This window comes from Cyprinodon tularosa, unplaced genomic scaffold (genome assembly GCF_016077235.1).
Source record: "Cyprinodon tularosa strain WSP-4 unplaced genomic scaffold, ASM1607723v1 ctg307, whole genome shotgun sequence".
In the NCBI taxonomy this organism is placed as follows: domain Eukaryota; kingdom Metazoa; phylum Chordata; class Actinopteri; order Cyprinodontiformes; family Cyprinodontidae; genus Cyprinodon; species Cyprinodon tularosa.
The window spans coordinates 168,786-312,964 of NW_024039016.1; the positions used below are offsets into that span (position 1 = coordinate 168,786).

General features: G+C 39.4%; 4 protein-coding genes and 1 long non-coding RNA gene across 9 annotated transcripts; 1 reads left to right on the forward strand and 4 right to left on the reverse strand.

Annotated features, from left to right (window-relative positions):
- Nucleotides 1-5,661: 5,661 nt before the first annotated feature.
- shroom1 (shroom family member 1) lies at nt 5,662-38,336 on the reverse strand. Of its 3 annotated transcripts, none has more exons than XM_038292069.1 (9): nt 38,254-38,336; nt 12,731-15,534; nt 12,459-12,645; nt 12,274-12,326; nt 11,524-12,033; nt 10,884-11,414; nt 10,319-10,427; nt 8,888-9,160; nt 5,662-6,793 (listed from the first exon to the last, which is right to left on the reverse strand). In XM_038292069.1, the coding sequence occupies exons 2-9, from the start codon at nt 15,331-15,333 to the stop codon at nt 6,539-6,541; spliced, it is 4,521 nt and encodes a 1,506-aa protein (XP_038147997.1). In that variant the 5' UTR covers nt 15,334-15,534; nt 38,254-38,336; the 3' UTR covers nt 5,662-6,538. The 3 variants fall into 3 exon arrangements, with proteins under 3 accessions (XP_038147997.1, XP_038147998.1, XP_038147996.1); XM_038292070.1 differs by lacking the exon at nt 38,254-38,336 and adding an exon at nt 26,011-26,107; XM_038292068.1 differs by lacking the exon at nt 38,254-38,336 and adding an exon at nt 18,007-18,352.
- A 6,667-nt stretch (nt 38,337-45,003) lies between these two features.
- On the reverse strand, nt 45,004-80,463 carry aff4 (AF4/FMR2 family, member 4). 2 transcript variants are annotated; one of them, XM_038292067.1, is made up of 21 exons: nt 80,163-80,463; nt 61,936-62,062; nt 58,649-59,425; nt 58,272-58,310; nt 57,995-58,081; nt 57,785-57,812; nt 57,643-57,688; nt 57,419-57,508; nt 56,723-56,867; nt 55,220-55,859; nt 54,947-55,083; nt 52,945-53,030; nt 52,362-52,602; nt 52,174-52,271; nt 51,837-51,900; nt 49,930-50,066; nt 49,687-49,758; nt 49,415-49,508; nt 49,243-49,286; nt 48,634-48,851; nt 45,004-47,654 (listed from the first exon to the last, which is right to left on the reverse strand). In XM_038292067.1, the coding sequence occupies exons 2-21, from the start codon at nt 62,056-62,058 to the stop codon at nt 47,527-47,529; spliced, it is 3,294 nt and encodes a 1,097-aa protein (XP_038147995.1). In that variant the 5' UTR covers nt 62,059-62,062; nt 80,163-80,463; the 3' UTR covers nt 45,004-47,526. The 2 variants fall into 2 exon arrangements, with proteins under 2 accessions (XP_038147995.1, XP_038147994.1); XM_038292066.1 differs by lacking the exon at nt 80,163-80,463 and adding an exon at nt 67,779-68,019.
- Nucleotides 80,464-82,731: 2,268 nt separating this feature from the next.
- Nucleotides 82,732-88,357, reverse strand: zcchc10 (zinc finger, CCHC domain containing 10). Its single transcript, XM_038292052.1, has 4 exons — nt 88,297-88,357; nt 86,667-86,828; nt 86,343-86,384; nt 82,732-83,396 (listed from the first exon to the last, which is right to left on the reverse strand). The coding sequence occupies exons 1-4, from the start codon at nt 88,335-88,337 to the stop codon at nt 83,177-83,179; spliced, it is 465 nt and encodes a 154-aa protein (XP_038147980.1). The 5' UTR covers nt 88,338-88,357; the 3' UTR covers nt 82,732-83,176.
- Nucleotides 88,358-94,423: 6,066 nt separating this feature from the next.
- Nucleotides 94,424-112,531, forward strand: hspa4a (heat shock protein 4a). Of its 2 annotated transcripts, XM_038292080.1 has the most exons (19): nt 94,425-94,720; nt 96,392-96,449; nt 96,564-96,704; nt 97,054-97,176; nt 97,890-97,989; nt 98,496-98,629; nt 98,798-99,042; nt 99,436-99,512; nt 99,776-99,927; nt 100,090-100,196; nt 100,624-100,757; nt 100,842-101,023; nt 101,612-101,695; nt 106,681-106,836; nt 107,066-107,191; nt 107,303-107,410; nt 111,173-111,292; nt 111,374-111,535; nt 111,626-112,531. In XM_038292080.1, exons 1-19 carry the CDS (start codon nt 94,614-94,616, stop codon nt 111,815-111,817), a joined length of 2,508 nt encoding a protein of 835 aa, XP_038148008.1. In that variant the 5' UTR covers nt 94,425-94,613; the 3' UTR covers nt 111,818-112,531. The 2 variants fall into 2 exon arrangements, 1 of the variants encoding a protein (XP_038148008.1); XR_005281401.1 differs by lacking the exon at nt 111,626-112,531 and having other exon boundaries at nt 94,424-94,720; nt 107,303-107,414; nt 111,374-111,516.
- LOC119787975 lies at nt 105,175-105,782 on the reverse strand. Its single transcript, XR_005281402.1, has 2 exons — nt 105,741-105,782; nt 105,175-105,284 (listed from the first exon to the last, which is right to left on the reverse strand). It is a non-coding gene; the product is annotated as an uncharacterized LOC119787975 (long non-coding RNA).
- Nucleotides 112,532-144,179: the final 31,648 nt, after the last annotated feature.

Here is a 144,179-nt window from a genome sequence, read left to right on the forward strand (position 1 = left end):
CTCTGAGCCCAGCTGCTTACCTGCCCTCATGTGATGCTCTATCAGCCCCTATGCTGACAGTTTTCCATTATTCCAAAAAGTCATGTGCTGAAGGTTTCCTGTTAACAAAACATATCAAATGGCTCCAAATGTGCAAAGAAATGTGAAACTCATTAGACCTAAGCTAACCAGTAGAGCCGGCCCTATGCAGAGGTACTAAGAGGACGTAAGCAGCTCTATAGGACTATTGTGCTGGAATTGGCCCCTAAGAGTGTTTGATTTCTTACACAATTCAATTATAATTCAGTTTATTTTTTCTATAGCGCCAATTCACTCCAATTCAACACATGTCAACTCAAGGCACTTTACAGTTCACCAGATCGTACAGTCAATTTAATTCAAAGTTTTCTATCTAAGGAAAACCAGTTGATTGTATCGACTAATTGACGCGAATGCAATCCCTCACACTAAGCATGCTTGTAGTGACAGTGGAGAGGAAAAACTCCCTCCTCGTGAGCGGCCATCTGTCGCGGCACAGATAAATACACAGATATTCAGTGGGTTTTATTGTAGTTTGATACGTGGAGGAATATCTATATTTGACAATCATAGTATGATCCCTGCCACTTGTTATTGTTTACAATATAGCTGAAAGCTAAACGATAAATATGTGAATGTACTGACAGCTTTTAGATCAAATGAATCAGAGCATTATTATGAATGGATCCCAAGTTCATTTACTGCTGTTTGTAGATATATTGATCTAGAACTCGGACCCCAGAAGCAGACAACCAACATGTTGGCAGATAATAAGACAGAATCAGCAGTAAGAGAGCATGAGGAGAGGCAATAACTGCAGAAGAAAACATATAGGGGAGAAATGGATTGTTTAGTTGACTTTATGTCTGACCAGGTGACAAAGAGAAGAATGTGCAGACTGTTTTGTCTTCTAGATCCTGCTGATCTGCATCCTTACATGTATTTTTAGTCCGAGGACAATCTTTGGTTAATCTGCATGGGTGTGTTGAGTAATGATTGAATGGCAGGGGTGGGAGGCTGACTCAAGGTGTGCTAACATTCCTGTGGGTGGGGAGTGCAGAGTTCAGGCTGAAACCTGAGCCTTCAGACGGATCTGTGTCTGAATCATCCATTTTAGATCTCCTGTTTTTTTGAACACATAAATGAATAAATAAACTGAAGCACGATTTGTGTTTCCAAACCTTTTTATTGATTTCTTACACTATGATCACTGCAGCCTTCTTTCTGACAAAGACCTTCTTTATTTTTTGCATAACTGCCTCAGTTAGGCTCCATTTCTCCTATGCTTCTATCATTATAGGTCCTCCTACCTCACCTTTCTCATTAGCTGTTTGGTAAAAAGAAGCAGTGGTAAATACAGGGAGCATTGCCCTGATCTATGAGCTGAGCTTGGAGATGATTAGTCCTGTTTACAGAGCAGAGGAAGACGGAAACGACTACGGCTGGGTTCAAGGTCCGATAATATACCTGTCAACACGTCACTGAGTAACTGAATCTCACTCATCTGTATGCAACAGAAAGACAGGTTATTAGACAAGCAGGTAGGATTCATAGAGGAAATCGTGGGTGTTGGCTTTTTCTTTAACTTAGAGGAATCTAAAATCCTTTTTTTCTTAAAAGAAAGTGCATTTGTTTTTGGATTGAGGAGGTAAAAGAGACATTTTTACCATTGGAACAAGACAATTTACTCTTAAAATAAAAAAATCACCATTGCATTGTTTTAATTCAAGTGCATATTATGTAATTATTTTATTTTAAGAGTAAAAATACTAACTCCATTAGCAAACTATCTAATTTACCTACTCAAATTAAGGGTAAATACATTTAATTTAAGAAATATTTACTTATTACTAGATCATTTATCCGTTTAATTGACTAAATCCTGCACAATTTGTGGCACAAAAATATTAACAATCGATTGTAAATCTACTAAAGTTAAATAATGTTAAATCTCATTGTCTAAAAAATTGTATTCTTTTTTTTGTTAGTTGTGATTACAAAAACAAATGTGCACGGATGCTTAACTTGCTCATTTTGGCAAGTAGAGAGGGAATAAATTAACAGGAATATATTTTCATCGTCAACATAAAAAGGGATTTTAACAGAAAATGTAAACTTCTTTCTTAGTTTTTTAACATCTTTGCAGCTGCGTTTTACTGAAAGAAAAGATCCAAACCTCTCAGGCCATCATGGCTTACCCAGCGCTCCCAGGATAAACAATAAAGCAGCAATTAGTTTCTATGCTTTACAAAGCTAGATATGCAGAATCTGTTAGCTCATTTGGGATATTTTAATGTTCTTTTCTGCAACTTTCTCATAACTGATTAAATCTGCAAATTTTTACCATATTGGAAATTTAAGACTGTTAATTCAAAAACAGGTTTCTTGTTAACAATATAACGTTTTTTTATATCTGTTCTTTTATTTTCAAACTGGGCTATTGCTTTGTGTATAAATGGTGCAAAACAAACTTATATTGCCTTCTGCAGAAAGTATTATTAAAATGTTTGAGAGAATCCTACAGAATGATGCTGCCACTACCGTGTATCACTATGTAGACATCAGATTTGGTCTCTTCTACCTGGAGATCCAAAAAACTGTTCTTCACTGTTTTTATTAAATATTTAAAACTTATTTAGGTGTCTGTAAATTCTGGGGGCTCACACTAGAGCAACATGTATTTGGAGCACTGCTGTTTTCATGGAGCACCATCCTTCTGGGCACATTCTAAGCAAGATGCAAATCAATGTCAGGGAAAACAAACCACAGCTTTAGTAATGCAGGAGGCTGAAGAGGAGAGCCAGCAGATCTGGGGAAAGATTCAACCTTTGATTACCAAGATCTTCATTTCTTCGACAGTTGATCCTTAAAGAGGGGTGAAGGAAGCCATCTTTGTATTAAAAAAAAAAAAAAAACGGGCATGGCTGAACAGAGTCTGCGGTCTGAGGTTTCAGCTCCCAAGCATCCACAGCCCTGCCTTAAAACTCAATTCTAAAGAAATTGCATACGCAGTTTCATTTTGATTTACGTGGGCAAACAGAAAACTCCCACTGAATGAAAACAGTGGGTTGGTCGTTGATTTGCATCTGACTAGGAAGGTGTTTAGAAGGATGGGCCTCCATGTGCTTCAACTACAGGTTGTTCTAGTGGGAGCCACCAACTGGATATGTTTGAAGCATTTTTACAAAAACTGAGCAAAAGCCTCTGAGTTAAGCCTGTTTTGTGGTTGCCATGACAGAATGACTGAGACTCTACTCAGGCAAGAGCTCCTTTCACATGTCTGCTCTGCGCCCTGTACTACAAGGCAGGGCTCTTTGTGCTCTCATGACTTCTAGGGCAAAGGAAGTTAAATTAAATCACACAGATGAGAGCTATAGACATGACCTTTAGACAGCTTTGGGCTGCCTTTCATTTCGTTTGGTGGTACCAGAGTAAAAGGGGCTGAATCAAAAACATGCCAAACATTTCATATTTGTATTTGGCAACCATTTTGAAAAAAAAAAACCCAACACATATCTCATTCTGATTATATTTTGCAATTTTAGGTGTACATCACCTAAAATTCTTTTAAAATATATTGTTTGTTGATTCATCTCAAAATATAAAAAAAAGTGGAAAAGCTGTGCTTCCACAATACACTTTACTCTTTTTGCTACTTCTTAGTCTAAAAATGTTCTTACATTTATTTGTTTAAACTAAACTAAACACCATTAGTGACACCTAAAAGATTAAATTAGCTGGAACATAGATGTTTTTTTTTGATCCCTCGTTAAGAAAACAAAGTGCACTGGTTTGCCTGCAGATGGCAGAAGCGAGCTCTGATTGAATCAACCAAACTGTCCCTTCATAGTGAACCAAATGTGGCCTCCTTTGCCATTACTTTAATACAGTCGACCACATATATGAAAAGGACAAAAAAAGGAAATAACTTGTAACTTTCTTGTACTGTTCTGTAGTGTTTGGAGCAAACTGATTCCAAAGGTTTATAAAATAATCTGAATTTGATCTATTGTGTTCAGTTAAGCAAAAATCTGCACCTTTAATCTGCATAAAACAAAGACCGACAGGAGATCAGTGAATGCTTAATTTATTCACAATAATACAAACATCATGGATTTTTTAAAAATCCCAAACAGGCGCAAACCAACAATCACAAGAGAAAATGGGTGTGAGACGAAGAAGTGAAAGTAAATGTTGAACTGTTTGCCATGATTACTCTCCCACCGGGTTAAAAGGTCGTTCTAACTTGGTTTTCATAAAAAATATTTCTATAATCCAAACAAAAAACTGGATTGACTGAATCAGAGCAGCGTTAAAATTCAAAAACTGGGATTTTTATATCTGTTCTTTTGTGATGCAGTTTTTTTTGTCCTTTTCTTCAAGTCTTTTTGTTTGGTCGTCTTTGTCAGAAGTTTTGCACAATTTAGGGATTCCAGCCAGATGCAGAAAACAGCATAAGTTTTTTTTTTTTATTTTACCACTTGAAAAAAAAAAAAAAAAAAAAAGACAAAGAAGAGCAAGCTGTTTACCAAATGTTGAAGGACATAGGTGAAAAAAATTGAAGCAACAAAAAGGGAAAAAAAAATCTGTCAGGGTTAAAGAACTGCATGTTTTCTCATCGATTCAAAATTACATTTAAATATGGGAGACCAGAGCCAGCAGGTATCATTTCCCGAGGGGATAATAACATGGGGATCACTTCTTGAAACAATGACACAAAGAACAAAACAAACATGGATGAACCAAATGCAGAATAAGGGCTCCATGTGGATGGGTATTTGATTCAATTCAAGTACCAAAAAGAGCTGGAAATAAAGACACCTCAACAGAAAACTATTTCAGTCCTATTAAAAAAAGTGTTTCAAGTAGAAGATGTTGCTTCTGCAATATACAGACAGAGTAGGAGGTTTATCATCAACTGAGAGACTTGATGGCAGGAGAGACACTCTGCATCACCCTATATTTTTCTTAAAGGGCACATGACATCAGAGTTGGGAGGCCTGAAAACTCTGAATAAAAATGAATCACGACTAGTCTTTAGATCAAATTGGAAGTAGACAGTGATTCTAAGAGAATCTGAAGAAGCCATCTGAGTCACTGGAGCGTCCTATCATGCATGGATAAAGGCTGCTTTGAAAAATCTGTTGACAATTATGGAAGGGATTATTTCCATGACACAAGCATGCCTTTTTTTATGAGATGGTGGCAAATGGACAGTTAGGGTTAAAGAAGACGACTAGCTATAACTTATGTTGGTGAAACCAGCAGTGAACTGAGGTGTGGAAGAGGAATTTTAGTCTCCATCTCGGGATAATCGGGATACGTTTTAACCACTGGATTATGAAACTAATAAATAATAGAACCTGGGATTTATTGGGAAGAAACAACAAATATCTGAAAGAAGAGAAATCCAGTCAATGTAATATACAGGACATTAGCTTCAGCAGAGTCACCAGCCAGACCACAAACATGACTGTCGGTATTGTTATGGGTTAAACGTGTGAGGTCTGATGTATTATATTGAAATAATATTTCAAAACCTTTAATGTAAAAAGTAGGCTTGAACAACCACTGCATTGTTTGCTAATAAGTTTTCTGCTGATTCAGTTGGATTCCTACCTTGATTTAGACGGTTTTTTCCCCCCTTCCATATTATAGTAAATCTGTAACATACTGTACGCAGACTAAATATCTTATAACTTCTTTCTCTTCACTGGATTAATTAGCACATCCATCCTCCCTTTATAAGCTCATGTTTACACTCTCCAGTCTCTTCTTTGCCTTTGGTCATGATTGTGCTCTGCATTCCTCATATTCTTTCTATTCCAGACATGAAAATGGATAAAACCCTAAAGGGAGCCTGAACAAAGTTGTAAAAGTTAAAACAAATCCAAACAGAAAAAAAATAAAATAAAAGCTTTAACGGATGGAGTAAGGCCTTCTCACTGGAAACTATTTAGTCTCTGTTTTGATGTAATGTGCATTCTTTAAAAAGTGCTTTTTTTTTTTCATTCAACTTTTTTTTTTTGGTTTCCGGTGTCTTCATTTGAAATGCATATGAAAATACAGACAACCAAAAATTCTTCAACATCTAAATTCTTCCTGACATGATAGATGATACAGCAGCCCGCCCTCTGTGTGGCGACTGGAGCCTCATTGCTGCTCAGAGATGATCTTAAAGCTTATGGTCGGTTCCCATAGATGCAGGGCTGTTGTCTCAGTGAAAAACAAAGGAAACTATCTGATATGCTACCAGTTTCTGCACAGCAGCTCTAATAAGAAATATTCAACAGCTACAATAACATGTGAAGGCACACTGAAAAAGTTCAGCTCCGTTTAACGTTGAAATACATGTACAATATTAAGACACGTTTTAATGAGCACTGCTGATTGTGCAAACTGGGATGGGCGGAAAAGGTTCGCTTGACTCTTAGCAGTTCTTTCCTTCCTGATAATATGAAAGGAGATGTGGGAGTCATGATTGGATGATCTCTACCAGGCAAACTGAGCCAAAGTTCCTTCAAATATTCAGGCTGTTAGAAAGCGACTCCAGCTGCTCCTCTCCCAGCCTCTGCTTCTCCTCCAGGTCCTTCAGGCGGATGAGGAGTGAAGCCTTGGTCTGAACATAGCGCCGGTAGTCCTGCAGCTGCTCGGCAGAAAGCTGACGCGACAGGAAGGTGGAGACCAGGTTATCTCGGCGGTCCAGGTTATCCTTCAGATCTTTGGCATCCTCCCTCTGTTTGCACAGCAGACGGTGGCGACTGTCCAGAGATTCCTGCATGGAAACAAATAAGCTGTTAGATTCCATCCAGCTAAAGGTCCTTTTACAGCTTTCAAAAATGTTAAAACAACTAACTTGTTTGATTAGTTATAACCAGGAATTATTTGTTTTTATGGAATTTTAACGTTAAAAAGCTCCAAAGTTTGTTGCAAACATTTATCCCAATATCACAGTTTGCAACATTAAACCGTCAAACAGTTACAGATATTCTTCTATACAAACACACTTGCTTTTCTTTTCCAAAAACACATGTAAAAGTTGAGAAGGAAGTAAATGTGGATTAATTGCATCAATGTTTTCAATGCAGACCTTTGCATATTTGTTAAAAGTATAATATGCATTTGTATTTAAGACCCCTTTACTATGACACCCTTAAAACCTCAACCAGATGCCTTCATCATATCGATAAACAGACCAGGTTTATTCAGTTTAACGCATTCTAAAGTCAGCTGTTGGGTTGCTGCATCATGCTGTAGGGATGGTGTTTTTCAGGAAAACCAGGAAGATTTATTTTAACGCCATGTTGGTTTCAGTTTGAAGATGCACCCCATCCAGTTTAAATAAATTTGGGCTTTTTTGCCAAGAAAAATTGGAAACAGTTTCAGCTTGCAGAGAGATACCATACCTCTAAAGACTGCAGCTGTTAAGCAACACCAGGCGGTTTTGCAAGTTTAAAAGCTTGAAATCAAATCCATGAAACGTTTTAATGGTTTTATTTATAGAAATGAAAAATTTTAGCAATTTTTTGTGCAAAACAATTCTGCACAAGTTAGTTTTAACAGGTTATAATACACAGATAAATAAATAAATACACTGCAAAAATGATCTAGAAATAAGTACAAATGTCTTAAATTAAGTGTATTCACCCTTAATTTTAGCAGTTAAATGGCATGATTTGCCAATGGAATTAGTATTTTACTCTTAAAATAAGATAATTAGATAATATGCACTTGTAATAAGACGATGCAATTGCTTGTTCTTATTTTAAATGTAAATAGTCTTGTTCCATTGGCAAAGTGTCTCACTTAACTCATCAATTCAAGACAAAATGCACTTATTTAAAAAAAAATAATAGCTTATTTAGATTTCAATTTTTGCAGTGTAGGCTCAAATTGAGGTTATAAAAGGAAAATAAACTAAAAATCTTTGCATTTTTTCCTGCTGCAATGATTTCACTTTCAAGATATTTTTTTTTGTTTGATCTAATAGGAAGCTGTGAAAGTTGTAGCATCAGACGTCCGTGGCTGCAGTGTGTCCTTATGTCAACAGAGGGCAGGGTAGAAATGTCATCGAAACCGGGCCAGAGTTTCGGTGAGTCAGTGTAAATAGCGCTGTTGCTGATAACGACAAGACAGCAAATGAGCTTCTAACTGTGTGCAGCACGCTCTGCTGTCATGTTCGGCCGATGAACACATGAACAATGACATCTTTCAGGAATAACTCTGCAAATCAAATAAATATGCAAACGTGAGCTGGGGGTGAAATAAACAGCGAGAGACGTGACATCCAGAGGGACAATAAGCCACATCATGTCAGGTTTATCATAGGAATGATGATTTCTTTAGAGAAAAAAATATATAAAGATAATTAAAAGGCAAAAATTCAAATAATTTAAATACAGATAAATGAAGAAGCATTTTTTTTTTTTTTTTACATTCTACATAGAAACCTTGACTTCATTAAAGCTGCCCTTCAACTTTTCCCTACTGGTCTGTTTGCTGTGGCAAAAGCAAACACAGCCAGATTAAAGCTGAAGGTATCAGAGCTGCTTTGAATGAGCTGCTGTAAATCAAGAAATCTGTATGGTTACATAAAATAACGTGTCTGCAGAAGCACCTGCTGACGGTCTGCTTTTACTCACACGCATCATTGTGTATGTGTAAACAGCATCACCAGGGAAAGGCAGGAGTGTGGAGGGAAACATCACATGCAGAGCTGGTGGTAGGGCTTTGAGGACTTTTGCAGATCGTTATCAAGTCTTTAACTCATTGATAAGATTTCCTTTGATAAAAATCTAAATGACCTTATGTAGAGAGTGAAAAATTAAACTGCTACAGATAGAAGGAGAATCATGGAGTGGTTTCCTACCTTTTCCTCAGCATCTGTGTGTTGGTCCACGACGCTCAGGGCGTTTTGGACCCTGGCCAGACGGGCAGACAGGCACAGCAGCAGGTTGATCACCCTCTCCAGGTCCCCGATGAACAGGTTGTACCTCTCCAGCTCCACTGGCTGACAACGCTCTCGCACCAGCAGCTTCATGGCCTCTCCGAGCGCCGTGTTCTCCTCCACCTCTGCCTGTAGGGCGTCACGCGACTCCTCCAGGGAACGGAGGCGCTCGTTGACATAAGATACCAACAAACGCTGCAATAAAGCAGAGATGCGCCAAAAATATTATTACATGTTAGGTTCTTGCCGTTACAGCCTTGAGAAAGATTAGATTGCAACCCAACTATGGGGGATTGTTGGCCTAGTGGTTAGAGCCATGTGCTTGTGCTCTGAGAAGGTAGCAAGTACCCGATTCAATGCCCAGGGCCTGTACCCTGGGTCCCTGAGCAAGACCCTTAACCCCACAGCGCTCCCGGGTGCCCCACAGAGGCAGCCCACTGCTCCCCAATGGGATGGGTTAAAATGCAGAGGTAAATTTCTCTAAAGTGGGATCAATAAAGTTCAGTTATTATTTAGGAATTATTATCAGAATGCAACAATTCTACGAGGGATTTAAGGTAACAGAGCAGATCAATCTGAACCCACCAACCCCACAAGAGCTGGTGGCAGCATAAGGCTGCTGTTATGAATCGATGGAAAGATGGATGGAGCTAATTACAGAGTGATACTGGAAGAAAATTGAGCCGTTTTGCAAAAAAACAGCATCAAATTTCAGACTCTTGGTGTTCAAACCTGGTAGAACAATCTTAAAATCCATGAGTCTGTATTATCTAAAGACACGCCTAAAAGTCCTCGCCAAAGAGCTTCAACATTTTGATCCATCCACTTCATAATTCTGCACTACTTGACTTTGCTGTATCACAGTGAAATAGATGAAGGTTGGTGTAAAAATGTTGAATATGCAGAAATGGCAAGGCCTGCAAATGATTATGAATAAAGATATGAAGTTACAGGAGAGAGTCTGCAGGGCAGCCAGAAAGAAAAACGAGAGCTAGCTGCAAAGCCAAATATTATACAAGCTAGAGACACTGATAAGAAGCAGAAAGAACACCATGTGATAAGAGACAGCTATCTGTAGTGAAATGGGTCCACTTAGGCTAAATAGCAACCAGATGGTATTTATATTAAATCACCAGTTTTGCCTAAAGGAAAATGTTAAACCAAAGTAGTCTGTAAATGATTATTTACAAAGACAGCTGGTTTATTCGTATTCATATAACGATGAAGCAGTGGAAAACAACAGTTTAAACCTGGGTGTGTATTTTTATGACTAAAACATTTTACCAATTTCAAGGATTGCCTTTATAATGATTAAAATAAAATCTGAATTCTTCTGAGTACATTGGTTATTACCTTCTTCTCAGTGATGTCAGCCTGGCTTTGCTCGTCTGAAAACTGAGATTTCTGGCCGTCGCAGTCAGGCAAACACAGAGATGCTTCGGCTCCTTCACTCGCTTCGTTGCTAGAGACAGAAATATGTTTATGTCAACACATCTTCATTCATCCATGCAGTCTCTCCTGTTATTGAAGTTCAGATGTGATCAGGAATAAATGTCATTTTTGCTGAGTCAGATTTAGTATGTTTGCCTGAAGCAGTCTGAGAAAGGCCAAGAAACAGAAGAGCACTGTCTGCATGTATCTGATTACCCAGGCAGACGTGCAGCAGTAAGTAAATAAGCAGGTGTGTCTGCACATGTGGCGTAACGAAATGCAACGCATCACTGGAAGAGCTCAGTAGTGGAGCCAGTTTAAGGTTTCATGGAAACATTTATACAGCAGTCAGTTTTAACCTGTAACTTTTGTCGACTCCATTATCCTAATAGTTTAAAACATGTTAGTTTAATTATTTTTTATAGCAGAAGAAGTTATTGTCATATGGAAGGATGACAGGATGATCTGTTTAATTCACTAAATTCACCTTTCGGCTGTTCCTTTCTGCTCCTGTTTCTTCTTGTAGTGCTCCTCCATAAGCAGCGTGTCTTCCGACAGAAGCTGCTCCATCAGCATCAGCGCCGTCTTACGATTGGCCAGTGGACAGAGCACCCTTGCCAGTGACTGGTCAGCTTTGACCACTGCCTTTACAAGCTCCTCCCACTTGGGTTTCTTGGCAGACTTGTCCATCTCTCCCTCTGGCGTCTCCTCCTGTTCTCCTGCTTTCTCAGCCTCTGGGGCCACATCTTTCTGCTCATCTGCCTGCTGACTGACTTCTTCCTCAGAGAATGACGTGGAGGGAGACACAGAGGAGTCCTTGGTCTGCTGCGTGGAGATGAGACTGCCAGGCTCGTCTGAAACATTTGTGAGGAACCCCCCTTTAAGCTCTTCTTCTGGTGGGAGAATCCACAGCGACCGATCAGTGGTGATGCCGCAGCTCAGGGAAACTTCGTGGTTCATCTCGCTGCTTGATTCGTTCACTGTTTGCTCTCTCTCTAATCCAGAGGAAGACCCACCTCTAACAGAAATAAAAAGTAGAAAATAATCAGGCAGAAAGATAACACCTAAAGTGAATGAAGTATGACATATAAAGCCATGTTTGGGATACTTAAGTAGTCTCCTCTTACCTGGAGATAGGGACGCTCTCAGGAAGCTTCGTCTGGTTGGATGTGGAAGCGATCTCCCATTCACTGAGCTTTTGTCCTCTGAGGTTGGGAGGATTAGAAAATGTCTCATTAGGTTCTCCACTGGAGACGGGAGAGAAGGGTCGACCTGAGCTTCTGTCTCCTGCTGTATCCTCCTCTGGACAGTGTTTCTGGGTTTGGTGTTGGCTCTGTCCCTGAGAGTTATTCTGACCTACAAACTCTGCTTCCTTTCTCATTTCCTGTCGTCTAGCATCTCTGTCTTCCAAGAAGTGTGAAGCACTCCTCACATTTCTGCTAATGGCCGGAGTCTCGACTGAATTCTTGCACAGTTGGTCCAGGTGGTCAGAGCTTTTGCTCAAGGCCGACACTTTAGCTACTTTTAAAGCTCCAAGCTCCTCCATGGACTTCCCCCTGGGTCCCACCTTACGAGAAGGCTGCTGGCCCTCAACGGACCGCCGCTCCGAAGTCTCCACTGCTTCATTTTTCTGGCAGCTGAAAAAAATAAAAAAATAAAACAGAAGGAATGAAATAAAAAATGAACATTTAAATATGAACGATTTTAAGAAATATTGTCTTGGTGTAAGTCTCTATAAAGTGGTAACCCTTTAGGCGTCAGGATGAAACAAGTTCGTTTATGCCTGGGACACATTATCAACCTAATACCCTCCTAACCTTAAAACAAAACAAACCAAACAGATATTCTCCCTATTTTGCTACAGCAGTCGTACATACCTCTGGGTTTCCACAGTTTTAACTGGCAGTGGATCATCTTTTATGTCATTTCCCTGAAGAGAAAATGGGAAAATTCTTAGACTTAAATATCTTAATAAAAAATCCCATTAAAAGGTGTTTGGGTGAAGTAGAAATAAAGCTACAATTTTCTAAATTAAAAAGTACTGATACTATCAGTGCTGTACCTGAACTGTATGCGGGGTGGATGTGGATCTGTTCCTTAGCAGATTGCTTGGCTCTCGCTGGTCCAACAGACTCTCTGCAGACGCTGATTTTCCCTGAGATGGACCTTGGCTCTCCCTCATTCTAGAGGCGTTTTGGTGGCCAGGATAGTAGCCTGAGCAGGACTGTGCAGAGAAGAACTGGGCGTACCTGTTAGGGAACAGTTAAACAACATCGGTTATACTTCTGAGTTAGTGTCGAAGCATCAGGTTATTTGCATGAATATTTTAGGTACCTCATGGAGCTACTCGGGGAATCAAGGATGCGGCCGGCGGAGTGCGGTCTATGGTGTTTCTTCTTTGCGTGTTTCTCATGATTCAACGATTGTGGGCGAGATCCCCAGTCAAACGGTTTCTCCCCAAGAGAATGTCTCTGTCTGGATGGAGCTGGGAGAGGAGGTGCTGGGAGCTGCGGCTCAGCCACCGTTTGGCCCGTCTTTCTTTCCATGTACTCCATGAGGGCCTGTTGCTGCAGATGCTTTAGGTTTGTCTTTGACGCACTTGAGACAGACGAGGCACGACCTCTTGACTCAAACACCTTCCTCCGAGCTGCAACCAGTCCATGCTCCTCCTGCTGCATCTCCTCCTCTCCCTCAGACCCAGCCGTAAACAATCCCTCGCTTTCATTCCCAAAGGAGCGGCAGGCCGAGTGGCTGGGTGTGGTACCTACTTGGTTGAGTTTCTCTGGCTCAGAGAAGCAAATCTTCTTCTGATCTGGAGTCAGTCTCTTTCTGCCTCCGATGCGTGGCACCTGAGGCTGGGCCACATTTGCCAACCTCCCATATTCCCTCTCAGGTAATTTATCAATTTCCTTTGGATTTTCCCAGACCTCTTTAAGGCTCCCCTCAGATATTAATGATGGGGTGATTGTGTCTGTTGATATCTCAGAGTCCTGTGATGAGGAAAAGGAGTGAAGCGCAGCAGGTCTACAGTCGGGGTTTTGCGTTAAGCTGTGAGGCCAAGGCAGCTGCAGGTCCCTCCTCTTAAATGATGTCTCTCTTAAGACTTTGCTCTGGGCATCCTTAAGCTTTTCTTTGTAGTACTTTTTAAAAGAATCGTCTAGCGTGCCACAAGCTACGGGCTGGACCTTTCCCCTGGGGTTCTGGCAAACATCACCTTGTGCAGGTCTCTCATCGTTTCCTACATCTCCCTGGACAGATTTATTAAGACCCGTTTCCTTCCTTCCATTGAATTCAGGATCCATCTTGGGCTGGAAAACTGCTCGATTGGCACCGGTAAGGTGATACAGCAAGGGAGTAGTCTCTTTGTTTATCCTCTCACTAGCAATGTCCTCCGAAGTCTGCCGCTTCCCTCTGTTTGCTTGATCGTCCCTCTTTTTGTAGTTTGTGGGCTCATTGCTTATCAGCATGACCTCGTTTTGCTGAGCGGCTGAATCCGGTGGACTTTGTCTGTCGGGTCCACAGTAGAATATTGGATTGCTTGCAGTGTGCCGGCCAATATCTCGACTTTCCTCCACGGCATGTGAAATGTTGGGCGGTCTGTGATTCATGTGGGCCAGGTTCTTGGACATTGGGTCCACTCCCTGATCCTCAGAAATAAAAACCTCCTCATCCTCTGGAATGGTACCGCTGGAGGGGTGAGAACTAAAAAAATGATCCATTGTACTGTGAGATCGCTCTTTGTCTCGTCTGTGTGTCTCCAACACAGCAGAGACCTCCTTTACAGCTTCTGTACCACTTATAGTTGCAGAGTGCGTCCTCATCCCAGGTTCAAATGGTTTATACACTCCTGTGACAAAGTAGAACTGTCCCTTTTGTTTAATGCTGCTGCTAAGCAAACTCTGACTGCTGTTCCAGGGGCTAGGGGCTCGCTGCGGTTCTGAACCAGCACACCTTTCTTGAGCCGAGTGCGCTCTTTTGCGCTCACTTCGAAAATGACCACTGGGTTTGTTCTGAGGGTCTCCATTACAGCCACTGTTGGCAGAAAGCTGTTTGGGTGTCGGATGTTCAGGCTGGTTTCTGCCTGGAGGTGGTGATCGGCTCACGGTGTTTGATGACCTGAGCAGCTCAGAGGCAGCATTGTTGTCCACAATGGAAGGGTTTTGTGGGCTCATCCTTGACTGATTGTGAAGCTGGAGGTGCAACCGGTAGCTTGGGGGATGCAGGGCCTGCTGCACCTCCTGCGAGCCTTTCCATACCGAGTACACTGTCTCAGAGTTCACACCTTTATCTGGGATCGCCGTGTCAGACCTTGGAGCGTTTAGACTTTTAGAATGGGGTCGGCCATTGGGTCTGAGCTGCTGCTGAGGTGGTTGAGGCAGGGGATTAAATTCAGTACCCTGAAGGTTAAATCGGCTGTTCTCCAAGTTTTTAGTGGCAATAAAACTATCAATCCGAGCTGGGACTGGGGGAGCAGGAGCATTCTGGGACAGAGTCCTTGAATGTAGATCTTTTTTAAGGTGTGCATTATTGCTGGTGCGCAATCGCTCACTGCCATTGTGGTTGTAGTAGTTCACATCCATGTTGTTGCGATACTGCTGTGAGATAGCTTCAACTGAGAGGTAGAGCTGATCCATGGTCTTTGAGTCTGAATTCAAGAACTGGGCTGGATTGTAAAAGGACTTCACATATTTAAGGTCTGCATATTGACTGATGGAGCTCGACTGCAAGTCATCAGAGAGGAAGGGAGACGGGTAGTCCGGAGCAGTTGACCCACCCGAGAAGGAGCTATATGCAGAGTCTCCTTTGCCGTGTTGGTGGTGGGCTATATGGTCAATACTGCTGTGGGATTTGGCTGGCGAAAGCCGGCTTACTGACAGACTAAGAGGATGCAGGTCCACGTTGCTCATTCTCTCAATGTGCAAGCTGTAAGAATCCATGGACTGGGGCAGATGGCAGAACGGGAAGGACGGGACTTGTAAATGATACGAATGTGAACAGGCACTGTTGCACGAGTCTGTCCTGTGGGGGGAAACTGGGGGAACCAACACCAGCGCAGTTCCGCCCAGGTGTCTCTTGTCCTGGTCTCAAGCTAAGTCATGTTCTTGGGTTAGCTTAAAGCGTCCTGAGACAGTCTGCTCCTGGTGGGGAAAACAAACAGAGCACAGACAGGTTATCAATCTTTACTCATGTCTTGCTTTAGGACATGCTTCTGGTACAGATCCAGACTGAAACTGTTTGCCCAAAGATGGGTTCTCAAATTACTAAAGGACATATTAAACTAACATCTTAAATAAACGAGTTTTTGTTAGATCACCATGGTACAACACACAGACCGATAAGTTATCAAGGTTTACACAGGGTTTTTTTTTTTTTAAATATTGCTATGCCTTAAAGTCCTTTCACTCAGATCAGGGAGGCACTGATCTGGTTCCTGAATCAGATATCAGCTTCAACGTTAAACGATGAATAACTCTGATCCAACCACTTAGTTTTTATTAAGATCATATCCAAAAATAGAGATACAGCAATCCACAGTGTTTAAGGCAGCTAATATATTACATTTTAAAATAACTGCTGTACATGGAAGTTTGATTTATTTCTTATTGATGTGAGATAAATGATTCATTCATTCAGCAGTAGTATCGCATTGGTATTGGGTATCAGACATGCTCAGCCAAGGTATCGTTATTTGATAAAAAACTGGATTGGTGCATCTCTAACTAATATAGCAGAGAGCTGTAGTAATTGTTGATGCACATCAATGAGTTAGGGGAAAACTGTCTAGTTTGGCCAAATATGTTACTTTTAAATCATAAAAATAGGGATGCAGGTTTATTTTTTAGTGATTGAGTCACAAAGCATTAGATTAGAAGTGTTAATTCTAACCCAGCTTATATATATATATATATATATATATATATATATATATATATATATATATATATATATATTTTTTTTTTTTTTTTTTTTTTTTTCTACTTTCCCTTTTTCCCCCCCACTTTTTTGTACATGCCAAATCCAGAGAATTTTTTCTTGTCTTTCCAAAGATATGTTTTGCATATTGAGTGTTGATTTGAGGATCAGGAGTGTAAACCACCTGCTGAAGGAAGCATGTGCCGTTTTGCAACAGTGATGCCGCTCATTAAAGGCTCTGAGGTTGGTGGTGCAAACCGCATACACATGAAAAAAATGTTAGGAATCTCATCAAATATTTGGGGATTAGCCATGTGGCATGTAAAACCCATTCTCAAGAAGTGATGCTTTTTTAAATCTTTTATGTTAAATAAATACTATAAATGAGTAAAAAAAAAATACAAAAAAGGTGATGAATATTATACTAGTGAACCATTACAGAAACAGACTTTGCTTGCTTTAGAAATTATCCTTAAACATTTGCCATGTCAAAACACTTTAACTTAAAAGTTTAAAAATAGACAAGGATATTATTTTAATATGGATGGGTGCAAACATAATTCATACACATACGTACATCTACCTTAAACTATTTAAATAGGGGTTAAAATAAATCTTTAGTTATAAAAAACTATGTTTGGTTGTTGACTAATGTGACATACATCAAGGAGGGAAAGTTATTACTGTAACGCTTAACCACATTCATTAAATCCGGAAGAAGTCATCTACAAGTTAAAAAATAAACATGTGTCCTACTTTTATTGTGAACAAAATGTTAGAAAGAACAAATCTACAAACATAAGTTTTATCTAATAGGTTCCCAGTGCTTTAATCAGTTTTGTAGCACATGGATATCTAGACATGGACAGCCCAGTTGGTACTAAGATGACAGGTTTGAGATTTTCCCATGACCCACATGCCTTTTCATGACTTTGCCGTTTCAATGTTTGAAGCTTGATGCTTGTCAAGCATGTGCAAAAGTAAATGTTGTTGGTAAAACAAAGACACACCAACCACTTATCAAACAGTGAGCAAGCAGAATCAATATTATATTAATGATGGAAACAAGACATCTTGTTCACATCCTGAATTAGCTTGACTAGTTTGCTTCTTTCTGGTTCATGATAGTTAAATAATTCCCCAGTTATGGCTTAAATAGACTGCTGACAGAAAACTCTTTAAATCTATAAGTATTTGCTCCATGGTCTGAAAAGTCTATGGGGGAGCCTGAAAGCCTGCATCAAACATGATGCAACATGGTCAATCTGCTTACACACAAAACCTCCTCTCCAGAGAGAGTTCCAAAAAAGGTGTTGAAGGGAATTGAATGTATCGACAAGGAGGTTTCTGATCTGCCGTCCTCTGAGAACAGAGAGAGGCTACTAAAAAGAGGAGCGCTCAAGTGGAAGTGATGGAGGGGACAGGCAGTGACAAAATGTACAGAGGGGTGCAAAGTGGGGGAGGGAGGGGGAGGCAAAAGGGTGACTGGCCCAGACAAATACTCTCACACGCAAACCACAACAAGAAGAGACAGGAGAAGCAAACGGTGACAGCCGGGAAGCAGAGAGAAGTAGGGGAACTGGAGGGGTGGCCAGGAAGAGCCAGAACCGCTTCTACATCAACAGAGCAAGGTGGACTGAAAAAGTTTGTGAACAACAAGCTTTAGTCAAAGATGGAAACAAGAAAGAAAAACTCACCAAAACTTTGAGTCTAAGTTGCTGACTTTCCTGCTTCCCATCTGAGAAGGAAAGGTCTCTTTTGCTATATTCCTAAATCCAGATAAAACTGATGATTTCCATCTGCTTCTGAAGCATGAGCGAAGCAAGTTACCAGGAGAAGCAAGTGTGAGAGGGAAGACTTCTAAGTGGGTCCCTTCTCCCCCCACAGAGACCTTGGGCTGCCTAGTGGGAGCCACTGATTGGCCGGCCGATGACGTCTGGCTCTCTGATGCACAATGAGCAGAGAAGAGGGAATATTTCACTGCTGCACATAGCTGCTAGTGCTGCAGGCTGCCCAAACAACAGAGAGAGAGAGAGAGAGAAAGGGGTGCAAAAAAAAAAAAAAGAGGCCTCGCATTCCTGGCTGGCTTCAAAGACGGAGCAGAGTCGGGGCACCATTCATTCCCAAGGCCCTGAGCCTGGCGCATGGAGACTAGCCAAGGCAAGAGGGAGGACAGAGAGAGGGAGGAGGGGGATAATGGCGATGGGGAGAGTGGGTGTATGGGTGACCTCCCGAACTCCGCCCCACAGAGGGGAAAAAAAGGCTCCTCACAGCCATCCGCATTAGTTTATCTCTTATAGGTAAAGTCCTAAAAGTTCTAAATACTGTTTAGTCAGCCCTTAAGTGTATTTATCCTAATAAGATCTACTATACATCTGTGAATATGAGGTATATAAAACAGACCTGGTTTTATGTTGTTTGCTTCTGCTTGTTTAATTCTATGCTGGCTCAAATTAAACCAAAGGCATAAAAGAAACACTTTAGAAAAATCAGAATTTCCATGAAGGATCCTAACATTTATACAGTATAAAGCCGTACTTTCCCAGATCTGAACCTCCAAAAACCCTTTGTCTAATGGATGTGCAAATAATTGTAGCAGCAGTTTGCTTTAAATACAACATATATGTATCCGTTTAGATACATGGATCTTTGGATCGAGCGGGAAAAAAAAGTCTGAAAATACAAAGATTTTTTATCCTACAGTTTATTTAACAGACTTTTAAATCTGGAAAAATAACGATCTAGATCAGGGGTGACCTGTCTGAGTATTTAGAGCTCAAAATTAGGATGTTTAAATGCAACACAGAAGCTCAACAACTGTTTTCTTTCAATTCAATTCCGTTTATTTGTATAGCGCCAATTCACAACACATGTCATCTCAAGGCACTTTACAGTTCCCCAGATCATCCAGTCAGATTGATTCAGTTTTCTATCTAAGGAAAACCAGTTGATAGAATCGACTCATTGACTCGAATGCAATCCCTCACACTAAGCATGCTAGTAGTGACAGTGGAGAGGAAAATCTCCCTTTTAACAGAAAGAAACCTCCAGCAGAACCAGGCTCAGTGTGAGCGGCCATCTGCTTCTTTAAAGAGAATCAAAGGGGGGTTCAAAACAAGTTCAAGCATAAATCAACTTCATTTAACCATTAGGGGTGTAAATACATGATTGTATTGACTTGTCTTGATGACGATATGTTTACTAGAGCGGGAGTGATTCATTGATCAAATTTTTCTGTTTTTGAAGTTTGAATTTTTCAGCCAATTATGATTTATTTTTCCACCAATGCTCTTCTTTAGCATCCATAGCTCAGAGTAACATCAGCTTCTTGCTTTTTGTTCTTAGATATTAATAACTGATAAACCATCTGATTGTGTGAAACCACCAGCTGTTATATTTTCATTGTTTGTTATGAAACATGAATGTATTAAAAGCCTGTTTTACAGCTGGGATTTAGTTTTCCTATAAATTTAGGTCCCCACCCACAGAGAAAGATTTATTTGATTCATTAAAATGAGTCATTTGTTAATTGTTCTTACTATAAGAGAAAAAAAAAGCTATTAATTGTATTTGGTCAAATGGGAGATTCAAATTTCAAGCCAAACTGCCCAGCCATAACGTTTTTACCCATATCACAAAATCTGTCATGTTACAATCTTATTTAATTTCATCTACAAATGAGATCCACATCCAACACAGTAATTTCTATCTATATCACAGTTCAGCTATTTGGATAAAAAAAACAGCTTTCAACTTGATAAAAACTAATAAGAGATCACCTGCTCACATTCTGACACAGTACAGCATAGATAGTACATTCAAAAGACCTGATGTGAATTGATAATTAATTTTATACCAATGTAACTTAACAAATATATACAAAAATAGATCTATCTATTATTAAACCACTAATAAGCATCTAGACTTTGTTCACCAGACAAAGTCCCATTCTGATAACAACTCCTATTACTGCTCTATTACATACTAAGCCATTTTAATGACCCAAAGCCTCATTAAACCATAAAGTATGAAGATAACATCTACACTTAATTTCAGAAAGCCTTTAAATAGTTTTGTAGAAAACCTCTATTCCCAGCCTCCTTCAGAGCTCAGATCCATCTGAAAGAAATACAAGCTAGTTTTTAAAATGACATGTCTTACTGATACACAAAGCTGACACATCCCATAAACTACAGCCTTCAAACTAGACACTGATCAGTCTGTTATGTAGATGAAACCCACTCTCTAAAAACAATGGCAGCTTTCTGACCTCCTGTGTTCGCTCAGTGTTCAACAAAAGATCCTTGTTGCCTTCTCTATTGTTTGCTGGTGAAGCTGGCAGCACTGCTTTTCTTACTGCTAGGATGGCATCAACAACTAACTGCACTCAGTTCCTACTGGAGGCTGTGGGTTACTCCAGCATAATGCTTATTTATGAAGGCTGGATGTATTTGAAATGGTGAAAAGAAAAGAAGAAACTGCAGCAGTAAAACAGGGCTGTGTGATACGTCAGAGCTACACAGAGGACAAAGAAAACAAATGTCCACTCAGAGACAATTGATTCAGCTCATGAGGAGAGAATAAATGTTTTAAACTTGGTTCATAAATCATTTTGTCAGAGATTTTAAGCAAATCCTAAAAAATAGGAATCACCATTGGTTGTTTTACAATTAAAGTAAATGAAAACTCTTTTGAAGAACCTTTAAATATGATGACTAACAATGATGGAAGACAGAGGCCAATTTCTTATAGCCACTACTTAGAAAGACGTGTAGCGAAGTTTGATAAGTAAGGCAGGGTAGGCATATTACACCCCAACTTAACAGAGAAGATGGGGCAGAAGTCAAATGATACTAAGAGGTTAGAACAATGCAGCAAAGACTTTTCTAAAGGGGTCAATAAGTAGCCTCGTGAGACCATCCTGATCTCGCAAGCTTTCAAGGTTTCACTCGCAGATCAGTCTGGAGACTCTCCATTAAAGAAAATTTGGAGCCGTTCACCAAACGAACGTCCAATCAGCGTTGGCTTTGAGGCGGGTTGAGGTGTGACGCAACGAGAAGCACAACAGTTCAGTCTAAAGAACATGGCGGCTTCAGCCGATGAAACTTGCGTTGGCGTGGCTATCGAGCAAGTTTTATCGGAATTACAGAGTATTTCTTCACCGAAAGAAGAGCAAAACACTGCTCTGGAGGCTTTTCTCAGAGGAAAAGATGTTTTTACTCTTCTCCCGACTGGTTTCGGCAAGAGTAGCCTGGCTTGTGGTTGTGTTTTCGTCGTCGCTCTGTTAGTACGTCATATGCTTCGTTGATCTGATTGGTTTATTTGGCCCGTCTATCACCAACATAGGCCAATCAGCTAACCAGTATTTTTCGCCCCTTCCCAAAATTACTTCAATGGAAGGTTTCCAGATGGATATGCGGAGCAAATCGATCTGGCGGAGTCAGGTTAGTCAATAAGCTGCTGTACTTCAGAATTATCATTTTAAACCACAAACAGGAAGCAGTGAGATACCAGGTTCCACCTATACTAGATATAAGGCACTGTTTTTCTTCACTACAAAACACCTTGTCAGCCTTCATTTATTTCTTTAAAAAAAAAGGTTAAAAAAATTTATTCCATAAATTAAAATTCATTTAGCTGAATAAAGTAAAAAAATACTTGCTTTTCAAAAAACTCCCCCAAATGAGAAATATAGGGATGTTTTAATATCATAAAATACAAATAATAGTATTAAATGTCTGAATGAAGATGCTTATTTAATCAAAAGCACATTCACCAAAATTAACAAATGGAAATCAATAGGGATGCACGATATTGGGATTTTGGCCGATATCCGATATGCCGATATTTTATAACTCATGTAGCCGATAACCGATACCGATGTTAAAGCTGGACAAAAATACGTAGTCATTAAAAATAGCAGTTTTGTTATCCATTTCTGACACTTTGAAAAATAATATACTCAAATATATTTTCATATGCTGATATCAAATTGATTTTTAAAAACGCGGTATCGATCTATTTTACTTTCAAAATCTTGTAAAATTTAATCGTTCTGTTACAAACTCTCGTGATATTTTGCAAATTCTTGTGAGATTTTGTTAGTAAAATAGATCGATACCGCGTCAATATATCAACATATAAAAATATGGCAAAATTTTGTGAATTTTCAGGGCATTTCGTAGCATAACAATGATATATAGCAATATGTCATTAGTAAAAGAGATTGATATGGTGTTTTTAAACGGCAATATTTCAGGATATGAAGATATTGGGATATTTGAATGTATCAATATTTTTTCCCTCGTCTTTAGAAGTTTTTAAGTCTGTAAAAAAAGATGTTTTTGAGGAAGAAGAAGAAGTAGTATTTTTTTTTTTTTTTTTTTTTTAGACTTTAGAAACTCAGAAGCTGATCAAATATCGGGTTAAATATCGGTGGGGTGGCCGATGTCCGATATTCAGTTTTAAGGCCGATACCGATAGGGGGCCGATTATATAGTGCATCCCTAGAAATCAATAAAAAGAGCTGGTTGGTCTAGAGCAGTGGTCTCCAACCCTGGTCCTCAAGATCTACTGTCCTACAGATTTTAGATGCATCCCTGCTTCAACACAGCTGAATCAAATGAATGGCTTGAAAAGGTAATCAAACATTTGATTGAGCTGTGTTGAAGCAGGGATGCATCTAAAATCTGTAGGATAGTAGATCTTGAGGACCAGGGTTGGAGACCACTAGTCTAGAGAGATTAACATAATAGCTGAAATGATTCGTTTCAGTATCCGCCTTCGTCTAAGCAGCAAATCTCTAGTTATCACAGGGCAGAAAAAAAAGTAAAGGTTTCTTGCACATAAGTCATATTCTAATAAAAACATAAAGCAAAATATAAGTTAAGCAGGACAGAGGTGTGCCTGAGGAGGGTAGAATCCTTAAAAATGTACTTGGGTAAGAGTGGCACTACTATGGCATATTTCCACTCAAGTAAAAGCTAAAAATGTACTCAAGTAAATGTAACTAGGAAAGGCCTAACTCTGGTGACTGGAGACCTGAATTCACACTCCTGCATACAACTGCTGTGTCAGGAAATGTGTAAACTTTGGGACACGCTGAGCTCTGCTTACAGCACAGAACATTCACTGGGAGACAAGCTCCGCCACAGCAAACAGATCTGTTTGCATGCAGTAAAAGCAAAGTTCTGTTTATGTTTAATGTAAAACTAAGAGGTGAGCAGTCAACATCCCTGCGCACAACAGATATTACCTAAGCTACTTTATCTTAAGGTCCCTGATTGTTCTACTGAGCCACTTATAAAGGCTCAAATCAGACTGCAGGTGGATATATGTTGGAGTTCCAACAGCTTGACTGGGCTCATGTTCGCTGTGGGTAAGTGTGTCATTGTGACTCATGAGATTTTTTAGTTGATAAATATAGCAGGAACCCTAACCAATATGAGTAGTAAAGATGCTTATAGAACTATGGGCAGATAAGTGACTTACAAAACATATTATCTATAAATTGAGCAATCAGATCAAAATGAAAAAAAAAAACACCTGACATTAAATGCCCAGTCAGGCCTAAAAGGCATGACTCCAACTGTCTGTAATCAAACAGAACCAAAGAGGAAGTGGGTTTAGAAAAGCAGGAAGCTGTGAGACTTTAAGCGCTAACAGAATGGAAAAGGAAAGGCACAAAAACGTGAAACAATGTCGCTGTCAACACGCTAATTCAGTAACGTCTGCATCACGTATGCTGCAGGGAGAAACCATGGCTGCCCGTTGCTGGGCAGTGCTCACACCAGCGTCCAAAATCTCTAGCTGACCAAGACAAGCTGTCACAGTCTAATAAGCTCTGCATTCCTGCCCTGATCTGGCCCAAATAGCAACTTAGACCTTTACTTCACTTTATTTGGAGGCTGCATGTAGCTGAACAAAGCAATAGGTTTGTAAAACTATACAGACCCCATGCACTTTGAACTGTGACCATGTTTCTGTCTTTTAATTAATGCAAAGTGCTAACAGTATGGTTACATAACATCACAAACAGGATATGCAACAGCAGGGTCATAAGACGGTAATCATACAATTTTTCTGTATCATCTTTGATCAATCATTAACAGGTAACCACATTATCCCTAGCTTAGCACAAAGCCGGTTGAATGACAAACCTATTACATCCATCTGGCCTCTGTGAACACAATTACTTTTGTATTAAGGACCCCCAGGGGTTTGCAACATGATCTGACCACAGCGGGTTGAACTGGAGACTGCAAAAATTCCTCAGCAATGGAGGAGCTCCCAGCTGCAGGCCGAGGAGCTTGATTTTATTTAGGACTGCATGCTTTTTGGAGTAAAAAATAAAAGATTAAAGGACGATATTATGCTTATCATGGGTGACCAAAAGAATTTACCCTTTACCTAAAATTTCAGAAAACCCACAATAACATTTTAAGCTTATGAGTGTTTTGGATTAAATTAATTACAGCAAATATGGACAGAAATTCAGAGTTAGCCAGTTACCCAGTAGTTCAAAACTAAATACATCCATGTTCCAACCATTGTAATTTGATTAACCTTTATTCAGTAAAAAGAAAAAAGTAAAGTTTAGGGACACATACTTTGATGGCACATGGAACAAGCCTGGTTGGTGCGTGTATCTAAAAATATGCAATGGACAAAGGACAACCATAGCAATGAAAAAGCTGTCCCTGTGGGAAGCCAAGGAGTCAGCAAGCATAATAACTGACCCACTTTCTGTTTAAAAACGGGAAGGATCTTCATCATTGGGGAAAACGTTTAGCGTTTAGTTATTAATCAGTTCTACATATTTGTCTTGGTTCAGCCCGTATCTATCTGCTGTCCCTGGACACTAATGTCTGTGAAATAAACAGAGAATATATCTATTTCACGTTTCCATTCAATATATAGGGGAAGATTCATTGAGGTTATGTTTGATCGATAGAGTGCTTTCCAACTTAATTATTCTTTACTTCTGAAGTCAAAACAAAATGCAAAAGCCATTTTTTGTAACACCTTAAATCAAATTTAATATTTCGATTCAATTTAATTTCAGATTTGTTAAACTCGTATCTTGCAGACCCGGACTCCATTTCTGTGTTTTCTGTATAGGTCTAGTGGAAAGTTTGGATTTAGTTGTGATGACTTCATTAACATTCAAATCAAGATGCATATGCATTGCATTACAAATAAAATCCTACTTATCTTATTTAATTAGTTACATTTTGGCAGATCTAACTGGACTGTTCGTACAAAAAAAGCTCCAACTTATTAGAAAAAACACTTTAATCAATTAAGGGGAGGAAAATGTATTTTTTTACGTTTCATCTGATGTTTTATTGTTTTCATGACATTGGAAGCTTTTCCAAAAGTGTCTATTGTTCTGCATGGATCTGTATTCTATCTCCAACTCTCTTCCCATCTGTGTGCTGAGTGACCAACCACTTTAAGGGTGTTACCACCACCTAAAGGGCTGGAGGGAGAAAAATAGGGTCTTTCTCTTGTTAAATGTGAAGCAACCAAAACTGGGATTGTATTGCCAATTTGCCTCAAGTGTCAAAAGATATTTTTAGGCCATGTAAAAAACTATGTTTTACCTTTCAAACTAATTAAATGAAACTAAAATTATTACATACAGAAAGATTAACTTTCCAACTTTTATGGTATCCTCCCATTCATCCTCTTATCTGTACCTGCTCATCCTGGTGGGGTCACTGGGAGCTGGTGCTCATCTTCAGTAGGCAGTGTTATAAACAACAGTTGTTATTATCTTTAGCCACCATCACTTTTCTGTTTTTAATGAAAACAAAATTAATATGTGTAAGTTTTAATTCGTATATAACTGACAGTCATCATAGTATGGAGATATCAAACAGACTTAAAGGAGATAAACCCAAAACAGAAAAAATAGAGCTGAGAATAAAAGTAAAAAATATAACACATCCACTCTCTGGGGTCAGTTATCACCTGCTTTAATGGAAACTTAATCAGTTTGGGACCTTTTTGTACCATTTTCCCCCCTAAAGTTCAACTTTTCCAAAAGAATTTTAATTTATTTGCTCCATTTGAAATTTTCCATGACAAGAACACTGATAACCTAGTAGACAATTTTAAAATCTAACTCCATTAAGACAATAAAACCAAACCATCTACTATATGTGCATGCCAAGAAAGCAGTGTCACAAAATCGGTCAGCAGACCAAACACCTGACACTTTATGGCGACATGGCACTTCGTGCGTTATCTCTTAAAATGTGGGTGATTTGCAGAAGTACATGGAAAGGAATGTGCCTGATAAGCAGCTGGAGCAGGTAGAGCAGGCAACACAAACAGGTTTTTGTGAGCAGCACACAGGACTCCATTTGACTGGTAAAAACCAAATATGTAAATATTATTCAAAGATTAACCCCCCTCCGTCCCCCTTCACATACTTGTGATTGCACATTAGCTAACACACACAGGCTTTGGGCAGCTAGCATTTACACAATAGCAGAGCTCAGTTGGTCAATTTGCTCTTTTCTAAACTAAACCGCCGACTAATTTCACAATTTGTGTGAATGAAAGCAAAATATTTCATGCATTTTATAGAGAACACAATCTTATCTCTGAACAGTGTAGAATTAATGTATTCATGCCCACATCTGATAGAGAGCAAGAAAGAAGAGAAAGTTTCTATAATGCTGCCATGATTCTCAGCTGGGATGTGATCTCTCACTGCCCCCCCTTTGACATCAAATCATTCCCTTCTATATCTGGCTTGATGTTTATGACCCTTGTCCATGCAGTGCTTTGAATACAAGGACATTTTTTTGTTTGTTTTTTTCTTCCTTCCAAATAAAATATCTTCTTCCACATGTTGGCTGTGTAACCCTTCCTAGCTTGGGAGCTGTGGAACTCTGCGGCTTCTGCAGAATTACCTCAGCGGCCCCTGTCTGATTTTCTAAGCAATCCTCTCCTCTGCAGAGCAGGCAGTTAACCCTGTAATGCCAAATGTATAATTTTTGATACATACGATTTCTGAAATGTTTTGCGTCTGACACCTTTTGCATATTTTAATGGTAAAAACTTTGCTCAAAATCCTATTGTATACAATCAGATTTACCTGATAACAGAGGGCAGAAGACTACACAAAAAATAATCTTGACTTATCGCATAGTAATAAATTATTAATATCAAAAATGTATTCTGTTTTTTCTTTGTACATATTTTGTTAAAAGGCCAAATAGGGACTTCAAACCAAAAAAATTTAATTTTCTGTTTTGTTTTATTCGTGGATCGGGCTTTAAAGGGTTAAGGTGGATGACCATGTGTTGCTAAACTGTTTTACCTTTTTTATTAAGCAAGCTCTATAAAATTTTGAGCTAAGGATATGTTGGTAAAATCCCATAAAATCCCAAAAAAGCAGATTTAAATTTGTGACTGTAAGAAAATGTAAAAAGTTCAAAAGGAATTAATTATTTCGTATGGCACCTTAAAAACATTAAGCCATACAAAAAAACGCCATTACTTACAAGTTGATCAATATTTATTATGCCTATGTTGCGTACACCATTCTACCCATGCAGATACCACTGCAATGCTCTCACTGCTCATCTGTGAGTCTATGTTGATACCTGATAAGAGAACAATGAGTGGGACTCCAAGAGGAGCAAAAACTTTGCATGATACCCCAAAAACTATAAGAGGAGATCGGCAGATAAACTTTTTAATGCAGTGTCTGCTACTGATTTTTGAGCCAATACCCCTTTTTTCCCCTCCCAAATTTCCATGATAAAAATGACACAACCATAAAAAATGTAACACGAGTTTCAATTTAAACCAGACATGGCCGTTGAATGCACTAATTAATCGACAAAAGCATCCACATATCTGCCGGTGCTAAACCACTAACATTTGCCTAAAATATGCTGAAGTATCTGTCTGTCTATCTCTCATATTAAGCAACAGCTTTAAATCCAGTTCCAACATCCAGTTCCAAAGCCATCTGAGGGCATTATTGGTCTAAAAATACGTTTTCCCCAAAGACCTATTGAACAGAGCTCAGTTATGTTTTGTCATCAAATAGTTCTCACCCACATCCAGAATGGAAAATATAAGCCCCTCTTGAAGCTGTTATATCATAAGGACAAAGATTTTGATTCAACATCCCTTATATAATGAACTTACATATTTAATCCCAAAGCAAGAAGAATCTACAAGGGAAGAGGTGGAAACCCAATGACGTGCTACAGGCGATTTCTACAGCTCCAATTATGAACGCATGACTTGCGACTGTAAGCAACAGTTCTTGATTAAAGCCCGCCAGGAAAACCCGATCACCATGAGGATTGAGTTAACTTTGTAGAGCATCAACATTTTACCCCATTCCCCAAGGGGACAAAACATTACTTAAACTTAAAAGCAGGCTTTTCCCCTTATTTTGTTGGACCTTCAGGGGGTAGAGGTCTGGACAAAACCACATCCTAGAATGACCTAGAATATTGCTTCTTTGGACAGGTCTGATATAAAACAATGACACTCAAAGAAAGGACAACGATTTGATGTGTTTACCATATCAAATATGTCCACTTCTACCTGCTTGCAGACTTTAGGAGGCATACGATACGCCCCCTTAGGGCAGCGGATTCAGGACAACAAGGAAATGTTTGCTCAGGGTTGCAAAGGAGATTTGAATTGCAAACCAAGGCAGACAGTGTGAGAGCTAACAATTAACGTTCACTTTTCCAACCCACTGAAAGGGCTGACAGAGAAGCCAGCAACAGACTGAAGAACAGGCATGTAGAATCAGAGATGTCTGATGTTCCCAGTAAAATCGATAAGATCAAATGCAAAAAAAATTAGAGAATGAACACTTTTATTTAAATCATAAATACTGATCATGACAAGAATCATCTTTTTATTCTACTCTGTATAAATAAAGCCAAAAGATTAAAAAATGATCTCTCAATGCATACGAATTTATCATTTTCTTAAACTTGAGTTTTTAGAATAACAGGAAACACATTTTTAAAACCTCCTCCCTTTAGTAAGCTGCTTTAAAGATAACTTTAGCATTTTAAATTAATTATCAAGAATGACCCACAGATAACCCTAAACTTGAGTGTTTTCGTTTTCAGTCCTGCAGTGCCTCTGCCAAAAGTCAATGTGTTTTTATTTTCACTCATAAGATCTAAAAAAATGTATAATTTAGTCTTAAAAAACAAAATAAGAAGAGATTTTAAATTGTCAGCAGGTACTTTTAATGCCCAAACAAAAACATTTTAAAAAAAGACCTTTATCCTATGACCTACTTTTTTCAGCTTGTCACATAAGGAATCATTAACATTCTTGGCACCAAGGCAGAAATGATTTCATTATAAAAAGAAAAAAAGAAAAAACACATCTGTTCCCCGTGGTGTTTTTTCCCTGTTACCATTTGGCTGAAATAAAAAGAAATCCTATTATGCTTATTCTGCAGAAAGGTTTCATTTGAAATAGTTAGAACTTTTATTTAAACAAAATACTGTATTTCTCTCTTACTGTGCAGCATCCGGTCACGTCTCTACCTGGATCATAGAACAGACAGCAGGGCTCCAGGAACAAAGTGTGTCTAATGGTCCAATAATTGTTTTAATCCACCCACACCTTTTGTTATAAAACAATTGGATCTGATGAAATGACACCAAAATTACCTGGTGCTAAGTTTAATAGCCCTGCTTTTGAAAGGGATATAGTAATCCAAGAACACAGATAATCACCCCCAGGAGTCAAGTGATTTCCAATCTTCATTCTGCAGCACCTCATCTGGCATCTAATTTTGGGAGGACTTGATCACAATGGGGTCAGTTTACAGCTGCCACAGGTTTCCCACTCCTGTACGGAGAGGAAGGGGGGGGGGGGTAAACTTGTGAAATAATGAAATAATGAATAAAAAATAATGAAACCTGACTAGAAAACAGCCCCATGAAATTAACTGCCCAGCCCTGCAATTCTGAAAGTGTATGAACTCAGAAAATACAATGAGAGATAAATTTTGAAAAAGTCTCACATTAAAATTAAAATAAAAAAATCAAATAAAGAAGTAAAGTAACTTTGAAAAAAAATAATTTTGGACTGACTTCCACTTCAATGCTTTGGTTTTACTGTTATTCTAACCACTGACCCACCAGTGGAGCTCAGATTTGCACATTCAGACATGCAGCCTTTGCTTCCAGCCTTGTCAGACAGCTTTAAATGCCCCATTTTATTACCCTGACATCACAACCTTATTAACAAGTGTGCTGCTGTCTCAAGTCTTGATGACAACTCCTCACACACCTTTTCATCGGATCGGTGAAACCAGAGAGGATCCTCTAACAGACCCTGCTGGCATGATGTATCTGTTTGCAAAGAAACCCGAACCCCATCTATCGATCTTCTTCTGTACTGTGTATGAGACGTGTTTCAAAAACATACGAAGCAAAAAAATAAAATCAATGTAAAGGTTGACATAAAGGATTTATCCTAACTGATGTTCAGCTTGATATTGCATTAGATTTATGTTTTAAAAGTTATTTTTTGCAAAAGCAAATGATACATTTCAACTAACAAACCATCAGGAAGAAAAGCGTTTATCTTTTAATCTAGTACAACGCAATAGGTAAGCTTAAGTAAATAACTGTTTTTTTTTATTGGAGCAATAGCATAACTTTGGATTTAAAAACATATAATTATCTGATTTTTTAAATCATGTGCTGTATAAGAACAAGCAAATGCAAGTTATCAGGTTACATCAAGGTTAGAAAACAGCTTTAAAAAAAGCTGTCTAAAGCTAACAGTGGACTAGAGGTGTGCCACCTGAGCAAACAGCACAACTAATTTAACAGCTTGTTATATCTGCTAGCATAAGGACCTAAAAACTATTTAGCATATATTTATTCTAAGTTTTTGCTTAAGTATGCATTAGAATAAAATAAATAACAGCAAAAATATAATCAATAAGGTTTTTACAACCATTGTAATAATGTGTTATATTTACAGAAGAAAGTAAGGCAGTTTTGCTTATGCAAAATAAAAAGTAGCTATAATATCCTTTTCTTTCTTTTTTTACTCTTAGCTAAAAATTGTCAGAGCATAAAAAAACATATTTCAACTCATTGTTATCAAACCACAACTATAGTATGTCGTTTTGATCATGCTCTGCTTTGGAACATTTATCTAGCATGTGCTGCAGATATTTTTGGTTGATTCTTGGAGCCCATATTTCTTTCTCTTCCTCCATTAAAGTTAAAATTCACAAAAAACAACAACAAAAAAAAATTAACTAAACAAAACATTAACAATGGACAGCAATGGAAGCAGTATTAGTTTGTTCAGCATAGCTGCTGAATGCACTGATAAATCAGCCAACACATGCAAGGATCAGAAACTGATACAAGAAAAAAAAAAGCTAATATAATGCTAATTATCAAGCAGTCGATGTATCGGTCCTTCTTTAGTTTGGATGCTAACGTTAGACAGAAATATTCTTCAAATACTTATGATGACAGCAGGTTAGCAGCATCTGTATTCAGATTCAACATTACAATCTGAATTTTCAAGTCAGCTTAAAGCACTGAAATATGAAACACTTTTTCCTGATAAGGCCACTGGCTTTTTTTCTCTTCATCAGCACCTTGATGTAATGTTCTACCAACACCACAACAATGTGATCACAATGCACCAGCCTGTCAGCCAATCACTGTGCTGCTTTTTAAGGCGTTCTTTTTTGTTGTTGTTGTTTTTCCCAGCTCACCTGACCAAAAACATCCATATCTGCTGCTATCTCTGTTTTGGTTTTCTGTATTTCAATTAATTACAAAACCATCTGTGAGTTTTAATTGTTGAGCGTTTCTGTTGAAAATGCTCATCTTAAATTAACTTTATCTGTATAGCTCTTAGAAGGGTTAAAATCAAAACTGTTAAATCCATAATTTTTCAAATTAAAACAAAACCCAAAAAACCCATACATTTTTAAGTTCCTTTAAATAACTAAACACAAAAATCCTACTTACACAAATAAAAATGACTAAAAATGTTAAATATATATAGATATTAAAAATAAATGTGAAACATTATATTTTTCATCCAATTTAAATGGACAACAACATAAAACTTGTTAAGATATTTAGATAATAAACACATTAGGGGTGCAGCTAACTATTATTTTGCAAATCGATTAACCGGTCAATTATTTTTTAAATAATTGATTAAAGGAGAATTCCGGTTTTTAACACTTTTAGCCCATTTTCTGTAGTGTCCAGGATGAAATCGAATGATCGACACCAAAATTTTGACAATTGGTCCTGTCTCTGCTATTTGGCTCATGCAGAATCCCCCCCTGGCTGCTTTAGAATGGCTTCCATTGTGCATGTCCGATAATGTCCTTAAAACAACCTTAAACATTCTTTTTTTAAAATATGCTACTCACCGGGTCATCAGCGCTGTTCAATGACGTTCCAAAATGTTTCGTAAAGAAAAAACGTTCCTGTAGTGTTTTATTTAGCATTTTGTAAATCCCATTGAGTTCTGTTGGAATAGTCAATATTCCCCTGCCACCGGAAACGGAAATGGGGCCTGTTTACACAGTTGTAGTCTTTTCGCTTCACTCTGTGTACTCCGACGTCGAGAATCAAGAATCCACCTTTCGTATTCCATTTTCAGAGTTTTTTAAAGTGTTTAACAGAGACGTTAGCACCTCGACGTCGGAGTACACAGAGTGAAGCGAAAAGACTACAACTGTGTAAACAGGCCCCATTTCCGTTTCTGGTGGCAGGGGAATATTGACTATTCCAACAGAACTCAATGGGATTTACAAAATGCTAAATAAAACACTACAGGAACGTTTTTTCTTTACGAAACTTTTTTTGGAACGTCATTGAACAGCGCTGACGATCCGGAGAGTAGCATATTTTAAAAAAAGAACGTTTAAGGTTGTTTTAAGGACATTATCGGACATGCACAATGGAAGCCATTCTGAAGCAGCCAGGGGGGGATTCTGCATGAGCCAAATAGCAGAGACAGGACCAATTGTCAAAATTTTGGTGTCGATCATTCGATTTCATCCTGGACACTACAGAAAATGGGCTAAAAGTGTTAAAAAAACGGAATTCTCCTTTAATTGAATTATCGGATAGCCAGAGGTTCCTTAAAGAAGATTTTTTATGAAATTAAACCAGGTGAAACTAAAACTTTTGCACTTAAGGAGTTCTGGATAGAGGACTTTGACAGACGTAAACTTTATTTTTTTCTTAAATGCAAAATATTTATATATATTTTTGAAATTTTTATATAATTACACCTCTAAGTGCGTTGCTCTGTCAGCCAAAGGCGTATTTTACTGTCTATATAATCCAGTTAATGATTAATCAATTACTAAATTAGTTGTTGATTACTTTGATAACAGATAAATGAAGATTATTATTCTGATTAATTGTTTCGGCCCTAAAACAGATATAAACAAACAGTAAAAACATGTTCTCTTCATTTGACTCTGGTTTGTTCACACACTCATAGACTTTTATGGGAGTTATACGATCCTGTCAAACCACAATGGGGGTCTTAAAAGGCCACACAACAGGGCAGGAAGGGCCTTGTCAAGAAACTATGGCAGGTATTGACAGAAAACTAAACTCAATAACTGACGGGGCTCCTGTATCATCCTCCAATAACCTCTGGCAGCTATTTTTCTTCTTCTTTAAGTCTTATTCTTGTTTTTCTACTTGTTTGACAAAAGAGGGAGGGTCTCATGATAGATCACAATTACAGACAAATGAATGAGCACACTCAGATTTCAGAACCCCACAAATCCAGCAAAAAAAACAAAAAAAAGGAAAATAAAAAAGAGAAAGCTCATGTTTCAGTGATATGGAAAATTTGGGGAATTATGTCTAAAACCAGCAAACACAGGAAGTACTAAAATATAAGACATGTTAACCACACCAGGGGAGGGAAGTAATGGGAAAACATAAACCTGTTTGGACAAAGTGTAATAATAGAATTTACTTCATAATAAAAAGGCAGCAGTTTTCACATACTGATTAACAATTTTTTGGAGCAATTTCAATCATTTATTTAACCAGCAAAGACATTTCCCCAGAACATGCCAGCCTATCGTCTACTATGGCCTCACTCAACAGAATCTAATAAGCTTCTCTGATTTCCTTGTCCGTGTTTGATGTGACCTTTAGTCAGGACAGTGATCAAATATAACTCCTGCACATATGCATTCATTAACTTAACATCAAGCTTATCACATGCCTTTTCCAAAGAGTAATTCCAAAGAATAATTCCCCACCGAGGACGTCGTCATCTCCAATAACAACCTGCTCCTTGGCTCACACAGTGTGTGATTAAGCTGCATGCTCTCTTCAGTTTAATCATTAGGTGAGAGTATCGCCACGGTGTCACACATCTCTAAACCACTAACTTCTACATGACATAACCTCCCAGACTAAATAGGCAGGACTTTCCTGTATCGCTCCAGCAGCTGATGGTTTGTCTGGAGGACTTTGATCAGCAAAGGGCTCTTTACGTTGAATGTAATCAAACAAGCACTAACTGAATCCTACTCTACTGTTTCAACGTATCCTGTTAGTACTAATAGAACCAGTAGGAGAATTAAATCTCACTTTAGTGGTTTGTCCTTGATATGACTGATACATCAAGAGCGATTACTGACAGTTTGAGTCATGCACCTTGCTCTTCTCTTTCCTTAAGAACTGGAAGACGTGTTTGTTTTTTCTGAAAACATCATGCAGGTACAAGAGAAGAGAATTCCATTACAGGAAGGTGCGAGGAACAATATAAGGGTTGAAATAACAAAACCTAACGAGCCGTTTACAGATTCAAAGCTGCAACACCTTTCTGATACATCCTACTCAGCTAGGAGAAAAGCAATAGGTGTCATGGGGGTGGGGGGGTACTGGTGATACAACATTTCACGAATGTAACTTTTCAATTCTTTAACCAAGCACCTTACTGACAAATATCTGGGCTTAAGGGAACATTTCAGCATACCTCAACTGATCCCTCATCACCAGACCAGGTCATCCTTGTAGAGGTGGGCTGAGTGAAAGGTCACCTAAAGATGTAAACATCCAAGTCTGAACCACACACTCAAACGCACAAAGAGTAATTTTCCACTGCTTGGAAAAAAAAAAATAAGACACTCCACAGCTCCCCTTCCTTCAAGACTAAAGCTAAAACCATGGCTACACAGAACAAATATTTTCCTTTTTTTTTTTCTTTCCTTATATAAAGAGGGTAAAAAACAAGGCTGACGAAAGAGATCGAGTTTCAACACCCTGACTACATTTACAAGACGTCTGTTATTTTATTAGAGCTGCCCCCTTCTATTAACTTCCACCTTTTGTTCCCATCCCTTTCATCTCTAATCTTCCAGTAAATACAGAAAAAAAAAAAAACTTAAATGAGGCTTGGCGTGAACACGTCCGCCACTATAGGACATAACAGAACACATGTACGCTTCAGCGTACTGGATTTGCATCATTAAACCATCGGTCATTTTTCTTGTTGAAATTGGACTCGGATCAACAGGTGCTTCTGTGGCCACCGTAGGCAGCCATCTTTCCCTGCTGAGCATAGAGCTTGATGCAAGAAAATAAGCATCTAGTGCTACCAACATTTAGACATTTATTTACCTTAATATATTTGTAATTTCACTGCTTGACAAATAAAACAGTTTGCAAGGGCTTGTAAAGGTTGTGTGGAGAATTACAGGACAATAAAGGGCAGATTAGACTTCTGCAGCCGCACACATCAAATGTCGCTTGGGACTGGTTTGCTTCTGCACCGTCAGTCTGGAATTTCTAGGGACGCACAGCAGTTTCCTGCCAGAGTGCAAGGGGGAGCCTATTCGAGAACTCACAAGCACTTCGGCGGATGGTCACAAGGACTTCGTTTTGGCAGAGACCTTGGTATGTTTATATAATTTGTCTGAGGCATCGTACAAGTGGTTATACTTCCGAACCTCCTCGATTAAACTTTCGTCGTAGTTGTCCATTGTAGTTGTTCCTCGGTTTTTAAAAATGGCGCTCCCTGGCACCGAATCAAGAAGGACGACCACACAGACAGCCAGAAAGGCATTCCAAAGAGAGCAATCACAGCTGCTTTTTGTCTGTGCACTTTTGTATGAGGTCTGCGCTGGTTTGCGACCATCCGACGCGTATTTAGGATTTTTTTTTTAGGTGCGCAACAACGGTTGCAGAGCCTCTGTGTGGGGGGTGTGGTCACGCAGAGAAAGATTTGACGGTTGCAGAGCCTATGCGGCAGAAGCATAAATTGGCCTTAATAAGCTGCTTACTCCAAAATTATTGCCATGTAGCAGCAGCAAAAAGAGAGCTGTTTTAGGGTTTGTTTTTCCTGCAGCTGTGAGAGAACACAGCAAACATTAAGACGGAGGTCTTCAACAGGGAGTCCGCGACCCCCAGGGGGTCTTTGGAGGTAATGCATGGGGGGGTTGCAAAAGTTTTGATTAATTAGACTTAATATTCCCCCTGCAATTTTTTCCACTAATTGAAATGTCTTTATATACACGTTAATGTTAATTCAACACACTGTAGTAAACAGATAAATGGAGGCAGGAGATGTCTTTCAGTCATCAATGCACACATTCAGCGACACACAGGAGTTCTTTCAAGCTGGGCACCGTTTCATTAACAACACCTGTCCCCCATCAATGAGGAGTAGGAATCAGAAATACTTTAATAATCCCAGGGCAAAATTACTTTCGTTACATTACTCCATCTGTAATAGAGCGACTATAGGACCAGCTTGATATAATACTATTGCATACGATATATATCTCCATCAGTTTGGGGGTTCTTGGCTTGGAAAACGTTGAAGACCCCTGCATTAAGGTGATCTAACTTTTTGACATATATAGAAAAAGCTGTTTCTTCAGCTGGGACGGGGAATCTTGTGAGAGTTTGGAAGGTTGATAAAGAAAAAACAAACAAAGTAAAACTGAAAGAGAATGCTTAGATTAGTCCAGATAAATTCCAGTTGTACCTGTTGCAACAATCTTTAAGGGTTTTTAATACAGGTGCATTAACACTTTTTTTTTTTTTTTTTTAGATTTGATCTTATTCTCTTTCCCTAATCAAAATCCATGACCATTTAAATGTATATCATCACAAATTGTTTAAAAAGTGCATTCACATCTCTGTGGATTCACTGCCAGCAGTGCTGCTTCTGCACCCACCACCTGACCAAAGCATCAGTGCATCAATTCCTGCTGCTGCACAAAACTCCAGTGTCTGGTTTCCTCTCTTCCAGCCTGGCCAAAGCAATGCTGCCTTTTGTTCCCACTTTAAATAAAACATAAAGCCACTCATTTGGTTAAAAGGGCCCCCCTGTGCATAATTCAAGACTCCAGTATCAGTTTAAGGGAAGTTTTTTTTCTTGTTGCTGCTGTAACAATGGCTGTTATCTGTGTTAATAAAAGTATTTAGTCTTCCCTCTGCTCCATTCTTCACTCTGATGTATATTCAGTTGTTATCTGCTAATTAGTTAGCTTGGAAACCATTAGAGGTGGAAATGTTTTGCCTTCCCCTCCTCTCGTTTAATCAGTTAATCAACAAAGACCGATTAATTCTGGAAGGGGGGGGTCACAGAAGCTAAAAACAAAGAATAAAAGTAAGGTAGTTTTTCATAAATGTTTGAATTTTCGTTTTTAATAACTGTTCTAAATAATATATGTTAGTTTACTCCACTTCAAGGACATCCGATTTCCCAACGGACAGCAGAAACTGCAGAACTGCAGAAATATATTTAAAGTAAATATAATATAATGCTCTCTTAAAAGCTTTTGATTGGTTATAAATTGATTATTAGACAAAAAGCCAACCGTTGACGACCGAAACTGAGACGTTAGGGCGATACCGATGCACCTGCTGCTAAGGAGTCAATCTACCCACCTGACAACACTCCCGCTCAGTCCGGCCCGTTTTAACTTGGTTTTTTCTTGTTTTTCTCCAGTGGTTTTCCTTTCCTACAAGCACACGAGTCCTTTCACTGCGCCATGAGTAGAGTGGCTGCTAATGAGCTTTTCCTTTCCTTCACTCGGAGTTAGCTTACCTTATTCCCTGGGGAGAGAAGGGGATAACGGAGCAGCGGTTGGACCAATCACGTGCCATGGGGGGCGGGACTATGGGAAGGCAAAGAACGGGATTGGTCATTTGGCAAAGTAATGGGGGGAAAGAAACTCTTACCGTATGATGATAAGATAAACAAGAAGGAAAAATTGTTTTAATAAAATCAGAAGTATGCCCGTAAGGAAAGTGACTGTATATATCTGTACTTAAACAAATAAGACAAACGTAAGCCTCGCAATTTTTGGATGTTGATCATCTTTATTGAAATATAGATAAAGCCTCATATAGAAGAGCATAACTTAAAAATACTATCTTTATTATCTATTATTGATAAAATTGAATACATTTTCTTTGCCTTTACTTTAATAAATTACATTTTCAAAGTTAGTTGCATAAAGAATTACCTTACCTTACCATTTTTTAATCCAGATTACAGTTATGCTTAAAAGTTTAAATACCCTCCCATTAAAGAAAATGATACATTCACCCTAACTGGAAAAAAAATATATATATAATGAAAATAAATACTGAATGATAGCTTTGTAAAATAGAATATATATATAGAATTTTTGTTTAAAAAACCTGAACATTATTTGTTATTTCCATCTCCCGTTTTAGACATGATTAATCTATCCCTGCTTCAGGTATATGCAGTGGTGGAAAGTAACAAAGTGCTTGATTACTGTACTCAAGTAGTCTACTTTTTTTGTGTGTCCTTACATCTAAAAATGACCTACATAGTCATTTTTTTTGGGGGGGGGGGGGGGGGGGGTATAACTTCCCTCCACTATATTTTAAAGTCAAATATTATGCTTTCTACTCCACTCCTTTTTCTAAGAAGCTGCTAGTTCCTTGTTCCTTTTGGGTCAGCTTAACTTTTTAATCCACTATTGCTGTTTTCCTTTCTTAAAATTCAGTTTCAACATGTAAAATAGCAGCCCTAAGGACTGAATCAGGACACCACTGTTTTAGAGATTTTGCATGTCATTTCACAAATGTGAGACACTCAGGGCAGATATTATCTGTAGTTTATACAAGTGATTAAGGTGTTAGTTGTTGCCATGTGGCCAAGTGGTTTAATAGGATGAGTACTCAAATCACAGTTATAGTTTGTGTGTGGTAATAGATTCAACCTTAAACCTCTATTCCAAAGAGAGAATGTTGAGGAAAATTCAGGTGGTTTCTGAAAGTTAAGACAGTTCTTTGAAATTACTATGAAAATTATACAGAAATGTACTAATTTTAGGAAATTTTATTTGTATAATTAAATACTTAAGTACTAAAAATTCATGTACTGGCTTGGTGTTTCCTGGACCGGGCCGCCTGTGGAGCTGGTTGACAGTTGCCTTTTGTATCTCTGCTTCTGTCTCCTTGAACCTCAGTCGGTCTCGGCAGATGGCCGCTCACACTGAGCCTGGTTCTGCTGGAGGTTTCTTCCTGTTAAAATTGAGTTTTCCTCTCCACTGTCACTACATTCATGCTTGGTGTTAGGGATTGCTGAAGAGTCAGTGAGTAAATGCAATCAGCTGGTTTTCCTTAAATAGAAAACTTGAACTAATTTAACTGTATGACCTGGTTGAATTGTCTCTGTAAAGTTCCTTGAGATGGCGCGTGTTGTGATAGGCCCTATATAAATAAACAGAATTTAAATGCATTGAATTGAATGGTGCATTTGGTTACAAACAGAATTTAATTTGTTTTTTATGAATTATAGATAAAAGTTACAGTACAGTAAAATTGAAAAACGTGTATGTTATAAAAAAACAAACAAAAAAGTCATGAAACATATGAATATTAGAAAAAATGAATACATTAATACATACCTATGCTAGGCCTACATCACCTTGAATCAATGTTTTTCAGACATAGACGATTATTTTATTATGACGAGGATAATAACAGAATAAACAAGATAATAAAATTTAAACGTGACACAAAATGACAAAAATCCAAGTGGTGAAAAGTTATGGAGCAACAAATACAATCATTTTACAGTAGTTATGCATTAAGAAGTGCTGTAAAGACATTTCAGAGCTCCTCTCTATATGAAGACAACGGTGACATAAAAGATGAGTTCATTTCAATGTTAATTCAAAAAAAGGTGATAAATTGGTTACAATTCTAATTTTAAAAAATGGTCAAAAGTAAGGGTAAATAAAGAAAATCAAAAACAGAAACAAAGTAATATTAAGACAAAGGGACAAGTTTAAAAGATTAGAGTCCATATAAGAGTTAAGTTTTAGAGAGCAGCACATGGTGAACTGAGAGAGCTAATCATTCATAAGAAGCTCCGCAATGCGAAGCTATATAAACCACTTTGAATAGTTTGTGGTTTCATGCACAGGAAGATTAGCTGAGCACACATTTTTCTTTGGAAATAGAATAAACATGTGAGGCTGAAATATTTGGATAGTTCACAATGCTGGAAACTGAACAGGGTTTTTGTTAGCTGCAGAACCGTTTGGGCCTTTAAGCCACACAAAATGCGACACGCTTATAACCATAAATCATTTAGAAAGTGTAAGTCATTTTAAGCTTATAAGCCTTAAAGCTGACAAGCTTGATCACACGCCCATTTAAGTAATGACACCCTGCAGGTTTCTCTCTGTCCCAGATGATATAGGCCCGGGAAAAACCTTCCAATGTTCACCAATGTCCAATTTAAATCTCAGTTGTGTTCGCATCTAAAGATTTTAGCCTAAGTCATCTCATAAAAGGAGTTTCATAGTTTACAAAAAGACAAAAAAAGTGTAAGCAAAAATTATAGTTTGGTGACTACATGCATATCGTTTGCTGTATGAAACATTGGAAATAGTAAAGCACAGGATGTGAACTGGCTCAACAGAAAATTAAAGTTAAAAGTCAAAAAGACTTAGGCTTAGACTAGATTTATTGTCATTCTGTACAGCTCTCTTGGCATTTCCATTTTTGTAAAGTGCAGCAGCGATCAAATGTAAACATTGTGGGAGAAAAAACATGGTGCAAAAGAAAAAAAACGCATTGATATGGTCAGTTTGATGCAAAGTCTGTGATTTGATTTAGAGTTTTTTCAACATTCAGCTAAAGCTAAAAAAAAAGAATACTCCATTAGTGCACTGCAAAAAACACCTAGAAATAAGTAAAAAAATGTCTTAAGTGTATTTACCCTTAATTTGAGCAGGTAAATAAGATGATCTGCCAATGGATTTAGTATTTTTACTCCTGAAATAAGATGATTAGATAATATACACTTGAATTAAGACAAAGCAATTGTTTTTTTTTCTTATTTCAAATGTAAATTGTCTTGTTGCATTGGCAAAGTGTCTCACTTACCTCCTTAATTCAAGAAAAAACACACTTAATTTGAGCAAAAATTACTTATTTAGATTTCCATTTGTTGCTGTGTGAAAATGTGTCAACCTGCCTTCCAATCATTCTGGTGCCTTTGAAGGGTCCCTTTTGGTGCGTTGGCCCTCAGCAGCCGCTTAGTTTACTTTTGCTTCAGCCTGACTGTTTGTGTCCAAGCTGTGATTATTGCAAAGTCCACATTACTCCACTACTCCCCTATTTTTTAATGAATAATCCCAGTAATAAAAGCAAGAATGCAGTAATACTCAAGCAGGATTGAAGGGAATAGAAAAACAGCATAAAATGAAAACATTCCCTTAACTTCCTTCTGAAATGTTTTTTCCAGAGCAGCAGTTTATGCTGTGAACATCAGGCATTCACAAGATTATTAAAACCAATGTATGAGGGTCATTTAGGCATCTCACTCAATCCCACTTCCTGTCTATTTTCAACAATGATAATAATAAAGGACACTAGGGCCTAAAAAAATAAACCAAAGTATAAAAAAGAGACAAGGTTATATTGTCACTACATTTGGATAACTACAGCATGCAGTTATTTACATTATTAATATAAAGATATAGCATTGCTAAAAAAACATATAGTATTGCTAAAAAAAAGTATATATTTTCTACACTTAAGGGCATTTTTATGTGTTAAACTGGTAATTTTGACTTGTTTGACTAATCTGTGTGTTAATCGCCTCAGCCAGAGGAAGTCACATTATTTTTCCAAGTTCGCTGGTTGATCAACAACCTCTATTTTTAAACATATTAATGGCAAATTGAGTGGAAGAAAAAAAAGTTGCATGATCTGCAGGGATAAGAAGAGCCATGGGATGATTGGTGTCGTTTGAGTCAGTGCTGTACCTTAAGGTTTACCAAACATATACATAACCATGATATGGTCAATTGCTTTTACATTTATTATGTAAAGACACTTATGTCAAAAGCAGCTTAGGAGGGCTGAGGTGAAAAAAACTTGGACTGTTGCTTTGTGGTTCATGTCTGAAATGAGGGTAAAAGTTGCATTTTATTTGGATATCAGTGTGGATTGGCATACGTTCCAAAGCTTAAGGCTTTCTAAAACAGCTAACTTCATATTTTTGTGTTAGTCCACAGCGGTTTTTCATTTATTCCCCAAGTTCAAAGGAACTAAATGCCTCCCTTTGCAATGCTAGTTATTTTTTTTTAGCCAGACCTGGCATCCGCACATGGTCAGAAGCACCAGTATCTGGTCTAACTGATCCCCATAAAGAAGTTGTAGGTTGCAGCTGAAATTGGTTTCACATCATCCTTCCATCTTCTCCTGCACATTCCTTGTCAGGGTCGTGGTGGGGCCAAAGCATTTCTCAGGCAGTCTGCGTCTGTCGCAAGGCAACACAGAGACGCACAAAGATGCACCCACACACCCCACCTAAGAAAAATTGAGAGAAACTAGTCAATCTATAAGTCATGTTTTTGTGCTGTGGGAGGAAGCCGGAGTACCCTGAGAGAACCCATGCATGTTCAGGAAGAACATGCAAACTCCATGAAGAAAGACCCGGGGCCGGGAATCGGAACCAGAACGTTCTTGCTGCAAGGCAACAGTGCAACCCACTACACCACCATGTAGCTTAGTTTCACATACATTTAAACCTTAAATTTTCATATTTGGGAAGATTTTAATTGAGTCATTAAAAAGTTTCCCATTCATTTTGCTAACAAATATGTTAATACAAATTTACACGTCTTGTTTTTTATGTAAAATACGTACATGTTAATGAATATAAATAATCTTAAGTGGAAAATAACTATGATTAACAAAGACTTAAGCGACAGGCCAAGTGTTAATTTATCTATATGATTCATTTTATTCAGTGAATTGAGTTACCTAAATAATCATTTGCATTGAATTGCTAATAAGTCACTTCTTGCAATTCTCCAGAAAGATGCTAAAGTTTTAGGGCAGCAATTAAAAGGAATACTACAGCATCAAGTATTTTCTATTATTATAATCCAGCTAGCTTTGTTCAAGTAGGACATCAGAAGGTAACACACCTTCAACCTTACATACGGAAACCCCTTTTTCAGACTTACTAATAACCATAAAAATCTTATCTCTTGAAGGATGGTAAAGAACATGTACGATTTCTCTCCCTTTAAAATATATTCACCGTTTCTCTGCAGATGAACCAGCCAACACGCCTTTAAACATATCCATATATATATTTTATTCTCAATACGGCAAAATACAAAGAATATTCAGGACAGACTTTCATTAGTCACAATTAATACTCACTTCACAAGAATGCTTTTAAGTTACAGAACCTAAGTTTGAAGATCAAACTCGACAGGTACCTTTAAAACATATTGCATCCATCATATATAGCATCTCTATCACCAATTCTCTTAAAAGTAGCCAAATTCAGATCATTGTACATAACGTATGCTGCTGGTCTCACTACAGAGACGGCTTTTAAAAAAAAGTTCTTATACAACATACTGTAGAAACTGCTACAAGTGTTCTGAGTTGGGGGTGGGGGGGTACCTCCATTTTAAAGACGTTGGACACGGTAAATACTAGTCTCTTTCTCTCAGGAGGAAGCAGACGACAGACATGTCATCCATCCAGCATGTGAGCTCAACAATATACACGTAATGTAATAATACACAGCTCCATATCAAATACAGAGGACCAAAAAATAAAAATAAAAAATCCATTTTTGGATTTCAGAGACGTTACTGATTATGTGGCGACGGTGATACTATGAGACAGTGGGGAAGGAGACAAAGTATACGAGCACTTTAGAAAAAAGGGATGGAGAAATCAATTTGATTTACAGTGTTAACACACCGGGATTTCATCTGTAACAACTTGGGGAAAGAAAAGGACAAAAAATATGTGCATAAAGTCTCTCACAATATATTTACAGCATTTTTTTCTTCTTCGTATAATTCAATAAAAAAATGCCAACCTGAAGTTAAAAATCACCCTTAAAGACATGTTATATTTACAATGTATACAACTGTATTTAAATAGAAACATGCACGTGTTAACATCTTTCTTCTGAACATTCAAAAAAAAAAAAAAAGGAACGACTTCATCTTACCCTGGATTCATTCAAGTTAGATTCATTATGACTTAAAATGAAATCTCATCATGATACATTTACATCTTCCCATTTCATAAAGTCATTATTTAGAAAAGCAAGACAGGAAAGAAAAAAATCTAATGAAATAAATAAGCAAGGGTAGCAAACAGATCTTTTTTTTTTTTACATTTAACAAGAGAACGTAGGGGGCGAAGGTGTACCAGTGTATGAAGACAGTGATCAGGGTCAGAGAGACCCACAGAGGAAAAAATATGACTCCAGCTTTTGTGTTTTGTTATAAAAAAAATAACTCTGTACACAAGTATAATACACCATTACAGAAAATTGCAAAAGCTAAAGGCATTGGCCGCTTGAGTTCAACAGGTTTCTCACTGAGGTGGAAAGAAGAAAACCCCTAAGATTAAAAATAAGTTTCTATAACCCCTTGAAAGAAATTTTTTTTTATTTGTTTTTGTAGAAATCCTGCATAGATCAAAAAAATACTACCTCTTCTGATTTTCTCCTCCTTAACAGGAAGAGAAACTAACAGTGTTCCCTCTAGCGATAATAAGTCCAGGGAGCCAATGGAAAAACAGAAAAAAAAAAAGGAGAAATGTTTCAAGCTGGGCCAAACGGTGAGCACAACGTAGCTTTTAATGAAGAGATGATAGTAAAAGTAATGTTAAATACATATCCGGAACTGTCTGGCACTTATCTTATAATAAACAATAATATTAGCAGAAGCACTATTTGGCCCAAGCCTGGGTTTTCCAGCATGTTTACTTAGGAGAAAAAATAGAAATGAGTGGCAATGGCTGATCTGATCACAAAGGATCATTCTAACTATAGATGCACCGATCGATCAGTCAGTGATCAAACTGCAGCTCCAATAGAGAAAAGCCTAATTTATTTTTATTTATTTATTTTTTATTCTAATCTGAAAATGCCCACTAGTGCATTTAGCGTTAAACTTTCATGATTTTTCTTTTTTTTTTATTAATTCAACATTAAAAAGATAAATGTTTAGGATCAGTGGTTTGATGCGTGGATTTCTAAATACTACTAAAGTCAAAGAATCTGCAAAAAAAACTGTTTTCAGTTTTATGCTCTTTAGAAGAAAAAAAACAAAACAAAACCGGAATACGCTGTTAAGATATAATAGAAAACAGGAATCGACTGGATCGGTGCATCTCTAGTTATATTATTAGCATATCTGGTAAGCAAACATCTATGTTTACTCTCCGCCTGCTGTATATTTTTCAAAGAAAAGCATGATTTGATTTTTAAAATGTCATTGTTTAAGCACAACAACAATACAAACACATATTTCTCTACTAAACCCCTACTGAATCTTGCATTTTGCGCTAGCTTTTCAAGACTAGTCATCAGCTTGGCATATAAATAGAATCTGTAGTGGTCATTATATTTCTTATCAGATATACAAAATCTTTAAACACATAAATACAACACTGCTAATCTCAATGAATAGTTTTTTTTCTCCCCACTATGAGAAAAAAAACATCCTCATTTTTATAGTTAATTTGTTTTAGTCCTAATGAATCAGAAAAATCTCGGTTTGTTTGAACAACTATAAAATAAATAACTGCATTTGCATTGTATGTGTGGACACAATCTGCAATACTTATAAGAATCCCTGCTGTTCCTTAGAAAACTACAGTTAGCCATGGAATTGGAAAAAAAAAAAAAAAAGGGAATAATACTTTGTGGGAGCGACCCTTTTTAGAAGGTTTCTGAACAATGCTGTGATAAACGTCTCTTCAGGAGCAGAGATTTAAAAATGGTAAAAAGTTTTCCTGTTAAAATAAATTTAAAGGAACCCTCTTCTGCATTCTAATAACATTTCTGACATATTTCATTTGCTTGACTTGAAATCTGTTATTCTAAAAACAAAAAGCTTTGAAATAAAATGTTTTAAAATTTAATTCATTCGATTATTCTTAGAATCTGTCAGAACCTTTCCTAGACTCCCCTCCATGGAGCAGAGATCTTGCTTTTACTATCGGTTTTATTTTTACATTTGTTTTTAAAAACAAGGGATAATTAACATGTAAAAAAAAAAAACTAAATGCCAACAAGTGAGCAAACAATTAGAACCAAAAATATTCTGAACTTATTGGTTAGTTTTCCCGTAGCTCATTTAAAAAGGCACAAAAATGATAAAGAGAAACCGTCATTTTAAAGCACCTTTGGTGTTTTTAGGAGGTACTTTGGTGAAATTAGGTTAAAAAAAAAAGAAGTTAAAAGTCAAAGTAGCCAAAAAAATAATCCCAGGTTTAGTGTACTCATAAGAAATAACCCCCACAGCGCTTTTATGCAGAAGAGATAAAAACAGGGCCTTGAAGAATCTCCTTGGAAAGCTGAAATGTCAAGCGAGGCGATAAGCTCTTAGGAGTTTGAATGCAGTGCCATTGAAGCTGCAAGATGTTCCAAATTGTTCACTTTGTATTTTTGGCAAGCTGGTGCAGAGAAATGAACACAGTGTTGGAATCATGTCTCAGAGGTGAACCGCGTGTGAGATTACATGGAGGTCCGTAGGTGGGCTGTGTTGGTGTCTGTGTCTAAGTACGGCATGATTCGTGTGACGCGTCTTTGAGAACAGGCTTCGGAATCTTAAAAGCTGAGGTGTGAGTGTTTATGTGTGTTTGAGGGAGCAGCTTGCAGCAAACAAGTCTTGGCTAGTGGCTAAGGTTAGCGTCCAGTCGCAGCCAGTGGAGACCCTGCCGAGTGTAACGCACCAGCTCCGTCATGCTGCTGGTGTTGAAGATCAGAGGTCCCATCACCTTGTCCAGCTCAGAGAAAAACTCTGGAAAGGTAAAACAAAAACAAACAAAAAAATTAAACAGGGGATAAAACAGGAAGATCCTAAAGTTAAAAGCCCTGCTATCAAAATTATGCTGTTGAATTTATCTAAGTGACCAACAGGCGAAATGGAATCGTTTTCTTGTTCGTTTTGAAAAATTGTGCGAGTTCAGTTAGATAAAACGGAAAGAACGATATTAGTTGGGCAATAGTTGTGACAGAAATTCAGGACTTCATCCACTCTAATGACGTAATACGATATGGTTTGATCAAAACGACTCCTTCGTGCTTAGAGTCACTGTCCTGCAGGAAGTGAAACCTGTGGTCTTCTAAATTCCAGGCATTAAGATCCACTTAACTTCCAATTAGCCCTGATCTGCTTATCCTGTCCGCTGTTGAACAAACGAATCCCCACAGCATGATGCTGCCACCACCATGCATCATTGTGGGCATGTTCTCTAGCGAACATCTGACACCGTCAGAGAACAGCTGTATTTATATAAAAAATTAAATCAGAGACAGTTGGATTATTTGTTAATTAGGAAACTTCTTATAGGAATTGGCTGGAGCGGAATAAATATCAAAATTCGACATTAAGGATTTATATTCACAAAACAATTTGAAACACCTTTTCTTCCCACTTTACATTTATTCTACAATTAGGGATGGTTTATCATACATTTTAATTAAAATACAAAATATATGATTTTGTTCATTTAATAATAGCTCCATTTCGTCTTGGAATACAAGTTTCCTCATTTCTAGCCTTTACTGAAGTTTAATATTTTTTTTTATTTGATCTTCAATATTCATGTCTAATAAAAATCTGTCTGCATTTCATAATCAGCAATGACTTTTCATTAAAAGTCAAAGATAAAAGCAAGAATTTAACAAGCCATTAGTCACTGAAATTGATCTAAAAGTTCAATCTAAAATAACATGAATGACAAAGGTCGACAATCAAAGTTATCGTAAGCAAATACCTTTCTGCTCCTTGGCAACTTGCTCCGCCTGATCCCAGATCTCTGTGGCGTACAGGAAGTTGGAGGTGACCTGGACGTAGCTGGCAGCCATCTGGTGGATACGCTGAGGTATGGTCACAGAGGAGCTGGCACTGCTGTTGCTGCTGACTGACGAGTAGCTCCCTGCTGGGCCTGGGGAGAGTTTTGGTGACACTGGAGAGGGCATACCTGCCGCTTTACTGCAACAGAAAAAATTAAAATGAGTTCACCGGATGTTGTAAATGGATTTATTCAATTTCTTTTTTTTGTTTTAAGTTTCACATTCTTTAAATTCAAAGACAATGTGTTCATGCTTTTCATGAAAAAAGCAAAGATGTGGTTTGAGTGACAATTTGTGAAAACCTTTAAGAGAGGTGAACACTTGAGTTTGTGAATGCTTTTTGCAGAAAATGAAAATTATCACTCACAGTAAGAAATGAAAAGATATGAAACTAAATATCCACATTTTAAAATTTAGAATAGATTCTCACAATCTTTCCAAACATGGAATCTGGAAAATCTACACAACATGCAGGAGCAAACGTGTCTTAATCAGATTAAATCTCCAAACAGGACAAAGCGTTGACTTACTTTCCCATTCCAGGAGAGGGAGCCTGGGTGTTACTCAGAGAGTTCTGTTAAAGGAAACAAGAGACAAAAAATTATGTATGAAGCAAGACACGCATCTACAGATAAAAAACATCAGGAATGGAATCTTAATGGTTTTTAAAGTAAATGTGAGCACATAGAACAGCTAGAATACCTTCAAATGCTCTGTGAGGGTTTTAGAGTATTTCAGAGCGCTGTCTTTCCTCAGCTTGAACAACCGCAGATAGAGAAGAGACTGGCATTTGAGGCTGGAGAGAAAAACAAGAGGATCTACTTTTAGAACCCAAAGCAGAGTGAGTGGTTACTTGGAACCGAACAGTTTGAACAGAGTTTTAGACACTAGAACCCCTAAAGTACCTTTAGTAGTTAAGGACACTTCTACCAGGTGAAATGAAGCCTTATTATGAAGACATTAAATGTACTTACCAAAGCACGGCTAGCCTCTTGTCTGCTGAAGTGGCATCTGGGGCCATGTAGCTTTTTAACTTCATAGTGTATCTAAAAACACAGGTAGGAAACATTTGTAAGAGATTTATGGTTTAATACCAGGTGTTATTGCTAAGATAAAAGGGTTGTAACAAGATCAACTTAGCAGCCAGAGAACAACAGGCTTTATGTTAATATTCCGATCCTAAAACATAATTCACTGAAGGTCTTGTTTTTACTAACCTGATGAGCTCCACTGTTTCCGCGTACATCGGGAAGGGGGATTTGGCTTCCTGGGCGCTTTTCTCCAGAGCGTTACCGCACTCGATGAATGAGACCACAGCATCAAGGTAGTACACTGCCTTTTCAAAACGGTTGGTCTGAAAAAGAAACGGGGGAGAGGGGGTTTATTTATTTAGTATTTTTATCCTAGAAGTTTGGCTCCCATGCCAAGACAAAGAGCTACAAAATTGAAAAAAGTTTGGTGAATTTCTAATTTCTGTGGCAGTAAAAACTTTAAACAAAAATCCACATTAAACAAACTTGATTTCTATTTTAAATGAGGGATGCAGAATATCAGGAAGAATATTTTTGCACAATACTGTGATGACAAATATTTCTTCATCCCTCATTAATATTTTCTACCATTGTCGTCAAGCTTTAGCATCCAAGCAACTAAAACCATACATATGGAGAACATTTACCTCTCCAATGTACTGTTGGAGCTAAGGTCAATGAATGGCTTAAAAAGTAATATCCAAATAAATATTGCTGCCTTATATTCCTTTGAGACTCCAATAATGTAAATACTGGAGTGGCTAAAGGCTACTGCAATAAGGATACTGCTAATTCTAAGCAGCTAATACTGCAGGACCTTTGTTGGATGAATCATTAGTTTCACTGGTTAACCCCCATAACAATCTGGTGTCTCTTAAAAAAAAAAAAAAAAAAAAAGAATCTGACCTAAAAAAAATATATATATATTAACTTTCTTTTGAAAGCTGCAGACGCTCCCCGTCTCTCCCATAGGACGTCTTTACTTGGTTTTCTCTCCATACTGCCTAAGCAGCAGAAAGTTGAGGCTCGTATTGCAGAAAACCTTTCTTTGTGAAAAAAGTCAAGCCTCACCCATACATGAGGACGGGTCACACTTTGCAGACCATCCTTTTGTTAATTATTTGTTTGCATTTAACACAACGTTAAGAGGCTGATCTGTGTTTACACTACGGCTGTCCCCTTCTTATCAACAAGCGGATTCAGGGAGTCTGCGGGAGGAGACAGATCTGATGCAAAGAGAAACCTGTTTGCACCACTGGTACTCCTTACAGATGACATTTTTTTTTTTTTTCAGAATTGGACAATCCATATGTAGAAACCAACCCCAATGAAACAAACTTGTGAAAAACTGCCTGTGCTGGACCAACATTACGCCATCTTTTTGAAACGCTGAGCTTCCTTTGTTTTCCCTTCGGTTTTCTGTTCTACACTCTTGGATTAAATCAGGTTAAAATCTTCCCATAAAAAAAAACAAACAAACTAAGGGCTGAGAAACAGAGGTATTTTTCTAAGTTTCATCGATGGATTGATTGATTGTCTTTATTGATCTCACAGTGGAGAAATGTCACCATCGAGGATTGATATAGATGAAAAAGATTAATCTTTTGTTATCTGTTTTTATCAGGCGTTACATTTTCCTACCATCTTTTGTTAAGTTATGTTTCAAACATGTTGATTTTTTTCTCTTTAATAAATAATATAAACATGTCTTTACTAAGCAAGTACAATTTTATGATGAGTACAGAAATAACCCTTTCCTATAAGTTTTAGATAATTAGACACATTTAGTTGTGTACTTCAGTTAACCATCACTTACTAACCCTTGTTGAAAAAAAAACAAGAAAATGTAAAAAAGCCTTTTTTTTTTTTTTTTTTTTTTTTTACCAAACATAGAGGTGGAAAAGAAACTTCATTCCAAAACAGGCAAACAAAAATAGTAAAAGTTTCAGACCGTCTGAGGAAACCGGTCAAGCACTCCTCAAAGATTTAAGCTGGTTTCAAATTTTTTGGACAGACTATCAGCACTTGCAGCATTTTAAGGAAAAAAAAGAAAAGAAAAAGTCATGAATTATAGCAGTGACCCTTCTACTCACCAGTGCATCTGCATTGTGCTTGAGTTTCTTAGCCTCTTGTAAGTAGTGATCGGCTGAATGAACCCTGAAACACAAACATGAGCACATAAAACCCTTTTTCTTACATACAGTAAATCACAAAAAATCTAAACAGTTATTGTAATGACATCATCTACACTGGTTATCCAAGCTTTTCCCTAAACAGACTAAAAAGGGACACAGAGAGCCATCAATCCATAATTTTTCAGACATGAAAGCATCTTTAAACTGTTTCCTGGTGTTTCCTCTGCCTTATTCATTCAACACATTCTTAGAGTCTCACTGGGAGCTGTGAAAACAGGGCAGAGCTCATCTGTACCTGTCTTCAAACACCATCTTGGATCTCTGAGATCGTGAGCCATCCGTGGAAAGAGGAGGGACAGCCAGCTGGTTAGTTGAATTTTTCTCCTGCAGAGACTGGAAACAACGACACACATAACTACAAGGAAGGGGGGAAAAAAAGCGTTTTATATGATGGAAGAACAAGACTGGTAGAAGATGACTCACATCAACCTTGCCCTCGCGTGTGCTTCGTCCCTTGTCCTCCCCTTTCCTGTGTTTGGAGGTGGAGCTGCCCTTGCTGCTGTGGCTCCCTGCTTTCTTACTAGCGCTGCTGCTTGACAGCGACGTGGATGAGTGGTTGGCAGTCCCCTTTCGACTCGGATGGTCGGACTTGGGCGTCCGCTGAGGACCGGCGATAGAAGGAGATGGTACGGGCTCCTCTTTCTTCTCCAAGGGTCTCTTTGACCTGGTGGAATAGAAATCTGGATTAAAAGCTGTATTATGCAGCTGTAAAGCTCTTAATATGAATGCATTCATATATGGAGATTAAAAGAAATTAAAAGTTAAACTAACAGGTGATTCAAAACTTTGCTCCAACACCAGGCTATAAAGCAGAGGATAACAAAGCCCAACAAATCATCTGATTCAGTGTAACTTTTACGTTTAAGCCCAAGGTTAAAGGTTCATTTTCTGAATAGTCATAGCATGTGGAAAGCTTTTCTGATACAAAATGAGGCTGAGATATTGGAGCAAGAGGGTCAGAGTGGAGTCAATCATTATTAGAAAAAAAAAAAGAGAGAATACTTACTCTTTATTGCTGGTTTTATGGGGAGACTGAGTTTTATCGTCTGGCTTGAATCGCTTACTCTCTGGCTTGGTGCCTTCCTCGTCAGTCTAAAAAGAAGAACGACGTTCAGCAACTCAGAACACTTTGATTTCTTATTGTGCCAATGTTTTTAAAGCTCTGTTACATGTTACACAATGCACTTTTTGCAAAAGTAAAAGATAAACTCTCTTTTAGAAGTTATTTTCTCATGTTTAAAGCCTTGTAGACAACAAGCGTGTTTCCATCAGCTAATGCACATTTTGAAGTATCAAATTAGAAAAGCCTGATAGAAACGGTAAAATTCATAAGAACTCAAATTCACAAAAACCTTTTTTTTTTTACACTTGTTTGAGGTGTTTTTTTTTTTAGCTTTTTCGAAAAAAGTGTTAATGTGCAAAACCGGAGATGGAAACACTTTGCGAATCAGCCCTCAGGTGGCAAACTTTTCCCTCACATGACTGACCAGCTGTTTCTGCCGTTGGCCTCCTTTTAAGTGAGTCAAATTGGCGGGAAACGACATCGCCATTACCAGCTGACATGCTAACATAACTTGCTCGATAACCCATTTATTAAAACTTTACTTCATTACTAATTTGTGCTCATTGCTAGATTAAGGAGGACTGACTCTGCCACATATAAAAATAAATAAATAAATGCTCAATAAATAAGGTGACTCTCTAGGACACACCCCCTCCTCATTTGCATACTGAGGTAGAAATGCATACAGAAATGTAAAAAGGGCAGACAGAAATAAATAGCGGTGAAGAAATAACTAGGGTAAAAAAATACAAAGGAAGAATAAAACAGACAAAAATATTATAACATGCACATAAATATAGACTTAAAAATATAAGTAATTAAAAAAATAAAGTTGAACATTATAAAGGACAAAAAAATAAATAAGGTAAATATTACAAAGGCAAATAAAGAAGCTAATTAAAAGAGTTATATACATTTATGTCTCACTTTATAATTTAATTTCTACTTGCATTTATTTGTTTATTGTATTTTTGGTGGTAATTAATTGTATGATTATTTATCTATTGAGCATTTATTTATTTCTGTATTTATTTTTATATATGGCAGAGTCAGTCCTCCATACTAGATGGCCGCCTCTACTTCCTGTTTAATACAATAATGCGTGACAATGTACTGTACAAAATAATGCATTACACTTTACGGTGCTAGGATGATTCAATTTAAACCAAATGGAAACACCACAAATTAGCATTTCATTTTTTTTTTTGCTTATAATTCGCATTTCAGTTGGATGGAAACACTGCTACTAACAGGAAAACTTTGGCAAAAAAACAAGATTAAAAAGTGATGATGAAAGGCTCACCTTATGCTCTCTATGCTAAACAAAAGATGAACAGTTTATGCAGTTTTTTGTTTTTTTTAAAGATTGGGATAATTACGTCCACTGTTAAGTCTGTCCAATTAAAGTATTAATATCTCATCCGTCTTTGTCAGGGGCTCTGTATGATCATATTTCTCTTCCTCTAAAGGCTGTAGCAATTTTCCCTCCACAATACTTCACATATGCTTGGATACTACACCTTTACCAGCCAGTGCTATTCTTTTTGTTATTCAAAATTCTGATGATATCAGATCATCAATTTTGGATAAACATTTACGGAAACTCTAATATAACAAAGAACATAAAAAAACAAACTTTTTTTGTAGTAAATATGGTATGCATGTGTAAAAAAAAAGCTTAATCAAATAGCTGAAACCAAAAGCTAATAATAATAAGAAAGTCCAATTAAGAGTGACTGGTACTGAGTGAATCTTGGTAGGACTTAAAAAACCTCAACCCTCTTTGATTCTTGAGGACTTTTTCTTGTTTAGATTCGCTGTCCTGCAGGAAGAGAAAACTCCTTTCTAACAGGATTTCTCTTCTTAAAGAGGCTTTGCAACATTTGTGAAGATTAGCTTTTTATTTGAAATTAAATGTTTTCAGAAAAATAAAAAAAGAACCTACCTTGTGTTTCCTCTTTGACTTGCTCTGCTTGGGAAAGTCCTTGATGCTTTCTCGGTCTTGGGAGTCTTCTCTCTCCACTTTAATTTCTGCAGGCTCCTTGTAGGGTCGCCCCGGGATCCTCGACAGCAGGCTTAGATCTATAGGAAATAGGAAGGAAAGGGAAGAGTCCATTTTGTAAAATAAATAAAGCTCCTTTATGAAACATGCAACAAGGATACCAAACAGAGGAATTTTTTTATGTTATTCTGAGACGTACAAGAAGTTGGGACTAACCGATTTTGACGACCAAAACCTGCTGCTGAGGTTGTCTTGTGGGGTAGCGATCCTCAAGGTCACTGAGTGGAGACAACACAGGAGAGAAAACGCAAACCGGAGTTCTGATGCTCTCTGTATATTTGGGAGTCTGTGAAGAGGATGGGATGCTGTCGTTTCCCTCAGAATCTGAGGAAGAAGAGTCTGTAGAGAGAAGTTCACGCGACTGAGGGGTCTTGGTGGGCGCCTTCGTCTTGCGTTTGTCAGTAGTTGTGGTGACGGAGGGTAATGATGCCCTGGGAGAGGGCTTGGGTTCTTTTTTGATGGTAGGTTTGCGCGAGCCTTTAGTACCAGCAATGGGCCGGGGGGGAGGTATCTCTGGAGCGGGTTCTGTCTCCACCTTAAGGCCACCCCTGGGCTCTTCCACCACTGGAGGCTTCTCCGTCTTTTTAGGCTGCTTTTTACCGAATCTTATTCGAGGATTTGCGCCCCCTTCGCTCTGGGCGGGGGACTTCTGTCGGCCACGGCCGCCCTCGGCACCCTTTTCCCTGCTAGGCAGGGGCGGTGCAGAGTCCTTGGAGCTGTAATCTCGGCCTTCTTTCTCACATTTCGCTTTGAACCAGTTGTCCAGCTGCCACTTGTTGATCACAGGCTGTTCAGGCTGAAGCAGGCAAAGAAGAACAAAGAGTCAAGAAAGGTACTTAGAAAGCTGAATATTACAATCTTACAAAGATTAAACTGAAAGGAAGAGAAAACAAATCGCATTCCACATTTATGATAATATTGAACATTTAGAAGTTTAGTTCAAAATGTTTTCCTTCCAAATAACTTTCCTTGGGTAAGCTAGATAAATAGTCTGCATCTTTTGCTTTGGCCTTTTCCTGACTCATCAACATTGTGAAAGGAGGGGGTAATTATTGATTTAAAAAAAAAAACAGGCTATCCTTTAAAACTGTGATTTGAGATTAACTTTTAGCCAGCAATCCTGGTTAGTTGTGTTTTATGTTTAAAGCCTATTTAATAATGTGTTTTAGATAAAAATTCATGTTGGTTGGGCTCTGACTGTCTGTAGCAAAAGGATTCAAGCAGAAAAATCTTACTTTAATCACCAACTTAATAGCTTTAAGCATATTTTTTTTAATTAATATTTATTATCCTTTAGGAAAAAGCCTTTGACATAATTGGGTCCATATCACCAACGCTTTGTGTCTGATTGCAGCTGAATGTCAACTCATGGTTGTGGAGATAATAAACAGGGTTTTCATAAACTTTTTCTATAACCATTTGTCATTTCTTAGTTTCACAAAAAACTGAAATTTGACTTTTCCTTTACTATAACCCATATTTATATAAATAAAAACAAACACCTTCAAATTATTCAGTGTTTTTAAATCTATGAGTTCTTTTTTCTGAATTCAACAATAGATAAATCAGCTGAGACACACCTAAATATTCTAACGATTTATTTGCAGCCAATAGATTCTAGCGACGCGGTTTATTAAAACGCTAGAGTTGGATGAATACCTCAGGAGAGGCGGTCCTGGGCCGGTCGTTGGCCTCGCTGTCCGTTGTGCTGCTTTCGCTCTCGCTGTCGGAGCCAGAGCTGCTCTCTGAGCCACTGTGGCTGCTGGAGTCATCCCTGGTCGGCTCCGCAGCTTCACTGTTATTGCTGTTGATGAACAGAAACAGGCAGGGGGTTAAACTCCTGGAAACAGTAGATAGTTGAGGGAATACATTTACATTGAGGTAATGAATGAAGGGACACCTGTGTTGAGCTTTTTTAAATCTGTGTTTAAAAAAACTTTACGCTAACAGGTAGAATATGGTTTTCCAGGAAAAACAATGATATTAGCAACATCAAGCTAACATAGCTAGACAAAAAAACATTATATACAACAAGACAAATGCAATGAAATCATAATAAACATATGACAAGGGTTTGTTTGTAATACATTTATTTCCTTGTTCTCTAAAAACAGGCGATGGTTGTTCTGATGACGCGTTTTATCAAATAAGCAACGCTAATCCTGAAACGACCACCTCGGCACCCAAACAGGCTATTCAGTCATTTGTGGTTTTAGAAAATACGGTGTCCCATGCTGAGAATACCACTGTAGTCATCTCTCAATGAAACCAAAGCACTAAAAAAAGAACACCTGCTGGACTCAAACAACAATGACCTTTGCAGGAAAAAAAGAAAATCGAAGCTGTGCACTTCACCTTGCTGATGTGTTCCTTGAGGCATTTTTGGATTCTTGTTCTCCATCGCTGTCATCACTGCTGCTTACTATTAAATCTTCTTTCAGTGTGCTGAGCAAACAAAAAAGGTCAAAAGGAATTATTACTGCAGTCCAGGATAATGTAGTTATTTAAATCTCACTGTTAATCAATGAAGAAAACAAACAGATTTACGAATCAAGACTACAAACACATAAACGACTCACTCTTTAGGCTGGTGGCTGCTGGAGCTCTTTGATGAACTTCCTCGCTCTAGGACAAAGTTCATATTTACAATATGTTTACACATGATGATCTGTACACTAAATTAATAAATAAAGAAAATAGAGTCTGAACTGTAAAACTTACTGTGTCCACTTGGAAAAGGGTGCGCATCCTAAGGTAAATGAAAAAAATAGTTTTTTGATTTACGTTTTGTCTGAATTTAATGGTTTAAAACATTCACAATAAAAATCATCTTTGTACAAAACAAGGTTTTGTATTCAAACTAGCCTGGTTGCCCTTCTGGAACATTAAGAGAATCATTAAAATGAGTTAAAGTCTGCGTTCAGTGCTGACCTTGGTGGGGAATGGAAACTTGGAGGGCTCTGTTTTGCAGGGAGTGTGGATGGCTGTAAGTGGAGGAGGCCATGATTGAGTCATTTCCTGAAAGGAGAAAAAGAAAAAAAAAATAAGAAAAAAAAACCCACATAACTCCCCAACACAAATGGGGAGAAAAGCTTCAGATTAGGAGAAGGTAAAGCTGTTTTTTTTTTCCCAGTTAGTTGACTTTTTTTCTCTCTGTATATATATCATAGAGCTGAAAGAACTATAGAGAGGAAACGTTTTCACAAACCTTTAGGATTTCATCGACACAGTTGGCGTCACCGGATCCCTGTTGAGAGAATCATCACCATCATGATTAGCTGATGTTATCATGGTCTCAGTTCAACAGGTCAGAGAGCTTCCATGTATAAAGCCATTAGTCATCCTAAAGGCATTTTGTGAGATCTAATAATTCATGCAGACATGGTGTACAAAACTGTATTTTTTTTTTATTTCTTATAAATGACATCACAAAGAATAATATGGATGTTTTAACCACTGCTGATTGGATGATCCTAAGATAAGGGATCCTTTATGAAGGTCTTGTTGTTAAAGGACACATATGAACATTGTTTAAGAATGCTAATAAACCACAGGAGGGACTTTGGGTTGAAGATGATGTCTTACCTCCACAGGCTGTGAAGGGATCTTAAGTTTTGTAAGTGAAGCTTTGCCGAGGGACTTCACCTCTCCCATAGTGCTGCTGTGCGACTGCCCGCCGTAGCTTTCAGCTTGTGAGCTTTTGGGTTCTGCCGTTTCCTGGCCATCCATGGGCCGCACGTAAGCTGTGGGCTTTTGCTGCATTGAGCTGGGCTTGGAGACCAGAGATGGAGGGAAGGCTTGGTTCGAGTGCTGTCCACTGGGGAAGGAGGAGTGAACCCGGGAGGGGGAGTCCCAGCTGGCCTCCCTGTCTCTGGGCGACTTGTTGCGGTACTTGGGGTGATGCTGATCAGCAGTCAATGAGTTCCGCGAGTGGCTGCTGGAGGAGGTCAACGAGCCCTTTGCTGGACTAGAAGTGTGGGACTTTGAGTGTTCTGAGCCTCCGCTGTGCTTACTGGATTTCTTCTCCCCTCTTTGGCTACTGCTGCTGCCGCTACTGCTGCCGCTGTTCCTCTGTCTACTGTGTTCCCCTGAGAGTCCAGAGCGTTTCTGTGACTGAGATGAAGATCCGCCCCCCGCTGGGCCCACAGGAGTCCACTTACTGCTCTGGCTACCACCTCCACTACCAACACCTCGCTGGTCCCCGCCAAATAAAGGCGGGCCGGACTTCTCCTCTGAGGAAGACGAGCTGTTTGAGGCTTTTCCTGGAAGTTTTGGAAGAGTATCGCCAATCGATTCTTTCATCTCGTCGTAATTGCCCAACATGCTCTGAATACGGTTGGACAGTAGATCTGCTTTGCTGACCTGAAGAAAGAAAAGCAGACGATGGAGTAATGGTAAAGAGCAAGCAAAGAGTTTGCATGAAAATTCAAATATTTATATTTTCTGATGATATCGATGCTTATCACCTGTAAACATCAGACAACCTCTGCAATTCCTTCTTAAATCTGCTCTGAAAACTCTTATTTAGCCTCTGAACCAGCATAAGAGAGCTCTAATAATTTTTTTGTCATCTTCCTGTATTTTTGTTTCAACCTTTACATATACCTGCACAGCACTTTGTTTGGTTTCACTTATGATCCCCTAACAGCAAACATGCTAGAAAAAAAATATCTTATATTATATTCTTAAAGCAAAAAGGAAAATGTGGTAAAAACTAACTTCAAAATTGCAGAATTTCAAGTCTCTCCAACAAAAAGAATCAGTTAGAACACTACGTTTAAGAGCAATTTTCCACCCAGAAATGATCGAAACGGCTAATCAGGCACAGTTTGTTTATACTGAGCTCTGAACAGCCCGTCTGAACCGAGATAAGGGTCAGACCACAGCCTCAGCACAGAGGTTAATCAATCACTCTGAGGGCCGCAGGTTCCAGTTGATTTGTTTGCAGCCTGTGCAAAGTCTCCAGTTTCCCATGCAGTCTAACACCTCTGTCTTGTTTGACAGATTCACACTGAGGGTGAGGAAACACAAGCCGTTATCTGCAGCAGGAAATGTTACTGGCTTGGTCATAATGTGCACTCCACCACCTTGTGCTTGCAGGAGGCCTGGCTCTCATTAGAGCAGCAGGGGGAAGAACAGTAGCACCTATTTTTCTTCTAATTTCTACGTTTCCGTTGGTAGTCTGACAAAAGTCAAAGCCGTAAAGAAAAAGTAAAATGTAGACAAATTGTAATTAACTGCAACAACTGGAAAGATTTTCATCTTGTAGATATTAATAATTGCAAAATTTCTCATTGTTTGTACAGTACATGAGTTGTGCAGCAATATAAATATTAGGTGAAGATATCCAATGAGTCCATTGTGTAAAACTGATTGTGTTGCTCTTTTGTAATGAACCGTAACTGTTCAGAGGTCAGAGCAGAGTCAAAACCTTCCAACACAAAGAGGGTTGTTTAAATCAACTGCAAACTAATTCATACAAAGCTTCTTTAACGCCTAAAAATGAAATTAACTTTTTGTTTTTATTGGCCCCACAAAATCCCTTGTCATGTTTTATCCAATAATCCAGAACAGGATATCACAAGAGACAAAACTCACTAGTTTCCAGACTTTCTTTAACCTTGTGTCTGCTTATATTTATCTATGTGCATTTTTGTTTTAATACTTTTTAAAATGAAAAAAAAAAAGAAGAACTCAACATATTGTTTTCCTCTTTAAGTCTTGTTAGATTGAAAAACAATCTGCCTAAAAGAGCGTAGTTGAAGTGAGTTTTGGTCAAACGTCTGTTTTTAATCAGAATGATATCCATTACATGAAACAGCTTCTATAGAAAGTTAAATGTTCCTCACTCTGCACCAATGGGTGAGCATATAAACTCTGCACCATAAAAACGTTCCCTCTGCACTGGTCTAGATCAGGGAGGCCACAGCTGCAGCTGTGTGTGCACATGGGCTTTAAAGCAGAACGCTGTAAACTTCCACTTAGTGAAGCATGACAGTCAGAAAGTCAAACTACAGCTTACATAAAGGCCCATGCAGCCCGTTGGCAAAATGTAGAAAGTAGAGAAATTTGGCAACTTTAAAGGCTAATTTATTCCCCACATCTCTGATCTGCTTAAATGTGTTATTTAAATCTCCTTACATTTAAAAGCAACTCTCTAGGAAACCTTGGGAAAATCTGCAGAGTTAAACTGCATTTCATTGGTAAAGGTCAAGGTGCTTTCAGTCTCTAATGTCAGCTTTCATCCTTCCCTTTGTTGTGGTCCAAAACAAACACACACATACCCATCGATACTCACCTCTGGTGGCTTTTCTATTCCCAACCTGTCAGAACACATTCCTTACTGCCTCTTTGATGGCTAGTCCTAGCTAAGGGAGGGGAGCCACTTACATCTGCTCAAATCTCGTTAGTGGGAAAGATTTGAACCGGTTCAGAGATCTTAAATCCTCTTTACAATTATAGTGGCTGACAGGAGCTGGCTGCCCTACATATTCTCAAGCAGGTATAAGCGGAAGACATGGGAGGAAGTCTGACAGAGGCGTAGCGTGCAGTTTTGTTTACTTGTAACAGCTGATCAAGGTGAGCCGTCTCCAGACAGAAAAATCTTCTTAGCAGTTGTTCAAATCACCAAAGTTAACTTTTAACAAACATTATTTGAGATTATGTGGGTTATAAAACAAGATGAAGACCTCTCAGACATGTTGGAACACAACAACAAATCTTGCGTTCAGGAAGACTATAAAACAGATGACGCAAGATCTGAAAGTGGCAGCAAGAAACTGTGACAGCTTTTGATAATGCAATTTTCACTTCCTGTCTATGTTGAAAAGTCATCTGAACTCATAAAATACCAGAAAAAAAACAACATTTACCACTTTGTAGGGTTCAGGGAAGAGGGGGGAATTTGCTGGAAAGGCCTCTCCTCCCTGTTGGATTTCTTGATTTCTCCTTTCTCTTTCTTTCATTCGTAGCACATTCCGGTCCTCACGGTTCATGTTGCTGTCGACACACAACAGAGCATGGAGTCATCATAATATGTTATTGCAGAGATAACATATTCTTAGATCAACAAAGATAGGTGGCAAAGGAAGTAGCAATATGCAACCCTCTGATTTTTTCCCTATAAAATTATTTCATTACAAGCAGATTATTTATCAAGACAAACAACATCCAGACTCACATAAATACATACACACACAGTGATCTGATTGCAGGAAGTGATCTTTTACATATTTTAAAATGCTAAGGAGAAGTTGCTCGAATAAAATGAGACTTTAACGCTGATGGCCAGTGGAGAAAGTAGCTTTTAATAAGCTTAGTGTCGTCAACACACAATTAAGTTTCCGTGTTCTTCTACAAATAATCTTGTACTGATGCTCAATGTCACTTTATATACCACAAGCAAAGTACTGGAGAAAGTGCTTCACCTTCTGAAAAATACACACTTATCACAATTATTCTCACAATATTGAACTTTTGTTCTCCTTCTTGTATAAAACATTTAACTGTTGAGGTGCTACATAAAAGGAGGAAAAGTTAAGTTATGATCTGAAACTGGAAGGTTCTCTTTAAAAAATTATATAACCTGAACCTTAGTTTGTTTGTTTTTTTCCACATAAATCCAAAAAAGGAAACACTTCATAAGGTGTGGTACAAATACCAAATGAAACACTATGGCTGCCTTTGGTGTTGCTCAGAGTGAACTTTGAACAAAGCTATCTGCAAAGTAAATAAACAAACCAGTGTAGATGTAATAAGAGCCAAAAAGGTGTGTTATTTAAAACGCAATGACCTTTGCCTGAGTGGAGACATTTTAAAAAAGACCTGGTGGAAAACATTAAAACTCCCAGCAACAACGAAACTGTGAACCAGGCCATGTGCTGGGGACGACTTGCACACTTATTAACCTCGGAGAATGACAATAAATCCAATTGAAGTGTTTTCTAATTCTACACTGAAAAGGAAAATCTGATGGATATTCTGACATTTATTCTCAGGACCTTCTCTTCATTGTTTTTCTATTTATTTTCAAACACTGTAGCAACATTAAAGGCATCCTTAGATAAAAACCATTAAACAAGTTCTCTTTTACTGAGGTCTTTATGTAAATGGCAGCCATATTGGATTTCTGTGAAATAAAAAATCTTCAGCATTTGTTTAAAAATGCGACGCAAAATTAAACTTTAAGGTAAGAATGTGTTTTATTTTTGTCATTATTTCTGTCATGTCAGTGTGAACATTGGGGCTGCGAGGTGGTGCAGTTTGTAGCCATATTGCCTTGCATTAAAGCTGGGCTTACACTCTGCCATTATTTTTTTTTTTTTTTTTGAGTTTTTTTGGCACTAGTGGCTCGTTTTTTTTTTTTTCAAGAGTAGGCTGACAGGAAAAAGGGTATGAGAAAGAGGGAGAGACATGCGGGAAAGGACCACAAGCCGGATTCAAATCCGGGTTGCCCGTGTCGAGGTCAAAGGCCTCTGTACATGGGTCGTGCGTGCTAACCACTGCGCCACCTGCACGCACACACTGTGCGATCTTTTGCCCTTTTAGTGGCAACTTTCCAGTCGTGCAAGAATATTATTATTCTCGCACTATTATTCCGATCGGGCCAACTTTCAGCCTGATCGTGCATCCATCAGGCTGAAACGACCACCTCGATCAGGAATCGTGAGGTCTATTGTGGGCTAATCGCTCTGTGCGCAAACAAGGATTCTTCTTTTTCTTCTTCCTCTCAGATGTAAACACAGAAGCATGGCGTGGGTGCGAGTTAAATTGAGTTCTTTCTGTAAAATTGACAGATCGTAGTAGCCACGTTTGCTTAGCCATGTCTTTGTCCAAATACGTTGTCGCCTTTTCAGCACAAAATTGCTGAAAAAACATGAATTTTAGGTTGAAAGGCTTCTCTAAATTGACCTTAGATGTGTGTGTGTAAATGCTGGTGAAGATTCTCAGTCATCCAGGTCATTGGTTTTCCAAAAAAAAAAGGAAATTAAACCTCAAACTCAAAGCTATTCCTGACATTTTGAATTGAAAAACCTTCTTGGATGGGAAGCTAAACGCCTTCAAACTTGGAAACAAAGTTGTTTTTAATTTCCTTTTTTTTTTGGAGTGTGTGTGTACATGGTTGTGTCTCTCTGTGTTGCCCTGCCCTAGACTGGCGACCTATCCAGGGTGTACCCTGCCTCTCACCCATGGACTGCCAGAGATAGGCACCGGCCCCAATGCAACCCCAACAAGGAATAAGCGGGAGGGGGAAAAAAGGACAGTTTGAAAATCCAAGTATTGCTGCACAACAGTTTTAACATTTTAGTCATTATGATAACACCTGAAAAACCCTTTTATTTTTGTTAGCATGTTTGGTGATAACTTGTTTAAGAATCAATACTTTAAGTGAATAGATCTATAAAAGCAGTTGAGCCAGTTTTACATGATGACTGTGAACAGCTGTTTATATTTAGAGACAAACAAACCTTTAAATTGATTTGATTAAAACATGTGTTTAGATGGAACATTAGTAATAGCATGCAAAAAGCCAATCTGACCAAGGCCCATTGAGTCTTCTCATCTCCTGTGCTCCATATTGTCAGAAAGTAGCTAGAGTTTTCAAAATGGGAACAAGCTAATTTCAGTTGGGCTTCATTCCTACCAGCCTAAACTGACAGCTTTTTGATTGTCAGTGAAAACAATACGTTTGAGGCTGTTGACGAAGGGCAACCGTACAGAGAACGCCCAGCCTTCTCCTAGTCAAACAACTAGAGAGGCAAAGGATTCACCAGGATGATTACATCTAATATTAAGAATTTTATTTTTATAAACAAAGTTTACATCAAATCGATCATCATTGATGTCAATTTAAACAGTGTTAAGAAGGTTCTGATGGAGAGACTGTAAAATGTTTAAAGATTAAACCTTACTTTCCCTTTTAAAGGACATCTTTACTCCGCCATAATAAACATTTGGAGAGTTAGATTCAAAGAAAGTAAAGTGACCAAAGTGTTCAAGATTCAAAATGTGTTTCTGATTTACAGCACAGCTATAAATTAGGACAACATAAAACAGTAATCAAACAGTTTTTTTGATGACCACCTAACCACAACTGACCCGACCGCTGATTACCACCTTTAGACATCCAGTGTCTACAACAGCTAACTGTCCGGATGATTTACCAACGCAACGTTCCAATAAACTCTGCTTAATAATAGTTATTTGGTATCCTTTACCTCACAGCTGACAAGAAAAAGTGTTCATTTGGCAGTCTTTCAAGCTATAAATGTTCCCTGTGGGTTTAAGAAAACGCACTGGAGCAATAAAGCTCCATACGTTTTGACCTGCTAGACAGAAACCAATACTAAACTATGGCGTCTTTCGGGTCCCAGAGTGGTATAGGGGAGGAAAATGTAAACGAGCTTGTTGATGTCAAGTGGGAGTGGGACTGCTATGAATGCTCCACAATGTTAATCAGAGGCCCCCAGCAACAGGATCTTTAGTAAACACGTCTCAACGTCCATTCAGACCCTGAGTTGATCTGAACTGTCTATGTTTATGAGCTGAGGGGAGACTCTGCGGTACACCTCTAGAGGAAATCATGACACACAAGGCTCAACTGACTGTTGCCGGTTTCAACAAGCTAAAGCAGAAACGTGGATAAACGCATGAAGCAGCAGTTGGTCTTAGCTTTTAGCTGTTTTTTTTTTTTTTTTTCAAAAACAGCAAAACAAAATCAAAAAGGTGAAAAATAGAAGACAGCAGTGGAGATAAACAAGATCTCATGCCACTTGGACTGGACATATTAAGTAAATTGATTGGTTTAAGAAAGTTTTGTCGATCATGCAAAGCAAGTAGAACAAGCTAAGCATTTCACCGCCTTTCTAATTTTGACCATTTATTCTTAAACATTTTGGGGTTAAAGCGAAGTCATCTGCCTCAGGACATTTTGTGCAGACTATGCTTTAAGTGGTGTAAACCGAAAGATCATACCCTCTTTGACAGATTCTACAGACTTAGAAAAAAAAAAAAAAGTGTAATTTTCAGTCCGATGGGGTTTTATGACTCCAATTAACATAATCCAGCAGCTGTAGGTGCGAAAACTTATTTTGGTTTGCTCTGAGGTCAGTGCCTTTCAAATTATTAGGAGTCCATTGGACCAAACGGGAATCTGAACCAAAATAACTGGATAAAAGGTTTAATTCTACGTTTTTAGACAATATCCAATTAAGACAAGTAGTATTTGAGATTGAAAACCCATTTTGGTTATTAAACATAGCCATTAAGAGACGAAAACTTACCTACAGATGGGAATAAAATGATACCCTAAGGTCAGCGCATGAGAAGAAAGCAGTTTAATGCAAGAAAAAGGCAAAGACTTGATTCAATTTTGACCTGTTGCCAATATAGACTTTTAGATTTATTTTTCATTTTGTTTACACAAGTGTAAAACAAAAAGAAATTTTGTTTGGAAACAGCTCACTGGACAATTTCATCTTTTTAAAAGTGCAGCCTTGAAAAATATACTAAACTAGGGTGCCAAAAGCACAGCTTATCAGCTCATTTATACTTACTTCAAAATATGCCTAATTCTTTTTAAATAGAAAATTATCTGCAAACTTTTATTGTTGTTTTGATCTGAATTGATATTTGACTCCAAGAAAATTTGGAAGACCACACTAAATTGATATCTGTTGGTACATATCATTTACAGAGGTTGTGTTTTAAAGTAGAAAATATAATTCTAAACACCTCATTGCTTTGTAGGCTTCTCATGATCTGATGCGATTATATAAACAACTTTCACCCTACTAAACTTAAAATGACGTTCCTAAAATGGCCACCATGAAATAAAGCTGCAATGTGTGAGAAATACCTGGCAGAAAAAAAAGGCAGTAAGTCAACAACTCCAGCAACTATACAGAAAATAAGCTCAGATTTAAAAAAAAAACATGTCTTTCTAATGCACTACAAGAAAGTAGTTTTTACTGTCTTACTGATTATTCTTGAGAAGGAGCAATAATATTTCACTTGCAGGGAACCATTTGCTCTTTCACTTCGATACAATTGTTCCTATAAGGTTCAATGTTTCAAAAGTACAAATTCTGACTTGAATATTCTAGAAACATGCATCTCTTTTTTATATGCAACCTCGACAAACATGTCTATCATGTCCGGATTGTTTTGTAAACATCAATATCAAGTAGAAGACAAGTCGGATGCAACATTGTTGTTTAAATTATGGCCAGGTAAAGCTTTGACTTGCAGATTTCACCAAGCCTTCATCTGACGTCCTGCACTGATCTAAAGACTAAATGGCAAGTTAGACTTTTTAGACTGTTATAAAGTTAAGGGAAGTATTTACTGTGCTTTGCAAGTCGCAGCTAAGTTTAAAGACTAATACGAAGAGTGTGTAACTGTTGGTAAATCAAATGTGCCAAACTTTAAAGGTCAAAGTTGTTGCAGTTGAAAACTCTGCAGCTAAACTGATCAGCTAACAACATAACAGCCAGGCCTCATCTTAAATTCAAGAAAAAGAGAGAGCTGATGGTTATCAGACCACCATTAATTTAGGACAGGGCCTATGTCACACAGCTATTATGAAAGCTCATGCAAAGACAGAAGAAAATCAAACTTGGGGAGAAAACATTGGAGTGTTTTATTCTAAACAGACAGAGGTAAGAAAAAAACAAATAAAAGTAGTTGCCAAGTCAAGTAGTTATGCATTTCTTACCCTGACTGAGAGGCCATGGCCTCAACCACTGAAACATTGGAAGAAGAAGAGTTCAAAGGATCTCCTAGGGATTCAGAAGTACTCTCCTCAAAACTTAATAAGCTAGACTCCAGTGCCCAACTCCTCCTGTGGAGTCCCTTTTACAGTAAATCTTATCTTTTAGCGTCCAGCTGTAGACTGCAACTCCAGTTCTTTTTTTTTTTACTCGACTCGAAGGTACAGTGCATTTCCTTGGAGTGGAGACAAATCTGACTCAGGGAGGGGAGGGGACTGCTTGTTCTCGGTAGATACCAAGTCACCAAACAGCGGGGGAGCTCACATGCAAGGTAAAGTCTAGAGGCCGGGGGAGCTTTTGTTTCTGTTTTGTTGTTCTGCGGTTAAAGCATGAATGGAGACCTGAATAGAGCCTCTCTCTCTGTGTGTGTGTGTTTGGGTGTAAATATAAAGGGGTGTAAATGTATGGGGAATGTTGTATGGATTAATCAGAATCAGCTCTATTGGCTGAATTTGATCACAGGAACAAGGAAATGGACTTCCATTTGACTTTCAAAATATACACAATTAATATGTATACATACATCTGGTTGAGAATAAAATTACCTTTTCTAGTGAGTAAATATAGAGAAAATAATTTGACAAAATATGTAAGAAACATTTTAATAAGTCATGTTATGCAATATCAGGAATTCTAGATACACTTTTACAAAATGATTATTATCAAGATCTGTAGCAATTTGTTTTTACTGATATAGATTAATACTACAAATGTATATAGTGAGCAACTATGTTGGAGTCAAGTACATATTCAATGTATCATAAAGATGGGAGAGTACATTTCAATATGACAGAATATAACAATAAGCACATTACAGTAAGTTTATGTTGTTAAAACAACAACAAAACAAAAGGGGAATCTATAAGAGAAACAAATCTCACCTCTCTCAAAGAGTGGCACTGTCCACCTCCTCCCATAAAAGGACATGTTATTTTACACCACAGGGACTCTGCCTGCATGATGTCACTGCCTTCGGCCAATCAGGACCCATTTTTCAGTCTACGGTCCCTCCCTCCTTCCCACTATGCCCCAAGCACAAGGCAGTGCAGTCATGGAGATCGTTAAAGATACAGAGCACCGGTTCCTACCCTGCTGCTGCTCCCTAACAAACATGACATATTTTCATCAGCTACTCCTGTTGATGAAACAAGTCGGCAAATGTGGCATCACCACATGTCGCAAGACTTTCTATCCAGTACAAATTGTGAAAAAACAAACCTACTTGATCTCTATGTGAGCTAATTTTAAGGGGAAGAAATAATTTAAAGAAATCAGGTATGGAGGAAAATATAAGTACTTATTGTTGACATATTACTGGTGTAATTTAGATCCACTGATCAGACTTTTCCAAGCTTTTTAACGAGGATTTCTTTTTTGTCAACATGATTATTCTAATGTTAGGTTATACATCATAGCTCAAAAAATTAACCTCTATGAAAGCTTTAAAATCTGCAATTTTTTATTTTCCTATCCAAACGTCAACAACAGGGATTTTCCTTTACCTGATACAGACATTTAAAAATTTAGAGCCACAAAAAAGAGAATACTTCAGGTTGATCATTTTACTATATTTAAAGTTCAAGTAAAAAACACACTTATAGTTTGTCATTTCATAGTATGTACAAAATTAAAATCATCCTTTCTGCTGTCCAGGTGGGAAACCATGCCTTCGGATGTGGTTTTTACCCGGTTCGGCTCATGGCTGTGGGCCGGTGTGAAATCTGGTGAAAAGGAAATCTGTCTAGAGCTGCGGCTATACTAAACTGTGGAACTAGCTAGGGTTTGTCGTTTTATGAAATAAAATATTTAATACAAAAAATAGACGATGCTTTGAATCAGTTTTGTTGCCATCAGGCACTTCATTAGAGCTATACAACAGAGAAAACAAGCCGTGGCAACTTTGGTATATCGAATCCGACTGATGCTGTGAGAGCAGGATCGATTATAAAACAATCTGATGTGATGTGATCCGAACATAGTTTGCTGTATCGGCTTGGACGCCACAGATTGTCTGGTTGATTTTTTTCTAACCCGTTTGCTTTCCGGATCGAAATTTGAAGCAAAACCTGGTCTTTCGGATAATTAAAAAGTCTTTTTCCCGATCCAAAGCCATTCCTACAATTGGCAGCAGTACAATAGACATTGTAATGTCACTCACTCCTTTCTATAAATGTGCTGTCACAGCTAGCAATATTTCTAATTCTTTGCCTGCTTTAATAATTTTCTTTTACAGATCTTCTTTGCTCCAAAATGGAGAGAAATCTCAGAATGCATTGCAGCCACAAACCTTTAGACCTTCAGCTGGTGAGAACCCATTGTTCACAGAACTAAAGCTGAAGGAAAGGTTCCTAAAATTCCTGACTTCCTAATCATCTTTAGTTTGGTAAGGTATCCACTGATACGTTTAAAACCGTGGCCTATGGCTGAGATATTTTCAATGGAAAATATGAATCCAATTTAACAACCAGCTGATATACTGGCTTAAGTCAGAAGTGAGGTAGTTCAGCTGAAACTTCAGTAAGGATGGAGCCTTGAAAGAAACAAGAAATCCTAGAGTTTGAGCCAATAAATAAGACGACAAGTTCTGATGAAACCGTTTAGCCCAAAGGCTTTCCTTTCAGGTAATAACTGGATGTCATCATTTCTGCAAACACACTGGTACGTCCCACCACTTATTAGTGTGGCCTACTTAGACCTGAAGAGAAACAGCTGAGTCACAAAAGGTTGTTAAGATTTCATCTGAAAGACACCAAGTCTTCTTAAAAACACATTAATCCCCTCAAGTAGAAGATATGTAAATTAAGGTTTGGCTGTTTTAAATCATCGTTCCGAACACATCCCTAGAAATGCAAATCACTTAAGGCTATGGAAACCGGACTAAGAAGACAGTAAAGCCACATGACGAGTGATCATTGTTCAGGTCTCAATTAAACATGTAATTGTAGAAAAGGTGTTACTTTCAGCAGATTCACAATACTGCAGATTTTTTGAGAAACCACTTTAAAAACAATACATTGCTAACTCAAAGAATACTTTAGTGTTCCATTTCAAATGATGAATTAGTGAAATAGTAACTTCATCCAAGAAATAATACATGTTTACAAGGTGGATAGGGCTGAAACAGTTGATCGAATAAATTAGCTGACGGAGCAACCTACTTAGAGATGTAATTATATAAAAATTGTAAAAACATATATATAAACATTTTGCATTTAAGATAAAAATAAAGTTTAAGTCTGTCAATAGGGCTTGGTCGTCGTGACGTAAGCACTTCGCGTCGCCGCCATGTTGAATGCGTCTTTTACCGCGGCTCAGACTACTGCCTATGAATACCGCGTACTGTACTCCCTCTCAGCCGTGTTTTAATTTGATTAATTTCACCTTAACTTGATTTCAACCATGGTAAACCGTTGCTGTATTGTGGGCTGTAACAGCTCAACACATGATCGCCATGGAAACATAGAAAATGGGTTAACTTTCCACCGCTTTCCTGACTGGAGGCGTAACCATGGAGACCAAGCGTCAGAGATAAAGAGTCGTCGGCTAGCTTGGATCGCGGCTGTAAGACGACCGAACATAACTTTCCACAGTATTCCAATGTCATTGAGAGTGTGTTCCCTGCATTTTCCTTCTGGTAAGTTAAAGATGCACGGTTTTATTTTATAGCCTACTTTGTTTCTTTCCTTCAAAGTTGGGATCTTTTACGGGAAAATAATAAAAACGGCAGCGGGAAAAGGCTCAAATACGTGAGAAACCCGGAGGGTGGGCAGTTAACGTTACTAACTACACCTTTGAAACACATAGCAGCTAGTTAAAAGTACATTACATGCGTGAGTGGTTGTTAGCATTAGCGGTTAGCAGTTACTAAACTAGCAGGTTCCAGAGCCCGTCTGATCACAGCTTACCTTCGTACGGATTACTGTGTTCCCACTGTTTGCTGGCTTTATGATCTGCAGCTCCTGAACCCATCCATTCATGAACTGCACATGAGACTCCAGGGACTTGTAGCTTGGGAACTGTTTTGAAGTATAGGCGCTCACTCATCGGTGCTCCACTCATTGTTTGGAACTTTATATGGATCCAAATGATTAATAATGCTGATTTTGTCACCGTACCGGTCCCTGGCTTCTCTATTTAATGTGTCCCGGTAAATTCCAGATCCTTTTCGGGATTTTAACATCTTTTTTCTCTCTACTTCTGTCTCTTCTTTCAACAACAACGTTGTGTCAGAGCTAAGTTTACGTTTGCGTAGCAGTCAGTATGGCTGCGACGTCCCACAATGCAACGTGGATCCCGAGCCCTATATGCTCTATCCAGAACTTCTCATGAGGAAAATGTTTTTGTTTCAATTGGTTTAATTTTGTAAAAAAATCTTTAAGGAACCTTTGGCTATCTGATTATTAATCGATTCATCTGAAAAATAATCGACAGATTAATCGATGAGCTAAATTATCATTAGTAGCAGCTCTAAAGGTGGAGCCTTTTTTCCACAAAAAGGGTTATAAAAGCGAGTTTTCTATTTTGTGTTTTACAGGTGGTTAATAAATAGGGATAAATAAGGTTTTTGCAAGAACGTTGCAATTACCAGTTATCTAACCCAGTACAGTGAATGCTCCCGATACAAGTAGAGCTTTAAAAGCAGCAGCAGGTATTAGGTACAGATGGGGAGTGGGTGCCAGAACTCCAGTGGCTTTGGAGGTGAACCTGCTGACAGCAGGGATTCCAGAGGGAGCCTCCATTCAGCAGAACCTCTCCTCTGTTAGCAGCTGTTTGGGGGGGGATGCACCATCAAGGCTGCTGCTATAATCAAAACAATGCACTGAAAAAAGTAGCCTTTTAAAAATTGTTGTGAAATAACAGCTTTTTCAATGTGAGATATTCCAATCAAACAAACAAAAAAAAAAGTTATTTTTCTTTGGAAAACTCTTCATCTACAAAACAAAAACACTTGCTGTAATCAGATTTGACAGCATGTTTTGTTTTGTCCTATTTGTCCTATAAATGTTACATTCCACAGTCAGTAGGTCAGTTTAAATATTTATCAAAAGAACTGGCTGTAAGATTTTTGTTTTAAAATACAAAAACAAGAAAATAACCATTTTTCTTTTTATAAATCAGAATGGAATGATTAAAATTTTAAACGTAATTCAAGTTTCATTTTCTATTTGAGGAAAATGGACAAAAAAGAAATACTGTAAAACAGAAATGGTTAAAGGTCAGTTTGTTCCAATTCAGAGGCCGGATTTGGTCACTAACATGACAAGCGGATGTGTATTTTAAATAAAATGTCTTTAGAACGTCATTAAGTGGGATTTTTTAGGCATGCTAAAACAAAACCTAGCAAATTTCACAAGTAAGACGGGAAGCAAAAATGTCTTAGTAATGAGTCAAAATTACTGTCATGACCTCTGTTATTAAAGCATTGCCAGTATAAAACACGTCATGACTACTTTGTAACAAGTCCTACTTGTTAAACTTCATTTGAGGTGAGAGGAAATATTAAAGACACAATAAAGATGGTTTCATGCCAGCCTAAGTAAAGACTAATTGAATATAACACATACATCTTAAATAACATTTATAGGTTTATAATTACACCTGATATGACATTTATAATGGGTGATCAAACAAAGACATTTTAAAATATGCCCACTTTCAAATAAAAATGTTACAATCTACTGAATAACAGTTAATGATAATAATCATATGCATTCATAACAAACATCACAGCAGTTGTGTCATGTTTATGGCAATGTGATTGACAACTTTTCAAAATAAGGCACTAACATAAAAATTATAGTTTTAGTTTTCAGCAATGCAATATCCCTGGATTAGATAGTGTAAGAATATTAAATGGAAATTCCAACTTATAGTCAGAGTATTAGAGACTGGATAGTGATTTGAAACCGTTTCTACAGTGTCTATCTGCTTCATCGTTCTTAAGAACACAGCCATCCATAATTGCCATTTGGTGACTTCAGACCTTATTTAGTTTGATGAAATAAGAGCAATAGTCCAAAATTTAATGGGGTAAAATGGCCACAGACAAAAAAGATTGCCCAAGAATGGCCAGTCTAAAACTCAAACATTCAATTTTCTCCGAGTCAATCAATCAATCAAAGCGTCGAGTCCTGCTGAGCTCCACACGTTTCCATGAAGACACGGTAACTGATAGAGAACTCTTTTAGAAACTTTCAGAAACTATGAGACACTATAACCTTAGGTCAGAAAAGATCTGAGCTTCTCTTTAAAACATTTGCATTTTTTAGATGTTGTGGCATATATGCACTTTATTCACACTGGAAGAGAGAAACAGCAAATAAAAGGAAGGTTGGACTGGGAGCAGAAAAGGTGCTAGTTTATCTACTGAAGCTTTCCACCGGCCTGAGACTGGACATCCTAAGGGTTCAGGTCAGAGACTTTCTGTCTTAACATGCCGTTAATTTGACAGCTGTCAAAATGATGCTAAATTAGGCCGGGGAAACTGTCTTTCTGAACACATTTACCTCCATATTTACATAAACATTTGAGAAACCTGCCTGTTGGAAGATTTTGCGTCTGTTAAAACGTGTTATTTTGACAGCTACAGGCATGTACTCTTGTTCATGGGTGCTTATCTGGGTTCAGGGCTTCCCCTTCCTTTATCTAAGGAAGGGCCGCTCTTACCAGCCAGTGAGACCCCCACCCCACGGGCTTCATCCGCTGCCACTCGCAGGTGAAGCCAATTGCTCCTACTAGCAGACAGAGAGTGTGGGGGGTTGAGTGGCCATTGGGGGTTGTAGGTAATGGTATAAGCACCCCCCAGCTTCAGGTGGCTAACTACATCTATTTAGCAACATCCTGCCTTGGCTCTTACTTCGCGCCTGTTCTAGGTTAGGAAATATTAGCAAACCATCAGTTTGACAAACTATCTCAATGGAGTACAGAGAAACAGGTTTTTACAGTTAGTGATGCTAACTGGACTATTCACTCATATAAGACGCTAAGAACAGTTCTGTTTTACAGCTACAAACACTCTTAAACACAGCATGACGTTGTCTCTGCCCTTATCAGACATGTAGACACTAGGGCTGAAAAATCTAATCTCTTATGTTTTTCTACTTAAGTTTCATAATAAAGAATACAAATGATAAACTGCTTTCAAAAACTAGCTTTTATCTTAAACATCCCCTCTGGAAGGTGACTATTTAAAGGACAATGAAATTCAAGCTCTAAAAAATGCTTTTTAACAATCATGTTTCCCAACAATCATTGAAAATGTACACACTAAATGTTTGCCGCTAGTGTTTATCACAGTTAGATATCTCCTCATATCCTATAAGCTTGCTAAGAACAAAAAGTGATGAGCCAGTGAGTGTTGGAAGCTAAAGAAGGGGATTGGTGGAAACTTTTTTCCCCAAAGATCAAACTTCAGAAACAATTGATTAATCAATAAAATTTGTTAGTCCATAAAATCCATTCATCTTCTAGCTAAGTTAGCATTCAACTTCCCTAGTACACAGTAACCCATTCCTCCTTCATCCCAGAAAGCTAAATCTATTCCTAAGATCTGAATCAGCAGGTTAAAGTTTTGGAAATTCTACACCTAATTTCCATAAGGTTTGATCAAAGATGATCATTTCCTGTGTAGCTTCCTGTTATATGGAACCTTCATAAATGATAAAAGTTTACACAACCGACGCTAAATGATGTGCCAATGTCAATTAAACAGAGATGTAGTTGGTTTAACTCCTCCAGAAAACAATCATCCTGCCTATGGACATGCAACAGACTTAAAACCTCTGATCACAATATTTCATAGTTTTAACTGAAAAGTCAAAAATCATAGCAGTTTTCATGACAGGAAATCCATCATAGCATAGGCTATATTAGAGACTTTAAAATATATATATTTTAAGAATGTAAAACAAATGTTTAACAGAACAGGAAAGTTTTTCTAAACGGCTACATTCAGGTGAGCAAGTACTCCTAAATCATAACTTGCATCATAACTGCAATTGATTAAAATTTAAAAAGCAAATATCGCAATTTGTAATAATCTTCCGGAAGAAACAGTGGAAACAGTTCAAACTGGCCAAAGCAGGAATTTATGACAAACATCCCATCACAATGATCTATTTGATAGCAAAGCAACCTTTTTATTTTGTGTTTATCAGTTCAGCCCTTTGATACGACACCTCCTTTACTGGCTGAGATGCCTTCTTTAGGGTTGAAATATTGTTAGGATTCTCTGCTTACACTGTTTTCTATTGTTTTTAACTTTTATTTTAAGTTAATACCTGTCACACAGCAGTAAAAAACAAGGTCTTTTAGGAAACTCTTATGTTTACGTTGCTATTTATTAGTGGATCAAGTCCCAATGCAATGACCTGTTATGACAGGATAATCAGTTCTACTCCTGATATTTTGTTGTTCTCAAACAATAAGGTAGCTGTTCACCTTTACTCTGTAGCGATGGGAAAGACAATACCACAAAAACGAGACAGCAAAATGTAAAAGCTGCAAATCTATGCAAATTTAATTTAAAAATTAAAAGCTCATAGGTGTTTTTTCAATAAGGTTGAAGACTGTAAGGAGAATGGATCTCCTGCAGAGGTCTAAAAAGAGTAAAATGGCACAGAAATCATATTCATGATCATTTCAGACAAACTTCTCTCTCTAAAACATCCTACTCTAGCACTTTCAGTTTGTTAAAATGCTCCATGTTTTATTTTTTTATATTATTTCCTGCAAAGCACTTAACCTGCTTACAAAGGACATTGTGCTCGATGAATTCCATTAGTGTTTATGAGACATCTGACTCCAGTGACACAACACAAAGGCTGTTATTGTGATCTTTCTGAGGCGAGAACAAAGTATTTCACAGTCCATGTCTCTACCAGAACGCTCTTAATGAGTTTCACCTTCACAGGACGGTGTAGCCACATGAGGGCTTAACTCTCATCCGAAAGAACAAAAGCAGAAGAACAGATGCACGAGGTCAGGACACAGCGAGCTGCAGATTTTTCTGCTGTGTGAGCAGCAGCACTGAGAGACTGGAAAAAAAATAAAACACAGCTACTGATGTCTGATAAGATTTGAACTAATTGAGTTGGCAGACTCTGAAAGAGCAACTCAACTAACGCAACTTACTCCTGTCAAGCTTAAGAAATATTCTTAGATTACTGACTTTAATACATAACCTTTCTGGCATTTAATCAATTGCTAATGCTTAAAGCATCGGCTGACTTTACATTATAAAACCAAAATGATTTTAAACCTCTGATTTAAATCCGACTTTATAAATAAGATCAATGACAAAAAGATAAGGGGCCCTGTTTTAGAAATCTGACCCATATTGGGCGTCTCTCATTTCCAAAAACATTCAACAACGGAAACAGCACTCTTGCAATACTTCATCACAGTGCACACTAGCTGCTTTAAAGCCAAATAAAACATGCAGTCTCTGCTCTGGACGAGCAAATCACTGAAACATCTTCACAGAACATGTGCCCTTTGCCGTGGCAACAGGGAAAACAGCCCTGTACTGAAGCCCAAAGGCAAAATATAAAGAGGAAGCAAATTCACAATGAGCCACGTCCCGGGGAGCACAGCTACACATTACTAATGCTTTGTTTGCTTTGGTTCCTTGTTTTGTTAGTATCATTCAAATCATCTGGCAAAGTTAACATCTGGGATTAATCTTGCTTTGCTTTTACATCATTTGTCTTTGTGGCTTAATAAAGAAATTGAAATGAATACAAACCATTAGACCCAGGGTTCATCTAGATCATTTGCATTCAAAATTAATTTATAAAAAAATTAGCTATTATCTAATAAACAGCTCTCAAAGGTACATTTAACTTTTTTTTTGACAGATTTAACACAAAGTAAAAATTTGAGAGCCAGGGAAAATGTCCAAAACAAACTGGGATTATATATACGGATATAAAGGGATACCATTTAGAAATGCAACAATCAGCTATTTCCTGGCTGGTACTAATTCCTTTTTTCTTTGTCCTCCAATGACTGAGTCAGTCTTGAGAGCGCTGGGTGGGCATTTGTATTTTTATCCAGTTACCTTAAAATGATGCAAAAATGAGGTGTCCATGTAGACCAACAGGTGTTTGTCTACGATATCCACCTATGCATTCAATTTAGTTAGATTTACATTTGTTTCAAACATGATCAAAACACACTCCCATTATTACCTTTTTAAATTATGATATTTAAAAATATAAATGCACAAGACAATTTTTAAGAAGCGCAAGTCTAGTTATATCCACTTATAATCAAGTGTAATTCAACTGTAATTACAACACAACCAGGGATACTAATATGGCAGCTTTGAGTATTGGCCGTTATGGTGACCAGATATAATGCCAGCTCCAATCATACATACTATTATTACTTGTTTTGTAGTGTGGCACATTAAAAAAAGTTTGATCAAGTGATAATATTGAAACAGAGAACAAGTAAACAACAGTGTGAGAACAACTGAGTGATGGATTGTTAACCAATGCAGTTTTTTTTGTTTTTGTTTTTTTTCACACTGGGCCATTGATTTTACAATATTACATCATGTTCTACTCACCCATATGAGTTTTGTGTCATTTGGAGCTGTTCTGAAGATATTCTGTTAGGTTATATCCAAGTAGTGTTTTCCTATGGGCAACGAGTTGAAGGCACAAACTAAACTGTTCATAATTTATCATTTATGGTACGCCAGCATTCATAACATGTAGGCGAATCACCCCAGACATCCGCGGTTATATTTTTAATATTTATATCTTAAAAACGCAGCGGCGGATGTATGACGTCATCCGCTGGTCATTCTGCTAGTTTTACTCACATGCCTGGAAGATGTCTAGTTTTACTACCACAGATGATGTAGCTCTTCAAATGGAATTGAACGATTAAGATTAGCTAGCCAAATGAATAGAAGGGGTAGAGCGTAGCCGCCTGTGCCCGGGCTGCCTGTCACAACTCCAGTCCGGCGCGCAGATTATGTCATACACGCGCCGCTTTGTTCAGAACAGCTCCAAATGACACAAAACTCATATGGGTGAGTAGAACATGATGTAATAACGTGAAATCAAGGGCCTAATATAAAACAAAAAAAAACGGCGTAAAGTGTCTCCATCAACATGATGAAAATTGAAGACTTTGACGATGAAGGGCAGTATATTCCATAGTGTTTTTCTTAACAGATATTGGACCGATTTCTAATATAAATATCGGATCAGGGCATTGCTAACCGATCAAATTCAGCTGTTTACATAATCAAAAGGTACTTTTCTCAGCAGATACAGATTTCCAGTGGTCTTTTAGGTCTTATCTATCAGATTTGACAGGATCCAGATCTTTCTTCTTGTTTTTTTTTATATTTGATTCAGCAAACTATGGAAACTTGTCTGACGCCAATCTCAGACCAATTATTTAGGGGATTTCCAGCTATGTGAAAAAAGACTGTTTGTCCAAAGAGCCTCATTATCACTGCCCCCAGTCACTGATTTAAGCGTTTAACCTGGTAAGTGAGAAATTTGGACTTATTTTTCATTGTCTTGACCTTTCCTGTAGGTGTTACTTAAAATGGCTTCACATAAAACTAAACTCAGCTTCCTTTCCTAAAGCAAGTAACACTTTTGCCAGATTCTGACTGGCTGTATAAAAACAACCTAATCATGTACAAAGAAATGTTTATTCTTGATGTGTCTTTTCATGTGTGTCAAATTGATTAATACCATTATGCATAAAGTAAATGCCTTATTCATATTCCCTCCTCTGGGCTTTTGCTAAGTGGTTATTTCACCTATTTTATAATCTTACATACATGTAAGGCGAATTATAAGCACTATTTCTCAACTTATATAATTTGAATAATTTTAAGTTATGAGTTTTAAAACTTTTCTTAAAGAAGTACAAACATTTTAGTAAATGTACATCTTTTTTTCCAATTAATTTAATCTCCTACCAAAGAAAAGAGAAAATAGCTGACCTATTACTTCACATTTAGACACAAAAACAAGACCACTACAATTAACCCAAACAAAACAAAGGTATTATTTACGGTTTGGTTGTAAATTTAAGAAATGCTCCTATGACCAGAAAGTAAAATAATCCCCTATAACCAAACTAATGAGTAAAAAGAGGCTCACCAGCAGGAGAACCTGCCTCTTTAAGCGAATTGTTTGCTAGCCATCGGCGATTAGCTGCTAAGCTAGCGGCTAGCCTCTTATAACATTTTATCTTTTGTGGAAATTGAAAATAGCAACCTCTTTAAACGTTACAACATTACAAAGCAATTTTATTCGAAAAATAACCCCTTTCCCGACACTGACATTCCTTACCTCCTGTCTTCTTTTTAGGCCCAAACCATTCTAGCTGTTGGAAAGCTCTTTTCTCTTTGTCTTTTGCCACTTCCAGTTAGACGCAAAATGGACTCAGCTGAACAGCTAAAATACTAAAACCGAACCGACGGTTCACATGTTTCACCCAAAACGCAGTTCCACGGCGAGACGGAAACAAAACGACAACATTTTTTCACTCATTCATGTTGTTACTGCTGAATAAAAGTGACTGATTGCTAAGTTAAGAAGCCAAGCAGGTACAGCAGACAGGAGTGGATGGCAGGAGGCAGCGCTGCTTTCAATGTCTGTCGGAGAAATGTCAAGCACATCCTCCATCCCTCTATGGCTGAAAGTATGTAACACTTTTGTCATATTTCTGCAAGGATAGTGTTTATTTTCGATGTTCAGTAAAATATGGGGCGAATTGGATTGAACATTATCTCAACTATTTACAAATATTTCCACGCATTTGAACGAACTGTCGCACTTTAACCAAGTTATTGTGTAATAAAAATGAAAAGCTTAAGGTTTTAACTCACACAAAGGATTAATTTCCTAAAATTAGGTTATATGACTAACTGAATCAAGTTGACGAGATTCGTTTTTGACGGACATCAAGGCCCGGCTGCTATGATAATTCCGATATTTTGTGAAGGCAGCATTTTTTGTGACGTAAAGGTTGCTCGTGTTTTGACCTACAGGAGGAAATCGCGCACGTTTCATTGTTCCCCGCTGTTCATTGAAAGCTTGTTAAATAACCATAAAGGTAGACGATTGATTATTCCGGTTGTTTGGCGTTTTATGAAATAATGAATTATGAAAATAATAATTTCCTTTTTTCTCTCGAAGAGAAGTTATGTAATAATTGTTATATAAATTACAAAAAACGTTGGATTGATGTGATCAACAAAGCCATATTTATAGATAACTGTTGCAAACATATTAAGATGTCTCTAATTGTCTTTTCTAACAATTAAAATTTGATGAAAAGAAAATAACCAATCTGGTGAAATTAGTTTTTTGTTGAATTCATGGAAAAAGAGCTAATCACATGGAAGTTTTATCTTTTAATCTGAGAGCATTCCCCCCAGGCAGTGAGAAACCTAGAGGTTTGGTACCTTAAATAGAGGGCTAGTTCATCAAAGGTCATTCACCACCATTGACCTTTTGGCTCCAAGATGGTTCTACAGCCTTAGAGGCTGACCCCTCCCCACCAAGCACACAATGGACGCTTTAATAGTTCCGCTGCTATGGAAATATCTTGTGACAAGACAACATCAAGCTGAAAAGTATATATTTATATGAACTATTTCCACATCCAAAGCCCTTTCTGATACGATCAAGAGCGAAATGTTTTCATGGTTTAATAACATTATAGAAAAGGTATGTAGAATTTGTACTGCTTGAACTTTTTTTACTTGAAATCTCATCACAATCTTCCATTTTATTTATGAGATAAACTAATACTTTTATGGAGTATCAAAACAATTCTGTTATTAAGACATAAGTGATGTTTGTGAAAAGGAAACCTATAGAAGATTTCTTGCTCAGATGCAGGACAAATTAAGCTCCTTCGTCTGTAATATTCACCTCTTAACATGATGTACACATTTAACAGCCACAGAAAGTCTGAAAAGCTGCATCAGATCTTTATACAGAAACATAATTTAAACTTTACTCCCTCCATGTTTCAGAATCTTATTTTCTTCTTTTCACAACAGTAGCGTTGAATGCAGGAGTTTGCCCTGCCACTGGAGGGTAGTCGGTTCAAGCCCCGGCTCTCGTTGTGTCCTTAGGCAATATACTTCACCTGCATTGCCAACTGATGGTGGTCGGAGGGACTGGTGACTCCAGTGCACGGCAACCTAGCTTCTATCAGTGAGCCCCAGGGCAGCTGTGGCAACAGTGTAGCTTTCCACCATCAGTGTGTGAATGGGTGCATGACTGAATGTAGCATAAATTGCTTTTTCAAGTCTCTTGATTTGAAAAAGCTCAATATAAATAAAAGACATTTGCTATTTTTTCCTTTAAAATCACCTAATAAATTTGCCAGCCTAATCTACACTATGAAAACATACATTTTTAGTGTTTTAGAAATGTGTGGCATTGTTGTAAAACATATTTTAAACTTCTTTTCAAGTAAAGCTGGTTTGGTATATGCAAAACTCCAACAGGCTAAACACCAACTCCACTATAAAACATGTTGGTGGTAGGATCAAAATGTGGGGAATATTTCCCAAAATGCGGGGAATATTTCCCAAAATGCTTGCTCAAAAATGTTTGGAAGATGGATGGTACCGGAAAAAAACAGACCAAACCGGAGTTCCAATTACAATCTGAAAAACACAGACATGGAAACATTGGAATGTTTTGGAGCAAAACATAGCCATGCATTATAGCGGCTCAATCAAATAGCAGACAAAAATTCAGTTGATGTTCTTGCTATTTTTTATCCACTTTACAACCGAAGTGTGGATTGTTGTGTGGATTATTATCACAAAGACACCCCTGAAGTGTTTGGTTAGAGTGTGTGTTGTTGTTTAAGGGGTAGGAATACTTTGACAAGAGATTACACAACAATAACCAAACGGATTTATTAGAAAGAAACAATTTAATAAGAATACCACTTAGATTTTGCAAATTTTAAAATGTGTTCAAACGGTTTCCGTCTTGTTTATCGTTTAGAGATCCTGGCTGACTAAAACCAAAGTTAAGTCCATTAATCCAAAGACTTGACTCGGGTTTGTATTTCTCCTGATAGGTTTATACGTTTTTACGTTCTTCCTAGAAATGCAAACATTAAAAAAATATCACAGTATCAGTAAATACAACGAAAAAGAGTGTGGGGGAAAAAAAGAAAAACAGAGGAAACCAACTTAAAGCTATCCTGCCCTCCTCAGCAACACATCTGTCCAGCTGCTTTAGGCCCAGTATTTATGATCGGACTTTAGAAAACAAGCATTAGTTTGACACTAAGTAAGGCTAGAAAACCCCCTCCTTAATTCCCCACATGCTTATTTCTTCTTTTTCTTCTTCTTTGGTGGTCCGTCTGAATCGCTGCTGCTTTCCGAGCCAGAGCTGTCCGAGGACGATGAGGAAGAGGAGGAGCTGGAAGAGGAAGAAGAGGATGAGGAAGAGCTGTCGCTGTCCTCAGAGGAGGAGCTGGAGGAGTCGCTGCTGTCTGACGAGTCGCTAGACGAGTCGTCGCTGCTGTTGTCGCTCGAGTCTTTTGCCCTGAGAGCAAGCAGAGGAAAACGAAGAAGTAAAACCTCTCCCTTTGTACCCGTTACACAGACAATTATCAACGTGCAGCATCTTCATTAGAGTGCAAAGAGAAATGATCTAACATGACAGAAAGAGACAAAGTTCAACATTTCTACATGTTCAAGTTGTTTTAACTGATTTTCTTTGAAAATATAAGCAAAAAAAAAAAAAACAGAATACAGGATTAAAAAACAGATATATGGCTGACTAAACAATCTAATATCCCCTATGAGATTATTTAGTCACCTTAACAGTCAGTTTGATGTTTTGATGTAAAAAGAACATCAAAATAAAGCCAAAGGTTGACCTATGTAATAATCAAATAATCAGTCTAATCCGCATCTGTGAGGTGGATGGATTATCTCACTAACACAGATTTAGATATATTCTTGGATCTTTGGATTCTATTCATGAACGATAGAAACAACAACAAAAGTGTTGCATTAATATTTATGTTTAGTATGTTTAATAAGGAAAGCTTCCTCCTTTTCAGTCCTGGGCGTTGTAACATTCTGAAATGTTCAATTATTAAATGTTGTGCATTTTTTTAATACAAAAAGTTTATATACTTTAGCTTTGTATAAAGCCTAAAATAACCTAGAAAAATAAAGCACCTGAGTTAATGAGGAAATTACAGGTGCTGGTCATAAAATTAGAATATCATGAAAAAGTAGATTGATTTCAGTAATTCCATTTAAAAAGTGAAACTTGTATATTATATTCATACATTACATACAAACTCATATATTTCAGATGTTTATTTGGTTTAATTTTGATGATTACAAATGACAACAAATGAAAATCTCAAATTCATCATATCAGAAAATTAGAATATTGTGAAAAGGTTCAAAATTGATGGCCCCTGGTGCCACACTCTAATCAGCTAATTAACTCAAACCACCTGCAAAAGCCTTTAAATGGTCTTTCAGTCTAGTTCTATAGGCTACACAATCATGGGGAAGACTGCTGACTTGACAGTTGTCCAAAAGACGACCATCGACACCTTGCACAAGGAGGGCAAGACACAAAAGGTCATCGCTAAAGAGGCTGGCTGTTCACAGAGCTCAGTGTCCAAGCACATTAATAGAGAGGCGAAGGGAAGGAAAAGATGTGGTCGAAAAAAGTGTACAAGCAAGAGAGATAACCGCACCCTGGAGAGGATTGTGAAACAAAACCCATTCAAAAATGTGGGGGAGATTCACAAAGAGTGGACTGCAGCTGGAGTGAGTGCTTCAAGAACCACCACACACAGACGTATGAAAGACATGGGTTTCTGCTGTCGCATTCCTTGTGTCAAGCCACTCTTGAACCACAGACAGCGTCAGAAGCGTCTTGCCTGGGCTAAAGAGAAACAGGACTGGACTGCTGGTGAGTGGTCCAAAGTCATGTTCTCTGATGAAAGTAAATTTTGCATTTCCTTTGGAAATCAAGGTCCCAGAGTCTGGAGGAAAAGAAGAGAGGCACTACATCCACGTTGCTTGAAGTCCAGTGTAAAGTTTCCACAGTCAGTGATGGTTTGGGGTGCCATGTCATCTGCTGGTGTTGGTCCATTGTGTTTTCTGAGGTCCAGGGTCAACGCAGCCACATACCAGGAAGTTTTAGAGCACTTCATGCTTCCTGCAGCTGACCAACTTTTTGGAGATGCAGATTTCATTTTCCAACAGGACTTGGCACCTGCACACAGTGCCAAAGCTACCAGTACCTGGTTGAAGGACCATGGTATCCCTGTTCTTAATTGGCCAGCAAACTCTCCTGACCTTAACCCCATAGAAAATCTATGGGGTATTGTGAAGAAGAAGATGCAATACACCAGACCCAACAATTCAGAAGAGCTAAAAGCCACTATTAGAGCAACCTGGGCTATCATAACACCTGAGCAGTGCCACAGACTGATCGACTCCATGCCACGCCGCATTGCTGCAGTAATACAGGCCAAAGGAGGCCCAACTAAATACTGAGTGCTGTACATGCTCATACTTTTCATGTTCATACTTTTCAGTTGGCCAACATTTCTATAAATCCTTTGTTTTTATTGGTCTTCAGTAATATTCTAATTTTCTGATATGATGAATTTGAGATTTTCATTTGTTGTCATTTGTAATCATCAAAATTAAACAAAATAAACATCTGAAATATATGAGTTTGTATGTAATGTATGAATATAATATACAAGTTTCACTTTTTAAATGGAATTACTGAAATCAATCTACTTTTTCATGATATTCTAATTTTATGACCAGCACCTGTACAGAATGATTTATTTAAAAAATATATTCTGATTGTTCTGCCTATAAATAAGCAAGAATATTTCCAACTGGTTGACAATTAAATACTATTATTATGTTTGTTTTCCCAACTAAAATGCTTTAACTATTAACACATTAAACATTTAAAACCAAGAATGCTCAAATATAAAGACTGGCATCCACGACTATTTGCATCAAAACTTCTATAAGTGGGAGAGAACTCACAGAAATCCTGGAGACCAAAGCTCTTAAGCATTGCTGTTATCATTATGCGCCACCAGAGAGCGCTGTTGGGACTTTTTATTTATTTTTTACAGTTAATTATAGCTTGTGCTTAAATAATAAACAAAATATTCACTGGTTCAATGATAGCAAGAAAAAAACTTCAAGTTGTTAATTTAAAGATATTTAAATAGTTTAGCATCGTGTTTTTTTTTCTTTTTGCATGCTAACAAATGTGGGCTTTTGTTTTATAAAATATAGATAAGAACAAAAAACATAAAAATTAGTTACTAATACAACTTGCTCCCTTATGTGTGCATATGGTCAATCACACCTCAAGCTTTTCTTTGCCATACAACTTGCAGATCGAGAACTGACATTAACTTAAAAACAACCAATTTAAAGGAAACAAAAAATATATATATAGTTAATAAATATAAAGACTTACTTCTTTTTACTTTTTCTCTCACTGGATCCCTCTCCTCCTGGTCTGTGAAGAGAAATACGTTACGTAAACCAGTTTGAACCAACGCTTTATGCATACATTTTTCTGTATCATTTTATGTTATGATTCACAACTATTTTTATTGCAGAAGATCTATGAACCATCATCCAGGCTAATTTTAAAATTGAACACTGACATTTGCTGGTTAGCATGTTTTATTTATTGGAAAGTCTCGGAGAACAATTACTGGAAACACCCAAAGTGTGATTTATAGCACATTAGGTTGGAAGCATATCTGAGAAGGAAAGAAGGGATGAAGAGCCGTACCCTGTGATGCTGAGAGGTTTGTTTTCATTTTCCTTCAGCTTTTTCTTTAGCTCAACTGTTCTTGATGGTCTGTGCAAATATTTTCGTTTCCCGGTGCATTCATACGTCCAGTGTCCCATCTCCAAGCACTTCTGGCAGCGGACATGTTGTTTGTTTGCTTCTCTGAAGACAGGAAAATAAGACAAACTCTTCAACACACTGAACAATACCTCTGTATTTTATTTTCAATAATGTTTGCGATTAATGCATATTTTATGTAAATTAATAGCAGTTCAAAGTAATGGGTTATATTGTTGGTTTTGGAAATGCATAAAAAATAAGAAAGGTTACTGGAATTTTTTTTTCTTTTTTTTAATCCAAACTTTTCTAGACTAGGAGGCTCATTATTATTAAAACGATAACATTCAAGCACAATGCCAAAATATACTTTATCTTTACAAAGCAGTTAAAAATATATGACCACTTTCTTGCTTACCTTAAATCAGCTATCTTCCTAATCTACAATGCATTCTATGTTCAATAAGATTTTCCGCAGCAAAACAGCTGTGTCATTTCCATGTCTACTATCTAAAGCAAAACGCTGTTTAAAAACTTTAGGCCTGAGTTACAAGGATAATGAAATTAATATCCTAAAAAAAGTAAAGAATACCATCTGACTATGAAATAAATATAAACTGTCCTCTATTTTTACACATTAAATAAAAAATTTTCAGATACTGGAACCAAGATCATATTTATAACAGCTCGGGAAATTATAAAATCCATTTTAAAATTTTAGGACTAGGTAAAAATGTTGTTTAAATGTAATTTCTGCCTTCTAATAAAAGAAGATGATTATTGAAATGATAAACATTTTATTTTTTGCTTGTATTTTGACCATACTGCATGGTGGCTAGAACAAGATTTATAACTTTACAATCAACTTTGGGATCGATTTCTACATTTTTGACTTTCTTTACTTTCACATCGAAAGAACATATTTTATAGTAGAACCTCTTTCGCTTTATAGAGTAGCTATTTGTATAGATCAAAACTTAATGTCTACTTTATATATATAAACACTATGAAGACAAATGCTTTGAAAAAATTATATAATCATAATCTTACTGAAATCGTAGGTGTCGTAGTTCAACAATATAAAAAAATAAGAATTTAAGGAAAAAGTGACATCAATCCCCCGATTTAATATTTAGTCTACATTCATTTCTACGAAATATGTTATATATATTTCTAAGTAGGAATAAAATCCAGGCCCTTCATTTAGGTTTAAGGCAGTAAAAGCTGCATCAGAGGCTTACATTGTTTCTTCTGCTGTCTGTAAACATTTATTTCTTATTTACGGTTAGTAGGCTTACATGTTAGCTCTACTGTAACCATCACCCTTCATTCAAAAAACCTTTGTGAAACTTTGATAAATATAATAGTTGTACAGAAGGTAAAAAAATGTGAAGTAGACAGGAGTAGCGGATGAGGATCTGCGCTGTTTTCTGTGCTCCGGTTAGGATCAATTTTCCCGAAGTAAAGGGACGTTAAAGGATGTAAAGTAAGTTAGTCTTTAAGATACATATAAATTAATTCGCAGGCTTGCAAAGATTTCGTTATAAATTGTAGTTATTCGGCTTATACTTACGCTTGTCTCCTCGCAATTATTCTGTGCATGGGAGTCGCCATGTTGCCAAATATATCCCCTTCTTCTTCTTCTTCTTATGGGATTTTATGGCGGTTGGCAGACTTGTGAATTGTGCATTACCGCCACCAACTGATATGGAGTAAAGCAAGATAACAGGAAACGATTCACCCCCCCCCAAAAAAAAAAAAAAAAAAAAAAAAAAAAAAAAAAAAAAAAAAAAAAAACCTGTGTAACTTAAACCAACATAATACTAAATCACATTTGCCCATATAATTTTAATTTACTCTAGGTCATCTTAACTCTGCCAGTTTCTGATGGTCCCATCGGTCCTCCCATCATACTTCCAACCATCTCCCAGTTCAAATCTTTAATGTCCAGATATTTTTCTGCAGCCTTCACTATTATTTTGATTTTTTCCGTTTTTTTTGTTGTCTGTGCAGTACAATTAATTACTTCTACCATGAAAAGAACAAAATTTGTCTTTTTAACAATAAGTGAGTCTTCATTAATTTTTGGAGATTTCTCTAGAGGTTTGGAATTTGCTGTGTGTTGAACTGTAGGTTTGGGTTTTTCTGACTGAGATGGGATCCTTTTTGCAGCTTCAGCGTAGGTTATTCCGAGCTCAAATTTCATTTTTTTAATTTCCTCAGACCTTTTGCTTGCTTCACAGCCGCGATAGGCAGCAGTATGTTCTCCACCACAATTACAGCATTTTATTTTAGCTTCTTTTCCACATTTTCCGTACTCATGTTCTCCTGCACACCTTCCACACCTCTGTTTCCCTTTACAAACTGCTGCAACGTGACCGAATTTTTGGCATTTGAAACATCTCAATGGTGGAGGATTGTAGATTTTGACATTATAGCTTATGTAACCGATGAATACTTTGCTTGGTAATTGCTCTTCTTCGAATTTAATTAGCACAGATAAACTGTCAGATCTTTCTCCGTTTCTTGTTGTTTTTAACCGTTTTACTTCTTTTACTTTTGCACCGCTTATGTTTCCCAGAATCTCTTTTTCAGAAATTTTTAGAGGAACTCCTCCAATGACTCCCCTGCTGATCTTTTTGTTCTCCATTAGGCTGCACTGAACTCTTATCCCGTCAATTTTGTTGATACGTATTGCTTTGCCTTGCTGGGCGCTGTCTCTGCAGTTAATTAGCAGGTCTCCACTGTACAGAATTCTGGCACCTTTGACTTCTCCGACAAGTTTATTGATGGTTTTTGTTAAGTGAACCGGATTCCAATTTGTAAAAGAGTCTGCCTGATTAACGACTTTGAATATGACTTTGAATTCATTTTGTTGTGCTGTGGAATGTATGGAATGATCATCACTGGATTGTTCTGAACTAGATTCCCCTTGAACTGATCTCTGTTTTTTCCGCTTTTTCTCATTTTTTGATGTTGCTATTTTCCAACCTTCATTGTCACTATTTCCCTCTTCCATCCCACAAGAATCGCTTCCTGTTTCCTCACTACTCACGGCCCAAGACATTTCTCCATAAGCAGCTTCAAAACACGCGCCATGCACCAAACGACCATCCACCGAGCCTCTTCTTCTTCTTCTTCTTATGGGATTTTATGGCGGTTGGCAGACTTGTGAATTGTGCATTACCGCCACCAACTGATATGGAGTAAAGCAAGAAAACAGGAAACGATTCACCCCCCCAAAAAAAAAAAAAAAAAAAAAAAAAAAAAAAAAAAAAAACCTGTGTAACTTAAACCAACATAATACTAAATCACATTTGCCCATATAATTTTAATTTACTCTAGGTCATCTTAACTCTGCCAGTTTCTGATGGTCCCATCGGTCCTCCCATCATACTTCCAACCATCTCCCAGTTCAAATCTTTAATGTCCAGATATTTTTCTGCAGCCTTCACTATTATTTTGATTTTTTCCGTTTTTTTTGTTGTCTGTGCAGTACAATTAATAACTTCTACCATGAAAAGAACAAAATTTGTCTTTTTAACAATAAGTGAGTCTTCATCAATTTTTAGAGATTTCTCTAGAGGTTTGGAATTTGCTGTGTGTTGAACTGTAGGTTTGGGTTTTTCTGACTGAGATGGGATCCTTTTTGCAGCTTCAGCGTAGGTTATTCCGAGCTCAAATTTCATTTTTTTAATTTCCTCAGACCTTTTGCTTGCTTCACAGCCGCGATAGGCAGCAGTATGTTCTCCACCACAATTACAGCATTTTATTTTAGCTTCTTTTCCACATTTTCCGTACTCATGTTCTCCTGCACACCTTCCACACCTCTGTTTCCCTTTACAAACTGCTGCAATGTGACCGAATTTTTGGCATTTGAAACATCTCAATGGTGGAGGATTGTAGATTTTGACATTATAGCTTATGTAACCGATGAATACTTTGCTTGGTAATTGCTCTTCTTCGAATTTAATTAGCACAGATAAACTGTCAGATCTTTCTCCGTTTCTTGTTGTTTTTAACCGTTTTACTTCTTTTACTTTTGCACCTCTTATGTTTTCCAGAATCTCTTTTTCAGAAATTTTTAGAGGAACTCCTCCAATGACTCCCCTGCTGAACTTTTTGTTCTCCATTAAGCTGCACTGAACTCTTATCCCGTCAATTTTGTTGATCCGTATTGCTTTGCCTTGCTGGGCGCTGTCTCTGCAGATAATTAGCAGGTCTCCACTGTACAGAATTCTGGCACCTCTGACTTCTCCGACAAGTTTATTGATGGTTTTTGTTAAGTGAACCGGATTCCAATTTGTAAAAGAGTCTGCCTGATTAACGACTTTGAATATGACTTTGAATTCATTTTGTTGTGCTGTGGAATGTATGGAATGATCATCACTGGATTGTTCTGAACTAGATTCCCCTTGAACTGATCTCTGTTTTTTCCGCTTTTTCTCATTTTTTGATGTTGCTATCTTCCAACCTTCATTGTCACTATTTCCCTCTTCCATCCCACAAGAATCGCTTCCTGTTTCCTCACTACTCACGGCCCAAGACATTTCTCCATAAGCAGCTTCAAAACACGCGCCATGCACCAAACGACCATCCACATGCAATCTTTCCGGCCTTCCACCTCCGACGTTTCTTCTTCGTGGGAAATTTTAGTGCAGCGTTTGCTGTGACTGACCCTCACCATCTCTCTCCACCGAGCCTCAAACACTTCTTGTCCAAATATATCCCCTTCTTCTTTGCTATCATTAAGTGTAGAGGAGAAACAGCGCCATCCAGAGGATAAACCCCGAATGGACACAAGAGAGGAGGTTATCTGCAGACTTTGAGCACATTTTACTGAAATAAACGACCAAAAAATGGTTTTAGTGCTGGAGCAGGATTCCTACGAAGACTAATCTTTGTAGTAACGTATGTCAGCAGGCAGGGTATTCATGCAGAACATGTATTACCTCGGAATGAGAGAAAAAACATTTCATAATGATGATACAAAACCTTAAAACTCAGAGTCCTCAATATAATTACACACCCTTTTTTTATTTGTTGCTACAAATTTCCTACAAACTTGCTTTTGAAACATCAAAATGAAGAGTTAACAAGATAAATCAAAGTTAAAACAACAAGAAGTATTTTGAATGCTATTGAAAGAGCTGTTGATGTGGAGCGTTTTCTTCTCGCCATGTTGTCCCGCCAAAACTGTTGAAATTACATGTGCAATGACATAAATAATAAAAAGTTCAATAGCTATCAGTATTTTTATTTAAACTTAGAGACTTAGACAACTTGTATTGTCATTTTGTATACGCAGAGTGTATACAAAACAAATTTTCGTTTTGTACAGCTTTCAGACAGCGAATGAGCAGCAGCTTAGCAAATGTAAACAGCGTGGGAGAAAAAAGCATTGTGCAAAATGCATTTCAAACGCAGTGCAAAGACAAATATATTCGGTGCAAAAATGTAGTAGAAAAACATTATTTTAAGTTGAGTTCTTTTCGGTTTGATGTTATTAGTGTGATGCAGAGTCTGTGACTTCCTTTAGAGTTGTTTTTCAACAGTTCAGCAGTCTGATAAAGGTGGGGGAGAAGTCCTCTGTGAAGCCTCTTCCCAGAGGGCAGCAAGCAGAACAGTCCATGGTGGGGATGTGAGGCATCATTGATGATGTTACAGGCTCGGGACACGCTGGGATGAAATGTCTTTACATAAGAGACCTTTACATAGAATTGGCTGTGTTATCAAGGTATGAAGTTCCTGAGTTATTAATCAAAATCTAGAGATTTATACATTACTAAAATTAATACTATTGAATATATTGTTTACCTTAGTTCTGCAGTCTGTCCTATTACTAACTAGAATCAAATATAAAACCACTCAAAATGTCTTTATTACTTACCCTGAGGCTAGTGTTGATAATTTGTCTGTGTGTCAGAGATGCAGGTATCATTTTTCTTTTCATATTAGGAAAAAAAAACATTAAAAAAACATCTGAGTATAATGGTGTAAGCAGTCACCAAATAAATAATAATGAAAAAAGGAGCCATGAAAAGCCAAGAAAAATGCATGGATGCTGATACTGGAACTAATAGATATCTACCCTTGTTCAGCCAAAATAAATCCACGTTTGACTTCTCTGTAAAAGCTTTCACAATATTTACACAAGCATTGAACTGAGGGTGCTATGAAGTGTCTGTCGTTCCTAAATTTTTTAATAACTGAAAAACAGTGAGTGTATCTGTAGAAAAGGTTCTATTAATATGGTATATTCTAATGTAATTAGCTATTTTTAATCCGACCTGATGGTGTTTTTGAGTAAAATATCAATAACTAATCACATCTTCAAGAATATGAAGTTTGAAATTAGAAAAATTATTATTATTAAATTATTTTATTGAAAATAAAGAATATCAATGACAATCTCAAACAATACGTCAATAATGAACATTACAAAAAAAAAGAGATCATAACTCCTAATGACTTCAATAGAAATGTGAGGTTAGAACAAGGAAAGAAAAAAAAGAAAAACAAAAAAAAACAACTAATAACTATATTATTAAGAAGAGGGGACTAAATGAAATTCTTCCACTAAATCAGACAATTTATTTGCTTTAAAGTTCTGCATCTTTTTCAGACATCTTTTAAGGGAGTAAAGTTTGTTTTCGAGAGCAGAGAATGAGAGGGGGCATTTTGCCTGATGACATTAATGGATATAATATTTTGTTATAATCATCAACGCATTAACTAAGAATTCCACTTTTTTTGATTGATATATAAACCAAACTGAATTATTTGTGAGGAATTAAAGTCCACATTTATAGATCTAGAAGATAAAAAGATCTAAAGTTGATCCCATAGGTTTCTTACTTCTTTACATTCATAAAACAAATGATTAGTAGTTTCCTACTGAGTTGTACAGAAACCACAATTCACCAACATTGAATTTAAATCTCTCTCTTAAGTACTCATTTGAAGGATATATTTCATTTATTATTTTAAATTGTAATTCTTTATATTTAGGAGGATTTGGGAATTTCAAATAATTTGTCCTAATTTTGGTTATCATAGATTTGTTAAAATGTTGTAAGGGAAATGTAAGTTTTGTTCGACCAGGGTACATATTATGCATAGAATATTGATTCAAGAACCTATTAGTGCATTTATTGTCTCTAATGTCCAAATACTCAATTTGAAGCTTATGGAGTCTTGGAACAGAAAAATGAGCTATACTCTTTTTAACTAACATAAGAAGAAGAGTAGGTATACTACGTAAAAAATATTAAATTGTTACAGCTATTAGATGTCCTAGCGCCCCCTGGCGTTACTAATGGAATAAGGTAATGTCTGTGGAGTCAGATAAAAATCCAAAATGTAGTTCAACATATTTTTAAATTATAGTCTCCACTGTTTAGCTGTAGTCTAGTTACTAAAACAAAACTTTAATTAATCAAATTGTGAACATTTGTAGTTGTATTTTTTGCCTCTAAACTACTAGATTAAATTGCCATTTTGTCATATCCGTTGTTGTATATTAAGACATATTATTCTACTACATCAAGACATTGGGCAAAAAAGTCGCAGGAGCCTAGGGAACTATCTCCAAAAATCTCGAGAGTTGGAGAAACATCGTTCACATGGTTGTAGAAAAGTCCAGAGATGTCTAGAACAATGGTAATCTCGCGAGAATCGCCGGCAGATGCGCGAGAAGTCTGTTAAACCACCTTGCTGCTAAGGGTTGCTCGTGCAGATCAGAGACACCGGTACAGCGGAGTGAATCATGAACAAAGATAGCTAATTTTAACAGATAGGCACAACAAGTTCATCTGGATTTATTATTCTTTCAGGGTTAAACGAGCATCAGTTCTATTTTACAGCAAACAGAGTGGCGTGTTGTTAAAGATGTCAGTGGTAGGATTTGACTTGGGCTTTCAGAGTTGCTATGTAGCCGTAGCCAGAGCTGGAGGAATCGAGACGGTGGCTAATGAATACAGCGACAGATGTACACCGTAAGTATTCAAGTTACACTTTTTATTCATTGAAATCCAAAATGGTAACATTATTGAAGCGCATTGTGCTTTATTGTGCCTTGTCTTTACACTATAATCGGATTCTTAAACCTTTTTGCTCAACTTTAATAGACAAGCTTGTAAGTTACTACCATAGTAATTGAACCTCCATTTGTAATTGTTTACGTTAAGAAATATGTTCAAGTTCGTTTAAAACATTTATGAAATTATAGAGATTGTATTCAATGTTAAAATGTTGAAACCATGTATCAATGCAGCTATACAGCGTAAGCTAGTGAGCTAAACAGTCAAGTTTTTTCATTAACGGTACGGGCTGATTGAACACGTGTTTTAGTCACCAGAGAACCCCGCGCAGGCGGTGCTTTTCTCGTTCTACTTCTTTCATTCACGTAAAGCCTAAGCTCCAACCAGCCCGATGTTTCCTGTGTGATAAAACGTGCGACTTGTGTTAAAGGTTTCGTTCGATGACGACAGCAGTCGAGAGTTAGCTGGAATATTCGAGCAAAAATCACTCCCCGCACAAAAAAAATGTAATATTAAATTGAAAAGGATGTAATTATTTCTGTTATTCCTGAAATATTTTCTTAAATCTTTTGTCTGTGAGTTAAATTTTCTGACTGTCACAGCTGAGAACATTTCTCTTAAACAAACGCTCTTGTAGTTGTATTTTCTTTCTGGTTTAAATTTCTTTTAATTGTTTTAAGATATTAAGGATTTTTTTAACCTTTTTTATAAATTTGCATATATATATATATATATATATATATATATATATATATATATATATATATATATATATATATATATATATATATATATATATATATATATACTGCCAAAATATTATAAGATAAACGGCCATAAGGTATCTTAAAAGATGTAAAGCATATCAAGAAAACAGATAATTAAATTGAAGCCAATTGTTTCTAAATGTTTTAATTATGTAATTTTAAGGTGTATATAACGTGACCAGAGGACCTGATCCAGTATATTATTTTAATTGATTAATTTGTCAGGCTGTCTATTCAGATAGCTGGGTTTCACAAATACAGTATATTATTTTTAAAAAGCATGGAGGGATATTCCTTTAGTTTTCTTAACCAAAACGCTAAAAAGGGACCATATAAGTCTTAATTGGTAATTATTTTGTAGCCACCTGCTTTCATCCAGCTGACTGGCAGTGTGCAGAAGCAGTTCCAGTCAGAAAGTGATTTTAAACAATAGGATTAGTAGTTATGATAGAAATTGTTAACAATTTACAAACCTAAGTAAACCGTGTCGCCCAAATCAAATGTTTTGTCTTCTTGTATAGATATTGTGAACATAAGCATGTTTATCCCCAAACTGGTTTGCAACCAATTTGATCTCTTCCTGCCACTTTTGCTCCCCACTGCAAGATGTGGGGAAAAAAAGTGCCCTAAAAAGAATCAAAGTAATCATATTAGATTAAACTAAACTTAAATTTTTTTCTTGGCTGTCTAAGTTATCTTTATTTTGTATGTGTTGAACCTCGACTTGTACGTATTTACTGATACTATTTAGTAACTTCTGGAAATAAAGTTTTTACTTATAAATCATATATATTGATAGGCAGCTTAATTGGAATAAAAATATTTATGTTCGTCCTATTTTTTTGTTGTTTTTCCTCAGCTCATTTGTGTCATTTGGTCCAAGAAATCGATCGATTGGAGCGGCTGCTAAGAGCCAGGTAAAAATCCATTCTGCCAAATTTTTAGATTCTACTCATTCTTCTTGATGGCTCATCAAAAATCAGAAAGTCTTAAAAGTAAATATTATATAAATATATATATTTTTTTTCTAGGTGGTGACCAACTGTAAGAACACAGTGCAAGGCTTCAAGCGCTTCCATGGCAGAGCGTTCTCAGACCCGATTGTTCAGACGGCCAAGTCAAACTTGGTGTACGACCTGGCACAGATGCCCTCAGGTACCACTGGGATAAAGGTGAGGTCATCGGCCAGGGTTACAGGTCAACTGATGTTGTTTTTTTTTTTTATGTCAGTCATAATGTCAAATTTAGGTTTTATTTTTTAGATATCAGCAAAATTACCAGAACATGTTGGATAAAACATGCAAGTGTTTTGAGATATTAGCTTTAAAGAGGTGTGACGAGTTTTAGATTGTAACCTTGGACGGCATGATGTTTTGAATGATGATACCAAATATCCCAGCAGAAAAACGGTATCAGGAAATGATGCATTTCCCGATTGTTGTTACCTTAAAGTACACCTTTAATTCAAATTATGCTGTCTATCTTTGAGCCCCTTTATTTAGAGGGTTTTTCTTATTTCAGGTGATGTACATGGAGGAAGAGAGAGTATTCAGCGTGGAGCAGATAACTGGCATGCTACTGACCAAACTGAAAGAGACAGCTGAAAGTGCACTGAAGAAGCCGGTTGTTGACTGTGTTATCTCGGTAAACACTGATATCCATGACTGACTGTTGTCTGAAAATCTCTAAAACTTCCGCTGTTTCCCTTTTCTTTAATCAACAGGTTGAGTTTTTGTTTTTATTGCCAATTAAATCCAGTGTTATGACTATTGACACCTCTATTTTCATTTATTGTTGTGTGTATAAATAAAGGCCAAAATTGGTCCAGTGCATAATTATTGTGGCAAACTCTTCATAGAACATTTTAAGCTTTAGCCTCTTCACCAGATGTCTTGGTGGGAAAGCAGCACTTCTGCTCTCACTTGAACGTCGTTGAAGAGTGGGACCTGTGTGTCGGGCCCGGCGTGAGAGCTCACAAATAGCACCTGTTATGTAATGCTATAGATCTAGAACAAAGTGGCTGCTGCTTTTACTTGGGCTAAATTTATCAGTGACATCAGTGATGGAGAGCATGTTACTAGTGCTGCAGCCTGTTTCTATAGTTAGCTCTTGAACTTTTCCACATTGGGATGCTTTGTTTTGACATCCCAACTTTTAAATAGGTGATGATAACCAGACGGCTTTTTCGAGATGCAGTCAGTACCATTGGCGATCCAAGGATCAAAACCACTGAGCTGTTCTTGGCATTCATTGTGTTTTCTGCAATCAACAACAAAAAAACAAAAAAAACAAATCATTTATGTTGATACAGATTTTTTATATTTTTTACACTTAATGTTCCATGTTCCTCATCACAGGTACCAAGTTATTTCACTGATGCAGAAAGGAGGTCAGTCATGGATGCTGCTCAGATCGCTGGTCTCAACTGTCTGCGGTTAATGAATGAGACCACTGCAGGTAGGCATGGCGTCTGGACTCGTTTGACATCACGTTTCAGCTATGTAGGCTCAGCCATGAAATAATGTTTTTAAGAGTTGATAATGAGATTTTTTTTAGATTTATTTTTTTTATATTTCTATATTTTAAACTTTATTTATAGAGGTAGTGTTATTGGGACACAAATCTATATTTCAAAGAGCGTTGTTAACACTTTAGTAATAAGTTTTATTGGAAAGTGAGACGAACTGTAAAATATTACATATTAAGGAAAGGGAAATCCTATAAAGAACATTGTAATGAATGTGTTTGTAATACTTTAAGTTGAGGCTGTTGCTGTATAAAAAGGAACAAGGAAGGATCTTAGTAAAGCTCCTTTGGTTTATTCGCACTGCCTTTCTTGAAAATCTTACAACCCTGTCAGTCTTTAGATTGCAGAGTGATTTTAGTCGTGTGACAGATTATAACCGCTGAATGAAAGCAGTGGAGCAAACAACAAATGATTGCTGTTTCCTGTTGTGTTCCAGTGTCTCTGGCTTATGGAATCTATAAGCAGGATCTTCCAGCTCCAGAGGAGAAACCTAGGATAGTGGTGTTTGTGGATTTAGGCCACTCTGGGTACCAGGTGTCCGTCTGTGCTTTTAACAAAGGAAAACTCAAGGTATGTTTTCAATAGGTGTTTATGTCAGTAGTTTGACTTCCCAGACTTTGATAAAAGAATAACCCAGTCACTTTGCACTTTGATAATACATAAATAAATATGATATGTTTGGGGTATTATGCTTTTTATGAATTGTTGTATATTTATGAATTCTGTTCTTCCTGTAAGATTCTGGCTACAGCTTTTGATTCAGACCTCGGTGGGAAGGACTTTGACGACATCCTGGTCAACCACTTCTGTGAAGAGTTTGCAAAGAAGTACAAACTGGACGTCAGGTCCAAGCCTCGAGCTTTAGTGCGCCTTTATCAGGAATGTGAGAAGCTGAAGAAGCTGATGAGTGCCAACTCCTCCGACCTGCCCCTCAACATTGAATGCTTTATGAACGACATTGATGTAGCCAGTAAACTGAACAGGTGAGATTAAGACCATTGATCTGACGAGACTTTCAACAACAAACCTAAATATGGTTCATGTAGCTATGTCAGAGCGTTGGCCAATAGGCATTGACATGGTTTGAAAAACAACGGGTTCTCATCAACAATCTTCTGATGTCTCATTCATCTGGGCCAAATTAAATTACACATTTAGTCTGGTTTATCAGGCTAAGTGGACCCTGCAGCTCTTAACTCAACAACAAACAAACTTTTATCTAGTTTAAGAGCTGTAAATACTTTCCGAGACTGGAAGAACTCTCATCAGTGTGTCAGGACGTGTGTCTTTTAGACGGATTTGTGGATTTTTTTTGGCAGTGCTTTTGTTTGCGTTGCTAAGCTGTAGCTATTAATAATTTCTGATCATGTTCCCAGAGGTCAGTTTGAAGAGATGTGTGCTGGGCTGCTGGCCAAGGTTGAGGGTCCCCTGCGCAGCGTCATGGAACAGACTAGTAAGTATAAACGACTTTAATAACCACTAGTCTACCCCCTCAGCCAGGAGTAAACACATATAGTCGGTCTAAGCCATATGTGAAGTGATTTTTTTTGTCTTTGCATTTTATTCATTCTTTGTTTCAGCTCTTGTTTCTTCTGACTTGAATCATTAACACTTTACTCAAATCTGAAAACATTGCAGCTGTTTCAGTCACACCTCATTATGAACCTAACAAATATGGAGCGATTGATCTTTTGTGTCCTGCCTCTCTGCTAACAGAGCTGAAAAAGGAAGATATTTACGCTGTGGAGATTGTGGGCGGAGCCACCAGAATCCCAGCCATCAAAGAGCGGATCGGCAAATTCTTCGGGAAAGAGCTAAGCACCACCCTAAATGCAGACGAGGCCGTGGCCAGGGGCTGTGCTCTGCAGGTATGGCTAGTTGGCTTCAAACACAACATATGTATCATTTAATTTGGTGAAGATAAAGTTAAATATTTTTTTTATTTAATTCTACTGAGACTGAAGATCTTATCAAGTATCCTGTGTACTTAAATGTACTTAATCAACCATTGTTTTGTTTTTTTCCCTCAGTGTGCCATTTTGTCACCGGCTTTCAAAGTGAGAGAGTTCTCCATCACAGATGTTGTCCCGTACTCAATCTCCCTTAAGTGGAATTCCGCTGCAGAGGAGGGACTAAGGTATGAATGCATCCACCCCACAGGTACCCTAAAAAAAAAACCAAAAAACTTCAATCTTCTTTTCATTCTGGAGAACAGAGAGTACATCTTTGTTTCTCATGCACAATTATATTACTAACCTTTCATGAGTTTTTTTCCTTCAGACATTGATCTTAATGAAGTTTCTTCTGATGGAATGGCCATTTTTAGCAGTATAGCTCCACCACATTAAACCTTTCCTGTTTTAATATTTAGATTTCAGTTTTAAAAGATGAACTAATTATCAATTAAAGGCATTAAAGTGCTAATTATAATTTAATGAAACAGCTGTATTTGTATTAATCTCAGAGGCTTAATAACCCTAAATGCCTTAATGTCACATCTTAAAGACTTTTCTTTCAAAGCCTAACGGCTAAATGAATGCGTATATCTGTCTTTTTTTTTATAGTGACTGTGAGGTTTTCCCAAAGAACCACGCTGCTCCTTTCTCCAAAGTCCTGACTTTTTACCGTAAAGAGCCCTTCACTTTGGAGGCCTATTACAATAACCCAAAGGAGCTAAACTACCCTAAAGCCTCTATAGGTAAGACGGGTTTCACTTTTAACAGATGCGCTCTACACCATCTAGTTTTTTTTTTCTTATTTACAACTTTACTATGCTTTGCAGGCCAGTTTCTGATCCAGAACGTGGTTCCTCAGGCATCGGGCGAGAGCGCCAAGGTCAAAGTAAAAGTGCGTGTCAACGTTCACGGTGTGTTCAGTGTCTCTAGTGCATCTCTGGTAGAAATCATAAAAGAGACAGAAGGAGAAGAACCAATGGAGACGGACCAAGTAGCAAAGGAGGAGGAGGTACGTGTTCGTCTGGGCACAAGGCAAATTTATTTGTATAGCACAATTCAGTACAGAGACAATGCAAAGTGCTTTATATGATTAAAATATAGGAAAATATAACAGAATCAGAGCAAGTAGAAGAAAAAAAAATGCAGAAACAAGAAAGAACATTAAAAGCAGTTGGACTAAAGAAAAAAAAAGAAGCAAAACAGGGTGGTGGGATATAGAGAAATTAGTGGGGAAAGGAGGTGTCTGCTTTGTCGTGTTTGGACAAGAACTGGACACCATTATGTTGGTAAACAGGTTTCCTGTTCTTCTAGTTTAACATGTTTTCTTACAGTTTTCCCCGAATCTTTTATTCCCCTTTGTGTTAACGCCTTTAAAAGCCACTTTCTAGAATAAAAAGGCGTGGATTTTGATTATCAACATATAACATAAATATTTTCTGCATAATACAAATTGTTACTAATTGTTTTATCAGAGTCCAAAAATAGGGGGTAAATAAAACTTCTGCCAATAAAAAAAAAAGCATTTGTCAACGTTTGGATAAAACCATCTCTCAGGTGTCGTCTTAATCAAATGTCTATATATGCTTTCTCGCAATAGAACAAAATGCAAGTGGACCAGGAAGATCAGAAACCCCAGGCTGGAGGCAACGATGACAAGAAAACTGAGGCGGAAGAAATGGAGGTAACCTTGTGCTGGGCGATAGGACAGCATTTATCTCCCCATGCTGCTCCATCATGTATCAAGAAAATATATAATGGGCCATCTGCGATGTCTTTAAATGGCTGCCTAAAAACACCTGCAGGTTTCCTTTGTAATGCATGCAATCTGTAAAAGAGGAGGAAACTAATAAAATTCATCATGGGTGAATACTTTTCTTTAAATTATTTTATCAAAAGAGAAAAAGCTCATCAAATGTGTAGTACAAAATCTAGAATATAGAATAAACTAAAAAGCGCACGTAGTTTCTAAAAGAATGTGAAATCAGTCACCTAATCAGAACACACAAACTTTACGTAAATAAAAACAAATGAGCTACAAAGCTGATGATCTGTTTGATCCAGTCAGTCATCAGCGTTGTCACCTCTATTTAAACTTAACTCTTGGTCTGGGATTTATAGGTCAGTGAGTTTTAGCCTGGATCTAAATCACGTTTCCTAACAGGTTGCACATACAGGTGCTGGTCATAAAATTAGAATATCATGAAAAAGTAGATTGATTTCAGTAATTCCATTTAAAAAGTGAAACTTGTATATTATATTCATACATTACATACAAACTCATATATTTCAGATGTTTATTTTGTTTAATTTTGATGATTACAAATGACAACAAATGAAAATCTCAAATTCATCATATCAGAAAATTAGAATATTACTGAAGACCAATAAAAACAAAGGATTTATAGAAATGTTGGCCAACTGAAAAGTATGAACATGAAAAGTATGAGCATGTACAGCACTCAGTATTTAGTTGGGCCTCCTTTGGCCTGTATTACTGCAGCAATGCGGCGCGGCATGGAGTCGATCAGTCTGTGGCACTGCTCAGGTGTTATGATAGCCCAGGTTGCTCTAATAGTGGCTTTTAGCTCTTCTGAATTGTTGGGTCTGGTGTATTGCATCTTCTTCTTCACAATACCCCATAGATTTTCTATGGGGTTAAGGTCAGGAGAGTTTGCTGGCCAATTAAGAACAGGGATACCATGGTCCTTCAACCAGGTACTGGTAGCTTTGGCACTGTGTGCAGGTGCCAAGTCCTGTTGGAAAATGAAATCTGCATCTCCAAAAAGTTGGTCAGCTGCAGGAAGCATGAAGTGCTCTAAAACTTCCTGGTATGTGGCTGCGTTGACCCTGGACCTCAGAAAACACAATGGACCAACACCAGCAGATGACATGGCACCCCAAACCATCACTGACTGTGGAAACTTTACACTGGACTTCAAGCAACGTGGATGAAGTGCCTCTCTTCTTTTCCTCCAGACTCTGGGACCTTGATTTCCAAAGGAAATGCAAAATTTACTTTCATCAGAGAACATGACTTTGGACCACTCACCAGCAGTCCAGTCCTGTTTCTCTTTAGCCCAGGCAAGACGCTTCTGACGCTGTCTGTGGTTCAAGAGTGGCTTGACACAAGGAATGCGACAGCAGAAACCCATGTCTTTCATACGTCTGTGTGTGGTGGTTCTTGAAGCACTCACTCCAGCTGCAGTCCACTCTTTGTGAATCTCCCCCACATTTTTGAATGGGTTTTGTTTCACAATCCTCTCCAGGGTGCGGTTATCTCTCTTGCTTGTACACTTTTTTCGACCACATCTTTTCCTTCCCTTCGCCTCTCTATTAATGTGCTTGGACACTGAGCTCTGTGAACAGCCAGCCTCTTTAGCGATGACCTTTTGTGTCTTGCCCTCCTTGTGCAAGGTGTCGATGGTCGTCTTTTGGACAACTGTCAAGTCAGCAGTCTTCCCCATGATTGTGTAGCCTATAGAACTAGACTGAAAGACCATTTAAAGGCTTTTGCAGGTGGTTTGAGTTAATTAGCTGATTAGAGTGTGGCACCAGGGGCCATCAATTTTGAACCTTTTCACAATATTCTAATTTTCTGATATGATGAATTTGAGATTTTCATTTGTTGTCATTTGTAATCATCAAAATTAAACAAAATAAACATCTGAAATATATGAGTTTGTATGTAATGTATGAATATAATATACAAGTTTCACTTTTTAAATGGAATTACTGAAATCAATCTACTTTTTCATGATATTCTAATTTTATGACCAGCACCTGTATTATTTTGTTGATGTGACAGCAATCCAATGCTTTTTGACGACGTAAAACGTAAAGTGGGAAAAAAAAAGTTTATGAAGCAGGTGATAAAATGTGAACAATTTACCAGGTCATTACGGAAAACATGTCAGCGGTTAGCCCTGTGCTTCAGCTCCACACTGAAACACTTCCTGCATAAAAAAAACATGAGTCTGTTGCCGACTGCAGCTGCAGGCATTTGGTCAAAGCCACTTTTAGAAGGTTAGTGTAGAGAAGAAGCTGCAGCTTTCAAAGCGGTTTTGGTGTTAAGCCTGTAGGACACAGTCCCATCAATGTAGATGATATAGTGGTGATTAGTAAACTTTGGAGTACTGGGTTGGAATATTGCTTCCTTTAAGAAGCCTTTAAGTTTTCATCCATATCGCTCAGCACTAGGTACCCAGTAGAGGAGGAGGCTGACCAACCTTCTAGGACCCAGAACATTAAAACATCTTTCCCTCTCTCTTTGCTTAAAGCAAATTTAAAGTTTCTTCACACATGAAATGTAGCCCTGTCCCTGAGCCAAGGAACAGGTTCATTTTCCACCAGAGACTGACACCTTTTCCATTTGCACTTCTAACTCCAGATGTTTTGTATGGGGCCAAAATGGTAGCTTTAATATTTGCAAATGTGTGTGGAGAGTTGTGTGTCTGTATCTCGATTTGTGTGTGTGCAGTGGGATTTGAAAATGTGTAAATAAATCTGTAAATGTGTGAGGAGATTTGTGTGTCTGTACAACAATCTGCAAATGTGTAAAACTACTTGTGTGTAATCCGTTTTGCAAATGTGTAAAAAATCCACAAATCTGTATTCAGATCTGCAAATGTGTACTGAGACTTGCAAATGTGTAAAAAATCCACAAATCTGTATTCAGATCTGCGAATGTGTACTGAGACTTGCAAATGTGTAGATCAATCTGTAAGCACACACAGAGACACTTGTGTCTGAAGTATTTTCGCTTCAAGACCCAGAAATACAGACAAATCATTGGTTACAAGTCAAGCGGTTTTTCGGTTGGCTCTCTTTACACACGTGATTTTTGCTACTCTTCTGCCGCGTGAGATGCACAAATGCGTAGAAGGATTTGTATGTGTATTTTCGCGATTTGTAACCCCTTGCGCAGGCTCACATGCTGCCCTGATCGCAGGCTCACAGACAGCCTCTCTCTGCTGCGGCAGTTCAGCACAACTTGCTTCACATACAGCCACATACCACCAGTTGGCGGTATTGTATTGCACAGTACGTGACGTTACTGGGGTCCTAGGGGTTGTACCTGCTAAGTTGAGAGCAATGGAATCCCGTCAGCTTTCTGTAAGTATATTTCTTTAATTTTTTCTATAGTTTGCATTAGTAAAACTGTTTCTTCTTCTTCTGCTTCTGTTTTATGGCGGTTGGCAAGCAACTTTATGATGTGCATTACCACCATCTACTTCAGTGGAGTGTGGATCGGGATGCTATGTATTTTCCCACTGAAAAATAAAAATAAATATTAACAATATTTACATAAATAAACTTATATCCTTTTTACCAATTTCGTTTTTTCAAGATTGTTTATCAAATTACAAAAATAATCATAAGTAGATTTTTTTCCCCAAAATATCTTGTATATTTAACTGCAATTTATTTTCTTGTAACCCTTCTCTCCATAGAATATTTATAACAAAACAACAAAACATGCTCCACCGTCTCCCCTTGATAACAAAAACCACAACCTCCTGTTCCCATTCTAAATAAGTTTCCATTTAACCCCGTGTTTCCGAAACTTAATCTAGATATAACCTCTTTTTTATTCCTTTCCGTTCTCCTCATTTCACCAATTTTCCTTTGAATACTATAAAGCCAACTTCCAGTTCTATGCTCTTCCCACAGCTTCTGCCATCTTTCCGTAACCTTTTGTTTAATAATAGATAAAAAAATGTCCTTACTGAATGGTATCAATATATCATCCTTGTCACGTCAACTCCCGCAGCGGAGGGAAAAAAAAGGTAGAGGCTGTCTGTGAGCCTGTGAGCCTGCGGTCAGGGCAGCATGTGAGCCTGCGAGCCTGCGCAAGGGGTTACAAATCGCGAAAATACACATACAAATCCTTCTACGCATTTGTGCATCTCACGCGGCAGAAGAGTAGCAAAAATCACGTGTGTAAAGAGAGCCAACCGAAAAACCGCTTGACTTGTAACCAATGATTTGTCTGTATTTCTGGGTCTTGAAGCGAAAATACTTCAGACACAAGTGTCTCTGTGTGTGCTTACAGATTGATCTACACATTTGCAAGTCTCAGTACACATTTGCAGATCTGAATACAGATTTGTGGATTTTTTACACATTTGCAAAACGGATTACACACAACTAGTTTTACACATTTGCAGATTGTTGTACAGACACGCAAATTTCCTCACACATTTACAGATTTATTTACACATTTTCAAATCCCACTGCACACACACAAATCGAGATACAGACACACAACTCTCCACACACATTTGCAAATATTGAAGCTACCATTTTGGCCCCATATTTTGCACAGAGATTGTTTAGGCTGAGAAGGGAGGAAAAATGTGTGGTTTGTGTTTTCTTAAGTGGTTTTTATTTTATTTTGCTAAGCAGTTTACTTCAGTGACTTTAAAGTAGAGGGCTTCTAATTAAATCAGTTGAAGCTTCAACATTGTTTGAAGTAAAGGTTGAACTTTGTGCTATAGTTGCTAAAACAAGGTTTAAATCGCGACATAGATTTAAAAAAGATGAGATTCCTCAGTTGGCTTTCAGCGTGGTTAGCTTATTGGTCCTTTTTTTTATTTCCAGTTCATATTTATCATTAGGGTTAGATTTTTAAACTATAATTTGTCCTGAACTATTTCCCCACTTCAGACATCTCCAGAGGATGCCAAAGAGGAGAAGAAGAATGACCAGCCTCCGCAAGCCAAGAAGGCCAAAGTAAAAACGAAGACTGTGGATCTGCCTATAGAGGGCAAACTGCAGTGGCAGCTGCCTGCTGAAGAACTCAATACATTTGTGGAGAATGAGGTAATGTTCTGACAACCAATAGGACTTTGGAGACTTACTGGTAGCAATTTATATTTTTTGATTTAGTTGGAGATTAAAAATCCATGTTTCACTTTATACCAAATACTTACATTAGTTTAATTTGAAGAGATGCTTCCCTTTGCCCTACTGTTCAACATCTTGGTTTGTTTTTTAGTTATTTTAACAAAGAAACCTCCGGCTGACCTGAATGTCCCTCTGTTTTCTGTAGGGGAAGATGATCATGCAGGACAAGCTTGAGAAGGAGAGAAACGATGCAAAAAACAACGTAGAAGAATATGTGTATGAAATGAGGGACAAACTGCACGGAGCACTGGAGAAGTTTGTTAATGAAGCTGTATGTACAAACAGGAACCATCATTAGATTTGTTATACTTGTTTTTTTTCCGTGTTAATTAAAAGTTAAGATTTAATGTTCCTTGTTTTTTTTTTTTCTGTCAAACTTCAGGATCGGGACATGTTCTCTTTAAAACTAGAGGACACAGAAACCTGGTTGTATGAAGACGGAGAGGATCAACAGAAGCAAGTTTACATCGACAAATTGGCTGAACTGAAAGTAAGTCTTTAAAAAACGAATAGATTGACGACAGGGTAAAGCCCCTGTCACACCTTGAATTTAGCCAGCGTATGTCTGACGTCCCAGAAACTCCTTGAAATACCAGCAAATGCTGAAATTTCAATGTCTTTTTTTATTTTATTTTGGGAATATACATAGAGTATTAATATCAAATCCAGAACTTATGTCCAACAACAGCCTATCTTATGCATAACGTAAGGCAGTGTAATGTCCGTGAACCCCCTTCACAGCAGGTAACAGTAGCTGTAAGTTAGAAACAGTAGTTAATCAAAGTAGTAACACGTCAAATACGTTGATATGCTTTGGAGATAAGTTCTTGATAAGTTGCGCATAAATTATGCACAAGTTACTCATATGTTTTGGATAAGCTAGACACCAAGACTTGAATGACTTACTTATCTTGAGTTACTTATCAGATATATATATATATATATGTATATATTAGGGCTGGGTAAAAAAAATCAATTTAATTGATTTTGAATCGATTCCTTTACATTTTTGCAAAATCGATGTCTAAAAAATGAGATTGATTAATTTTATAGTGACCTGCGTGACGTACACATTCAAATAAGCAGGAAAGATGCACTCAAGATTACTTCAAGCCAGACAGCTGCAAATATAGCCAATAGTTTGACTGAAGACGTTAACAAATGGGGGCTGACCAGAAAACACCCTGTAGTTGTTACAGACAACGCTGCAAATATGGTTTGTGCATTTAAGATAATGCAGCTCATGAATGTCTGCTTTTTGAAAGGTCAGACTTAAGAGAAAAGAGCAAACAAAAATATTGGAATAATTGAAACACAGTAAAGATTAATATTGATAAGTCTCTCAGGTCTAATCTGGTTAGAATGGTCAAGAAGGAACTCCATATCCGGTTATTTTAGCCAATGTACCGAGTGGAGTTTGTTTTTCAGGAGTACAGTATGACAACAGTTCGTTGATCCAATGTTTCTTGTTTGGAGGCTCCATATATTTCCAGTTTTAAAGTATAAATTTCTTCGCTGCAGATGACGCTAACAAAACAAAGTATTTTTTGGATTTCATTTCAAGGAAATAACATCTCCAAGTATCCATATTCTGGGGTCAGAATCTAAAGAAAGTCCACAAACTGCGGATGTTATCAGAATTACATTGTTCCGATAGGTTTGCAAGTGTCAGATAAGTCAGATAACCTACCTGTAACTTATGCCCCACGTATGGAAATTTTGCATATGCCTAAAATTTCTCGACTTACTCGCCGTAGGTCAAAGTGTGCAAGCTCGTTTCAGCGTGCTTCAGCTTGCTAATAACTTATATAAAACGTACCCATAACTTATCCAAATTATGCCTGTGCTTTTGCCAGCTTTTTCATACGTCAGGCATACGCTGGTCCAAATCATCCAGGTGTGACAGGGGCTTAAGGTTGGAGTGCTTACCCTGGGTAATGATTGGCAGAGGCTCTGCAGATCAAATTAAAATAAGTCTTAATAACATTTATTGGAGCTACTAGCAGGTTAAAGCTGTATTTATGCTTGAAGCTTTCGCAAGGATATCGTTTTTGGCTTCTATACCCCTCCACACGGAACACTTTTAACTACGTGGACAGATCCGCACAGAAAACATGGTAGGCGAGTAGCAGCTCTTAGTGGTGAGGGCCGGCAAATATAAACATGTAGAGACATCCCGTGATTTAGCTCATAAATATCACCAATATCAAAGCTGAGCATAGTGTAAATGCTGCCGCCGCTATGATGGCCTGAATGTCCGTGCGTCGAGCTTGATTAGCCCTGTACAGGTGCTGGTCATAAAATTAGAATATCATGAAAAAGTAGATTGATTTCAGTAATTCCATTTAAAAAGTGAAACTTGTATATTATATTCATACATTACATACAAACTCATATATTTCAGATGTTTATTTTGTTTAATTTTGATGATTACAAATGACAACAAATGAAAATCTCAAATTCATCATATCAGAAAATTAGAATATTACTGAAGACCAATAAAAACAAAGGATTTATAGAAATGTTGGCCAACTGAAAAGTATGAACATGAAAAGTATGAGCATGTACAGCACTCAGTATTTAGTTGGGCCTCCTTTGGCCTGTATTACTGCAGCAATGCGGCGTGGCATGGAGTCGATCAGTCTGTGGCACTGCTCAGGTGTTATGATAGCCCAGGTTGCTCTAATAGTGGCTTTTAGCTCTTCTGAATTGTTGGGTCTGGTGTATTGCATCTTCTTCTTCACAATACCCCATAGATTTTCTATGGGGTTAAGGTCAGGAGAGTTTTCTGGCCAATTAAGAACAGGGATACCATGGTCCTTCAACCAGGTACTGGTAGCTTTGGCACTGTGTGCAGGTGCCAAGTCCTGTTGGAAAATGAAATCTGCATCTCCAAAAAGTTGGTCAGCTGCAGGAAGCATGAAGTGCTCTAAAACTTCCTGGTATGTGGCTGCGTTGACCCTGCGACCTCAGAAAACACAATGGACCAACACCAGCAGATGACATGGCACCCCAAACCATCACTGACTGTGGAAACTTTACACTGGACTTCAAGCAACGTGGATGAAGTGCCTCTCTTCTTTTCCTCCAGACTCTGGGACCTTGATTTCCAAAGGAAATGCAAAATTTACTTTCATCAGAGAACATGACTTTGGACCACTCACCAGCAGTCCAGTCCTGTTTCTCTTTAGCCCAGGCAAGACGCTTCTGACGCTGTCTGAGGTTCAAGAGTGGCTTGACACAAGGAATGCGACAGCAGAAACCCATGTCTTTCATACGTCTGTGTGTGGTGGTTCTTGAAGCACTCACTCCAGCTGCAGTCCACTCTTTGTGAATCTCCCCCACATTTTTGAATGGGTTTTGTTTCACAATCCTCTCCAGGGTGCGGTTATCTCTCTTGCTTGTACACTCTTTTCGACCACATCTTTTCCTTCCCTTCGCCTCTCTATTAATGTGCTTGGACACTGAGCTCTGTGAACAGCCAGCCTCTTTAGCGATGACCTTTTGTGTCTTGCCCTCCTTGTGCAAGGTGTCGATGGTCGTCTTTTGGACAACTGTCAAGTCAGCAGTCTTCCCCATGATTGTGTAGCCTATAGAACTAGACTGAAAGACCATTTAAAGGCTTTTGCAGGTGGTTTGAGTTAATTAGCTGATTAGAGTGTGGCACCAGGGGCCATCAATTTTGAACCTTTTCACAATATTCTAATTTTCTGATATGATGAATTTGAGATTTTCATTTGTTGTCATTTGTAATCATCAAAATTAAACAAAATAAACATCTGAAATATATGAGTTTGTATGTAATGTATGAATATAATATACAAGTTTCACTTTTTAAATGGAATTACTGAAATCAATCTACTTTTTCATGATATTCTAATTTTATGACCAGCACCTGTAGATGATGCAGTGTTTTATGACTGTTTTCAGTTGGTTTGCTTATGGTGGTTTATGAAATATAAACAGCTCTGTATAAATGAGTTGCACCGTGTATATAAAGGGATCTGAACTTTGCTGTATATTTGCATTTAATTAAATAAAATTTGACCTAAATTTAATCCTGTAGTACTGCTGCAAGTTGGACCAGTCCACAAAGTGTTTAGATATCATTTTCATATTAATAAAGTATTGGATTATATTACCTGAATAGCAGTTTTGAGCTTTTCTCCTAGGTTGAGTTAATGTGTGTCTTGCAGAAAAACACGTATTGAGGGGAATTATTTTTGACATGCTTCAATGTTCTTTTCTGTAGAAAATTGGACAACCTATTCATGATCGATACATGGAAGCTGAGGAGAGACCTAAAGCTTTTGAGGAGCTCGGCAGACAGATACAGATGTACATGAAGATCATTGAAGCCTACAAGGCAAAGGTAAGGCTTTGTGTTAATTAACAGGAGATTTGATTAAACTCGTGTAAAGAGTTCTTACATGTGTCTTCAATGTACCTCCAGGATGAGCAGTATGAGCACCTTGATGAGCTGGATGTGACTCGGGTGAAAAAGCAGGTGAATGAGGCCATGGCCTGGATGAACACCAAGATGAACCAGCAGAACAGTCAGGACCTCACTGTGGATCCTGTGGTCAAAGTCGGAGAAATTAAGTCCAAAACAAAGGTACTTGGACACATCTGAGTGTGTTTTGATTTGCCATGCAGAGCTAGCCTCATAATTTGACTGACTCACGTTGATATTTTCTTCATTTAGGAGCTTTACGCATCTTGTAACCTGGTGGTAACTAAACCCAAACCCAAGGTGGAGCCTCCTAAGGAGGAGAAGACAGAGAACAGACCGGTCAACGGACAGGCTGAGCCAGAGAACCAGCCTGAAAACCCGGATAAAACAAAACCCAGAAACACGGAAAAGGAAAACAAGCTCCCCGAGATGGACATTGACTAAACTTCCGCTGAAGCCAACCTTCCGTTTCCCATCCGTTTGTACCGCTGCTCGCCCCAATTCAGCCCTTTCCTCTGAGATGGTTCTTAATGACACGTTAGCATCTTGGAGAAAAAGACCGCCTTCACCTCGTGTTTTCTTACATTCTTTGTATACAGAAATATTAAATAATACTATTTAATGGACTAACTGGCGGCGTGAAATATAAGTGTGGGTTTGCAAGCTGCTTAGTCTGTGCTTCTGACTGTCCTGATTGCTGTTTAGCTTCTCCTAAACACCTTTAAGCTATGATTGTCAGATGAGGATAGCCTGTCAGCAAAGCTGCTGAAGGTAAAGAATAGTGCTTTAAGAAATTGTCAAATATTGTTTAAAAAAGCATCCATGCAGCGGTGAAGGGGATATCAGTAGTTGGGTTGTAAATTTCCTATTGTGGTTTTGTCTTTTTTTTTTTTTTTTTTCAGCACAAATGCAAAACTTTGTTATGATTAATTTGTTTAATGGAATCTTTGTTCTGTTGTAATGTCTGTTGAATTTAAATAAGAGTTACTGTCATGCAGTATTTCAATTTTCTGCTTTTTCTCATTCAAAAGCATCCATTTTTTCTCTGGAAGCCTTGTTAGTTTATTTTTTTCTACGCAACAGAGATTGCTGGTCAACAAATCAACTTTTTGGTTTGGTTGTACTTCACAGAGACAAGCAAAAATAAAACTTTCAAACAAAAAACAGAGTCCTGATAAAATAGTTTCTGAGCCATTTGCTCTTCTGCAAGAGCAGATGAGGGAAAAAAATTATCTTTACAAGATTCAATGGCAAAAAGCATAAAAAAATACAAAACGCTGCAATAAAAGCAAATTTTTTAAAAGGTAATTTACAAGATTCTGCCTGATCAGCTTTTTATCAGAAACTAAAAGGCAGCTGAAGCATCACCAATTGTCTATATCAAAGTCAACATAATCAGTTTATTTTTCAGTCTCAAAAACTGATCTCAGATCAGTGATGGGTTAATGAGGCATCTTTAAGCTTTTAGGAATACTGACACCTGCTGGACATTTAAAGACCCTACAGGCAGCTTATTTGACAACCTAAACTGAATTTGATGACCAAGTACAATTATAAAAAAATTAGGTAATTGTTAACTATGTTGTATTATTTCATATTTATCTTTAAATCGAAAATATCTTTGATATTTTTAGAAGCAGCCAATAAATAATGTAAAAATTCGGGAGGAAAATGTGAGCGAGGATGCTTGAGGACTAGGATTTTAAATCACCTTTAAACAAAGTACAATAAGTACAGTATATCAACTTTAAGTACAGTAAATCAACTTTAATTTAATTTTAACTAATTATACTTTAAATGATAAGTTGAGTGATAACTGAGAGGAAAAGGATGACACAACGAGAAAATTAAAATAAAAACCCAGCGGCTGTGTGGGGGTTGGAGCCCCACAGTGGTAATATTTTTATTTCTTTCATTTTGTAATTTGGTTTATCTTGCACTGCTGTTATGGTGTGCACACATATCAGCAATGGAAGGTATTTTCTTTGAACAGTTCTTTCCTTTGAGTTGCCATGGTGGGAGATGAGCATTTCCTATCAAGCAAAGGCGTGGCAATGGGCTGAGGAGGCTCCTTAAACCCTACTATGTACCACTGAACTATGGGGGGATTTAATTAGTTTAAATGAATAAATTAGTTTAAAATGTAGTTTAGTTAGTTTAATATTTGCTTTAGTAAATTGTCAGCCATCTGTTTTCCCCTGTCTTTGTTTTTTGGTTTGGCCAAAACCCTATCTATATACACTATATTGCCAAAAGTATTTGCTCACCCATCCAAATTATTGGAATCAGGTGTTCCAATCACTTCCATGGCCACAGGTGTATAAATTCAAGCACCTAGGCATGCAGACTGTTTTTACAAACATTTGTGAAAGAATGGGTCGCTCTCAGGAGCTCAGTGAATTCCAGCGTGGAACTGTGATAGGATGCCACCTGTGCAACAAATCCAGTCGTGAAATTTCCTCGCTCCTAAATATTCCACAGTCAACTGTCAGCTGTATTATAAGAAAATGGAAGTGTTTGGGAACGACAGCAACTCAGCCACGAAGTGGTAGGCCACGTAAACTGACGGAGCGGGGTCAGCGGATGCTGACGCGCATAGTGCGAAGAGGTCGCCAACTTTCTGCAGAGTCAATCACTACAGACCTCCAAACTTCATGTGGCCTTCAGATTAGCTCAAGAACAGTGCGCAGAGAGCTTCATGGAATGGGTTTCCATGGTCGAGCAGCTGCATCCAAGCCATACATCACCAAGTGCAATGCAAAGCGTCGGATGCGGTGGTGTAAAGCACGCCGCCACTGGACTCTAGAGCAGTGGAGACGCGTTCTCTGGAGTGACGAATCGCGCTTCTCCATCTGGCAATCTGATGGACGGGTCTGGGTTTGGCGGTTGCCAGGAGAACGGTACTTGTCTGACTGCATTGTGCCAAGTGTAAAGTTTGGTGGAGGGGGGATTATGGTGTGAGGTTGTTTTTCAGGAGCTGGGCTTGGCCCCTTAGTTCCAGTGAAAGGAACTCTGAATGCTTCAGCATACCAAGACATTTTGGACAATTCCATGCTCCCAACTTTGTGGGAACAGTTTGGAGCTGGCCCCTTCCTCTTCCAACATGACTGTGCACCAGTGCACAAAGCAAGGTCCATAAAGACATGGATGACAGAGTCTGGTGTGGATGAACTTGACTGGCCTGCACAGAGTCCTGACCTCAACCCGATAGAACACCTTTGGGATGAATTAGAGCGGAGACTGAGAGCCAGGCCTTCTCGTCCAACATCAGTGTGCGACCTCACAAATGCGCTTCTGGAAGAATGGTCAAAAATTCCCATAAACACACTCCTAAACCTTGTGGACAGCCTTCCCAGAAGAGTTGAAGCTGTTCTAGCTGCAAAGGGTGGACCGACGTCATATTGAACCCTATGGATTAGGAACGGGATGTCACTTAAGCTCATATGTGAGTCAAGGCAGGTGAGCAAATACTTTTGGCAATATAGTGTATGTTACCCTCATGTGTCATTGTGTTAGGTCCATTTTTCTTGATTAAGTTTGTTTTGCTTGCTAAGTTAAGTCTTCAGTTGACTTCTTTTATGTGTGAGCTGATTTTTGCATAGTTTTGGATTTTTATCATCTTCTTTTGTGGTGAAAAATCCCAAATGTTTTTAATTACCTCCTGTGTCCCTTTGCCTTACTGCTTGGTCCCTGACAGGCTGAAACGTCCCTATTCCCTTTAGGCTGCTCCAAAATTCTTGATCATTTTAATGAAAAACCGTAAAAGATGAGACATTTTTTTTAGCAGATGCATGATGTTGACAGATCCGTTTTTAAGCACAGTTAAGCGTGTCAGTTAATTAGAAACAACTCTATCGGTCACATGACTTTCTTTAAACGACGCGCACGGATACAGTGTTTTGCTCTATGGGTTCGACGCATGCACCGATGCATCAGTATTGCTGGACCCATAACTACTGACCTGTCTTCATTGTTTCCAACAAGATGTTGCATTTCTTCTCAAAGTCTTGGGGAAAATGTGATCTCTTCTGCCGTAATTGGCTGGGGTAACAGCATCAGAGCAAATGACTTAAAGCTTAACAAACTGATAAATAAAGACCTGTTCTGTTCTGGGAACTTCTCTGGAACCTCTGGAGATTATCAACTAAGAAGAATTCTTCATAGATTGAAAAACCTGATGGACACCTTCTTCAGAGGACAGCTGAACGGCGGTGTCTTCAGTCAGAGGCTTCTGCAGGGACAGAGAGGCCAGACAGCTACAGGGGGTCTCCTGCCTACATCAATGAACAGCATTTCCCTTCTGAAGGTTTTAATTGAAGTTGTCCTTTAACAGTCAAATTGTTTAAATCAAATCTTATGAGAGAATGAACAAGGTAACAATATTTATATTCCCTCTAATCTGAAGTTCATATTGTTCAGTTTAGAACTTTAAATGAGACATCTGTGGAGAGACATGGTCACAAACAGCAAAGATGGGAGTTTCCTGTAGCAGAGATCAGCATTCTTCTTTTGTGCATGATATATATACTTACATTTTGGGGGGTTGAAAGCAACAAATAGTGTTAGATGAAACCTTGTGAAAATACATCTACTTTAAGTGTATTTACAATTGCAATAAACTGTTGCCATTTAGCCTACTATAATTGATGTGTTAAATGGAAGCTCTGTTTTTCACACCTTGAAGATTTCTCTCTCCGGTTCTTTTTCCTGAAAAGAGATCACTTGGTACAAACTCTTTAAATAACGCTTCATAATGTATATGTATTAAATAACCATGAGACAGGACAACAGATTTTGAAAGAAGTTGTAATCTCACTCAGATCAGGAGAAGTTGCTTTGAGTTCTATTTCATCCCTACTGACCGCCAGAGAGCGGTGCTGAAAGCACTGAATGTTCCCTTCGGGCATGCGCAGTTCGAGTAATTATACCAACAGAGTCACACCTGTGACACCGGATGACCATTCAGAAGCTATATAGCCTGGTGTCATCCTTTGCTCTGCTCCTTTTTTCTTCTCGCAAGCGGTTCGCTAACTTCCCCGTTGTCTGAAGCCCCTGTATCTTGACCGGAGTTGCGGTTATTCTCCGCCCTCCCAGGGCTGCAACGGGTCGATTCTGAGGATTACAGAAGGTAAGTGAGTTGTTTGCTGGTGATGGTAGCGTCCGCGCCCCCTCTCCCGGCTCACGACTTTAGCTTTTTACCTACAGCTTCGTGCTGTTTTGTTTCGAACTGGTGACGGCAGCGTTTTCGCCCCTACTCCAAGTGTGAATAACTTCACTGCCGAAGTTATATACGGCTAACGTAGTTGGCTTCTTTAGTTTGTTGGTGTTATACCTGGTGACGGCAGCGGTTTTCGCCCCCTCTCCCAGTATATTCCCTACTTTTGCATCCTTTTTTCCTCTCCCAACCAAGTGTGGTCTACTTCGTTTGCCGAAGTTGGAGACGGCTAACGTTGTTAGCCTTTTTTGGTTTGTTTGCAGCCTTCTTCATCTGTCTGCTTAGTTATAAATGGTGACGGCAGCGTTTTCGCCCCCTCTCCCAATATCAACCTTTTTTGCAGCCTTTTCGTTGGTCTGCTCTCTTAATTGGTGACGGCAGCGTTGTTCGCTCCTACTCCCAACTTAAGTTGTCCATACAGCTAACGTTGTTAGCTTTTTTGGTTTATTGGTTTTATACCTGGTGACGGTAGCGGTTCTCGCCCCCTCTCCCAGTATCGGCTGCCTTGTGTCCGCAGCCTCTCGTTTTATCCGCTATAATTGGTGACGGCAGCGTTGTTCGCTCCTACTGCCAACTTAAGTTTCCATACAGCTAACGTTGTTAGCTTTTTTGGTTTATTGGTTTTATACCTGGTGACGGTAGCGGTTCTCGCCACCTCTCCCAGTATCGGCTGCCTTGTGCTCGCAGCCTCTTTCGTTTCTCTGCTGTAATTGGTGACGGCTGCGTTTGCGCCCCCTCTCCTGATTTTCGACTTTCTGTTCTTTAAGCCTTGTCGGCCTTCGACATGGATGGCTCTCACAGCTGCATAGATTGTGGGGCTGCCCTGCAGGCAGAGGATGGCCACGACCTGTGCCCTACCTGCCTTGGACATGAGCACCTTTTGGAGGCGCTGTCTGAGAACCCCTGTATGAATTGCAGCTTTATGCCCCATGCAGTGAGGGTGGCCCAGTTGTGCCCCCAGGAGGGCTCGGACCTTCCGCCCTCTGGGCAGGTGGTTCCCCCCAAGCGTTCTAAGCGCCGTGGTGGGACCACAGCATCTGCGCCCCTCCCCCGGAGGAAGCGGGCCAAACCTGACCAGGGCCTGTCCACAAGGGTGGAGCAGTTGTCAGCAGAGCTGGCAGAGATGAAGTCCTTGTTGCAGACACGGCAATCTGATCCCTCGCTCCCAGTGGTTGGGCTCTCTTCCCCACCAATGCCCGAGCTGGTTGTAGAGGATGACGTTATCTCTCTGGCTGCTTCCGCTTCTCATTTTAGAGATGAGGAGGAGGCAGGGTCCTCTCAAGCCTCTGAGGCTGGTTCATTTTCATCTCAGAGTGCGGTTGGAGAGGCCGGTGACGGTTCCATGCGGGAGGTCATGTCTATGGCCCTGAAGCAGCTGCAGCTGGAACTCCCACGAGGAGAGGCATCCAGCTCTGGCTGTGCTTTTTTCAGACGTGGAAGGGCTCCTACTCCTTTTTCTGTACCTCCATCAGAGGAGTACCTGAAGGAGTTACACGCCTGTTGGCGGGAACCGAGAGCGCTGTCGCGTCTCTCCTCGGATGGTCGTGTATTAGCTGCCATGCATGAGTCAGTGAAGGCCGGCCTGGACCGTATGCCAGCAATTGAACCAGCTGTTGCTTCACTGATTGTGTCACCAGATGAAGCCCTGCGTCCTGATGTCCAGTGCCCGCGGACTCAATGTCGGGTTACAGATGACCTCCTCTGTAAGGCGTACAATGCAGGAGCTAGTGCTGGCCGCCTTGGCAATTCCCTGGCGCACCTCATGTTTGCCCTGTCTGCATCTGTTCAGGACACTGGTGGTGCAAGTGCGGCGATTGGTTATAGTGACGCAGCACTGCAGGCCTTCGCGCTGATGACCAGAGAGCTTGGACAGGTCATGTCTTTCCTTGTCCAAGCTCGTAGACAGGTCTGGTTGGCACAGTCTCCTCTGACTGAAGCATGCCGTAGGACCCTCAGGGGTGTCCCGGTTGTACCAGGGGAGCTGTTTGGATCAGCTGCCTTGGAGGCGCTGGAACGGACTGCTCAGGCACGTCAGACTAGCCAGCAGCTTTACGGCCTTCGTAGGAGAATACCTGCCTTTCCCCAGCGTTCGGGCCGCCCTGCCACTACCCCCAGCGTTCAGCCACGACCTCAGACCGGTGGCAGACCTGTTGGTTCCTATCCCCATGATGTGCGGCAGAGACCGAGAAGGGACTTTCGTGAGCCAGTCTGCCGCCCTGTTAGACAGACCCGGGCCTCAAATCCTGGACGCCCTCCCCCCAAAGCCCCCAGGGTCCGTGGGGATAGAATATGATGCCACCGGGCCAGCCGTCGGACATTTTTCCCATCAGCAGCTGAATTTCTGGGCTGCTCATGCCGTAGATCCATGGGTGGTTGCCACCTTAACCAATGGCTACAGGCTCCAGTTCCGACGGCGGCCCCCCCTCTCACACCGGGTCAAGATGACTGTCATCACAGACCCGGTGAAATCTCAGGCACTAGACCAGGAGCTTTCCGCCCTCCTGGGCAAGGGGGCAATCGAGTCTGTAGATCCTCTGCGGCAACCCAGAGGCTACTACTCCACATACTTCCTTGTGGCCAAGAAGACCGTCGGTTTTCGCCCCATTTTAGATCTAAGGGGACTGAATCTGTACCTGAAGGTCCTTCCCTTCCACATGCTCACCATAACAGAGGTCCTTCAGACCATTGTGGCGGGAGATTGGTTTACATCAGTAGATCTGACAGACGCCTACTTTCATGTGCCTATTGCGGCAGAACATCGCCGTTTTCTCAGGTTCGCCTAGCGGGGGCGCCATTGGCAATTCCGGGTGCTCCCATTCGGGCACTCCCTTTCCCCGAGGGTGTTTACTCGATGCGTGAAAGCAGCTCTCTCTCCTCTACAGGCCTCCGGAGTCAGGATTCTGCCATACCTGGACGATTGGCTTCTTTGTGCTCCCTCTCAGGTAGCTGCCTCTCGGGATACGTCCCAGCTTCTACTTCATGTGTCACTGTTAGGCCTCAAAGTCAACTTGGCAAAGAGTTGTCTTGTTCCATCTCAGACAACCACCTTTCTTGGGATGCATCTGGACTCTGCTACCATGATGGCCCGTCCATCTGTTCACAGGGTGGACGACATACTCCAGCTTGTCCGTCGATTCAGACTGGGCAGGGAGTTTCCCTACATCATCTTCCTGCGAATGCTGGGCAAACTGACATCAGTCACTCGTGTCGTGCCCTTAGGGCTGCTCCTTCTGCGTCCTTTGCAGCGATGGCTCAACAGCTTTCGCCTAGACGCCAGGCTGCACAGGCATCGCAGGCTAATGGTGACCAGGAGCTGCCTCCATGCCCTAGCTCCTTGGCGAGACGGGACCCTTTTGTCCAGTGGTGTTCCAATGGGGCTAGTAGTGTGTCGAAGGGAGGTGGTCACCACAGATGCCAGCCTCATGGGCTGGGGTGCCGTGTGGCAACACAGAGCTGTTCGGGGTCTCTGGGACCCAAGGGAGCGCACCGAACACATAAATGTGCTGGAGCTGCGGGCTGTGCACATGGCTCTCAGGTGCCTTCTGCCCCACCTAGAGGGAAGGCACGTGCTGATTCGGACAGACAACACCTCTGTTGTTTATCATATAAACCACCAAGGTGGCACCAGGTCAGCACGTCTCTTGAAGGTGTCGAGGGATCTCCTGGAATGGGCGTTTCCCCGTCTGTGTACCCTGCGCGCAGCGTATCTGCCAGGACGGCAGAACCAGGTTGCGGACTCTCTATCCCGCCAGGCACCTGCTCCGGGAGAGTGGTCTCTTCACCGCGACGTAGTGCGCATAATCTGGAACCTCTTTGGGCAGGCAGAGGTAGATCTGTTTGCCACAGAGGAGTCGACCCATTGCCCCCTATGGTATTCCCTAACCGGGATGGCGGGCGCACTGGGCCAGGATGCACTGGCTCATCCATGGCCGCGGGTTCTCCTGTATGCCTTTCCACCCCTCTCACTGATTTGGCCGACTCTACGGAGGGTTCTCGAGCAGGGCCACAGGGTGTTGCTGGTAGCTCCGTTCTGGCCAGCGCGGCCGTGGTTCCCGCTGCTTTGGAGTCTGTGTCACGGTACTCCGTGGCGTCTTCCAGCAAGGAGGGATCTGCTGTCTCAGTTGGGGGGACAGATATGGCACCCCAACCCTCAACGTCTCCAGCTGTGGGCATGGCCCCTGGGAGGCTGACTGGGTGTTCAGACACCGTGAGACACACCGTATTGAGTGCTAGGGCTTCCTCCACTCGGCTGCAGTATGCTAACAGATGGCGCCTCTTTTCTCAGTGGTGCTCTGCCCACAACGAGAACCCGCTTTCCTGCTCGGTGCCCACTATTTTGGAGTTCCTCCAGTCTCTCCTTGATAAGGGCCGCTCTCCTTCGACCCTTAAAGTGTATGTTGCAGCAATTTCATGTCTTCACCGAACTGTTGACAACCGTACAGTTGGGCGCCATGAACTGGTTTCACTTTTTCTGCGTGGTGCTCGTAGGTTGTGCCAGCGGCCAGCCCCACGAGCCCCAGATTGGGATCTGCCGTTAGTTCTCACAGCTCTGTGCCACCCTCCATTCGAGCCTTTGGCACAGGCAGAACTCAAGTGGCTTTCCTGCAAGACTGCTTTCCTGATGGCTATCGTCTCAGCTAAGAGGGTCAGCGAGCTGCATGCTCTTTCTGTCAGCCCTAGGTGTATCAGGTGGAATCCAGATGGCTCTGGTGTTACCCTGTGGCCTAATACTGCGTTTGTGCCTAAGGTGTTCTCTCCTTTTCACCGTAACCGGCCATTGCGGCTGGCTCGGTTTCAGCCTCAATCTGGTACAACTGAGAATGAGTCTGAGTTGTTGTGCCCAGTAAGAGCGTTGGAGGCATACATTGCAGCCACCGCCAATCTGAGACGCTCGGACCAGCTTTTCCTATGCTATGGGGGTCCAAGGTTAGGCTGTCCTCTTTCTAAACAGCGTCTGTCCCATTGGATTGTGAGTGTCATCTGCCACGCCTACGCTGCAGGTCGCTGCTCCCTGCCAGTCGGTGTGAGAGCACATTCCACCAGGAGCGTCACCGCTTCCTGGGCTGCTTTGAGAGGGGTTCCGCTGGAAGCTATATGTGCTGCTGCTTCATGGGCTTCCCCAACCACCTTCACCAGGTTCTACAGTGTCAATGTGGCTGCCCCTCATCCCCTGGGTCAGGTCCTTTTACAAGGTTCTGCTGGGCCTCCTCTGTGAGGTATGTGCTCAGGATTCCTTGTGACATCGTTGGCATTAGTCATTCAGTGCTTTCAGCACCGCTCTCTGGCGGTCAGTAGGGATGAAATAGAACGAAAGTTACGTATGTAACTACGGTTCTATGAATCCCGGATGACCGCCAGAGCTTCTGTCACTCAGAATCCTTGCTTTTGCGAGAAGATTCTGTAGGAGCAGAGCAAAGGATGACACCAGGCTATATAGCTTCTGAGTGGTCATCCGGTGTCACAGGTGTGACTCTGTTGGTATAATTACTCGAACTGCGCATGCCCGAAGGGAACATTCAGTGCTTTCAGCACCGCTCTCTGGCGGTCATCCGGGATTCATAGAACCGTAGTTACATACGTAACTTTCGTTACAGAAGGTTGCTGCTTTCCAACCGGGCTCACTTCTCGTGAATTGGCCCAGATTCACCGTTCCAGAATCATTTTATACAACTCCAGTCTGCCACGTCATCGCATCATCTGCAGATGAGGAGAAATACATGGCTCCAGCCATATCAAAATATTACACTTTGTTCTTAGCTGAAGTACACAGCTTTGATTTAATTCCCAAATCTTTGCCACATACTGAATGAAGATTATAACTCTGTGGTTTTGACAGCATGAAGTTAAAAACAAACAAAAAACAAATTGTTAAATGCAATATTTTAAAAAAGTAATTATATAATTTGAGGAGAAGGTGACAGCTTTCAGTGCCATTATTAGAAAGTAGAACTCACACAGGGTGAAGATGATCACTCCTCAGTCTGGTGGTCTGAGGCAGCCCCCTCACTCCATGAGCTGAGGGCAACTGTGACCTCTGAGATAACAGTAACACTTGGTCATGTACTGGCCTCAAATCTCGCAGTGCCCACAATGTATCTCTGCTCAAGAAGGCAGAGATACACAGGCCCGGCCTTAAGTTTTCCAGTAAAGATTTAAATGACTCAGAAAAGTCTTGGGATAACGTGGTGCAGACAGATTACATTTAAGTTGAATCGTTTAGCAACTTGAACCACCCTGTTTGGAGGATGAACAAATGTGAATATGAGCCAAAGAACACCATGCCCATAAGTTAAGCATAGAGGTGGAACAATCATGTTATGGGGCTGTTTTCTTTTAACAAAGCCAACAGGACAGCCCCACCGCAATCGGGGAACAATGATTAAGACCATGTGCCTTAAAAATCAGGGTGAAAACCTCCTTTGCACAGTCCAGAGTGCAGCCCAGGACAGAAGCTGCCCTTCTCACCAGTTTGCTCAGTCTCTTTCTGTCCCGCTCTGTACTGCCTGGGGCCCAGCAGACGACAGCGTAAATGCAGGGGGCTGCTCACTCCAAAGGATATCAGCCTCCTCAGGAGGTGGAGACCTGGACCTTCAAACACAGGGCGTCAGTGCTATTAGTCTAGTCGTTTATTGATATGAACACCCAAATATTTGAAGCTCTCCCCAGTTTCTATGTCCTGCCCCTGGATGTTCACAAAGGTCTTCTCCCGAAGTCGATCAACATCTTCTTGGTCTTACTGGTGTTTAAACACAGGTGGTCTTCTAAAACCTGTCCACAAACTTCATGATGACCGTCCGGTACTTCAGCTCGCTTCCCTCCAACACAGCCCACAATGGCCGAGTCATCTGAGAACTTCTGAAGAATGAGGTGAAGTCCGAGGTATAGAGAGTGAAGATAAATGGAGAAAGAATGGTGCCGTTCTAAAAACGGTGTTAGCATTTTACAAGCAACAAGCTCTGCGTTCCTATGTCAGCGATCTGGATAAAACAGACACACAACGGTGGAGGCGCAAAGTGCACCGCTATCGGAGGAAAATACACCCGTGTGTCAGCTACAACCATGGAGGATGATTTGGAGCAGTTCTTAGTTTCTAGACAAGTCCAAAAAGACAACATTGCACGAATGAAGCAGGACAAGGTCCGTATAGAATCCATTCAGTAAATTTAGCAACAAAGCATTTCAAGTTGGCGTAAATACTATGCTATTGTAAGCTAATATTGTTAATATTAGCAGACTTGTAGAAATGCATTTTTTCCATTTTATTATAGTGAATGCATACTTCGTAGCCTAATAACAGTGATAACATATTATAAAACTTGGGGTAGAGGATGAAACTGGTTGTCATAGTAACTGACATCCTGGCTGGTCGTGCATACTGTAGACTAAATAGTCTGGTTGATTTTCATATCAGAAAACCTGTATCGTCATGACCAGCTGGTTAACGTTCCTTACCAGTTATTTACCGTAGTATAAAGTTAGTGAAATTATTAGAGCCGACGGTTTTGAGGCACGGGTGACTTAAAGAGTAAGTCTTGTCCTCGTAAGTTTTGCTTAAAGTGTAATTTAGCAAAGTAACCCATGCAAGCACTTGAATACCTTTCCAATCTGCACTTGCTGACTATTTTATTAAGCATCAGTGTGAAAATAAAAAAGAAATAAACAACTGCATAAGGATCTTTGACAGAGCACACTTTTTAACTTTATTAGCATGAGTACCTGTCATGATGGGTCTAATACTTTGACAATCTCTCTGTGAGAGTGTGCACAAAGGAGAGAGTGATTAGGTGAGTTCAAGGTTGGTGGGGAAAAAATGCAGATGACTGAAGCTCTGATCTTGCTAGGACTCACTGCTTGTGTTGGGAGGAGGGCTGGGGTTCCTGTTTGTGGAGGCTGTGGCTGGTTGAAGGTGGAAGTGTCATTGGAGGGTGGACAGGTTAGTTTATGGAGGCCTGTTTTCCAGTGTGGTCCTGTTTCTCTGACCGTGACTGAGTGGATGTGCTCTCTTTGTCCTCTGGCATGGGAGCTGGCTCGGAGCTCGTCTGCCTGGCTGTGTGTTTACTGGGCGGGGCCGCCTTCTACAGCTGCTTTTTGTGTCTCTGCTTCTGTCTCCTTGAACCCCAGTCGGCCTCGGCAGATGGCCGCTCACACTGAGCCTGGTTCTGCTGGAGGTTTCTTCCTGTTAAAAGGGAGTTTTTCCTCTCCACTGTCGCTACAAGCATGCTTAGTGTGAGGTATTGTATTTGAGTCAATGAGTCAATGCAATCAACTGGTTTTCCTTAGATAGAAAACTTTGTATCAATTTGACTGTATGATCTGGTTGAACTGTAAAGTGCCTTGAGATGACATGTGTTGTGAATTTGGCGATATATAAATAAACTGAATTGAATTGAGTAGCCAAAACAGGCAAACACTCTGGCAAAGAGTTGATGACAGTCAGCTGCTCAAATACTCCTCTGAGGTGATGACAGATTCACTGCAGGTGTGGGTAATTGAGATATGTAGGGAAGCCCTCCAAGACAGAAGTGAGCCAATGGCACCATCTGGTGGATGAACGGTGGAACTGAAAAAGAACAAACTAACCCCACAAACTGGAACCACAACAGTACCTTTCTGAAACATACATTCATGAATGTAGAAGACATTTCAAATTAATTTAAAGAACTTGCATTTAAGTCAGCAAATAAATTATTTAAAGGAATAATCATACAGATAAATGTTGATTGAATGCATTAATTTTCAAATAAGTAAATGGGTTCTGTATGCAAATTCATATATTACTCTATACGTGTCTTTGAGATACTTTGTTATAAGTTGAGTTTTAGTTATATAGCTAAACCAGCACAGGATCAGCTTTTAGCTTTGTTCAGGTTGAGATAACCTGGATACAAATTTTTGCCCATGAAATGGAAAATGTAAACAATAAGAGAAGTGAATGCAAAATGAACAGATGCATTCATGCACTTTAAGTTGGATTGAAGAAATGCATATACATTTTCACTTCAGTTTAAAGCCTCTGTTAGAAGGGGTACTTCTTTTTTTATATTTTGAAAAGTGTATGTCCATCTGATGTCATTTATGTTGAGTTGCAATAAATGCAAAACTCTCTGCATGTACTTGTCTTCGTCGTCCACTATATTCAGCTGGCTTTTGAAACACACGCCGACAAGGTGGGGGCCGGGTGGTGAGGGTTATGGTTGCGTGAAAAGCAAAAGTAACGCAATAGTTACTTTTACTAGTAACTACACTGCCTAGCCAAAAAAAAAGTCGTCACCAAAAAAAAAGGTCATTCACTCTAATAATTTGTTGGACCGCCTTTAGCTTTGATTACAGCACGCATTCGCTGTGGCATTGTTTCGATAAGCTTCTGCAATGTCAAAAGATTTATTTCCATTCAGTGTTGCATTAATTTTTTACCAAGATCTTGCATTGATGATGGTAGAGTCTGACCGCTGTGCAAAGCCCTCTCTAGCACATCCCAAAGATTCTTACTGGGGTTGAGGTCTGGACTCTGTGGTGGCCAATCCATGTGTGAAAATGATGTGTCATGCTCCCTGAACCAGTCTTTCACAATTTGAGCCCGATGAATCATTGTCATCTTAGAATATGCCTGTGCCATCAGGGAAGAAAAAGTCCATTGATGGAATAACTTGGTCATTCAGTATATTCAGGTAGTCAGTTGACATCATTCTTTGAGCACATACTGTTGCTAAAACTAGACCTGAGCAACTGCAGCAACCCCAGATCATAACACCGCCCCTACAGGCTTATACAGTAGGCACTAGGCATGGTGGGTGCATCACTTCACCTGCCTCTCTTCTTACCCTGATTCGCCCATCACTTTGGAAAAGGGTAAATCTGTACTCATCAGACCATCATGAACTTCTTCCATTGCTCCACAGTCCAATTTTTATGCTCCCTAGCAAACTGAAGCCTTTTTTTCTGGTTAGCCTCACTGATTAGTTGTTTTGTTACGGCTACACAGCTTTTCAGTGACAATCCCTTGAGTTCCCTTCGCATTGTGCGTGTGGAAATGCTCTTACTTTCAGTATTAAACATAGCCCTGAGTTCTACTGTTGTTTTTCTTCGATTTGATCTCACCACACGTTTAAGTGATCGCCGATCACGATCATTCAGGATTTTTTTTGGACACATTTCTTCCTTGAAGATGATGGGTCCCCACTGTCCATCCAGTTTTTAATAATGCGTTGGACAATTCTTAACCCAATTTTAGTAGTTTCTGCAATCTCTTTAGATGTTTTCTTTGCTTGATGCATGCCAATGATTTGACCCTTCTCAAACAGACTAACATATTTTCCACGACCACGGAATGTGTCTTTCGACATGGTTGTTTAGGAAATGAGAAGCAAGTCATTGCACCAGTTGGGGTTAAATAACTTGTTGCCAGCTGAAAGATAATCGCCCATGCAGAAATTATCCAATAGGAGGCTCGGTCCTATTTGCTTAGTTTTTTTTTTTTTTTTTTTTTTTTTTTTTTTTTACAGTGTCCTGTCTGGCAAGGTGGCAATAAGAATAATTGTCTTGATGCCAAAAGGAGCCCAACAGATTTTACTTTCACAAGTGTAGCGGTATGGCAATTGCCATACTGCTCCACTTGTTTCATGTATATAAATTGCTTTATTATAATTATGCAGGGAGTTTTACAGTTCATATGGACACTGCAATGTAAGTAGAGCAGAAAAACAGAAGAAGAAGGAAAAAGAAAAAGAAAAAAACAGGACAAAAGATGAAAGAAAGAGGAGATAGGAAGGAGACAATGACAAAACATTTTCAGTCTGCTTCAACACCTGTAATGAGATGGAAAAAAAAAAAAAAAAAAAAAAAAAAAAGAACAGCACAACCAAAAAACATGGTACGAGATATACAATAAAGCAAACACCTTGAAACTATCGCTAACGTAATATTATTAAGTCTGACATGTACTCTGTGTTACCTGAAGATATGAATGTGGGGTTTCTGTTTGGAAGTGAATCTCTAAGTACCTGAAGCCTAGCACCTGTAGTTGTTTGTGAGGGTGAACTTGTGCATGTAAAGTTTTAACCATAGAAAAAATGCTCAATAGTGGTTGTGGAGAGCCGGAGAGGCACACCCCCCAGAGCACTGAGTCCAGCGCCGGGAGACCCAAAGCCCCAGGCGCCCAAGGGGACCCCAGAAGCGAAGGCACCAAGGCGGGGCCAGCCCCGGAAACCAGACCCCACCAAGACAGGAGGAGAGACAGCCACGAAGAAGCCCCCCTGCCACCGCCATGCCGGCGCCCCGGGGAGCCGCGGGGACGAGTCCGCGGGCCCCGCCGGCAGCCGGCCACCCCGAAGTAGGGCCGGGCACCGAACACCAGCCCCCCCACGGCGCCGACCGAAACGCCCCAGCCCCACAGAGCACCGAAACACGCCCCGCCCCCCAGCACCAAGCCCCGGCGACCGGCCGCAACACCCACCGCGACCGCACCACCCAGGAAAACACTCAGGCGGCCCCGCCCCCGGCCGGGGCCCATGCGCATCCGCCGCGAACCGGCCGCGAGCGCCGCGGTACCCCCCCCCAAACACCCCCCCGGCCAAAAGCGCAGCCCCACCCCACCAAGACCGATGCCAACAGCGCGCAACGAAACACACCGCGCACAGAATCAGCCCGAGAGCAGAAAAGCCGCCCGGCGCAAAACCGCAAGAAGAGCAGACCGCAGCCGGCGCAACCACCCCCCCCAGCAGCCCGAGGGGCAGCACAAAGCCAGAGAAAAAAAAACATAAATAAATAGGTAAATTAATTAATTAATTAATAATTACAATTAAAATAAATAGGCAAGAGGAGAAGTGCGAGCGGAAAAACCGGAGCCCAAAACAGGACCCAAGACCCGCACCCCACCATGCCGTGCAGCTCCCCCCCCCCCCGAACCGGTACCACAGAACCGGCATAGGAAAGAAACACCGCCCAGGAACCGGCATCGTAGCGAAGGCACCGGCACCGACCCCGAAAATCCCCGAACAACACCCAGCCCCACCCCGAAGCGGATCCAGTCCCAGGCCCCAGGGATCCGAGGCCCCAAGGGCACCCGATCCCCAGACAGGAGCCCCAGCAAAGCCCCGGCCGGCCGGGGCCAGCGGAGAGGCCGCCAGGAATGAGCCAGCAGTCCCCCGGGCATCCACCCCCAGCTCCACCAGTGCACCGGTGAGCCCCGACGCCAGCCAGCGGAGGGAGAGCAGGACGGGGGGAATGGGCTCCGCACTTAGCGGAGACTTGAGATGTATTTGAGAGAGGGTGCGGTTGAGACCCCAACCTGGGAGAAAAAAAAAAACAAAAAAACACACCATCTCAATCATGCCTTCCCTCCCTAGTGCCCCCACTCGTACCACAGGAAAAAAAAAAAAAAAAAAAAAAAAAATTGAATAAAATAATAATAATAATAAATAAAGAAAATAACAACGCGGACACACATTCACACATAACACTCACATCCAATAATACCAGGACCAAAAACCCGGTGACACCGGTGGTCGGTCCCGGGACTATCGGATGACCCCATAAGTGAACCTAAAATCCGGATGTGAGGGGAGGGGAGCGGCGACACCGCCACACCAACCCATCTCTTTCCTGCTTCAAGCCCGGCCCCCCACCCCGCACACGGACCGGACCACCCCCAGCAAGAGCCCCCCCCGGGACCGGGGCCCACCCATCCCGCGCCGGCCACCCAACCAGAACCGCCCCCCCCCCCCCGAACAGAAAGAGAAAAAAAAAAAAAAAAAAAAAAAAACCTTCAACCAGGCACTTCATGCCCCTCCATCCAACCTTCTTTGGGGAGAGCAGAGGTGACAGCCCCGCCACCAGCAGGCCACCTAGGCCCCGCAGCCAGCCCCAGCCAAAACCACGGACCAGGCGGCCCGCTCTTCCTCCAGGCCCCAGACTCCAGGCGGCAGCCGGAGAACAGGGGTGTGAGAAGACCCCGATCCTCCCTGCGCCCGCTCGGATGTGGTGTTGTTGCGTGTTGCTCTCAGATGCAATTAAAACTGGGAGTACCAAGAGGGGGTGTCCGGCACACTCCACCCCCCCTCCAGGAGATAGACGGTGCCAGCACACCCCCCCCTTCGACAACCCTCAACCCTCAATGTCTAGATGCGAGAGGGGATGGAGGAGGCCGACCGTGGTGAGGCCCATAAAATAAGCCCCCCCCCCTGTGGCCCTGACCCCCGCCCCCCGAAAATGCCCTACATAGATGTGTGTTGTGAAAATGATGTAGATGGAAGTGTCTAAAATGCAAAATAAAATTGGTGTGGGGGACGTCATCAGAAGGTGTGGCCCTCCAGTAACGACTATTTGCTTAGTTGAATCCAGGTGGCGACTTTTCTTTTTGGCCAGGCAATGTAGTTACTTTTATTCTGGATTAACTCAGTTAGTACGGGAACTCAGTTACTTTTTGGGAGATGTAATTAGTAACTATAACTAATTACTTTTTCAAAGTAACGTGCCCAACACTGCTGATGAGCAAATCACAAAAAACATAACCTCATATGGTGACAGAGTCATTGTACTATCTTTCTGTGAACAAACACAGTGCCACAGCACAAGTAAGGACACTTGTAATGGGAACCAGGAGTCCCATTATCCCATGAAATATGAGTATTGGTTTTGTGTTATGTAATATTAAGTTGGAACAAATAGTTGGGTTGGTTGAGTTGTTTATTGTAGTTTTGTTAGGACATTTTTGGCATGCTTTCTTGTGAAGCAGAAGGACTGGCCCTCCTGCCTGTGGAAAGAAAGTGTAAACATTAATGTCAATTATTTTCCCTTATTTTCTGTTTATGTTGAGTCAAAGTACCTACCTGTTCCTGGTTTGGTTCCTCCTGCTGAAAAAGGTAGAAGTGCTCAGATGTACCCCAAAATACCATGGCCAGACAAAGAAATACGGTAAGAGAGAAGACTTCAAGGAAGGTTGAAATTGGATGGCTTAATTTTGGCAGTGATGGATACAGTCAAGTACGGACCAACAGTGGTGGAGGCACAAGGCAGGCTACATTGGCAAAAACGACTACTGTTGCTCAGATTATGGAATTAAGAGAGGAACTATTTTTCCCTGATAGGCAGTCCACAAAAGGACCAGCTGAAGACTTCATGTTTGTTTTGTTTCCTGCATAGAATGAAACATAATGAAGTGGTGTCCTTACCTGCATAATGTATGTCCATTTATTTCTTCTCAGGTGTTGCACTCTCAGCGCATTTATGAGACTCCCCTGAAGCCATAGGTCATCATTGCCAACGATGGCCAGGTTTGCTGTGCACACTGTACATGCATGACTGGCATTGCAGATGCATGTACACTAGTTGGGGCTCTGTTGTTTAAGATTGAGGTAGCAGTCCGCATCCGTGGAAAAAAGACCATGACAGATGTGCCAGCTTACTGGAAAATACCAGCAGGAATTAACAAAGTCGATGGAGATGTCTGCCACAAGATGGACTTTACTTCAGCAAAAGTGCAGAGGATTGCTCTGGACAGAGTCATCAATGACAACAGTCCCATGCCTGGTCTACGGACACGGGCCAGCAGACACACGCCCCAAGCCACGTTGCACGACCTGTCGTCACTGCTCCCTGTTCTTCATAAGCATAGGGCAGTTTGTATGTCCACAATGGAGACCTACTTTCATGACAACGCTGATCCTGTCCAGCCAGCTGTGATGCCAAAACCCCTGCAAGACTGTCTGCGTGACCCACAGTTTGATAATGCTCCTCTAGCTGTCCTTCTCCAGCACTGTGAGACAGTGAAAGACATTGCAGCTGTGTCAAAGGAACAAGCCAACATGATCAGCAGCCACACAAAGCGGCAACATAAGTCATCTGCCTGGTATGGAATACGGGCAGGGAGAGTAACCGCCTCAGCAATGCATGCAGTTGTTGTTTGCAACGTTGAGAAGCCGGCTGTGTCCACTGTGCGAAAAGTGTGCTACCCAACAGCACTTTTAACTACACAAGACACAAGATGGGGAATTGAGCATGAGGAGACTGCAAGGAGTGTGTATCAGGCCAACTAAGCACCACACCACATTGACTTGAAAATTGAGCTGCCTGGTTTCTGCATCAACCCTGAGTTTCCTCAAGTAGGTGCTTCACCTGATGGATTACTTCACTGTATCTGCTGTGGGAAAGGCTGCATGGAAATAAAGTGTCCTGCAAAGCACAAGAACAACACTGTCCAGGAGGCCTTAGATGGTGACAGGGACTTCTGTCTCCACCTTGTGGACAACACATATCAACTTAAACAAGGCCACAGATACTACACACAAGTGCAGACACAGATCTTTGTGACTGAGTCCAATTACTGTGACATTGTGGTGTGGACACAGAAAGATCTAGTTGTTGTCCGAGTCATGCCAGATGTAACAGTCCCACAAGTAAGAGGGCAAAAGAGAGCGAGGAAGAGGACCACAAAACATAAAGAGAATACGTGGTGTGTGTGCCAAGGGCCTGAGGAACTGGATGACATGGTTGCGTGTGACAACGAGAACTGTGTGGTTCCACCTTTCCTGTGTTGGACTTGATGCAACCACTGCAGCAGATGACTCCTGGTTTTGTGATGCATGTCTGTAGTAGCTGTCCAAAGACATATATTGTATGTTATATTCTATATTATTAAATATTGTTATATTCTACTATTATATGAGTTTGTATATTATATTATTACATATTGTTATATTATTATAATATATTTTATGTTATTATATTATTTTATATTATATATTGAATAGATACCTTTATTTATACATTTTAAGAAATGTATATTCATTATTATATAAGAAATTGCACTACCATTTTTATTTGTATCTGTTATTGTTTACTATATTTATAATTTGCACTACCTCCATTTTGTATGTGTCCATTGTTGTTTTATAGATACCTATTTATTAATACTATTGACATATTTTTTATAAAAACATAGTATTTGTTATTGTTATAAGAAATTGCACTACATTTTCTATGCGTCTATTCTTTATTTATAACCTTTTACCTTTTTAGCATTCCAACTGCACTGCACCGTGTTCTCAAGTTGCACTACTTGCAAATAAACACAGAAAAACATCTGATTGTCTTACACCTCTTGCTTTTGGGTATGGATTAGAGACTGACATTTTTTTCGGGAATCCCATGGGTCACGGGATTCCCGTGGGATTCCCGTGGGATGGGAGTCAGCATTAGTAACGATCACGTGATTGGGACGGTACAGGATTAAACATTAACGGGAGCAGACGGGAGCGGGAGCAAACCAATAGTAACAAAAAAAAACTAGAATCGATGCCAAAAAATAAAATAAAATAGAAAGAAAAAAAATCCAGTACTGGCGCCGCCATTTTGTAGTTTTTTTCCTTGAAGCCTACACTCCAATGCGAGTCAAAAAAACACACGACCCAAAAACCAACAGTGCTTCTGCTCTGAGTTTTTCACCCGCGCTCAAAAAACAACAATGGAGGGACCAACAGTTACTACAGTTAGAAACCAGTGGCGGCTGGTGAAAAATATTTTTGGTGGGGCTGATATAGCCTAGTGTACAGTATGTCTCCAACTAATCTAGAATAAGAATTCAAATAAACAATTGGAAATGAAATACAATTTAACAGTAATGATTTAATTTACTATATAATAACAGTAACAGTGATGATTTTGGTCACTGTGACGGGGTTCTTTGGCCTCCAAGAATCCAGGCTCAGTCGGGTTACCAGTGTTAGTGATTTATTGTGCTCAAAAACTCAAAACAGGTTGCAAAAGAAACTAAACATATAAAAGATACTCTGGGCCTCAGCCTCCCTCCAGTTATCAGCAATATAACAAAGAAACAAGACAGAAATGGCCGCTCTTCTTCCCACAGCCCTCATTAAATAGTTTAAGCCCCTCACCTCAGGCTCTCTTATTTCTGATTTCTTCTCATTAATCAGTTTTGTCCATATATTACCTCCACAAACAATTGATATACAAAAACAAATAATTTTTACAACTTAATTCCTTTACACAGATTCATTGACTTATTCAATCACACCAAACTGGGTTTGAACCCAGCAAAGACGCCGCCAGACTGAAGATGACAAGTCCCCATAGCATAAACACGTACACACACACACACGGCTAACCCCACTGAAATATTAAGTGTGCACCCTCAATATGCCAGCAGGTAACCAGGAACAGCTTGTGTGTTTTAAGTTCATGGAGCTACTGGGCTCAGAGCGAGTGTATTGGTCCTCACAAGCACAGTATAACAGGAATGTGTGTGTGGCACGCAAAGTTAGAGGTTTTTTTAAGTGACGAGGTGGATTCGTCACAGTCACAATAACCATGACATGAAATTTTCATATCCTACAACAGGGATGTTCTTCTGGCAAACGGGTAGATAAATAAGGATCTCACCGAATTTGGTGGAAGCTGCATCTCGTTCGTTACATTCGCCATTGTCCCTCTAATTGTCTGCACCTGCGCATTGGGTGCAGAAGCCTGTTAAAGCGCAGTATTTTCAGAGCCCCAAGACCATAAAATTCTGAGATGCTGATTGGCCATTAAATTATTAAATTCACCTAGCAATAGTACATGATTGGCAGATTCTCTGCAAATGTGGGGCAGTCTAATCACTGCACCAAGATAGAGACGGTAGGAGTCTGTCTGTGGAAATCCACAAATGAATGACAGTAGGTAGGGAAATGTAGTCTATATAATTGGTTTTGCTTATATGTACACACTCTAGAGAGTAAAACTGACATTTATGAGTTAATTTCTAAAAATATATTTTATGTTTCTCTCTTCTTATCAGGGAGGGCGGTGCCCCAGTGGGCCGGCCACCACTGTTAGAAACAGGAACTTAACTGACCCTTCATAGAAATTCAGATTCAATGTATTGGTAGAAATCTTATTGAAGACAACAAGAATGGAAGTGGTGCAGGAGCGGGAGTCATTCTGAATGGGAGCGGGATGGGAGTGGGAGCAATTTCACCAGGAGTGGGACGGGACAGGATTTAGATTTCTACTCTGGCCCGACATCGGGACGGGACACAAATTTTTTCTGTTGGAGTGGGACGGGACAGAAGTGAAAATCCACTCCCGTGTCAGTCTCTAGTATGGATGCAACAGACACTTATGGCTGAAAACCACTTACCTGTTAGAAGTTAGCTTAGAGTATATGGTCAGTACAAATAAATTGACAATTCAATATATAGTGATGGAGTTGCCTCATGTCTCGGTCCGCAGAAGAGCCCATGCCCGTCTCCCAGAGATGATACGCCTGAAGAACGCTATGCGCTGCAGACAACCAGGTTGCCCTGGAAGAACCCCAATGCATTGTGACCTGCAAAGTGTTCTTGTGCATGCAAACTGATCGCAACTGTTACTTAGCCTTTTACGCATAGGTAATGGCAGAGAGTTCTAAAGGTATGTAGTGGAACTTACAATGATTGTTGCCTTTCACATATCCTTATTGTTACATTAGAAATGGATAGTTTCATGAGCCATACTGTAACTGTGAATGTCCAAAAGTTATTTTTTTCTCCCTTCCTTTTGTTTATTTATGTTCGTTATAATATTCACAGTAGTAGGTTGATACAATAGTAACAGTTGGAAATGCTTTGTATTTTTATTGTATACTTTGTTACAGGCAAACAATATCATCTGTTAGATGTAACGGTTCAAACAGCCAAAAATCTAATGTTTCTTATGTTGTTTTTACTCTAGATAATCAAAACATATTTAAAAAAATATGTGTATCTGTTATCCATACATTCAAAAGCAGTCAGGAAAAAACTGCTGTGTTTAAGGTGGAAATTAAGAGGTTTTTTCACTCTTTTATCCAAAGTTGACTTAATTGTGTTTTATGGAGCTTGGGAACTGAATTACATTGAAATATGATATTTTATTTTTATTCTAACTGGGTTCAAACAAGCCCAAATAACAAAGAGAAATAAAAAATTTACTTAAAAAAACTGCTTGGGCCTTAAGAGGTGTTGGGATCTGGAGGCTTTGTCCACTTTCTCCACCAGAGGGCGCACAAGATCTCCTGGGGGCATCAGCTGACTGCAACACCTGTCTTCAATCTGCTCATCAGGAGGCTCCGTTTAAGGAGGAGGAGGCTAACACTTCCCTGCCAGAGTGTTTGCCAGTAATGGTAGAGTCCCGCCTGAAGATCTGAAATCCTGAAGAGTGATCTCTGTCAGAAATCTGCCTGCCTGCACTCAGTGATATCTTGGAGAGTTTCTCTGTCTGGAATCTGCCTGCCTGCACTCAGTTAAGCCTCTGCCTCTGCCCTCAGCCCTCTGCCTGCCGACTAGCCTCTGGACCCTCAAGGTTCCCCCCTCTGCAGCTCCGTTCAACCTTTGAGCAGGTATATATCCCTTCATCAGAAATCCTGCATTCAACCTGGATCAAACATTAATCTCTCTGTCCTCCTCAGTGGTGATCTCCTCGTGACCAGTCTGCCAAACCAAGGACCAGTTTCATATTTCATTGTACATTTGTAAATAAACCTTTAAACTTTTTCTCTGCCTCCTGAGTGTTTTCTGCATGTGGGTTAGACGCCTTGAACCCAACATTACAGAACACTCTGGCCAACAAACTAGCCCCGCGGAAGCACTCAAGAGGATATTAGAACAACAGCAAGTCCTCATTCAGAGTCATGACTCCGCCCTCCGTGAGTTAAATGATCGCCAAGCTGAAACCAACCGCACCCTGCATGAAATAACCCATTTTCTTCAAGGACCCAGTTCCCAGGCCGCGGCTGAGTCCGTTCAACTTCGGGTTCAGGATCCCAATCCACCTCTCAGGTAAGAAAAACCACCCATTTCCTGAATTCCGCCCATCTCTTCCTGAAAGATTCGCTGGAGACCCAAGTAAGTGTAAAGGATTTTTGTTCCAGTGCTCGATTATTTTTAACCACTCACCTCTGAGCTTTTCTGAAGATGGAAGAAAAATTTCCTCTATTTTGTCTCATTTGTCTGGAAAAGCCCTGAAGTGGGCGGAAGCCAAATTCTCTTCAGAAATACATTTTGCTTGTACTTTTGAGGAATTCATTAAGGAATTCAAGCAAGCTTTCAACCAGGAAACAGATAAAACCACTGAATCCCGTGAATTGCTTGAATTTAAGCAGGGAAACAGAACAGTGGCAGAATTTTCAATTGACTTCTGGGTTAAAGCGGCCGCTTCCGGTTGGGGAGAACCGGCGCTTAAGAGCGCTTATTTTCACTCCCTAAACGAGTCAATTAAAGACAAGTTGGCTACTCTAGATGAGCCAAAGACCTTGGAGGAGCTGATAAAGCTTACTATCCGCCTAGATAACAGGCTGCGAGCCAGATCCAAAACCAGATCCAAGAGCCATTTTTTCCCAGTCTCTGTCGTTCCTGAAAAAGCTAATGACGTCTCTCCCTCCACAGTACCCTCTGATGCGGAGCCCATGCAGATCGGTGACACCAGACTCTCGTCTGAAGAGAGACAAAAGAGGGTTTAAACAGAACCTGTGTATGTACTGTGGAGAACCTGGACACTTTGTTTTGACCTGTCCCGCTAAGGTAAAAGCCGGGGTCCGCCAGAGGAAATTAGGAGTCTGGCGGACCATCTTCAAACTGAGAAATCTCCTCTCCTCCTTCTGTTACCTGCTACTTTGTTTTTTAAGGATCAATCCCTCACTTTGTCGGCCATGATAGATTCTGGTTGTGAAATTAATCTTATTGATTCCAGCTTGGTTAAACAATTAAACATCGAAACTATTCCTCTAACCAAGCACCTGAGAGTTTCAGCTTTAGACGGCAAACAATTACCACAGGTTACGCACCAAACCAAACCACTAGAGCTTTTGATCTCCGGAAACCATAAAGAGACCCTTTCGTTTTTTGTTTTTCCATGTTCTAGCTTGCCTTTAGTCCTGGGATTTGATTGGCTTCAACTCCATAACCCACATATTAACTGATCTAAAAGACATGTGGAGTCCTGGTCTATTTCCTGTCACTGTTCCTGTCTCCGCTCCGCTGCTCCTCCGACCTGGTCGCCGGCCAGCCGTCAGGAGGCTGACCCGCCTAATCTTTCCGCCATACCCCCTGACCATCACGATTTAGCTCCTGTTTTCAGTAAGGCTAGAGCTCTTTCTCTCCCTCCGCATCGACCTTATGACTGCGCCATTGATCTTCTCCCTGGGGCCCCTCTCCCTAACAGTCGGCTCTATAACATCTCCAAACCCGAGAGGGAGACTGTGGAAAAATATATCAATGAGTCATTAGCCGCTGGAATAATCCGACCATCCTCATCTCCACTCAGTGCCGGTTTCTTTTTTGTCGGTAAGAAAGACGGATCTCTGCGACCCTGTATTGACTACCGAGGATTAAACCAAATAACCATCAAGAGCAAATACCCGTTACCACTGTTGGCTTCAGCCTTTGAACCTGTTCAGGGAGCTACAGTTTTCACCAAGTTAGACCTGAGAAACGCCTATCACCTTCTCAGAATCCGTGAAGGTGAGAAGGTGATGAATGGAAAACCGCTTTTAAAACACCTCTGGGACATTTCGAGTATCTTGTAATGCCCTTAGGTCTGACTAACGCCCCAGCATGTTTCCAGGCTCTGGTAAATGATGTTTTGAGGGATTTTTTGAACGTTTTTGTTTTTGTCTACCTAGATGACATTCTGATTTACTCTAAAAACATCTCCGAACATCAGAAACATGTCCGCTTGGTCCTGCAAAGACTTTTAGAGGACAAACTGTTTGTGAAGGCAGAAAAATGTGAGTTTCATCGCCCATCTTTCACTTTCCTAGGTTTTGTGCCCGAGGGCGGGCAGGTGAAGCCGTTGGAGGATAAAATCAAGGCGGTTCTGGACCGGCCCACTCCCGAGAACCGGAAACAACTGCAAAGATTTCTGGGGTTTGCCAACTTTTACCACAGATTTATCCGTAATTACAGCCAAACAGCCCAGCCTTTGACAGCCTTAACCTCTGTCAAAAGAACTTTTCACTGGTCTGCAGAGGCTGAGGCTGCCTTCAACCTTCAAGAAACTCAAAACTCTGTTTTCAAATGCACCCATCCTCATTCAACCGGACCCCTCCAAACAGTTCATTTTGGAGGTGGATGCTTCTGACTCAGGGGTGGGGGCTGTTCTGTCCCAAGTTTCTGATTCTGACCAGAGAACTCACCCGTGTGCATTTTTCTCCCGCAGACTCACCCCTGCTGAACAAAATTACGACGCAGGGATTGGACATTATAAAGGTTTTAATGCAGTTTATTAAGCAATAACATCACAATATTAAGAAGAGAAAAAAACAATCTAGTTAGAAGCACTATAAATAAGGCATTTGCCGAAAAACAGCAAGAAAAATACAAAAAAAGTGACGAGCCACATCGAGCCATCGGAACTGCTGCAACTCAGCCACTGCCATGAATTGAGCTCGGCCCTGCTGCAGCCTGCGCCCCGGGCAGCAAATCCAGATATTACAGATACAAATCCTTTTACGCATTTGTGCATATCACATGGCAGAAGTGTAGCAAAAATCACGTGTGTAAAGAGAGCCAACCGAGAAACCGCTGGACTTGTAACCAATGATGTGTCTGCATTTCTGGGTGTTAAAGCGAAAATACACAGCGTCTCTGTCTGTGCTTACAGATTGTTCTACACATTTGCAAATCTTACTACAGATTTGTAAATCTGAATACAGATTTGTAAATCTCAGTACATATTTGTAGATCTGAATACAGATTTGTGGATTTTTTACACATTTGCAATCCAGATTACACACACACAAGTAGTTTTGCACAGTTGCAGATTGTTGTACAGACACACAAATCTCCTCACACATTTTCAAATCCCCCTACACACGCACAAATCGGGATACAAATATACAACTCTCCACACACATTTGTAAATAATAAAGCAACAATTTTGGCCCCATAAGTTTCAAATAAAACACTAAGATATCCACACAGTGTTCCTGTTGACAAATGTATAAGCTGAGTTTGATTATGTAATATGGCCTACACAATTATTGTATTTTCCATTATATTGCTATAATATACTGCTAGAACTTCATGCGGTCACATGTATTTTTTATGTGATTTAATTTTGCAAAGTAAATACTAAAATCTAAATGTATGTTTTCCTTTATTGACAAACCATTCAGATTTGCCAAAGTTAACATTAACTCGTGGTTTCATGTTTTACATAATTCATCCAGAAAAATAAGAATAAATATTTATTATTTATCAATAATAATAATAAAAAAAAAAACAAATTTCTTCTGATACACTAAGATGTTACAATGCTTGGCTCCACATTGCTCATTCATATATTCTCTATCTTCACTTTTATTTGTTTCTTGATACAGGCTGCTACTGCTATTTCCATATAATTTGTGATTTCCCCCCCCCCCAAAAAAAAATTACTTAAGCAATTAATCAACTTTCAAACTGATTGGAGATTAATTGTTCCCGGGGCATATTGAAATATTCCTGACATAAATAGCTGCAGAGAAGAGACTCTTTCTCTCTCTTTCTCTCCCTCCGCATCGACCTTATGACTGCGCCATTGATCTTCTCCCTGGGGCCCCTCTCCCTAACAGTCGGCTCTATAACATCTCCAAACCCGAGAGGGAGACTGTGGAAAAATATATCAATGAGTCATTAGCCGCTGGAATAATCCGACCATCCTCATCTCCACTCAGTGCCGGTTTCTTTTTTGTCGGTAAGAAAGACGGATCTCTGCGACCCTGTATTGACTACCAAGGATTAAACCAAATAACCATCAAGAGCAAATACCCGTTACCACTGTTGGCTTCAGCCTTTGAACCTGTTCAGGGAGCTACAGTTTTCACCAAGTTAGACCTGAGAAACGCCTATCACCTTCTCAGAATCCGTGAAGGTGAGAAGGTGATGAATGGAAAACCGCTTTTAAAACACCTCTGGGACATTTCGAGTATCTTGTAATGCCCTTAGGTCTGACTAACGCCCCAGCATGTTTCCAGGCTCTGGTTCGGGGTTTCATGTTTTACATAATTCATCCAGAAAAATAAGAATAAATATTTATTATTTATCAATAATAATAAAAAAACAAAAAGAAATTTCTTCTGATACACTAAGATGTTACAATGCTTTGTTCCACATTGCTCATTCATATATTCTCTATCTTCACTTTTATTTGTTTCTTGATACAGGCTGCTACTGCTATTTCCATATAATTTGTGATTTTTCCCCCCCCCCAAAAATAATTACTTAAGCAATTAATCAGCTTTCAAACTGATTGGAGATTAATTGTTCCCGGGGCATATTGAAATATTCCTGACATAAATAGCTGCAGAGAAGAGACTCTAACATGGCCGTTTGCAGTCCCGTGATCGCCTCTCACAATCATAGGGCAGCCCCCTAAAAGTTGGACTGCATCAACGTAATAACCCCCAATCAAAATCAGGTCGCTATAGATATTAAGCCAGATGATTTTTTGAGAAAAACCGTTGATGCTTCCAGGTGATAAGAAAAAACCTTATGGCTTCAACTGTCATAGCTGTCCATGTGCCAAATGAAGCGTCTTGCTGGCCTTAAATTTTAAATTTTTTTATTTAACCAGGGAAAAAATTCCCCATTGAGATTAAAAACCTCTTTTTCAAGGGAGTTCTGGCCAAGAGGCAGCAAAGTTACATAAGATACATTAAACATAGATATCCATAAAATAAATGACAGGTACATAAAAAATAAAAAAACATATGAAGTAAAATAATTACAGATCATTGAGGCTGCCTCAAATTTTCTTTTTTTTTTTTTTTTTTTAAACAGTGTCCTGTCTGGCAATGTGGCAATAAGAATAATTGTCTTGATGCCAAAAAGAGCCCAACAGATTTTACTTTCACACTCGTTTCATGCATATAAATTGCTTTATTATAATTATGCAGGAGTTTTACAGTTTATATGGACACTGCAATGTAAATAGAGCAGAAAAACAGAAGAAGAAAGGGGGAAAAAAAGACAAAAAAAAGGAAAAGATGAAAGAAAGAAGAGATTGAAAGGAGACAATGACAAAACATTTTCAGTCTGCTTCATCACCTGTAACGAGATGAAAAAAGAACAGCACAACCGAAAGACATGGTACGAGACATACAATAAAGCAACACCTTGAAACTATCACTAAACTAATATTATTAAGTCTGACATGTACTCTGTGTAACCTGAAGATATGAATGTGGGCTTTCTGTATGGGAGTGGATCTCCGAGTACCTGGAGCCAAGCACCTGTAATTGTTTGTGAGGGTGAACTTGTGCATGTAAAGTTTTTCCATAGAAAAAATGCTCAATAGTGGTTGTGGAGAGCTGAAGAGGCACACCCCCCAAAGCACTGAGTCCAGCGCCGGGAGACCCAAAGCCCCAGGCGCCCAAAGGGACCCCAAGAGCGAAGGCACCAAGGAGGGGCCAGCCCCGGAAATCAGGCCCCCACCAAGGGAGGAGGAGAGACAGCACCGAAGAAGCCCCCCAGCCCACCGCCTCGCCGGCGCCCCAGGGAGCCACGGGGACGAGTCCACGGGCTCCGCCGGCAGCCGGCCACCCTGAAGTAGGGCCGGGCACCGAAACACGGCCCCCCCCCCCCCCCTGGCACCAAGCCCCGTCGACCGGCCACAACACCCAACGCGACCGCATCACCCAGGAAAAACACACAGGCGGCCCCGCCCACAGCCGGGGCCAACGCGCATCCGCCGCGAGGGCTGCGGGACCCCCCCAAAACGGGCCAAAAGCGCGGCCCCACCAAGACCGATTCCAACAGCATGCAACGCAACAAACCGCGCACAGTATTAACCCAAGAGCAGAAAAGCCGCCCGGCGCCCAACCGCAAGAAGAGCAGACCGCAGCCGGCGCGACCACCCCCCCCAGCAGCCTGCGGGCAGCACAAAGCCAGAGCGGAGCGAACCACGCCGCTCCCCCACCAGACAAAGCCAGAGCAGCACAGCCCCCCCCCAAAAAAATTCTTTCACTTTCAACTTAAAAGCTTTTAAATATAAAAACTCAATCATCTTCCAGTTTCTTTGTAAAATATTGCGCTAAGAAGGAGCTGCATAGCTAAACGCTTTTTTCCCCAGTTCTGTTCAGGCAAAAGAAACAGCAAGCAACAGCTGATGGTTGTATCTCAGGGCACAAAAAGCCATGCTTTTCTGTGTAAGTAAGGTACAAATGTAAGAGGGCAGTAATCCAAAAAGGGCCCTGTAAATAAACATGTACCAATGACACTGCCTTCTCTTAGAGGGAAGGCCATCCAACCTGAGAGTACAGGTCATAGTGACGTGTCATGGCTCTACAGTTTGAGATGAACCTTAAGGAAGCATGGTAAACAGAGCCCAACATTTGAAGACATGAAGATGTAGCATTTTTATAAAAAAGGTCACCATAATCTAAGACTGATAAAAACGTGGCAGAGACAAGGCGCCTTTGTACTCCAAAAGAAAAACATATCTTATTACAAAAGAAGAAGCCCAGTATAATTTTTAATTTCTTTGAAAACAACACTAACTTTGTTTTGTCAGGATTAAGAAACAGTTTAAGATTATTAAATGAATACTGTACTGCAACAAAGGCTTTCTGTAGGGAATAAATACCCTGTTCAAGAGATGACCCAAAGCAATAAATAATGGTATCATCAGCATAAAAATGCATATTAGCATCAGGGAGATTTTTCTCAACATTGTTGATGTACAAGATAAATAAGAGGGGGCCCAAAACAGAACCTTGTGGCACACCCTCGTGAACATTCACAAATTCAGACAAAGCCCCTCACATTTTATACACTGGGACCGATTTTCTAGATAATTTGAAAACCAAGCATGGTCTACGGTGTCAAAAGCTTTTGAAAGATCAATAAAAAATGAAGCACAGTACTGTTTTTTTATCAAGTGCTACAATTATGTAATTTTTTAACCTTCATAGTAGCAGTGATATAACCTGACAACAGCCAGATACATGTCTCGCTCCGCCTAGCTCCACTCACATACATCTGGGAACCCGCTCATTGAAAGTGATTTCCCAAACCGAATTTATGGTCTGGCCAATCAGGACGCAGGGCGGGTGTGTCCTGGAGTGGAGAAGCGACCGTGAGATTCCAACAACAATGGCGGCTCGCATTGAGGAAGCAAGCGTTAGCATTGATGCTGCTATTTCTTCTGTGTTGTCCAATCTATCTGATATTGTTTCATTAACAGAACTTGAGAGAACGGCTTTGAAGGCTTTTGTTGGTGGAAACGATGTTTTCGCCCTTCTCCCGACCGGATTTGGCAAGAGCTTGATCTACCAAATGGCTCCTCCTCTCACAGCGCCACGGGTTAGCTTCGGTGTGAGTGGTTGAAATAGCACGTCAATAAAGATGACAGACAAGTGGTTTATCCAATCATATGCAAGGAGTTTTGATAAGGCCCAGCCTTCAGTAAAGGCAATTCCTATGGCGGGTTCCCAGATGTATGTGAGTGGAGCTAGGCGGAGCGAGACATGCATCTGGCTGTTGTCAGGTTAGCAGTGATAGTGCTGTGCTTTTTTTCTGAAACCTGATTGATATTTAGAAAGGATTTCATTTGAATGGATGAACTCTTTCAAATTATCAAAAACAAGAAACTCCAGAATTT

What these genes read in the sequence shown, in the direction of transcription:
- zcchc10 (XM_038292052.1), bottom strand. Translation starts at nt 88,337, where the DNA reads ATGGCGACTCCCATGCACAGAATAATTGCGAGGAGACAAGC. An exon ending in ATAATTGCGAGGAGACAAGC is followed by an intron (nt 86,829 to 88,296) that starts GTAAGTATAAGC and finishes TCCTGTCTTCAG; the next exon opens with AGAAGCAAACAAACAACATG. An exon ending in GAGAGAAAAAGTAAAAAGAA is followed by an intron (nt 83,397 to 86,342) that starts GTAAGTCTTTAT and finishes GCTTGCTCTCAG; the next exon opens with GGCAAAAGACTCGAGCGACA.
- aff4 (XM_038292066.1), bottom strand. An exon ending in TCCCTTCACAGCCTGTGGAG is followed by an intron (nt 58,311 to 58,648) that starts GTAAGACATCAT and finishes TTCTCTCAACAG; the next exon opens with GGATCCGGTGACGCCAACTG. An exon ending in CCCTCTCCTGGAATGGGAAA is followed by an intron (nt 48,852 to 49,242) that starts GTAAGTCAACGC and finishes TTTCTGTTGCAG; the next exon opens with TAAAGCGGCAGGTATGCCCT.
- hspa4a (XM_038292080.1), top strand. Translation starts at nt 94,614, where the DNA reads ATGTCAGTGGTAGGATTTGACTTGGGCTTTCAGAGTTGCTATGTAGCC. An exon ending in TTAACAAAGGAAAACTCAAG is followed by an intron (nt 98,630 to 98,797) that starts GTATGTTTTCAA and finishes TCTTCCTGTAAG; the next exon opens with ATTCTGGCTACAGCTTTTGA. An exon ending in ACAAATTGGCTGAACTGAAA is followed by an intron (nt 107,411 to 111,172) that starts GTAAGTCTTTAA and finishes TCTTTTCTGTAG; the next exon opens with AAAATTGGACAACCTATTCA.
- shroom1 (XM_038292069.1), bottom strand. Translation starts at nt 15,333, where the DNA reads ATGGATTCTTACAGCTTGCACATTGAGAGAATGAGCAACGTGGACCTG. An exon ending in CCACCCCGCATACAGTTCAG is followed by an intron (nt 12,327 to 12,458) that starts GTACAGCACTGA and finishes TTTTCTCTTCAG; the next exon opens with GGAAATGACATAAAAGATGA. An exon ending in AAAACTGTGGAAACCCAGAG is followed by an intron (nt 12,034 to 12,273) that starts GTATGTACGACT and finishes TATTTTTTTCAG; the next exon opens with CTGCCAGAAAAATGAAGCAG.